The 144,179-nt window shown below is 39.4% G+C and overlaps 1 protein-coding gene and 1 pseudogene across 3 annotated transcripts; one reads left to right on the top strand and one right to left on the bottom strand.

Moving 5' to 3' along the window:
• The first annotated feature begins 54,868 nt into the window (after positions 1-54,868).
• On the top strand, positions 54,869-56,211 carry LOC119545117 (annotated as a pseudogene).
• A 2,959-nt stretch (positions 56,212-59,170) lies between these two features.
• Positions 59,171-141,948, bottom strand: LOC119505609 (serine/threonine-protein kinase MRCK alpha-like). Of its 3 annotated transcripts, XM_037798440.1 has the most exons (13): positions 141,878-141,948; positions 136,405-136,498; positions 135,864-135,994; positions 133,882-133,946; positions 131,493-131,569; positions 88,566-88,676; positions 76,850-76,933; positions 74,554-74,659; positions 73,342-73,478; positions 72,551-72,690; positions 69,708-69,808; positions 66,662-66,724; positions 65,781-65,845 (listed from the first exon to the last, which is right to left on the bottom strand). In XM_037798440.1, the coding sequence occupies exons 1-11, from the start codon at positions 141,946-141,948 to the stop codon at positions 69,751-69,753; spliced, it is 1,074 nt and encodes a 357-aa protein (XP_037654368.1). In that variant the 3' UTR covers positions 65,781-65,845; positions 66,662-66,724; positions 69,708-69,750. The 3 variants fall into 3 exon arrangements, with proteins under 3 accessions (XP_037654370.1, XP_037654369.1, XP_037654368.1); XM_037798442.1 differs by lacking the exons at positions 73,342-73,478; positions 74,554-74,659; positions 76,850-76,933; ... (4 more) ...; positions 136,405-136,498; positions 141,878-141,948 and adding exons at positions 59,171-60,473; positions 61,633-61,717; positions 62,590-62,687; positions 66,211-66,289 and having other exon boundaries at positions 65,249-65,845; positions 69,708-69,789; positions 72,551-72,644; XM_037798441.1 differs by lacking the exons at positions 73,342-73,478; positions 74,554-74,659; positions 76,850-76,933; ... (4 more) ...; positions 136,405-136,498; positions 141,878-141,948 and adding exons at positions 59,171-60,473; positions 61,633-61,717; positions 62,590-62,687 and having other exon boundaries at positions 65,249-65,845; positions 69,708-69,789; positions 72,551-72,644.
• Positions 141,949-144,179: the final 2,231 nt, after the last annotated feature.

Here is a 144,179-nt window from a genome sequence, read left to right as displayed (position 1 = left end):
AGCTCGCTCCTTCTGTCTGAGCTTATATAGTGCTCCAGTAAACTAATCAAGGTCCACGCTGAATGGGCGGGGCACACCTCCATGGAAATTATCCAATGAAAGATCTCACCCACAGTTGAATGATCACATCTGCACAGAAACATCCAATCAAAAGTCTCCAACCCAATCAATACCAATACGTTTCCTGCCCACACAAGACTGCATCAAAGATAATGGCATTTTGAGGGACATAATACATCCAAACCAGCACACTCCCCATGCCAATGGATGGCGGAAGAAGAATCTCAGGCCTGGTTAACACATGGCTCTGTGCAATATGCTAGCTCCAGCTGGAAGTAGTCAGAAGCAGCATGATAGCCCACTTGATTTCATAGTTCAGCAGAGCACAAGGAACCTCGTGTGACATGATGGGGAGGATTGAGTGTGGCCTGAGACCCACGACAGGATGGACACAAGGTCTGATGAAACTTTGTGCCTGCTCTTGTTGACATCTGAACAACGGTTGATGTTTTGTGCCTGGATTCTGGAGGCAAGGTGGGGAGAATGCATACTGAGCTGTAAAAGGAGTTATTTTCAACTGAATTAAGACCCTAATGCTTCACCCCCTCCTTGTGGCCATTTCCTTGGCATTTAATCTTGCAATTCTTCCCACAAAAGGAGGCAGATACTGCCCCATCCCTGACAGGGCTCAGCCACATGACTTGATTTGGTCAACAAGTTGTTGGTAGAATAGCCATGAACCGCTTTTACACTGAGATCTTAAGAAGTCCCACGTGCTTAGCTTGCCCTCTATGTCCCTGCCTTTGCCAAGAGAAGAACATGCCCTGGCTAGCTCGCTGGTCAAAGGAGGTTGCAAGATTCTTGGAAGAGTCCTGAATCCAGCCTTCACAAGGTGCTAAGCATAGCTGGACCCAGAACTTAGGCCACTCAGGTAACCCCTATCTAGATTTTCAGCCCTCTGCCCAATTCACAGACATAGAAGAAAAGAATGTTTGTGGTCTGCCCCTGAGATTTTTATGGTTGGCTGATGTTCTGCATTATTCTGGCAATAGCAAACTGACATAAGGTGGACTGTGCCAGTCCAGGGCCAGGTTGTCCTTAAATCCATTCCTTATCCTTCCACTGCTCTGTAATGTGGGGGGCTGGTCCCTGCAGGCTGCATCTCCCAGGCTCTCAGGTTAGCTGACTTCTGGATGGTTCTGGAGGCTCTTGAGGGAGATTGGGGGGAAAGAGGAAAGGAAGAGCCAGCATCCTCTGTCCTCAACTCCTCTATTGCTCCAGATCCTGAGGAGCAAGCCTAGAACGGTGGCCCCAGCTCCCAACAGGGATCTGTGATCTGGGGATAGGAATCCCCACTGTTCTTATCTCAGGAGGCCTCAGTGACCCCTTTGGCTTGTCCGTTCCTCCATCACCTGTGTGTAAACTATCCCTGCACCAAAGTCACTGTTTCTTCTCCCTCTTGGTGTGTTTACAAAATTTATTCTATTGATGCCATACTATATGTCTTGTGTGTGTGTGATTATGCACAATATTGCCATTTTCTCTATATAACTTAAAGTTCCTCTGTTTTAAAAGCTCATTGCTTTCTGTTTCCTAGTTAAGCCCTGAGTGATATACTCAGTGTCCCAGAAAACCATTGACAGGTGATATTGCCTGGTATACAAACAGATCCTGGGGAAAGAGAGAAATAAAGCACATTACACCAGATCATTTAGAATTACAGCATGAGATTGAAAAGGAATTGGGACATCATTTCTTCCAGGCTGACACCCAGAGTAGGGACTGCCTTGTGGCCTCTGTGAAGGGCCATGAACATCCTCTGGTTGGGGCACCTCAGTCTCTTCCAACTTCCTTATACCAGTCGATTTCCTCTCCCTCCTTGCTGCTCTTCACAGGCTTACAATGTGTTGTTATTGCCCTTCCCTTCTCCCTGCCCAGGTATGTTCTCCTCTTCCTCAGCTCTTCCACATAAAGCACACAGACTCCATCATCAGGGCACAAGGAGCACCTGGGAATATCACATCCTCAACATGGTGCTACAGACTAACTAGGGCAGATTATAGGGGCCAGCATTTTCGTTGACTTGAATTCTTAATTTGCTGCATCCTGAGGCTGCATTAACCCTTCATGCATCCACATTGCCCTGTTGGTTTATATGGAAGTTTCCAGTCAAATAAAACCCCTGCCTCTATTTAACATAGGCATATGTTAATCTTTCTTCTGCAATTCACACTTACCATAAGGTACAGTATGTAGCTCTGTGAAACCACATAAGCTCATCACATTCAACACTCATTCAAATGTTTCCTAAGCCTTGTTTGGTATCTCTGATGTATAGGTGATTCTTTAAATGCCCAAAGATTTTAGAGAATGGAAGATATTAGAACTTCAGCCTTCTAGAGAGTTAACATGGAGGGACCATGTTTGGGGTTTGACTCATTCCACTGATGATTGCATCTTCCAGGTCCTTCCTCTTTTTTGACTAGTCATTCTTTTTCCTTCTGGTGGTTTTGTCAATGAGTTAAATGTTTTGCACTAGCAAATCTTACATTTCCAATATTATATCATTTGGAAGCTTAGTCATCATCATAACAGTTAGAAAGCGTTTCCAAAGAGGTAAGTGAAGTCCAAAGCACTTTACAGACATAATCCCATTTAATAATCCTATAACACAGTGTAAGTATTATTATTCTATTTTACATAGGAAAAAACTGAGTTTTAGAGAGGTTAGCTATGAACCAGAGGCTGCACCGTCTGGCTCCAGAGTTTTCCCCAAGTTCACCAACTCAATAAATGATTATACTGCTATGGTGGGTTGAATTGTGTGCCCCAGGGAAAAAAAAAATCATGTTCTTAATCTCAATCCCATTTCTATGACCATGAACCCATTGTAAATAAGACCTTTTGAAGATGTTGTTTTTGGTTAAGTTGTGGCCAACTGAATCAAGATGGGTCTTAACTCTATTGCCTTATAGGAAAAAGCCACAGGGAGGAGCGGGAAGCTTAAAATCAATGGAACCTGAAAGAGAAAGGAGAGGACACTGCTCTGTGATGGGAAAGCCCAGGAACCCCAAGGATTGCAAGTCATCCAGAATGTTACCACCTCAAGGAAGAAACAGGCCTTCTCACCTCTGAGACCATTAGCCAATTAATTCCTGTTTTTTACCTCAATCGAGTAAGTGACATTTGTTGTAGCATCTGGAAAACCAAGGCAGTGGTAAACTGAACTGAATTGATAATATCTGAAAATTTTAATAACCTGTTGTCCAGTTTGTATATATTATGTCCCCCAGAAAAAGCCATATTCTTTAATGCATTCTTGTGGGGGCAGACGTATTAGTGTGGATTGGGTTGGAACCTATTGGTTCAGTGTCTATGGAGATGTGACCCACCCAACTGTAGTTCATAACTCTGATTGGATAATTTCCATGGAGGTGTGGCCCTGCCTGTTCAGTGTGGGCCTTGTTTAGTTTACTGGAACACTAGATAAGCTCAGACAGAAGGAGCTCACGGTGAGCTGGGAGCTGAGAGACATTTTGAAGACTGCCGTCGGAAGCTGATACAGGTATTTTGGAGAATGCCATTTTGAAATGCAACCTGGGAGCAAGCAGATGCCAACCACATGCCTTCCCAGCTAACAGAGGTTTTCCGAATGCCAACGGCCTTTCTCCAGTGAAGGTACCCTTTGTTGATGGACACTTTATGGAATTCAGACTGTAACTGTGTAACCAAATAAACCCCCTTTTATAAAAGCCAATCCATTTCTGGTGTTTTGCATTCCAGCAGCATTGGCAAACTAGAATACCTATCTATGTGTGGAATTAAATCAATCATGCAATTTAGAATCCTAAGAGAAAGTATGCAGTGATTTTTGTCTTCTCCTGAATTAGTTCTCAACCTATTTTTTAAGAGATTTCAAATGTATTTACAAATTACAGAGTCTGTGTTTTCTTAGTCCAGTAATAGCTAAAACAAGCTATTAGAAATTAGAAATGCTTTGGGCTATTCATGTCTGATAAGAAATAGGCAGCTATATTTTAATGGAGGTGGCATAGCTGAAAATTTTTTTCAATTTGCTCCACGTTCTCCATCTTCTCACACGAATAAGAATAACATATGGTTACTATCTCAAAAAACCACTCGGAGAAAACAAGTATTTATATTGTTTAAAGAAATATAGTTACTCTTAATTATTTGGTTGCAAACCAAGAATACACAATGTCCTCTCAAAAGACAAGATTATACCCCATTAAAGGGAAAAAGGAAAGAAATCCTGAAGCACTTCTATCATGCTTCCAGTTCAAAACCAAATCATTTTTAAAGTGACTGCCTATTTGTTCAGAACTAACCTTGACTCATCTTACTGCATGGTTTGGTTTCCCCCAAAGTTAGTTTTTGACAAGATTAAATAGCAGCTGTTCAACCACCACCTTTTGTACTACTTTTGGAATGTCTAATGGGGCCTTGGCACAAGAGTGGGGTTTTTAGAAAAGGAACAGAAGGCTCTTTGTTGAGCTGACAGGGAACATCTTTGCCCCAGTAGGTAGATATTTCAGAAAGGAGCCTATGTCTGAGAAAACACTTTTGTGAAAAATAAAGCAATTTATTTTAAAAAGTCCAAAAGCATTAAAAGAATGGGAAGTCAGGCTGCTCACCCCTGAAATCTTAGTTAAGTCAATGTCAGTGGCTTAACCATTAGGATGAAACAGGTGTTAGATCCATTCCTTGACTGGAGATAACTGGCACCAAAAGGGAAAATGAAAGGACAAACCAGAAAGACTCTAGTCAATTTAACAATGCCAATTAACCCTTTACTACCTGCTAAACCTGGGCAGCAAAGGAAACTTTTAGCCCTGAAAGGTCTTTAGAAGATAAGTTGCTGTCAGCAGTCATGAAACGGCAAGAGATTACAGGCAATGCCACACAGACAAAGGCTGTGTCATGGGATACAGATTCAGAGAACAGAAGGATTAGTATGAGCTCATGAGCAGGAGACTCAAGAAAGAATGTGGGGGGCAGTCAGTTACCACCCGGATCTGGAAGGTAACAGATTTGGATGGAGAGAGGAGCATTCAGCTAAGGAGACCCACAGGTGGGGACCCAAAGAATTCGAGTCTGAAAGGGGGCTTGGTGTTGGGGACCCTGCAGATGAGATTGGTGAGGTTAGCAAAGAGAGAGAGAAGGCAAGGTCTTGCCAGGGAGCTGGGGAGGGAGAATTGGATCTGGAAAGGAGCAACTTCACAGAAGAAGTGGTCCAGGAGGTAGAGTGTGAATGTTCTGAAGCTCCTCAGCAAGCCACCACTCTGTCTAGGAGATTCTGGATGAGGACATGTGCCTTTCACCTACACTTGGGTAACTCACGGCTGTATGCATCTCAGAGACACACTCAATGAAAAATAAGTTTCTACTCAGGAGTCATAAAATGGCAACCCCTGGGTCAGGAATTGAAATCAAATAGTCAAACCATCTCATTCTTTAGACATTACTGAGCCAATCATCTTCCAATCACTTATAGAGAACCCAAAGTCCAATAATTGCAAGACTAGAGAAAATGCTATCAAAATGCTACCTTGCTTCTGTCTCTTCTAAGTGATTTTAAAATGTTGCATGCAGGAAATGTGTCTAATTTGCCTGAATTGGTGGCCAGGAAATTATTTCTGTTGGGATGGATGTTGTCTCCCAAGTTTGTATTATAAACTACCTGACTTAAGGTGGAACCAGGAAAATGACACAAGAACAGAGAGGTTTTGGTAAGGGCTTGAACAGGAGATGAGAGTCACATTTCTCAGAATTCAGGCTTGGGAGTCTCAAGAAGGAAAAACAGTGCTGAGTGATGTGTGTTCTTTAGAAAAGGGAAGGAAGGGGTGAGGCACGTCATACATGTTTTAAAAGGTGTCTGGTGACTAACAAAGATGCATCTCATAAGCATCTGTGATCTGAAATGAGTGTTTCAGTTAAAGACTTAGTTTTGTGAATCTGGAGCCAGCAGGATAATGGTCAAATTGTGAAAATGGAAAAGCTTTGGGAGAGGAATATGAATGAGAAGTAGAGTGGAATTCATAAACCCAGATGGAGGATGGACTGGCAGGAGCCAGCACTGAAAAGAGAAGTAAAAATATCAGAGGGGAAAGATGAGAAGCCATTGGACTGTAGGGTCGTCCCTATAGTGGCTAGATAGTTCACTGCACCAGAGCCTGATGTCTCCCCAAATGACAGTTGACCACACTTGAAGGGATGAGGAATTAACAAAGATATGCACTTCATAAATAAATGGCTGCTTCAATCACCTCCTCTTCACCCCATTGGTGAAGGAGGGATTCCCACCTGTTCCGGTTTGCTAATGGTGCTGAAATGCAAAACACCAGAAATGGATTGGCTTTTATAAAAGGGGGTTTATTTGGTTACACAGTTACAGTCTTAAGGCCATAAAGTGTCCAAGGTAATGCATGGACAATCGGTTACCTTCACCGGAGGATCGCCAATGGCGTCCAGAAAATTTCTGTTAGCTGGGAAGGCACATGACTGGAGTCTGTCCCAGAGTTCTGGTTTCAAAATGGCTTTCTCCCAGGACGTCCGTCTCTCAGCTCCTGTGCTTTCTGCAAAGTGTCCCTCTTGCCTGTAGCAAACTCACTCCTTCTGTCTGAGCTTATATAGTGCTCCAGTAAACTCATCAAGGCCCATGCTGAATGGGTGGGGCCACACCTCCATGGAAATTATCCAATCAGAATCATCATCCACAGTTGGGCGGGGCACATCTCCATGGAAACACTCAGCCAAAGAATTCAACACTTACACGTCTGCCCACATAAGAGTTCATCAAAGATAATGGCATTTTGGGGGGACATAATACATTCAAACCGGCACACCACCCTAAGGGTGTGAGGATGGCAGAACACCTAACACTGGACAGATGAGACCAGCGGCAGTTTATTAATCACATCTATTCCCAGTCTGGGGATGGGGGGAAGAGGAGGACCCCACACACCATGCAAAGCCTCACGCATGTTATATTCTGAGGCAGAATGAAAAACTGGGGGCTGGTGAGAGGCAGGCTTTGTAGTGACAAGAGGGTGGGGTGCCCCCTGGTTTCCAGTGCGAAGATGTGATTGGCTTATTTGAATTATTCTTTGGGCTGGCAGTGAAACCAAAAACTGCTAATCAGGGATAAACAGAACTGCAATTGGACTTTCATTAAGGACAGTTATATGGCTACAGGACCTCACCTGCAGGGATCTTGCATTTAGGACATTTGAGGCCCTCTCAACTTCACCAGATGTCAAGTAAGCACTTAACATTAGATTTTAATTTTAGGTCTTACACCACAGTGAACAGAATAGCAGACACTGCCAACCTGGGTTAGAAGCAAAGGATTTATTCAGATTAAGAGCTGGCTATCCAGGTCAACATCTCTAAAACTAGAAGAGTTTCCTGTCTTCAAATTAATTTCCTGCTGGGCTGACTGTGACCTGATCCATTATAGGAAAGTCTGTTGCATAAACAAATTTTGTCAGGGTTTCTTCCTTCATATCAAAGAGTGGAAACAGCCTCCAGGAAAAAGACTAAAAGAAATTGGAAATAAAGGCTTGATTTAAATTGCAGTGTCTGGTCAAAATAAACCAAACAAATTAATTTGATCCAAGAAATAGCTTTTTGTAATAAATGGCTCTATCCACATTAATTTCTGATTTGTTTGGTTTTTAAACTGCAGTGAATTGTAAGTAATAGAGGAGCTGTAAAAATTAAACACTGGTTTAAACCTTCTCAATGTGTTGGAACTGGTGCCGACACCTATGTGTGAAATACAGCAAATTCCAGATAGCTGCCAACTTGCAGTTTTAAAATTATTGTCATTACATAGAGGAATTGGGATGCTGACTTTCCTTTGGGTGTTTCAATTTGTCCTATATTCATCCACTGTTTTCCACTTCAGTTATTTCTTATGGTCTCGTTATGTATCATTTTTAGGATCAAATTCGCTTTATGTGAGATACGTGGACATGGTTCTGTTGAAGATCAACGGAATCCTGGGGACCCTGCCTGATCTCTCCTTGGTGTGGCTTTTCAGGCTCCAAAACAACTGTGATTTAAGGCCTGATTATTCAAGAATTGGCTCTCTCACTCAGAGGTGACTGACATCCCTGTGTCTCTTTTCGCTTTGATCTTGACTTTTTGCCTCTGGTTCATTTATCAGCTAATTAATGTTGCCACCTTCCCAATGATACAGAAAATGAAAAAGAGTTTAAGCCTATTTTTCTGCATCCTGGTATTTCCAAAGGGCAAGGAAATCTGATGGAGGACATTGAAGTGGGTAGCAAGAGATCACTAAAATGAAGCTCCAGGAGTTGGTGCCATCTTGCACGAGTGCTACCAACCTCTTTCATGAATACTGGAGAACCGTGGGATCTGCCCTTCTGAAACTTCATGAGTTCTAACAAAGCCCGACCATATTTGTGTGCTCCACTAGTACCCCACCAGTGAGGTGTGGACTTAATTCTTTCATGTCCATGCTCCAAGAGTCTGCCTTCCATTACCACCACAGTGATTTCTAATGCCTCGGATCCTTGATTTTTCTATAACTTCTATTTGGGGACAGGCATCCATTCATCCTCTCAAACTCCCTTGGCTCATGTCCCAACAACCCCCTAGCCAGTTCTCTCTCCTGCTCCTTTAACATTGGCTACCATTTTGGGGAACCCTGCCCCTAACACCTGTTCTAACAGAATTTTCACTACTTAGCGATCCCAACTGCTGCAAAGCTGTCACCTTGGATTACAACCAACCAGGATCTGGCTTTGCCTTATCCCCTCCACTAGTCTGGACATCAGACTACTCTCTTTGAGCCAGCTCTGCTACCAGGTTGTTCCTCTACTAGGACCCCCACCAGTACGCCAATCACTTGTTTGTATATTTTGTTTAATCTTTATATCTCTTTTTTCCTTATTCCCAGGTAATTAATATTTATCAGTAATTGCAACAATAACTAAGGGCCTAGGTTAAGTTTTGCTAGCTTCCTATTAGTGAAACAGACAGATGATGCAATAAAAATAGATTCAAAGCATTGAACCAGATTCAGTATTGTTAGGATGTCTGTCCTCCCCAAATTGATTAAGAGATTCAACACAACCCCTGTCAAAATCCTAGGTGGCTTTTTTGTACAAATTGACAAGCTAATTCAAAAATTTATATGGAAGTTCAAATGATCTAGAATAGCCAAAACAACTTTGAAAAAGAAGAATGAAGTTGAAGGATTTACATTACCTAATTTGAAGAATAAAAGAATGATTAAAGCTACAGTAGTCAAGTTAGAATGGTATTAGCATAGAGATAGACATGTAGATTGATGGAACTGAACAGAAAGTTTAGAAATAGACTCACACATAACTGGTCAATGGATTTCAACAGAGGCTCCAAGGTGATTCCATGGGAGGAGGTAGTCTTCTCAGCAAAGGGAACTAGGACTGATCATCTGGAGAAAAAAAGTGAACTCCAACCTGTATCTCACATTCTACATATTGTGGCCACCCCAAAAGATTTGTCCTAGTCCTAACCCCCAGGGTCTAAGACTGTATTTGGGAAAAGGGTTTTTGAGATATAATTAAGCAAAGAATCCCAAAGTGAGATCATCCTGTGTTAACCAAGTGGGCCCTAAATCCAAGGATAGGTGTATGTATAAGAAAAGGAGAAAGCACATACAGAAGAGGAGGAACACAGGGGAGAAGGCCATATGAAGATGGAGCGAGAGATTGCAGTGGTGCAGCCACAAGCCAAGTATACCAGGGGCCGCTAGCAGCTGGAGGGGCACAGAGAGATTCTCCCCTAGAGACCTCAGTGGGAACATGGCCCTGCCAACACCTTGAGCTCAGACTTTTGGTCTCCAGAGCTACAACAACAGAAATTTCTAAGATGCTAAGCTTGTTGTAATTTGTTACATCAGCCCTGGGAACCTAACATAATATGTAAAAAATTAAACTCAAAATGTATCCTTAAAAAAATGTATCCTAGGTAGGCCCAGGTAAGATTTAGAACTATAAAGCTTCTAAACAAGAAAAAGTCTTAATGCAGTAAGCAGAGATTTCCCAGATGGGAAAGAAAAAAGCACTAAGTATAAGATTAAAATAAAATTTAAACTTCTGCTTTTCAAAACACACCATTAGGAAAATAAAAATGAATCCAGTGACAGGGATAAAAATTTCACAATAAATATATCTGACAAAGAATTTGTATCCAGAATATACAAAGAAAACCTACATCTCAATAATAAGAATATAAACATCCAATTAAAACAAATAGGTGAAAGTCTTGACTAGACACTTCACAGAGAAGATACAGAATAGTCATAAGCACATGAAAACATCCTTAACATCCTCAGTCACCAAGGAAATGCAGATAAAAATCATAGTAAGATACTACCTCCTACTCACTAAAATAGTGGTGGTGAGAATTGGGAGGAAATGGGACTCCCAAACTCTGCTGATAGGAATGGAAAATAGTACTCCCACTTCAGAAAGCAGTTTGGCAACATCTTTAAAAAGTTAAACATACAACTACTATATGATGCAGCCATTCCACTCCACTTTCTAGATGTTTAACCAAGAAAAACAAAAGCATGAATTCATACAAAGACTTGTACCTGGATGGTCAGCGCACCTTTAGTCGTAATAGTCACAAACCAGAAACAACCCAAATGTCCTTCAACAGGTGAATGAGTAAACAAATTGCGATTATGTCCATACAACGAAATACTACTCAGCCACAAAAAGGAATGAACTATTGATCCATGAAGCAGCATGAATATTTTTCAAAAAAAATTTTTCTGACCAAAAGAAGTCAAACACAAGAGAATATATACTATATGGTTCTATTTGTATGAAATACTAGAAAAGGCAAATCTAATTTAGGGTGAAAGAAAGAAGATGAGTGGTTCCCTAGACCTGGGTGGGGGTGCTGACTGGCAGCAAAGGGGCACAGAGAACTTTTTAGGGTGACAGAAAGCTTGGCATCTTCACTGATATGGTGGTTGCATGGATATATACAATTGTCACTGCTTAGCAAAGAGTGTATTTGAAACAGGTATATTTTGTTGTGTGTCAATGAACCTCGAAATAGTTGATTTTTAAAGTAAAGATTGAACCAGTTTCTCCACACTTAACAAACACTGTCAAGAATGTGGGGCAAGTCTGGAGGGTAAACTAAGTGCGTTTGAATGCGTCTACTCTTGAAATAAATCAACGACCCAGTATATTTATTAAGCCTCTGAGATCTACCTGGTCTTCTCTCAGATCTCCCTGAGGATACAAAGATCTAAGGCCAGGATCTTCCCTTCCTGATCACAGCTGCCTCCTACTGCAGGGCACAGGGCAGCACCCACAGGGGGTGCCCTGTGCACTTCGCTGAAGTGATTGATCGATCAATCGAGCGATTGATTAATCCAAGATATAGTCTCTGACCTCAAGGAGATTTCAATGAAAGTGGAGAAACCAAGTTCACCTCATGGAAGAAAACACAACTTTGAGTGGAGTGAGGTATTTGCCTATAAAAAGCAGTAAGGATTAAACGAAGAGAAAATAAAATGGCCTGAGGTTGTTAAAGAATTCACAGGAAAATTAGAGCTCACTGGGTCTTTAAAAGAAAAGGTTTAGGATCAGAGAAGGACAGGGGCCTTCCTGGCAAGGGAAACAGCATAAGTAAAGACCAAGGGACAAATGAAAATGCAGGTGTGTGTGCAGGGAGTATATGACACAGACGTGGGAGGACAGGCTGAGGCCAGACTGATTAGGCCCTTGACAACTTTTGGGAAGGCACCAGCCAGCACACTCTGGGGAAGGCAGAAAGCCAAGTCCAAGCCTGCCCAAGCAAGGAGGCTTTTCTGGGCATCAAACAAACAAACAAACAAACAAACAAAACAATTCTCAAGATGCAAACTTACCTCTCAATCAAAAGACACAGATATATTCAGCCTGCTCTGAATCTGTGCAAGGCCCTGGGCCAGGCAGGGAGATAGAAGGACAGAGTCCTTATCCTCAGGAACCACAGTCACCTAGAGAGAGTCACACAACCAAGCCTGAGTCTGAGTGACAAGGGCATAGCAGCAGGAAGGAGCCCCACCCAGGCTGCGGGTGAAAGCAGGGAGGGCTTCACAGAGGAGGTGGTATCTGTGCTGAGAAGAAGACAAGAAGCATGCACAGGAGTTTGCCAGATGTACGAGAAGAAGCAAGGGGTTCAGAAAGGGAAATATTATAATGGGCAAAGAAACAAAGGTAGGGGGAGTTGGTGGTTGATTTAGGGCCATGAGCAGTTTCCAGGTCCGAGAACTCTCATTAGGGTTCCAAAACAGAAACTGACCCATCCCTACTTTACAAATTAAAATGATTCAAAATGTACTGAATATACTGTAATGGTTCAGGACTAAATTTCTTGCATCCTCCTAAAACCAAATTGGTGCCATTCTATTACCCTAAAAGCAATTGAGCACTGGGAGAAGCAAGCTGAAACTCAATTGATAAGCGTAAAAAATTAGAGCAAACTTTGTTCCCATGGAAGCTGACTCCCAGGGAGGCAGAAAAGAAGAGAAGCAGGGGCATCTAGAAGGGTCCTTCTCTTCTCTGAAGTGGTGACATGAAATGTAAACCCAACCTGACAGCGTGTTTTATGCCAAGGAACTCAGATATACACCCCTCGATTATGGCCACTGTGCTGGATAAGGACAGCGATGCCTTAGCCGAGCGCAGATTAAAACCTGATGCTCAAAACTGTGAAACTGCGTTTATGCAAAGTCAGCAAGAAATGAACCGCTAATTGGCTTCTCTGCAGCCATCAGCCGGACACCCTTGGAAGTCTTCCTCCGTGAGGGGTCAAGGCTCTGCTGAGCTGGCTGTCTTCAAGCACCAGCTAATGGAAGCTCAGATTCAACCAGCTGCCCCAGCCGGTGCCCAGAGCACAGAGCAGTCCCGACCACCAGCTAATCGAAGCTGGAGGAGCAAGTGAGCGTCATCAGAGACTCATGGAAATTCTCAAGCAGATGCACCAGCACTGCTGCATCTCCAACAGCTGTACCCTGTTGCAATGCTTCCTTCATTATCGTAAAGTTTCTGCAAATTGACGTGTGACACAGCATGATTATCTCTGCCAGAAAATGAGAAACACACCTGTGCTTCTCTGTTGCCTAAAAGAACCATGAAAGCAGCTCCTTCTAGCAGGTTGAAAAGGAGGGGGCCACAGACGCTCACCCCTGGCCTCAGACACGCTCATCCCAGGATGCAGGAGTCGCTGGAGGAGGAGATGCTGGACCAATGTCAGGGGTGTCCCAAGACTGTAGTCCCCAGCCCTTCCTGAGCCCATCCCTAAGGAGTTTACTAGTTCATTCCATTCTCTCTTCAGTCTTCCCATCTCCAACAGGGAACAGTGTGGGTGACTTTCTGGAACAGCTGAGACTGGTAATGGTTACAGGTGATCATCTTTCTTTCCCCCATGATGATAAAGAAAATATGGTCCCATTTATTTAAAAAAAAAAAAAAAAAACTCACTTTGTGTTCAAACTTACAAGGTGGCATCTGGTGTTGCAGTGCAGTCTTTAACCACTGGTACTGTCCAGCAATGGGCGGCTTTGCCTGGGACAGGGGCTTGTCGGGCTCTGGAATGCAGGGCACCACTGAGCATCATCAGGTGAGTTACACCACCTGATGCTTCACTGAAGGCTCAGGCACTGTGAGAATTAGGAAGCACCACTGCTTACTGCCCCTTGCGGCCTTCCTGCCGCTTAGTGACCTTCCATCATTTAGTGATTCCTGGCACATTGAAAAGCCTTTGGCCCCCTCTTCTGGAAAATCTGCACAATTGCAGTTTCCCTCAGTGAAAACTGAGCACAAGGATGCTGGGGTATGTTACAGACAGAAATCAAACAGTTCTTGGCATTTTTTAATAGTGCATGACAATCCCAGTTCTCCCGTGACCTGGGAAATTATTGCATATTTCTCACAAGCAATAAACTTCATGAAACAGGGAGACTAAGTAACAAGAGTACAAATTTTTGCCTTTGATTGTATCTTTCTCTCCGAGGAGGTTTGGCGACATTTCCATTCCTACTCCAATCAGAGAACGGTTTAAAAACACTTAAAAATGAGTGTTTCTCATTCTTTCATCAACAGCAACAAATGTACTGTACCAATACTATGAGTCAATAATGGGGGGGTGGTTAGGGGTATGGGAGGATTTGTATTTCCTTTTTTGGTCTTTATTTCTTTTCTGGAGTAATGAAAATGTTCTAAAAATTGAAAAAAAGTTAATTGTGATGTATGCACAGCTGTATGATGGCATCATGGGCAATTGTACACTTTGGATCTTTGTATAATTTTATGGTATATGAACAATCTCAATAAAATTAAAATTTAAAATTTAAAAATTTAAAAAAATGAGTGTTTCTGTAGTACAGTCCTGCTACTAAGCTTCAGCCCAAAACTTTGAGCACCAAACGCACATTTTCTCTTTGTCTAGGTAGAAGCCAAGAAGAGACAGACAGAGAGACAGCCTGGGATCTGCCTTCATGGGGGATCATATGTTCTACACTGCCGGCTCCTGCTTTGGGTCAGTGAAATGGAAGGACGCCCATATCCGGCCAGGACAAAATCCAGGTGCATCTGGAAACATAAGCCATGGGGATTGTGGATCCCCCCCAAGGATGGCCCCCAAAGTTATATGGGTCCTAATAACCAGAACCCATGATTATGTCACCTAACATAGCAACAAGGGACTTTGCAGACGTGATCAAGTTGAGCATCTCGATGGGAAATTACCCAATGTCCTCATCAATATCTGACAAGTACTTCTCAGAGGGGACAGAAGCAGACGGACAGAAAGAGATTTGAAGATGCTCTGCTGCTTCCCTGAAGATAGAGGAAGGAGATCATGAGCCAAAGGATGTAAGAGGGCTCCAGAAGCTGGGAAGGGCAAGGAAACAGATTCTCTCACCTGGACTGCAGAGTGAACACAGCCCTATGCGCCCATTTTGAACATTTGACCTCCAGAACTGTAAGACAACAACTTTGTGTTGTTTTGAGCCACTAAATTTGTGGTAATTTGTTAAGGGTGATTCATTACCCTTTCATGCCTGCACAAGATAAAATGATGAAATGGTCTCTGTTTAATAAAGAGGAGAAGGGTGGCTGCTTCCCTACCCTCTCCTCCTTAGGGTGTCTCCTTGAAAACATAATAGGCTGGATAGAAAACTGACCTTTTGATTTTGCAATGCAAGGACCTGGGTCTTCTGACCATTGGAACTGCAAACATATATCCTTGAAATTAACTGAGTCATCATTCACGAGGTGAAGAGGAGGTCATTTGTCTCTCAAAAAAAGAGAAGTTTTAATTGTTCTTTCTTCTACTTGACTGGAAGAAATTTGTACAAGATTCTGTCCAGACTTTGTGGTATACTTTTGTGCTGCTTTACATGAATATAAACTATTAATGCTTACTCAATAATAAATTCATTCTCCACCCCCCCCATATAGGTATACAGATGGGGGAGCCGTTTCTGTTGTTGGAAAGATTGTTTTATTTTCCTTCCAGGGCCCCTGTTCATATGGCATCCCATCAATCCTGACATCACGCAGGAGCTGCCCAACACCTGAACTAAGGAGGAACCCTGTGGAGCATCCTGGTGATGAGACTGGGAAAGTGGCTGGGGGGAGAGGGTATGTGCCCTGGGCACTTACATTAGAGATCTTCCCAGAGGGTCGGGGGAGTCCAACAATGGGAGTAGGGGCTTCTGGGGTAATTCCCTGATTTTGGGGGATCCTGTGTATGGGTAGATGTTCCCTAAGGCTCCTGCTGTCTACAGATCCTAAAAGCAAGATTGAATGAGCCCCTCTCTCTGATGCTGGACTGGAACTGGAGCTTGCCCAGGCTTCCATGACTCCTGGTGAGTGGACACATCCGTGTGAGTCAAGCAAGGCCAAGCACGAAACAGTGGTTGTCTTTCCATTATGACCTGCCATACGCTGGTTATCACCCACTCTGCACAGATGGCAAAACCTGACCTTAAGTGTTGTGGGAGAAGTAGCAAGCCTATTAACAAGGCTGAGAAAGAAACTCAGGACAACTGGTAGGCTATTCTGACTTAAATGGATGTTCACAGTAGAGATATCAAATATCCAGTAAGGTTAGTAACATCAGCCCAGAATCTCCATCTGAAGCCTCACCCTAGTGGGTTCATTGTTCTCGAACGTTACATTGTCAAACATTGTCAATATACTCCCTGACAGGTTAGTATATTTAGTAACAGAATTTTGATAAAACGTAGTAATATAAGCGCATGAAGATCCTGAAGGAATAAAGCAGAGAAACAGTTTAATCTTGCCTATTTGAGATAATGGGTTAGAGCAGCAAGCTCAAGGCTATCCACAGCAAGAGAATGAAATGAAATATGTTTCATTTGCTTAACATCTTCCAAACTGTTATTTAAACACAGCTCACACACATCAGTTATAAGATCTCCTGTATTTACCTCATTTAACTGAAGGGAAAGAGCAGAACCAGCCATAGAGACACTTGCCAACCTGAGGCATATATATCTTCTCATTGAGCCCTTTCAACTCACTAATCCCTGAACATGAAATGAAGCCTGTCAAAAAGAAAATACAAGAAAAATCTTTCTGAAAAGCTTTCCATAAGGTACGATGCACACAAGCAATTCTCCCACAAGGTGGAAAGAAAGCTGTATAAAATCGAAAAGAAAATACCAGATCAAATGTTTAGTACCATCTCATCCTAACCAAAACATCAGCCAAATGTAAATATCGCTCTAAATTAACTTTTGGATAGTGGTGTAATCCCATTTGGAAAAAGTACATCATGTAATCATCTCTATACAAACAAATTTGTTTGAGTTTGAATTTTATAAGATGAAAGGTCTACTTTGAATACTGTTTACCAAAAAGCAGCATATCTGGCCAGCTTAAAGTGGGACCCATGTGTGCTGGTTTGAATCTATTACATACCCCAGAAAAGACTATGTTCTTTTAATCCAATCTTGTGGGGCCGACCTGTTGTGTATAGGACCTTTTAATGAGGTTTTTCCATGGAGAAGAGACCACAGCCATTCAAGGTGTCTTAATCCCCTTGCTGGAGCCCTCTATGAGAGGATAAAAGACAGAGGCATTTTGGAGAGAGCTCAGAGAAGCTATGAGATGTAATCCAGGGTTTAACCCACAGAGAAGCAAGAAGGACCCACAGAAACTGAGAGAAGCTGAGACAGAAGCTGAGACAGAAGCCCAGAGACATTTTAAAGAAAGCCACAGAAACCACAAGCTAAACCCAGGAAAGAAGTATCAGCAGAGCCAGCCATGTGCCTTCCCATAAGACAGAGGAACCCCAGATGCTATCAGCCTTTCTTCAGAGAAGGTATCATCCTGTTGAAGCCTTAATTGGGACATTTTCATGGCCTTAGAACTGTAAATTTGTGAACTAGTAACTACCCATTGTAAAAGCCAGTCCATTTCTGTTACATTGCATTCTGGCAACTTTAACAAACTGAAATCCCATGGAATCTTTATTTGAAGTGTTTATCTAAAGTATTCATTATAAGATGAGCTCACTTGTCTGCTCCCTCAGCAGTTATTTATTGACCTTGCCCTTGAGCTAGGCACTGGTGAGACAAAAATGGACAAAACTGGCAAGGACCTTGACCTCAGGGAGCTTGCACTCCAGCAGGGAGAGGGAGATCACATGCATAAGACAAACAAAAAAAGAGAGCATTGGATACTGTCTTAGATTGCCGGGTCCGCTGTAACAAATACCACACCCTGGTTGGCTTCAACAGCAGGAATTTACTGCATCACAGTTTGGGAAGCTGGAAGTCCAATATCAAGGTGTCGGCAGGCCATGCTGTCTCTGAGATCTGCGGCATTCTGGTGGTGGTTTGCCGGCAGTCCATGACTCAACCTCTGCCTTGATCACGTGGCTGCCTGTCTCCTTCTGCCCCTTCTCCTTGCTGTGCCCAATTTCCCCTGCTTGGAAAGTCTCCAGTCATATTGGGTTGAGGCCCACCCTGATGCACTTTGGCCTCATCTTACCAGGATCTTCAAAGATTCTGTTCACCAATGGGCTCACTCCCACAGGGCCTAGGGCTAGGACTTGAATGTGTCTTTGTGGGGAACACATTCAATCCATAACAGGGATTGATGAGGCTCTAATGGGAATAAAGGAGGGCAATAGACTCTAGGACAGACTCCTCCCATATTTGGCTCAGAGGTCACTTCCTCCACGAGGGCATCATTGTCTCTCCCTGCCTGGCCCCTCCCACTATGCAGTGTGCAGCCCCACCCCACCCACCCCCACCCTTGTCACCTTGTTTGCAAAGGCCTCATGTTTTTGGCCTCCTATCACATTATGGCTTCTAGAGGGCAGAGATGGGGAGCCCAGTGTCAAACTCATCAGAGGCCTAAACAAAGGTTTCCTCTTGAAAAAGCAATTAGCATCTTTAAAAGGACTTCAGAGTTTAGAGATCACCCTCAGGTCCAATCAACTCAGCCATCGGAAAGCATCAGCACTGAGGCAGAGGCTCAGGAGGATCTGAAGCAATGGGTGCTTCAGGCCAGTTTCACACACTCAGCCGCTAAGATGAGGATCTTCATATGCAAGTAACTTATGAAGGAAGTGTTCCCAGGGAAACAGGTTGGTTGGTGGGCAGTGGGAGGACACAGGACCAGAAAGGGGAAGATGCCAAGCAGTGGTGCAAAGTCAGGGGAAGCTCTCCCAGGGAGCTCTGGACACAAACGACAGCGCAGCGTTCATCCTGCCTTTGAGGCCAAGGAGCTGGGCTCTTGTGCCTGCACAAGCCACCGGCTGTGGGCCACCCTGGGGCAGAGAAGGGCAGACAGAAAATGCTCAGGCACTTTGAGCCCTCCGGACAGTGGAGGCAGCTCCCTGGCCCAAGAACTGTTCTCTGAAGATCCCATGGAGCAGCAAAGCCAGCGGCAGCCAGAGGGTGGGGGTGCAGAGCAGGAGAGAAGGGTCAGAGGGGATCTGGGAAGGGCACCTCCAGCTGCATTTCACTTCAGAGAAGGTATTTGTGTTTGTATTTGGACTTGCATGTCAGATGTCCTGGGCACCTACCAGAACTCTCAGACCTACAGAATAGCATCTTCCTTCATGATTTAATTATATATACATGTAAGCATGAAAATACCATAAGGACACATATGCCTATTTATATAGTATTTGTACGGGGAAGATTTTGTAAGCAGAGTGAACAAGACGCCAAAAAGCCAAGAAGTTGGGAGGGGGAGATTTAAACATTTAACCATCTATAAACTTTAAAATGTTGACTGGAAATTGGTTTGCCATCCACAAATTAGAAGTCAAAGAAAAACTGAAGGAGGAAACTGTTTCCTGCCCATGTGACAGGTACGCGAGGAAAGATCTTGCATCCACAACAAAACAATGGAGCCATGTCAACTCCCGCACCTAACTTTACAAACATGGCTTCCCAGCTGTCTGGGCACCGCAGCCTCAGACCAGTCTTGAGTTACATTTTTTTTCTTGGCTGAAGACGTAGGATTTTAAATACAGATGCCACAAAGCTTGAAGAGATCGCCAAATATTGAACAGAAAGAGGCAGGCATGATTAGCTTAGTGAAGACTCTGGTACACTAAGGAGAGTGTAGTGTCAGCTGCATGAGGCAGTAGTGCCTCTGCACCCTGGTTTGATGGAGCCCGACTGGAGAACTGTACATAGATCTGGGTGCTGGATTCTGCAAACCAGAGAACATCCACAGGAAAGTTGCCTGGAGTGGGAAGGACTTGGGAAACTATATTATATGAACAATGGTGGAGGAAGCCAGCTATTTTCTGCCTTTTTGAGGAGTTGAACAGGTTGGAGTGTATTTACCCCATGGTCCTCCAGAGATGCTCAGGGATAAGGTGGAAAGAGATACAGATTCATAATTGGAAGACCTGGAACTGAGATTGGGATTTCCCATATTTTATCCATTGGAACTTGGGCTGACCATTGTCCAGTCCCAGTTTTCTTATCAATAAATGGGCCAATGCAACAAGCAACGCAGATTTGCTATTTTACATGTCAATTTGAACACAATGGCTATCTGTGAGGAGAGAAAGGGGATTAGGAAAGATCAAGGGGGACTTTTATTTAATATAAAATGCTTGGGTGTTTTTACAAGGAGGATATATTTACATGTGACTTGTGTAATTAAAATACATTTTAAAATTCAGACAATGGATAAAGAGACTAACAGGCATGATGAAGAACAGTATTAGCATATTTGATAAACAAGATAAGATATATGAAATTTCTTTTTATAACTGTCAGTCAACTTGTTGAAGAGTCTCTTACTGTAAACTAGAAATGCATGTCCCGGGGACAGCAATAAGCTGACTCCTGCCGTTTCTACCATATACATGTACATACATACCTACGTTCATATATGGGTTTTGTCCTTTTAAATAATATGTAACAAACATATCCCATAAGAATATATGGAGCTGGTTCTTGAACTCCCAAGTATGTTTTCATGGGTGAGTGGTTCTTTGGAAATGTCAGACAGAAACACTCCCTACCAAATCTAGGCTAAACACAACACGATTACACATGGTCAAAAAGAATCTAAAGAGTTTTCAGAGCACACGTCTGTCTTTTAAAACATATGTAAACAAAATTTGTATTTCCACATTTCACATCTTAATGGCGAATAAGAAAAAGAATCTTTATGCCACCCAAAAGTAGCAATAGGAAAGCAATGCATGTGGTCCTCTCTGTATAATGCCAGTTCCTACACAATTTGCAACTCTCTGGGTTCCCCTTGGGCAAGGCAGCAGTCAGAAATATGCCACTTTGCATGCTGAGTCCCTAAAACTCCTGGAAGGCAACAGTATGCATTTTGATAGGGTCTTAGGTAAGGCTGTTTGCTTCTGGAAAAAAAAGTAGAAGAGCAAAAATGAAAGAAAGAACAAGGAAAGAGCACCTGGGTGCTAAAATAATTTCTTGGGACACTTGGAAGCACATTTTGCTCTTGAAATATTATTAACTACCAAACAGTACCATCCACTACCCCTATCCCAGCACTGCCATTGGTTATTGTGTGTGTATAAAGAGCATTTGAACTTGACCACCTGGCCCCGTACTGAAGTGCAGCTGTCTCCTTGGTCCACACTTAGAGGAACACAAAACTCTGTCACCACCAGGAAGAGGAGGTGACAGACAGCTTCAATTTTATCAGACTTAACTTTGGTTTTTGCATGCATTTATAAAAATTATGTACCGCATGATTGATCTTGAGTATCTCACCCAAATGCTAGGATGCCTTTAGAAGTTACTTCTCACCTTCCAATTGGCTTGCATTTATTGTCATTATGGCCATTCCTTGAGAAGAGACATGTGTTGTCATCAGAAAGAAACTATTTCAAACATACAACTTTCTTTGAACAGAGGAATGTTTGGGGGCTTGAGCCCCACTGATTTGCTTTGTTGTTCTATTAATTCTCCACCAGCAGAAATTTACTCATCAGGCCAGCTGGCCATCACTTTGGGAAAAGGGGAGTAACTGTGACCCCAAGTAAATTGGGGCCTAAGACCAATTAAGTTTCGAAGGGAGGAGAAAATATAAAAGGATGATTTTAATGTTGGGCCCTTTCCATGGTGGAAAGATGTAACTGACGTGTCACTCATCACGATGGTGGAATTCTTTATATATGTCTTCTAGGTTTACCAAGAATTTCTTTGGTAGAAATAATGTGTTAATTGAATTAAGTAACACTTAAGGAGAAACTGAAGTTTTTCACATTTCTTTTTGATCAATCTGTTTTATTTCGAAGTATAATTTATGTTTAAGCAAATGAAAACTTTCATTATAAAAGCCATTGAAATAGGTTACAGAATTTTTTGGAAAAGGAAGAGAACAATCCATCACCCTAAATATTAGCAGAAAATTAGGCTATTTCCTCTTGATCACTTGCTTATAATTACAGTCCTATCTGTTAAATAATTTTATGACTGTAATTCAATATCAGTAGGAACAATATCTTTAATTTTATTACAGTTAATTAGCAATGAAAGGACTTTTTCTTAAAAAAAAAAAAAGTTGTTACTTTGCCTGGTTGTGCATCAGTTTCCCTAATTGTGCACCTCTCTCCTTCTTGACTTCATTCTGTATTCAATACACATCCATAGAGAGCATCCTCCATGCCAAGGGCTGGGCTAGCCATGGGAATAAAGCTGCAGATTGTCCTTCTGGAGCCAAAAGATTGATGCAACTAGCATGCATGTCTCACAAAGGCAAACCTTACGACACGTTGGGCAGAAGTTCCAGGTGCTAAGGTGTGCAGCCAGGGGCAGCTAATTCAGACCCAAGGAGGTAGGGAGAGTCAAGCTGCACCCTGTGAAGTGTGGCCTGGAGGGTGGGACGTGGACCCTGTTCCTACAGCCAACAGGAGCATTTTGCTCTAAGCAGAAAGATCAGTATATGCCAATGTCCAGAGGTCAGAGGATGTCATGCATTTGAACGAAAACAAGTTTGGTTGTGACAGGGTTGGAGTGTGTGGGGGGCAGCGAAAATTGGGGTTAAATGAAGAGAAGGATAGGGAGGTGAGAACAGAAATTTGGGGGCTGTATGACAGACTTGTACAGTTTTCACTTATCCTGAAAGTAATGGTGGTCCATCGATATGATTTAAGAAGAGGAGTGATGCTTTTCTATGATTGTGAACTCGTATAACAAGCATGTCTCATGATTATAATTTCTTAAATCCAGATAATTTTAAAATTGCTTCAATAGGAAAAAAAAAAAACAAAAAAAACCCAATTCTCATCACTATTCATTCATTAGACTCAGCCCCAGGTTCTCAAAGTAGCTAGTGGTAGTAATATTACAAGGCCCATTTATTATTACATCAGTATTATCCTAAACTTGGTGAAGCTGATGTCTGCATGTGATTTTTCCAAGGCACAAATCTGACTGCATTTCCCCTTCTTTGAACCCTTCCCATGGCCAAAGATAGAGCCCAAACCTTTTATCATATCATATAAAACCATCTGAAATCCAATGGCTCACCTCTGCAACCTCATCTCCCCTGCTCCCACCCTCCACTCCTCTGTCCTCCAGCCTAACCAGGCCAGCTTTGACCCCCACCCTCCCCTCTCCTTATCCTTGCCCCATTAATTCCCTCCTCCACCCTTTTCCCCCAAATCCGTTCTTTAAGAGCAAATGCCTTCATCGCTCATTCACTCATTCACAGCCCAGCACTGTGCTAAGTATTAAGATCACTGCCCTCTTGGAGCTTCCATTCTAGTTATGAAGGCTTTAAAAACACAGACAAGAAGTTTTTGGGGAACAGGTATTCTCAGAGGTTGTCACTTGGGATGAGCTCAGGATGATGAGGCTCTGTTTGATGGGAATGTCTGCTCGACGGGACAGCAGCTTCCTCGGACAAGCAGGAGCATGGGTGGTAGAGGATGAGAAGGAAAAGCTCAGGTGACTAAAAAGCATGACGGGTGAGGTTGGAGAGGCTGCAGGGTAGAGCTGTGCCAGGCATTTCCTCTGTGGAATCTCGCCTGGTCTCCCGAGCAAAGATAATCTTTCATTTATCAGCCCTCCCCATCTTAGTTTCCCAGGGTGGGCATAAATGGGGTGACTTAACAGAAATTTACTGTCTCACAGTTCTGGAGGCCAGAAGTTAAAAATCAAGGTGTTGGCAGGTTGGTTCCTTCCGGAGGCTTCCAGGGAGAATCTGCTCCATACCTCTCTCCTGGCTTCTGGCAGTGACTGGCAAGCCTTGGCCTTTCTTGGCTTGTGACAGCATAATTCCCATCTTGGCCTCTGTACACGATCATATTCCCCATGTCTGCCTGTGTCCAAATCTCCTCTTCTCAGAGGGACCCCAGTCATTGGATTACCACCCCACACACACTCCAGTATGACATATTCTCAGTTTAACGAAGCCCATCTGCAACGACCTCATTTGCAAATAAATTCACGTTTTGAGGTACTGGTAGTTAGGTCTTAAAAATATCTCTTTGAGTGACTCATCTCAAACCATAACCTCATCAGAGTGGGAAGAAGAAAATAAGTTAAATACATACGCAACGTAAGTGCTGTGAAAGTAAGGTGGGGGGTGCGAGGGTGAATAACCAAGCAGGTGAAATGGAGAGTGGGCATTTTAGACTCGAGTAGATGAGTCATCGAGAAGGACAGGGAGGGGAGAAGAAAAGTGGGGAGGGACAAGAGGTCCAAAGGCAGAATCGTAGCAGGTCATCTAGAGAGATAAGGGACAGTGGGATATTGGAGCCAAGTACTAATATAATTACTCCTTGCTCTATTGTGTATTTGAAACAGTGGAAAGAACAAACAGAAGACATGTTACAGACTTATACTAATATGTTCTCCTTACACATGCCCTTGCCTCACCTCCTAAGGAGAAATCTTGATTGCTAAATCCTTTTGACATTTGAGTACTTGACCTCTCTTTCCCGGGCTGCAAGTTACCTAATAGTCAGTTCTGCTCTAAAACAGAATTGGCCCAATTCTAGGCTGATGCCAAGTCTTTAACAAATGTCTGTTGAATGAATGATAATGGAATGATTATTAATACATCTATTTCTCTAAACCCCTCATGAAGGTAAGATGATGTACTGAATCCCCTGGTGTTGGAGTTTTTAAAGAGAACCCAAAGGTTGCAGTTAAGAGATCGTAGTAATCAGAGGTTCTGCTGACTTTCTCCTTAATAACAGAAAACCCACTTTCAAAAACCATCATGGTAAAACTCTCTTCAAAGAAAGCAGAGATGAAACTGAGACCCAATCCACATTAGAAAATAAATGTTTTCCAAGCTACTCACTGCCTTTCTTTGCCAGAGAACACTTCTCTTAAATGTATAGACATTTAAAAGAAATAAAACCACCTGTGAAGATCCCCCAGGGAAAGAAAGAAATTACCCTTCCTTCCTATGACCAGCTTTACCAACTTCTCCCTTGAGTTTGTTTAGTAACAGCAGAACTAAATATCAGCATGATCTGTGCTTTCATTTGATAAAGGGAAAGAAAATGGAACTTTTCTCCATTGGTTAGGGTTCTAAGATCCAGGTCCATTTCTAATCATTGTGATATTCAGGGGAACAATAACAGATTGGGGTAGAGTGTCAGGAAAGAAACGATGTGAGGAAGAGCTGATTTGCTTCACCTTTTTTTCTTTTAATGACTAAGAGCTGCAGTGTAGAAAGTGGTGCCTTCCCAGACACTTCCTGTTCTGGTTTTCTAATGCTGCTCTTAAGCAAAATACCAGAAATGGATTAGCTTTCATAGAGGGGGTTTATTTGGTTACAAAGCTACAGTCTCTGACTGACATTTCTGCTCGGTAAATATCATCCTTCCTGACAGGATATTGTGGGAGCACATCACTAGGTATTCAGAAGCACATGACAGACACTTGTCTTTCAGTTTTCTGTGTATAATAGCATGGCCTCCTGCAAGGAAGCCTGGCAAAAAAATGCAGGGGGGCCTGATCAGCCCACAGCATTTGACAGGGTGGGCCACAGCCAGGCTTCATGTCTTCCTGTCCTGTCATCTTTCTTTTGCCTCTCAGTGTATTCTTTCCTCCATGGCTCTGGCAGGAATGATGGAGAACCACCTTGAGTTGGAGCAGCTTCACTGAGAAGAGAGGTGTGCTGGTTTGTATATATTATGTCCCCAAAATGCCACGTTCTTTGATGCAGTCTTGGGGCCGACATATTAGTGTTGATTAGGTTGGAACCTTTGGGTTAGGTTGTTTCCATGGAGATGTGACCCACCCAACTGTAGGTGATAACTCTGATCAGATAATTTCCATGGAGTTGTGGCCCCATCCATTCAGTGTGGGCCTTAATTAGTTAACTGGAGCCCCATCTATGAGCTCAGACAGAAGGAGCTCACTGCTGCAGCTTAAAGAGACATTTTGAAGACAGCTGTTGAAAGCTGACTCTGACATTTTGGAGAATGCCCTTTTCAAACACAACCTGGGAGCAAGCAGATGCCAGCCCCGTGCCTTTCCAGCTAACAGGGGTTTTCCAGATGCCATCAGCCTTTCTCCAGTGAAGGTACCCTTTGTTGAGCCTTACCTTGGACACTTGATGCATCTGGGAACATATCTTTCCGACTGACAGTGGATTCTGTCACATCAATAGGAATAGCAGGATTCTACTATACTAATTACATGACCTGTATCTGAACTTGCTAATCCAAGTACAAACAACTGTTTTATATAACATCCTCCAGCAGCTATGTAAGTTACTCTACTTTGATGTTGCTCAAAAATTGAATTTGCTGCAGATCTTTCCCCAAAGACTCAAACTTATCTTTTTCTGAATAAGCTTTTGGCTCTTCTAACAAAGGAAGCAGCTATATCAATGCACAATTGGTTATTACTGTCACTATTAAAGTGTTTAAGCCTAAAATGATACTAGATTACAAAATTCATTTTATTGTACCTTCTGCAATTTGTTTTAATTTCTCCTCTCAACTGAAAATTATAAAATATTCCTGAATTGAAACCCTAATTAAAAATGTGCCGGGAGGCGGGGCAAGATGGCGGACTGGTGAGCTGTATGTTTTAGTTACTCCTCCAGGAAAGTAGGTAGAAAGCCAGGAACTGCGTGGACTGGACACCACAGAGCAATCTGACTTTGGGCATACTTCATACAACACTCATGAAAACGTGGAACTGCTGAGATCAGCGAAATCTGTAAGTTTTTGCGGCCAGGGGACCCGTGCCCCTCCCTGCCAGGCTCAGTCCCATGGGAGGAGGGGCTGTCAGCTCCGGGAAGGAGAAGGGAGAACTGCAGTGGCAGCCCTTATCAGAAACTCATTCTACTGATCCAAACTCCAACCATAGATAGACTGAGACCAGACACCAGAGAATCTGAGAGCAGCCAGCCCAGCAGAGAGGAGACAGACAGAAAAAAACAGCACGAAAAACTCCAAAATAAAAGCGGAGGATTTTTGGAGTTCTGGTGAACATAGAAAGGGGAAGGGCAGAGCTCAGGCCTTCAGGCTCATATGCAAATCCCGAAGAAAAGCTGATCTCTCTGCCCTGTGGACCTTTCCTTAATGGCCCTAATTGCTTTGTCTCTTAGCATTTCAATAACCCATTAGATCTGTGAGGAGGGCCCCCCCTTTTTTTTTTTAATCCTTTTTTCTTTTTCTAAAACAATTACTCTAAGAAGCCCAATACAGAAAGCTTCAAAGACTTGCAATTTGGGCAGGTGAAGACAAGAGCAGAACTAAGAGAGCTCTGAGACAAAAGGCAATAATCCAGTGGCTGAGAAATTTCACTAAACACCACAACTTCCCAAGAAAAGGGGGGTGTCCGCTCACAGCCATCATCCTGGTGGACAGGAAAAACTCCTGCCCATCGCCAGCCCCATAGCCCAGAGCTGCCCCACACAACCCAGTGTGACAGAAGTGCTTCAAATAACAGGCACACTCCACAAAACTGGGCATGGACATTAGCCTTCCCTGCAACCTCAGCTGATTGTCCCAGAGTTGGGAAGATGGAGCAGTGTGAATTAACAAAGCCCCATTCAGCCATCATTTCAGCAGACTGGGAGCCTCCCTACACAGCCCAGCAGCCCAGAACCGCCCTGGGGGGACGGCACTCACCTGTGACATAGCACAGTCATCCCTCAACAGAGGACCAGGGGGTGCACGACCTGGAAGAGGGACCCAATTGCAAGTCTCAGGAGCCATACGCCAATACCAAGGACTTGTGGGTCAGTGGCAGAGACAAACTGTGGCAGGACTGAACTGAAGGATTAGACTATTGCAGCAGCTTTAAAACTCCAGGATCACCAGGGAGATTTGATTGTTAGAGCCACCCCCCCTCCATGACCGCCCAGAAACACGCCCCATATACAGGGCAGGCAACACCAACTACACACGCAAGCTTGGTACACCAATTGGACCCCACAAGACTCACTCCCCCACTCACCAAAAAGGCTAAGCAGGGGAGAACTGGCTTGGGGAGAACAGGTGGCTCGTGGACGCCACCTGCTGGTTAGTTAGAGAAAGTGTACTCCACAAAGCTGTACATCTGATAAATTAGAGATAAGGACTTCAATTGGTCTACAAATCCTAAAAGAACCCTATCAAGTTCAGCAAATGCCACGAGGCCAAAAACAACACAAAATTATAAAGCATATGAAAAAACCAGACGATATGGATAACCCAAGCCCAAGCACCCAAATCAAAAGACCAGAAGAGACACAGCACCTAGAGCAGCTACTCAAAGAACTAAAGATGAACAATGAGACCATAGTACAGAATACAAAGGATATCAAGAAGACCCTAGAAGAGCATAAAGAAGACATTGCAAGACTAAATAATAAAAAAAAAAAAACGATCTTATGGAAATTAAAGAAACTGTTGACCAAATTAAAAAGATTCTGGACACTCATAGTACAAGACTAGAGGAAGTTGAACAACAAATCAGTGACCTGGAAGATGACAGAATGGAAAATGAAAGCATAAAAGAAAGAATGGGGAAAAAAATTGGAAAAATAGAAATGGATCTCAGGGATATCATAGATAATATGAAACGTCCGAATATAAGACTCATTGGTGTCCCAGAAGGGGAAGAAAAGGGTAAAGGTCTAGGAAGAGTATTCAAAGAAATTGTTGGGGAAAACTTCCCAAATTTTCTAAACAACATAAATACACAAATCATAAATGCTCAGCGAACTCCAAATAGAATAAATCCAAATAAACCCACTCCGAAACATATATTGATCACACTGTCAAACACAGAAGAGAAGGAGCAAGTTCTGAAAGCAGCAAGAGAAAAGCAATTCACCACATACAAAGGAAACAGCATAAGACTAAGTAGTGACTACTCAGCAGCCACCATGGAGGCGAAAAGGCAGTGGCACGATATATTTAAAATTCTGAGTGAGAAAAATTTCCAGCCAAGAATACTTTATCCAGCAAAGCTCTCCTTCAAATTTGAGGGAGAGCTTAAATTTTTCACAGACAAACAAATGCTGAGAGAATTTGCTAACAAGAGACCTGCCCTACTGGAGATACTCAAGGGAGCCCTACAAACAGAGAAACAAAGAAAGGACAGAGAGACTTGGAGAAAGGTTCAGTACTAAAGAGATTCGGTATGGGTACAATAAAGGATATTAATAGACAGAGGGGAAAAATATGACAAACATAAACCAAAGGATAAGATGGCTGATTCAAGAAATGCCTTCATGGTTATAACGTTGAATGTAAATGGATTAAACTCCCCAATTAAAAGATATAGATTCGCAGAATGGATCAAAAAAAATGAACCATCAATATGCATACAAGAGACTCATCTTAGACACAGGGACACAAAGAAACTGAAAGTGAAAGGATGGAAAAAATATTTCATGCAAGCTACAGCCAAAAGAAAGCAGGTGTAGCAATATTAATCTCAGATAAAATAGACTTCAAATGCAGGGATGTTTTGAGAGACAAAGAAGGCCACTACATACTAATAAAAGGGGCAATTCAACAAGAAGAAATAGCAATCGTAAATGTCTATGCACCCAATCAAGGTGCCACAAAATACATGAGAGAAACACTGGCAAAACTAAAGGAAGCAATTGATGTTTCCACAATAATTGTGGGAGACTTCAACACATCACTCTCTCCTATAGATAGATCAACCAGACAGAAGACCAATAAGGAAATTGAAAACCTAAACAATCTGATAAATGAATTAGATTTAACAGACATATACAGGACATTACATCCCAAATCACCAGGATACACATACTTTTCTAGTGCTCACAGAACTTTCTCCAGAATAGATCATATCCTGGGACATAAAACAAGCCTCAATAAATTTAAAAAGATTGAAATTATTCAAAGCACATTCTCTGACCACAATGGAATACAATTAGAAGTCAATAACCATCAGAGACTTAGAAAATTCACAAATACCTGGAGGTTAAACAACACACTCCTAAACAATCAGTGGGTTAAAGAAGAAATAGCAAGAGAAATTGCTAAATATATAGAGACGAATGAAAATGAGAACACAACATACCAAAACCTATGGGATGCAGCAGAAGCAGTGCTGAGGGGGAAATTTATAGCACTAAATGCATATATTAAAAAGGAAGAAAGAGCCAAAATCAAAGAACTAATGGATCAACTGAAGAAGCTAGAAAATGGACAGCAAACCAATCCTAAACCAAGTAGAAGAAAAGAAATAACAAGGATTAAAGCAGAAATAAATGACACAGAGAACAAAAAAACAATAGAGAGGATAAATATCACCAAAAGTTGGTTCTTTGAGAAGATCAACAAGATTGACAAGCCCCTAGCTAGACTGACAAAATCAAAAAGAGAGAAGACCCATATAAACAAAATAATGAATGAAACAGGTGACATAACTGCAGATCCTGAAGAAATTAAAAAAATTATAAGAGGATACTATGAACAACTGTATGGCAACAAACTGGATAATGTAGAAGAAATGGACAATTTCCTGGAAACATATGAACAACCTAGACTGACCAGAGAAGAAATAGAAGACCTCAACCAACCCATCACAAGCAAAGAGATCCAATCAGTCATCAAAAATCTTCCCACAAATAAATGCCCAGGGCCAGATGGCTTCACAGGGGAATTCTACCAAACTTTCCAGAAAGAACTGACACCAATCTTACTCAAACTCTTTCAAAACATTGAAGAAAATGGAACACTACCTAACTCATGTTATGAAGCTAACATCAATCTAATACCAAAACCAGGCAAAGATGCTACAAAAAAGGAAAACTACCGGCCAATCTCCCTAATGAATATAGATGCAAAAATCCTCAACAAAATACTTGCAAATCGAATCCAAAGACACATTAAAAAAATCATACACCATGACCAAGTGGGGTTCATTCCAGGCATGCAAGGATGGTTCAACATAAGAAAATCAATCAATGTATTACAACACATTAACAAGTCAAAAGGGAAAAATCAATTGATCATCTCAATAGATGCTGAAAAAGCATTTGACAAAATCCAACATCCGTTTTTGATAAAAACACTTCAAAAGGTAGGAATTGAAGGAAACTTCCTCAACATGATAAAGAGCATATATGAAAAACCCACAGCCAGCATAGAACTCAATGGTGAGAGACTGAAAGCCTTCCCTCTAAGATCAGGAACAAGACAAGGATGCCCGCTGTCACCACTGTTATTCAACATTGTGCTGGAAGTACTAGCCAGGGCAATCCGGCAAGACAAAGAAATAAAAGGCATCCAAATTGGAAAAGAAGAAGTAAAACTGTCATTGTTTGCAGATGATATGATCTTATATCTAGAAAACCCTGAGAAATCAACGATACAGCTACTAGAGCTAATAAACAAATTTAGCAAAGTAGCGGGATACAAGATTAATGCACATAAGTCAGTAATGTTTCTATATGCTAGAAATGAACAAACTGAAGAGACACTCAAGAAAAAGATACCATTTTCAATAGCAACTAAAAAAATCAAGTACCTAGGCATAAACTTAACCAAAGATGTGAAAGACCTATACAAAGAAAACTACATAACTCTACTAAAAGAAATAGAAGGGGACCTTAAAAGATGGAAAAATATTCCATTTTCATGGATAGGAAGGCTAAATGTCATTAAGATGTCAATTCTACCCAAACTCATCTACAGATTCAATGCAATCCCAATCAAAATTCCAACAACCTACTTTGCAGACTTGGAAAAGCTAGTTATCAAATTTATTTGGAAAGGGAAGATGCCTCGAATTGCTAAAGACACTCTAAAAAAGAAAAATGAAGTGGGAGGACTTACACTCCCTGACTTTGAAGCTTATTATAAAGCCACAGTTGCCAAAACAGCATGGTACTGGCACAAAGATAGACATATAGATCAATGGAATCGAATTGAGAATTCAGAGATAGACCCTCAGATCTATGGCCGACTGATCTTTGATAAGGCCCCCAAAGTCACTGAACTGAGTCATAATGGTCTTTTCAACAAATGGGGCTGGGAGAGTTGGATATCCATGTCCAAAAGAATGAAAGAGGACCCCTACCTCACCCCCTACACAAAAATTAACTCAAAATGGACCAAAGATCTCAATATAAAAGAAAGTACCATAAAACTCCTAGAAGATAATGTAGGAAAACATCTTCAAGACCTTCTATTAGGTGGCCACTTCCTAGACTTTACACCCAAAGCACAAGCAACAAAAGAGAAAATAGATAAATGGGAACTCCTCAAACTTAGAAGTGTCTGCACCTCAAAGGAATTTCTCAAAAAGGTAAAGAGGCAGCCAACTCAATGGGAAAAAATTTTTGGAAACCATGTATCTGACAAAAGACTGATATCTTGCATATATAAAGAAATCCTACAACTCAATGACAATAGTACAGACAGCCCAATTATAAAATGGGCAAAAGATATGAAAAGACAGTTCTCTGAAGAGGAAATACAAATGGCCAAGAAACACATGAAAAAATGTTCAGCTTCACTAGCTATTAGAGAGATGCAAATTAAGACCACAATGAGATCCCATCTAACACCGGTTAGAATGGCTGCCATTAAACAAACAGGAAACTACAAATGCTGGAGGGGATGTGGAGAAATTGGGACTCTTATTCATTGTTGGTGGGACTGTATAATGGTTCAGCCACTCTGGAAGTCTGGCAGTTCCTTAGAAAACTAGATATAGAGTTACCATTCGATCCAGCGATTGCACTTCTCGTATATACCCGGAAGATCGGAAAGCAGTGACACGAACAGATATCTGCACGCCAATGTTCATAGCAGCATTATTCACAATTGCCAAGAGATGGAAACAACCCAAATGTCCTTCAACAGATGAGTGGATAAATAAAATGTGGTATATACACACGATGGAATACTACGCGGCAGTAAGAAGGAACGATCTGGTGAAACATATGACAACATGGATGAACCTTGAAGACATAATGCTGAGCGAAATAAGCCAGGCACAAAAAGAGAAATATTATATGCTACCACTAATGTGAACTTTGAAAAATGTAAAACAAATGGCTTATAATGTAGAATGTAGGGGAACTAGCAGTAGAGAGCAATTAAGGAAGGGGGAACAATAATCCAAGGAGAACAGATAAGCTATTTAATATTCTGGGGATGCCCAGGAATGACAATGGTCTGTTAATTTCTGATGGATATAGTAGGAACAAGTTCACAGAAATGTTGCTATATTATGTAACTTTCTTGGGGTAAAGTAGGAACATGTTGGAAGTTAAGCAGTTATCTTAGGTTAGTTGTCTTTTTCTTACTCCCTTGTTATGGTCTCTTTGAAATGTTCTTTTATTGTATGTTTGTTTTCTTTTTAACTTTTTTTCCTTACAGTTGATTTAAAAAAGAAGGGAAAGTTAAAAAGAAAAAAAGAAAAACAAGGAAAAAAATACGTAGTGCCCCCTTGAGGAGCCTGTGGAGAATGCAGGGGTATTCGCCTACCCCACCTCGATGGTTGCTAACATGACCACAGACATAGGGGACTGGTGGTTTGATGGGTTGAGCCCTCTACCATAAGTTTTACCCTTGGGAAGACGGTTGCTGCAAAGGAGAGGCTAGGCCTCCCTATGGTTGTGCCTAAGAGCCTCCTCCCGAATGCCTCTTTGTTGCTCAGATGTGGCCCCCTCTCTCTGGTTAAGCCAACTTGAAAGGTGAAATCACTGCCTTCCCCCCTACGTGGGATCAGACACCCAGGGGAGTGAATCTCCCTGGCAACGTGGAATATGACTCCCGGGGAGGAATGTAGACCCGGCATCGTGGGACGGAGAACATCTTCTTGACCAAAAGGGGGATGTGAAAGGAAATGAAATAAGCTTCAGTGGCAGAGAGATTCCAAAAGGAGCCGAGAGGTCACTCTGGTGGGCACTCTTACGCACACTTTAGACAACCCTTTTTAGGTTCCAAAGAATTGGGGTAGCTGGTGGTGGATACCTGAAACTATCAAACTACAACCCAGAACCCATGAATCTCGAAGACAGTTGTATAAAAATGTAGCTTATGAGGGGTGACAGTGGGATTGGGAAAGCCATAAGGACCACACTCCACTTTGTCTAGTTTAGGGATGGATGAGTAGAAAAATAGGGGAAGGAAACAAACAGACAAAGGTACCCAGTGTTCTTTTTTACTTCAATTGCTCTTTTTCACTCTAATTATTATTCTTGTTATTTTTGTGTGTGTGCTAATGAAGGTGTCAGGGATTGATTTAGGTGATGAATGTACAACTATGTAATGGTACTGTAAACAATCGAAAGTATGATTTGTTTTGTATGACTGCGTGGTATGTGAATATATGTCAATAAATGAAGATAAAAAAAAATGTGCCTGTTTGTTTGAGAAATCCAACACCATTATAAATGTGCTATGTGGGCCACTTTAGAATTTTTGATATTCTACGAATATGCATTATAGAAGGGCATAAAGAATTAAATAAAGAAAAACAGGATTTAAAAAAAAATTTAGCAAGTTTGGCCTATGTTGGCGGGATGGTTAATTCATGTGTCAGCTTGGCTAGGATATGATGTCCAGTTGTTTGGTCAAGCACATGTCTGCTTATTCCTGTGAGGGTAGTTATAAATGGGATTTGCGTCTATAATCAGTTGATTGCATCTACAATCAACAAAAAAGATTGCCCTCAGCAATGTGGGGAATCTCCTCATCCAATCAGTTTTGTCTTTGTCTTAAAAGCCAAAACTGAGGGTTTCAGAGGTCAGGAGAGGAATGCAGACTCAACTTCAGCATTGGCTCTTGTTGGAATTATCAGCCAGACACTCCCCTGGGGAATTTGGAGTAAGGACTTCAGCATCACCTTTAATGGAGTTTCCAGCTTGCAACCTGCATGAGCCAAGGTTGCATGAGCCAATTCCTTATAATTCTCTCTCTCTCTCCATTATCTATCTATTTTATCTATCTATTGATAAATATTTGTCTATTTATATTGTTGGCTCTGTTTCTCTGGAGTAGCCTGACTAATACAATTGGTTTGCTGTGGGTGCAGAATTGACAGAATTCATCCAAACCAGAGACATTTCAAAACTAATTATGAGAGATTTGCCTGCTGACTTGGATTGAAGCCACATCTGATCCAAGTTAACCTGATTTTACAGCTGACCAGATGCTCCAAGCCTGGGTACAGCAGTGGCCACAGGATCACAACCCCAGAGGCTTCAGATCTCAAGACTTCCTAGGAATGGCATGAGCTGAAGAATAATAGAGATGGATCTAAGAGGCTGAAGGTCTGTGGTGTATCCACCGTAGTTCTCGGAGGGCAGTGTGCCGGTTTGAGTGTATTGTGTCCCCCAAATGCCATTATCTTTGTAGTCTTGTGTGGGGCAGAAGTTTTGGTGCTGGTTAGATTTGCTTGGAATGTGCCCCACCCAGCTGTGGGAGGTGACTCTGGTGGGATACTCCCATGGAGGTGTGACCCCACCCATTCAGGGTGGGCCTTGATCAGTGGAGCCATATAAAACATGCTGACAAAAAGAGACTGAACGGAGTGCAGCTGTGAGTGATGTTTTGAAGAGAAGCAAGCTTGCTAGAGAGGAACGTCCTGGGAGAAAGCCATTTTGAAACCAGAACTTAGAAGCAGATGCCAGCCACGTGCCTTCCCAGCTAACAGAAGTTTTCCGGACGCCATTGGCCATCCTCCAGTGAAGGTACCCGATTACTGATGTGTTACCTTGGACACTTTATGGCCTTAAGACTGTAACTGTGTAGCTAAATAAACCCCTTTTTATAAAAGCCAACCCATCTCTGGTGTTTTGCATTCTGCAGCATTAGCAAACTGAAACAGGCAGGCTTGAACTTATGCTTGCCTCCTGCATCATATCAAGGGCAGTTCCCAGCATTCAGGATCACGAAATGGATGTTTACAGGTGACTAGTTCCAAAGATGTTAAACAGCCACTTCAAAGTGCCTGCTCACAATGGATTTGCCTGATTCCTCATCTGAAATACAGAACAAATGAAATAAAAATTCCATGGGAAATGGTGTGGGACATCAACCTTATCTATCTTATCTCTTTGGCTGAGGGAAGGAAAATTAACCAACATTTCATATCTATGGTCCTTATAGCTCTTTATTTCACTGTGGTTAATTAGAAAGCTCATCCTTCTATGAATTTTAGAATTTAAATAAATAAGTATATATGTCTAAGCATACTGTATAAACAAGCAAGCCATGAGTAGAAAAATGGGGGAAGAAAAAAAAAGGCACCCAGTGTTCTTTTTTACTTTAATTGTCCTTTTTCACTTTATTTTTTATTCTTATTATTTTTGTGTGTGTGGTAATGAAAATGTCAAAAATTAATTTTGGTGATGAATGCACAACTATGTGATGGTACTGTGAATGACTGAATGTACGCTTTTTTTTGTATGACTGCATGGTATGTGAATATATCTCAATAAAAATGAATTTTAAAAAATAATAAAATAAAATAAAACAAAACAAAATAAAATAAATATGCAAGCCATCTCCACAAGGCAGAAGAGGTAAGCAGTCAGCACAGCTCAGTACCACCCAGCAATCTTTCATTAAATAATAGTTCTCCCCTAATCACCAAATCAGCAGTATCAACTGATTCACTTTCTCAAAGGTAAAAACTACTCTAGCATTTCCTTTTCCACTCTTAGTAGTATCTTTTTGTAGCTTCTCCTTCAGTATAATTTTTAATGCAGTTTCATTGAGATATATTCACATAACATCAGTCCTTCAAAGTGTACAATCAGTTGTTCATAGTTGTGCATTGAGATCACCACAATCTTTGAACATTTTCATTACTCCAAAATCAGAGGTATCTTTTGACTCAGAAACCCCTGTCTTTTCTCCAGTTCAATGGGGGTTTTGAAAACTGCAAAGTTTAATCAAGAAGAATAAATTTTTAAAGTCTAGATAGAAACCCATGTCCACCAAATGATTTATGAATGGAAAGTGAGTAATAAGACAGTTATTTCTCTTGAAGGGAAAAGTATAGTCATTTCAAAAGAAATAAGAAAATGGATGCTGCTCTAGAAAATAAAGTGATTACAATGAGTAGTTTTAATGTATTAGAATAGCTAGAAGTAAATACCTGAAACTACCAAACTCCAACCCAGTAGCCTTGACTCTTGAAGACAAATTTATAACAACGTAGATTACAAGGAATGACAGTGTGATTGTGAAAACCTTGTGGATCGCACTCCCTTTATCCAGTGTATGGAGGGATGAGTAGAAAAATGGGGACAAAAACTAAATGAAAAATAGGGTGGGATGGGAGGATGATTTGGGTGTTTGTTCTAGTTTGCTAATGCTGCTGGAATGCAAAACAACAGAGATGGATTGGCTTTTATAAAAGGGGGTTTATTTGGTTACAGAGTTACAGTCTTAAAGCCATAAAGTGTCCAAGGTAACACATCAGCAATTGGGTACCTTCACTGGAGGATGGCCAGTGGTGTCCAGAAAACCTCTGTTAGCTGGGAAGGCACGTGGCTGGCATCTGCTCCAAAGTTCTGGTTTCAAAATGGCTTTCTCCCAGGATGTTCCTCTCTAGGCTGCAGTTCCTCAAAAATGTCACTCTTAGTTGCACTTGGGATGTTTGTCCTCTCTTAGCTTCTCCAGAGCAAGAGTCTGCTTTCAATGGCTGTCTTCAAACTCTCATCTGCAGCTCCTGTGCTTTCTTCAAAGTGTCTCTCTTGGCTGTAGCAGCTTGCTCCTTCTCTCTGATCTTATACAGTGCTCCAGAAATTTAATTCAGACCCACCTTGAATGGGTGAGCCAACACCTCCATGGAAACTATCCAATCAGAGTCATCACCCACAGTTGAGTGGGGCACATCTCCATGGAAACACTCAAAGAATTACAATCTAATTAACACTGATAGGTCTGCCCACACAAGATTACATCAAAGATAATGGCGTTTGGGGGGGACAGAATACATTCAAACTGTCTCAGTGTTCTTTTTTACTTTTATTTTTTATTCTGATTCTGATTCTTTCTGGTATAAGGAAAATATTCAAAAATAGATTGGGGTGATGAATGCACAACTATATGATGGTACTGTGAACAGTTGATTGTACACTGTGGATGATTGTATGCTATGTGAATATATATCAATAAAACTGAATTAAAAAAAAAATAAACCAGGAACACCATGATAAAAAATAGATACAAAATACTTTAGAGATCAGTGTTTTACGTCCACAGAAATAAGAGCAGAATAAAGCAGTTGTTCTCATAACCCTATTAGCATTATAACTAGGTGAACTATGACCTCTACAACATTATTTTGAAGTATTAAAAAGGGAAGTGGGAGAAAAGCCAGATTTTGTATGCAAGATCCTAGACTGTAGCTTTATGGATAAAATACACCAAAAACACACAGAAATTAGAAAACAAAACCCAAAATAGCAACAACAAAAATAAGTCTGTTAATTGCTGAGGATTTAAAGGAAGGCTAAAGTAAGATAGGGGATGTTATCAGCCATGATTTTCCAGAGAAAAAAACTAACAGGAGAGAGAGAGAGAACCAGAGTTGAGAGAGAGAAAGAGAGAGAAGAGATTTTATGGGATTGACTCACAGGATTGTGAAGGTGGCAAGTCTGAGATTTGTAGGAGAGGCCAACAGCCTGGAAACTCAGGCTGTAGCCTTGAGGTAGAATTTCTTATTTTCTGGGAAACCTCCATTTTTGCTCTTTTGGCCTCCAGCTGATTCAATGAGGCCCTCCCACATTATCTGGGATAATCTTTACTTAACATCAGCTGATTGTAGATGTTAACTGCTTCTAGAAGATACCTTCACGGTAACACCTTGATTAGCATTTGACAAAACACCTGGGTACTATAGCTTAGCCAAGTGATAAAAAAATTAACCATCACAGGAGATAATGAAATAAACACAGTTCACAACACCTGGTAGCTGATTGGACCAATTTATTTGGAGAAAATTGTGAAAGCCTGCAGGCCGTTGCTGATGCTAATAGTAAATGGACAATAAAACAACTGCATTTTTCCACTCTGAAGGCTATCTTTGATACTAGATATAAACTTAATTTACTTGTTCTGCTTAATTTCTTCATTTCTATTTCTTTGTGTCCTGGAATAATTTCAAGGCAAAAGAAAACCATTGGAGTTCAATGCTTCTTTAATGTGAAACTAAAATTGATAATGTCGAATAATTAAAGGATAGCTCATTATAGAAATATCCCTGAGTTTTCGGAGAATAGATACACTTGGTAAACATGGCCAGGACTCTTTAGGATGTAGATGACATAAACAAAATTCAATCCTACTTTAGCAGAAGGGGACTCTTGGCTCATGTAACAAAAATGCTCAGGGATAGCCTTCAGGTATAGCTGTACCCAGGGCACAAAGTTTATCTCTAGGATTGGGTCTTGCCCTTTCCAATCCAGTCTTCCTCTGGGTTTGGTTTCATTTTGCTTTGTTTTCTGGGTAACACTTTTCTTGTTTTCTTTCATGCATTGACATCTCTTATTCAACTCTTCATCCTTGTAGACTGGTAACTGCATCCTTCCCCTCCGTCCAAGTGAATATCCCTTTTCCTTAGACATGAAGGTAGATTTGGATAATAGGATCCCAGATCTGGGTGTTATGTTGAGACTTCAGGCTGGGTGTGTTTGCCCTTAAGGTGCACAGGTGATTTCCCTCCAGGTGCAGGGGGTCTGAGCCTTTGAGTGTCATCTGTTACCCACAGGTACTTTCCTGCTCTAAGCTGACCACTTTCCTGCTTCCCATGTCTCTCCTACCCTCACAAGCAAAAATCTTGCAAGATTCCTCATTTCCTCCCCTCCCACTTCCTCCTCCACTCACCCCCATGCCTCTGGCTTCAGGGGTCCCTCCCTCCACCAAAGAGCCCACACTCACATCACCCTGGCCCTGCTGTTCAGTAGAATATTCTGGGCTGCGTCAGGCTTGACTTCTCTGCAGCAGGTGACAATTGTGATGGCTCACTCCTTAAAGCACCCTCTCATAAACATCAACCCCGCATTCTCTTGGTTTACTTCCTGCTCCCAGATGCTTCCTACTATCTTTCCTTGCAAACTCAGCCTCCTCCATAAGGCCATGAAACACTGGTTCCCTACAAGGCTCAGTCCAGGACACCCCCTCTTCTCACACTCCAAACCCTTACCCAGGGTCCTGCATCCATTCCCAGGGGTTTAATATTCACCCATATACAGAAGACTCAGGAGCTTACAACCCCATAGGCTTACCCAATGAATGGGTAACTTCCAACACAGGCTTCAGCTCTGAAAGCCTCAAGGACTTCAAGACTAACAAGCTACTTTCTAGATTTGTATTAACTGAGAATTAAATAAAATATTACTACTATTGTAATCAACATCAGCCTCTCATGATCATGAGCCAAGCCCAAGTGGCTTGCTCAAGGATGGGGTCGGTTATCCAGGAGAAGCTGTCGGGGAACGTAAAGGAGAGAGGCCAACAGAACCAGGGAGGAGATGGGCAGATGTGTCTTAGTCACCCTGCACCCCCACTCTCTGGAAAAATGCCTAGTACACATGGCACCCAATAAAATGTGAACCAGGTGAATGAATGAATGAATGAATGAGTGTCTTGGTGGGGCTGAGCTTTTGTGGAGGTTTGAAGCTGAATGTACCCTGGAAAAGCATGTTCTTAAAGCTAATCCTTTCCCGTGGGTGTAGAACTATTGTGGGTGGGAACTTTTGACTAGATTATTTCAGTTGAGTCATGCCCCAGGTGGATCTTAATCCTCTTACTGGAGTCCTTTATAAGAAGATGAAATTCAGAGGGACATGCATGGAGAAAAAGACACAGAAGCACAGAGAGAAAGATTCAGAAGCTCAGAGAGAAAGGCGCAGAAACAGAGAGGAAGCCAGTGAAGCCAGAAGCAGGAAGCAGCAAAACCCAAAAGAGAAGGTAAAGACCAGCAGATGCTGTGGGCTTTGCCATCTGGTGGAGGAGTCCAGGTATCACCTGATGATGCCTTGATTTGGACATTTTCACCACCTCAGAACTATGTGCTTGTAAGGTAATAAATCCCCATGATTAAAAGCCAATCCATTTCTGGTATACTGCATTTCGGCAGCTGTAACAAACTAAAACAATCCTTGAGTGCTCTGAACAGGTCCTTCTAAGTCTTGTTGGCATTGAGCTCTGCAGGATCACTTAGAAACCCCTGCCTAGAGAGCTTACCTGGGCAAGGCTTTAGCCCTCCGGAGCTGGAGAACCAGCTCCCAAAGCTTTCCTGAATCTGAACATCATCAGGGATGGATGGCTTCATCTCTGCAAGGAGAGGCAGATCTTTGAGGCCCTGTGGGTTGGATAAGGAAGGTTCCTCTGGGGACCTGTATTTCCCAGGCTCCTGCCAAGGTTTCACCCCATGCTTCATTCTTCCTCCAGCCACTTATACACAGAGTGGGAATGGGCTAGTTAAGCTAGCAGATTCAATCCTTCCCCGCAGTTATCAGAGCTTCTCAGTGCTCTGCCAACAATGACTGTCCCTCAATGCAGTGAGGGACCTCCCACAGCTGAGGGGAAGGATGGCGCTGTCCATTCATTCCCCATTCAGGGAAATGGCAGCTGAGAACCCAACAGAGGGTGACTATTTTAAGATGCTATCAATAAAATAACTGCATTGAATTCTCACACATGTATCATAGACAATGACACAGACTTTACAAATAAAAACCACCAAAAAAAAAAAAAAAAAGAAGCATTGGATTTTTTGGTTGTTTGTAAAGTAAAATTACAGACAAACGGATTCTCATGAAATCTCTTCCAAACAAAGGCTTTTGGATTTTTTATGATGGTAGAACAGTATTACCATGACAGAAACTTCTAAAGCAATTTGACATGTATTCTTACCTTCCTGATAGTCTAAGTCACCAATTTTACAATCAGCAATTGCCTAGACAAAAAACAAACAAACAAACAAAAAACACTCTACTAAGTGAATTTTGAGACAGCTTTTTGAGTAGTTAAGGAAATGAGAGAAACATAGAAAAATGCAATGCTATTTTGTGACAAAAGAGATCATTGTTTTTTACTTAAAATTCCAAGAGTAACATCTATATATGTATGTGTATACACACATATATGTGCATGTTCTTTGATTTTAGATAGCACTGCTTTCTCCTTTAATACAGTCTTCAAACACTGTGCCTACATTATACATGAAATTGGAACTGAAAATACTGAGCATTAAAAAAGAACAACGAATAACTTCTATTTGAATAATTTAGAAATAGCATTCTTATATTTTTTTGCCTTGAGTGTTTTCTTCATACTAATCCACTGCTCTAGAACTTGAACATGGAAGTATTCAAAAGCACCCAGTTCCACAGAATTCCAGTTTGATTTCCTCTTTTGAAAAATCAAGGACTTCGGCAGTGCCCAGACCTGCTCTGCGCGGTATAACACTGCCACCTAGTGGTGCACTCACTTCATTACACAGAAATTAAAAATAGTGCTCACTTCACCATATTAAAGATAAGATCTTTTTCAAAATCATATAACCATTCAGGCATTTCAAAATATACAACCTATATACAAAGACAAGAAGAACCAGAATATTGACATGACTTAACATGCATCAAACAAATTTTTATATTTTATTTTGTGATGTGTCAATCTTTACATTCCTGAGCAATCTAAAAAAATTCCATTTCCTGAAATCAAATTCAGACAGGTTTTTAAAATAACATTAAAGAAATCACACAAAAAAGTATGACATATCTCTTAACCTCCCCACTAGCTTAGCTTCCCCAAGACTCATGGGAGGGAATGAGAACCTGTGCATCTGTATGTGTGTGTTTTAATCATTCTTTTCTGTTTGCAAAGCCTTTACATATTCATTTTAGAAAATTTAGAAATTATAGAGTTTTATTCTTTAAGGAGAATAAATCATTCTGGAGCAGTTCCTGTATTGAGGGGTATGGGCGGGGAGAGATTTCAGGAAAGCCAAGACATTCACTTCCCTTCACTTGTGGCTCGCAAGACCCTGGCAGGGCAGAGGGGACTGGAGAGCTGGCGACCCTGAAGAACCTCCTTCACATCCCTGTCTTCATCAGGGGCCAAAACGTGGCTCTTAATAAATGAGGAAGGAGGACAAATCTCAGCACCTAGAGGCGGGAGTTGCTCCAACTCCAGCCAGTGGGCTGCCGGCTCCAGAGCTGGTTTGTGCCATATCCAGAGAGGAGAGGCAGCCCATAGGACCCTCAGATTAGAGCAAGCAAGAAGACACAATGGGATTCATTCACTCATTCAACAAACAGTGGCTGAATTACAGCCAAATGACAGGCGCTGTATTCAGGACATGGATGAATAAGCCATTCCTTGCCCTCAAGCACTCTGAGTCTAGAGTTGGAGTCACTGTGATGTCTTTATGAAAATTAATAATATGCAATCAGAGATAAAGTGACCACCAACATATAATAAAGCAAAAAAGGAAAAGAAATGTAAGCCACTGATTCAGCTGTGCTGAGTGCTCATTGATTTGGGAACTTCTTGCCATTTGTGTGTCTAATTGCTGTGAAGTGTGGCAATTGCTATGCCCACCTTTACCCATTCCAGATGAACTTGGCTGAAAATACTGTGCAATGAATATTTCATGCATGCCTGCTCAGGTTGTACTGTTTCTTATTCATAGAGTGTGATTGCTTTCCCAAAATTAAAAGAGAGCTAGAGCTGCCTCCAGTGCTATTCCTGGAGATGCAAATAGTAAAAACACATCTGAGTAACACCCAAGAAAATAATATCTAATAGATTATTAAAATTAAAATAATGCTTATGTCCAAGACAACGAATTAATTTTTATTTTCTTTAGTTCTACCCTCAATCAAAATCATGTTACTAAAACCAAAATGGTCACACACACCCATGCCTTGGCACATAGGGGCTGCCAGCACTTCTCATATTTCATGTATCTTAGCATTCAAAAAGACATGTTTACAATTATTACTTAGTAAACCTAAGATTCCCCTGAGACCACCTCTAGGAGGTGATCAGGCAGGGCCTAGCAGCCCAGGTGGTCCATAGGTCCACACTGGGAGGGAAAATAATATCCATATTTGGGGATTTCTGGGTCCAGTCAGAGGGCAGAGTAAGCAAACACATTCACGTGCTGAACAACACAATGTTATATAAATGAACCAAAGATGGCATCTGTGCCTTAGCCCATGTTCTGTTTGCTTAATCACAGCTGTTTGGGACTGTTGGCCCAAAATCCACGGGCACCCAACTCAAATTCGTACACATCCAAATGCTTTGAAATTAGCCTAAATAAGCAATTTTTAATCATTCAGAGCCACCCTGCATTGCATACACTGTGCAAGTCTGCCCGACATCTGCTTGCCATACATAAAATAAAACCCTGTGGTTAGAAGACCCCAAGCCACTTCAGCCCCTCAGAGCTCTCTGATCACAAACTATTGCCATGCTGAATGAATGGGTCACTTCACCTACACACTGAAGCCCTCCCTCTGAATTCCCCTCTTCCCCAGGAGATTCCCTTGCCCTCTACTCTTTCTGGCACCTTCCACTCACCCTCACCCCCTACTCCCCACCTCCCTCCTCCTACTCTAGCTTTTGGAAGGTCTCCTGCTGAGAGTCATTTACCAGTCAAAGCAGCTCCTGTAAGCAGCTTGTTCTACAACACTGCCATCTAGTGGTCGTTTCTCTTTCCTTGCTCAGTCTCTCCCTCCAACTCCCTATGCAAATGAAAAACAATCTTCTAAATACACAGCTGAGCTAGAAAGAGAGTGGGGTGAGATATCCAGTCAAGATGATACTAGAAGGTCAGAACATGGTCACACGCGCTGCTCAAACACAAAGCAATGACTGCAGAAATATAAAAAGGGAAAACTTAAATGACATGTTTGCTCTGAAATACAAGCAAACCATCTCCCTGGACCAGAACTAAGACAGAAATTCTGGCTTGTTTAATGAGGCTGAAGCTGCAGCTCTGCTGGGCTCTGGGTCTGGAAGATGATGGTGGGTTCCACTCCTTCAGGGAAACGAAGACTTAAAATGGCCAGACAGAACTCCTGGACAAAGTTACAACCATCACAGGGAAATTCAAGTCTAAAGATAGCCATTAAATTCAACAACTGGTGGGACTCCATAACACTTCTGTATAGCTGTCTAATTGGTCCATCTACTTGAAAATATTCATCTTTCTCTATGGTTCTACTGTAACTCTTCTGTTGTATATCTTATATACATCTATGTGTGCATGTATATACTTTTTTGTTTTCTCTCCTCAATTTTATTGGTTATTTGTATCTCCCTCATCAAAACAAAATGGACTCAATCATTTTATCTTTATAACAAATCTCAAAATCTTAGGGACAGGTTCACCATGTTACTACTCAAGTGTGTCGTGACTTTTTGTAGGTCTTTTCTCTTCTTTATAAATGTTCAGTCAGACTGTGAAGTTTCTTGAAAACCCTATTGAGGTTTTAGCTGGAATTGCACAGATAATAATCTGGGAACCATTGACATCTTTATGATTTTGAGTATTCCCATTGCTGGCAATAGCCTAAATCTCCATCTATTTGCTTCTCCTTTTCTGTCTTACCAAAAAGTTTACATGTAAAATGGCAAAAAAGGATATGATCTACCTACCTCCTAGGATGGTTAGGACAGTTAGATATCTATGTAAAGTTCTTGCAATAGTGAAGGACAGCTGTAACTATTTTCCATTCCTGAGCAGATGTCCATCATATTTCCAGTTGTGTTGGAAGTGTTCTTTATTACTATCATGTATTAAATAATTAAGTTAATCAATTAGCCAAGTTCCCCAGCCCTATATACTAAAATATTACTTCTCTCCTAATTGATGTATGGTACCCCTTCTGTTAAAAGTAAGGCATCCATGAACGCTAAGTCTTTCCCTTGACCTTCTATTTTTTCCCATGGGCTATTTTGTCTGTCTTGAAACCTATACCATACTATTTTGATTACTGTAAAGCTTCATAAACATTGCTTGGTAGCAGGACAAGACTTCCTATCTGATGATTTTTCTTCAGACGTTTCTTGCATAGTCTTGGGCTTTTGTCTCTCATATAAATGGAAGACTAGGGCTTTTCCCCAATCTTGGTAGATATTTTGAATGGAAGTGCATTGAATGTACAGATCTACTTAAGAGCTGACACGTTTAAAATACTGAATCATATGGATCAGATTGCAGATTTAACTCTGCAATTACTAGGTTTGAAAGGCATTGTCAGAGTTTTAGGGGAACAATAAATGACTCCCGACTGCTCACTGCTAGAGTCCTAAGGAAATTGAGACAGGTTAAGGGAGAAAAGGAGATGAAGTTCAAAATGTTGGCTTCTCACTGACAAGTGCACATGGGAGATAAGGCTTCCATGTGTCACAACAGACCTTAAATTTCCCTTTCCCACCCCAGAGCTTCCAAGATCTCCTGCTTACCCTGAGGCCACCAGCAGGCTTGCCACCCTCCCAAGGTTACACTGTGGCCACATCTTTGTCCTGCCATGCCCTGGCCTTGGGCAGCTGCTTTGATCATACACTGTACAAGAAGTCAGAAGATGCCTGCTACAATGGGTGGGAAATGCATGATGGGAGATTCAGAAGGTACTGGGCTCACTCTCCAGGGCATGAGAGCAATGCGGTCCTCTGGTTTCTGCACAGAGACACACAGCTTTACTTCATGCCAGAGCTGTGCAGTCATCCCCAGGAGAAAACCTTCCCTTCTCAACTCCCTAAAGTTTTCTGGGCAGAAACTGCAGGAGATCAGGATGGGACCCACGTGGTAGGCAGTCATGATCAACAAAGAAGGGGCTCCAAGCATGGGGTTTATCTGGGGGAGGTCTTCATCTTGATGAATCTTTTGTCATTTCAAAAATAATATATAAATGAAATCTTTTTGGATAGGTTTTTTTTCCAAAGCATATTTCCCTACAGATTCATCCAAGTTGTTGCATGTCTCAATAGTTTTTTCTTTTATTGCTGAGTGGTGTTCCACTGTATGGATGTATCACAATTTGTTTAGTCACTCACCTGTTGAAGGTATCTAGACTATTTCCAGATATGGGCTGTTATGAATAAAGCTGCTATGAACACCATGTGCAGGTTTTTCTGTGAATGTAAGTTTTTATTTCTCTGGGATAAATACCCAAAAGTGCATTTTGTAAGCACATATTTAGTTTTGTGAGAAACTGCCGTACTTTTTGCCAGAGTCCCTGTACCATTTTACATACCAGCCAGCATTGTAATTGTGATTCAGTTTCTCCACATCATCACTAGCATTTGGGGTTGTCACTATTAATTTCAGCCATTCTGATAGGTGTATAGGAATATCTCCTTGTGATTTTAATTTGCATTTCCCTGATGGTTAACAATACTTGAAATGTTTTCATGTGCTTACGTGCCATCTATATGTCTTCCTCGGTGAAATGTCTCTTTCTGTCTTTTGCCCATTTTTGAACTGGATTGTCATGTTTTTTTAATTATTGAGTATTGAGAGTTCTTTCTGTATTCTAGATGCTAGTGATATGTAGTGTTCCAGTTTGCTAATGCTGCCATTAAGCAAAATACCAGAAATGGATTGGCTTTCATAAAGGGGGGTTATTTGGTTACAGAGTTACAGTCTGAAGGCCATAAAGTGTCCAAGGTAAGGCATCAACAATTGGGTATGCTGTAGTTTCAGGCAAAATCCATTGGGGGAAGTTTGTCCTTCACTGAAGGATGGCCATTGGCATCCAGAAAACCTCTGTTAGTTTAGAAGGCATGTGGCTGGCATCCACTTGCTCTCTAGTTTCAAAATGGTGTTCTCCAAAATGTTACTCTTGGGGTGTTTTGTCCTCTCTTAGCTGCAGCTCCTCTTCAAAATGTCACTCTCAGTTGCTCTCCAAAATGTCACTCACAGTGGTCTGCGAACTCCTTTATAGACTCTAGGGATCCAATTAACACCCACCCTGAATGGGTGGGGTAACAACTCCATGGAAATTATCCAATCAAATGTTTCACTCACAGTTTGTTGAGTCACATCTCCATGGAAACACTCAAAGGATTCCAATCTAATCAACACTAATACATCTGCCCCCACAGGATTTCATCAAAGAATATGGTTTTTGATGGGACATAATATATCCAAACTAGCACATGTAGTTTGCAAATATTTTTGCCCAGTCTGTAGCTTCTCTTTCCATCCTCTTCACATGAGCTTTCACAGGGCAGTTTTTAACTTTAGTGAGGTCCAATTTATCAATTTTCCCTTTAAGGGATCATGCTTTTGATGTCAAGTCTAAGAATTGTTCACCTAACCCTAGGATTGTTTTGTATGATGGAGGAAGTGCAAATACCTGCTCCCTGTGTGTATGTGTGTGTGTGTGTGTGTGTGTGTGTCCAAATGTTGGATGGTTTCCTTTTCAATGTTTTTCATTTGTTTCTTATTTGTATTACTTGAGAAGATAAGGAGGAAAAGATCAGTATTTATTTTATCTGTTTTGTAACTGCAGAAGGAAAGAGGGTAACAAATGCACCAGATTCAAAGCACCTGGTAGATTATAATCGCCATAGCATTGGCACAATTTTTTCATTTGTTTTACTTTGATTGGACAAATATTTTATTGAACTCCTGCCAAATATGCCCTGGAAATAAAGAGAAACAGTTTAAACCTGGCCCAGTCTGTCTTTGGAGTAATTGTAAATGGTATTGCATTTTAAAAATCAGTTTCACTTATTTATTGTTATTGTATAGAAATGCTCTTGATTTTTGTGTGCTGATCTTTTATCCTGCAACTTTGCTGAACTTTTTTATTAGGTCTAGGAGTTGGGTTCATTTATTTGTTTTTTATTTTGTTTTTTATTAGGTTGCTTGTAATTTTCTACAGAGAAAACTATGTCTTCTGCAAACAGGGACAGGTTTATATATTCCTTTCTAACCTGTATGCCTTTTATTTACTGTTCTTGCCTTATTTCATTGGCTAGAGCTCCTAGTAGTATGCTGAACAAGGATGGTGAGAATGGACATCCTTGCCTTGATCCTAAACTTAGGGAAAAAGCATTCAGTCTTTCACCATTAAGTATGATATTAGCTATAGGTTTTGTGTAGTAGACCAGTGAGCAGGAGCTGTCATTCACAGCAAGGTGATCAGAAACTGTTCTCTGGAAACCTGGAAGGACCGAACACCCCCACCCCAATTTAGACCTGTGGGTGCTGCCACAAAAACTCTGCCAAAGCCCATGTAAGGCTCTGAGTCCTTAAAGACTAAAGAAACTCTAGTCTCTGGAAAAAAAAAAATGGAAATTAAGCTTTAAAAATTCTTTAAGGTCCCCTTGGAAATCCTTCTAACAGAAGATGTACAAAACATTCTTGAAGAAAATTATTTAATTCTGTTGAAAGACAGAAAGGAATTCCTTTATTTATGGGTGGAATGACTCAGTGTGATGACGGCAATTATTCCATCCAATGAATTTAAAGCACTGACAATCCAAATACCAAACAAGGGTGTTTCACGGAACTTGAAAAACTGTTTCTTATATTCATATGAGGCCATAAAGGGCAAAGAAAGTGGAGAGAACTTTGAAAAACAAGAATAAAATGGCTAATCTCACTCTACCAGATGTCAAAATTTCATATAGCGCTCTAGTAATTAAGACAATTGTATTCGAGATATACAAACAGATCAATAGTCTAGAATAGAGAGCCCAGAATTATACCTGCTTAAATGGAGGAAATTTGGTGTATGAATGGAAATAGCTTTACAAATCAGTGAAGAAAGTATGGATTAAATGGTGCTGGACTAATTGGCCAGTCTTATAAAATAATGTTAAAATTTGGTACCTGCCTCTACAAAGTTAATTCAATGTGGATTAAAAGCCTATTCATAAAAAGTGAGACTTGAAAACTGTTAGAAAGCAAATTAGGAGACCATCTTTAAATATCAGGATAGAAAATATTTCTGCAACAAGACCAAGAAACAAAGAACAATCATAAATGGAAAGACAGGTAAATTTGACTAAATTACAACATAAAACTTTTGTTGATCAAAAGATACCATGAACAAAGTTATAAAACTAGTCACAGACTGGAAGAGGATATTTATAATAAATGTAACCAAAACAGCGATAGGTCCCCAGTATAAGGAACTCTTGCAAATCATTAAGAGACAAAGCCCCAATGAAAATGAACAAAGGCTATAAATACTAAATTAACAGTAGAAGAAACCAGACTAGACTATATACATTTAAAAATAAATTCACTCTTAAAACTTAATTTTAAATTCAGTAATTAGGAAAATTGAAAGTAAAATAACAAGGTAGTACCATTTTATATCCATCAGATTGGTAAAAATTTTAAAGCTTTATAATGGTGTTTATGAGAATATTAAAAATTGGGAATGTTCATACACTACTAGGGGCTCTATCACACAAAATGAAAAGTGTGCATATTTTATTATCCATTAATTTTACTTCTGAATATGAAGAAACTCTTTCATATATATTTAAGTAAATATGAATAAAGATATTCATTACAGCCTTCTTTGTAATAGTAAAAGTTTTGAAATATAATGGCTGTTCTAGTTTGCTAATGCTGCAGAATGCAAAACACCAGAGATGGACTGGCTTTTATAAAAAGGGGGTTTATTTGGCTGTACAGTTACAGTCTTAAGGCCATAAAGTGTCCAAGGTAAAACATCAGTAATCAAGTACCTTCACTGGAGAATGGCCGATGGCATCTGGAAAACCTCTGTCAGCTGGGAAGGCACGTGGCTGGCATCTGCTCCAAAGTTCTGGTTTCAAAATGGCTTTCTCCCAGGACATTCCTCTCTAGCAAGCTTGCTCTTCTTCAAAACGTCACTCACAGCTGCACTCTGTTCAGTCTCTTTGAGTCAGCATGTTTTATATGGCTCCACTGATCAAGTCCCACCCTGAATGGGTGGGGTCACACCTCCATGGGAGTATCCCACCAAAGTCACCACCCACAGCTGGGTGGGGCACATTCCAAGCAAATCTAACCAGCACCAAAATGTCTGTCCCACAAGACCACAAAGATAATGGCATTTGGGGGACACAATACATTCAAACCAGCACAATGGCTATCAATAGAATGGATATATTGGATGGACAGATGTCACAGTATATTATGAAATGAAATACAGCAGTTGGTCTTCTGACTTAAATATCTGGAAGCATAAGACTATTGTAGATTAAATGAAATAAAGAAAATACATAACACTGGATCTACATGTTTCGACATAAATATAACTCAAAAATATAATGGTGAATGAAAAAAAGCTATTTGCACAAAAGTATGCATGCATGATTCCAGTCATGTAAATTTCAAAACCTCATAAAACAGTATGTACATTGTACTTGAAAACATATATTTGTAGTCAAAGTATGAAGAGTTGAATGGAAATGATACCTGTTTTAGTTTCCTTGACTGCTCAAGCAAATAACATACAAGGGATTGGCATTAAAAAGTGGGGATTTATTAGTTCATGCTTCTGAAGCTAGGAAAAAGTCCAAATCAAGGCATCATCAAAGTGATGTTTTCTCCCTGAAGATTGTGGCACTCTGGGACTGGGTGTTGGTGATCCTTGGTCCTGGGCTCCTCTGTCACATGGCAATGCACATGGCACCCTCTTCTGGCCTCTCCCTTCTTTTGGGAATTCTGTTGACATTCAGCTTCTGGCTGCTTCCTGTGGCTTTCCCTCTCTCTGTCTGAATTTCATTGTGCTTATAAAGGACTCCAACAATAGGATTAAGACCCATCCCCATTGAGTTGAGTCACACCTTAACTGAAGTTACCCCATCAAAAGGTCCTATTACAATGGGTTCACACCCACAGGAAGGGATTAAGCTTAAGAACCTGATTTTCTAAGGTGCACAGCTCCAACCTACCAAACATACAATGGAATAGAGTTAATCCACAAAAGGAATGAAGTTCTGCTACATGTGACAACATGGGTGAACCTTGAAGACACCATGTTAAGCGAAGTAAGCCAGACACAAGAGGACAAATACTGTACAATCTCACTGATATGAAATAATCAGAATGAGCAAATTCATAGAGTCAGAAACTAGAATAAAGGTTGCCAGGGGCTAGGGTGGGGATAGGGAATGAGGAGGTAATGATTAAAGAATACAGAGTTTCTATTTGGGTTTTTGGACAAATTTTGGTAATGGGTGGTGGTGATGGTAGCACAACATTGTGAATGTACCTAAAAGCACTGAATTATATATATGAATGCAGTTAAAGGGGGAAATTTTAATTTGTATAAATGTTACCAGAATAAAAATTAAAAAAAAACAAACAAACACATTGATAATTCATGGCTTTGCTCCCCAAGTATAGTTGATTTGCAGGGATCTTCTACAAATGTGGGACATTGGCTATATTTTACTTATCAGGCCATTTATTAGCTCTCTGGCTAGTCAAGATCGAGTCATGATGTCCCCTGCTGCTCCATACGATGCCTCTCTCAGGCTAGATGGAGGAGATGCCGTTTTGTTAAAATCCAAAATTGACTAGACAAATTGATTTTAAGTGCATGCCAAAAGTCTTTAATTTACTAATACGAGAACAAGCCAGGTATCAAAGGAATGTGCCATTTCAGAGAACGTGCCATTTCTGTGCATATAGAAAGAAAGAGACTACTTATATCAATTGCAAATTTGGCATATATCCTAATCCATTGTGCCCCGGGAAAGCTGCAGAAGGAAACTCTAGGCTGCCTGGTGTCAGGGTACATTTCAGAAATGGAAAACAATGCTACAAGAAATCAGTGATATGGAACCACCTGTGGTTGCTAACTGGAATAATAATGTTTCATTTCACAACAATCGTGTTTGAAAAATCCAATTAACCATAGAAGTCTGAAGCAGGGTCAGAGGTCAGACAGCAGAGCATCAAGTAACAGGTTTTGCCTTTAAAAAAACAGCCACCACTGAATTCCTCAGTTAGTAAAAATGCAGAACATATTTTGCCTGTCCCTTAGTTGGTGGATTTTCTTTTTGTTTTGTCTGTAATAACTTTCTGAAACAGCAGCAGGAAAGGATGGCATCTGTGTGTTTGTGAGTGTGTGTGTGTGTGTGTGTGTGTGTGTGTGTGTGTGTGTGTGTGTTGTAACACAGCTCCCAAGTTCCTTCCTGCCTGGAGGTTCTCCCTTATACGTAATGGGTATCACCCCTGTTGCAGGGATTTTAGGGGAACCCTGACCCGTTTTTCCTCCCCTCACCACCACTATGAATTTCCAAAGCTGCTCCCTCCCTAAGTTGCAAAACTTCCCATTTTCTCTGATCTCCAAAACCCCCACCTATATACCTCATAGAGAAGTTCTTGTTTTCAACAGCTCCAGCTAGACTAGCTATAAGTGGCTTTAACTGCCAAGGTATGCACAATTAAAATGACAGTTAACCTAAAAGAAAACTTTGCCTAATTATAACAGCAAAAATCCCACTCACTGAACTGTAACCCAAATGCTCTGCTATGCTTTGAAACTGCACCCTGTGACCAAAACAACTCCTGATTGACCAGTATCCCCTTATCTTGTTTTGCAATCCTGAATTCGGGGTGTCTTTGCACATAGCTCCCTGAAGTCGGGCACCCTTGCACTTAGCCCCTTATTGATTCATATACGTCAACCCAGAGCTAAACACCCCAAATTCCTAACCTATCTTGCTGAACCAAGCCAGTTCTAATCAGTTAGACCGCCTGACATGCACAGTAGCCCAAATCTGTAATCACTATGCTTACTGGGCATTTAGACTGTTTTTGACCTTATTTATCATTTAAAGCAGCTTTGCTCATTACCCTAAGCCTGCCTGCCTTTGTTTGAACGTTATAAAATATGAGACGTTTCTCCAGTTTGGGGATACAGAATTCAGGAAACTGTCCTCCTGTCTTCTGGAGGCTAGCCTTTGCCAAATAAACTTTTTCTCTTTTCAAAATCCCCCGTGTCTACTGATTGACTCTGTGCCCACGGGGTGACACAAGTTGCTGGAGAACAGTGAGGAGCCAGCAGGGAGGGCTGGGAGCAACCTGCAGAGGAAGTGTAAGAAACACAAGCAACCTCAGGAAGCAAGGCCAGGAGGAGGAAAAACCGCCGAGAGAAAAAGGAGGAAAGCAGAGGGCATAGACAGCCCCGGGAGAAGCGGGAGTGGGAGGAGCGTGGGAGCCGTCGGGGCCCCAGCGCTTCAGGACCTGCAGGAACCCGACGCCTTCCCCGAGCGGCTCCGGCGGGGGACAGAGGCGGCCTCCGGCGCCCTGAGGGGAAGGTGAGTGCTCGCCTGATGCGCCCTGAGCCAAAAGAGACACCCAGACTTCGGGGGAAAAAAAAAGAGCTTTATTGCAAAGTAAGCCGGCGTTTCACATCTGCCTCCCCGAAGGAGAGAAACGTGGGTTTTTATTAAAATCAAAGGAAGGTGGAGACAAGGATGTTTGGGATGTTGGCATATGGAGATTGGTTAGTAACCATCTAAATCGGCAACTCCTAATTAACTATTGCCATTGGCTGTTTAAACATTCAAATTAGGGACTGCAAACTAGCTGCTTGGTCCTTTACTGTGACAGGTGGGGCCCAGAACATGTGCCCGACCTGGTTGGTAAAGGACAGATCTCTCCTTTCTTTTTGGGGTCTCGTGTTTCTTTTTCCTGTTGGTCCTGCTCACTTTGGTTCCCTTTACAGGGTAATTTTTGTGTTTGGCGGTCGCTTACAGTTCAGGGTCCCTGTTTCAGCGCATGCACAGCAAAATGGTTTGGAGGGCATTTTAGATAAACTGGGCTCCAGGATCTGGGCATTTCGGGAGCAGGAGGGGGCCCTTGGCTGGGTAAGCCTGGGGTTCTCGGTCCTGGACCTTATCAGAGAGAGCCTATGAAGAGGGTGGAAGGCCTCAGGAGATGGCTGTGGAGGGCTGCAAAGCCAGGGGCCCGGAGTTGCGGAGGGAAAAAAAAAAAATCCCGCCTGGAGAACTAGGCCAAGCAAGAGCAGAGAAGCTGGAGGAGTTGGAGCAGAGCTGGCTGAGGAGTTCCTCTTCCAGGAGGTGGAGCTGAGCCGCAGGAGCGCGAATACAAGCGGCGACTGGGGAGATCTGGCCCCGTGGTACCGCGCCCTGGGGCCACTGAGCGGGCGAGCTGAGGATCTGCTGGAGGAAGGAGCGGGCGCCCCTGGGGAGGAGCAGCGGCGCTGGGGAGAGGTAGGGCTGGGGGCAGCCGCTCTGAAGTTCGGGCCCCAGACACTGCCTCCCAGGAGCCCATCGAGGGCAAAATGGGCTCGGGAAAGACCACCCAGATGCCTCAGTATCTCTTGGTGGAGGGCTACGCAAAGAAGGGGATGAAGATTTCCTGCACCTGGCCCCGGAGAGTGGCCGCCATGGCATGGTGGCCCGGTGGCCCGGGAGATGGGTAAGAAGCTTGGGAATGAGGTTGGGGGTGCTTCTCCCTGCTGACCCCACCAGTTACAGTGTGGTGATGGTGGATGAGGCTCACGAACGGACCGTGCACACTGACAGCCTCTTGGGGCTCACCTAGGATGTCAGGTGCTTCCCACCTGAGCTCAAGGCCCTGGTGGCTTCAGCCGCCCTGGACACTGGCCGTTGTTCCACGTTCTTTGAAGATGCCCCCGTCTTCCAAATCCCTGGACTCAGGATTCCGGTTGATGTCTTCTATACCAAGACTCCAGAGGCCGACCACCTGGAGGCCTGTCTGTGCTGCATATCCACGTGACCCGGCCCCCTGGAGATATCCTGGTGTTCCTGAGGGGACAGGAGGAGACTGAAGCTGCCTGTGAGATGCTCCAGGATCGCCGCCGCTGCCTGGGATCCAAAATCCGGGAACGTCTGGTGCCGCCCCTTCCCCCCAACCTGCCTTCTGACGCGCAGGCTCGCATCTTCCAGCCCACACGTCCTGGGACGCGAAAGGTGGTGGTAGCTACAAGCATTGGGGACATGTCGCCCACCATCGAAGGCATCATTTTATGTGCTGGATCTAGGCTTCTGCAAGCAAAAGTGATCCGACCCCTCCCCAGGCATGGAATCGCTCCGTGTCACACCCTGCAGCAGGGTCTCAGCCAACCAGCGAGCTGGGCGGGTGGGCCGGGTGGCTGCAGGGACGTGCTCCCGCCTGCGCACCACCTGGGACGAGGAGCCCCAGCTCAGCAGACCACGGTGCCCGAGGTTCAGAGGTGCAGCCTGGGCAAGGTCGTCTGTTACAGTTTTGCAGAATGTTATCACTGGGGAAGTTAGTCAAAGTGTTCAAACCAGCTCTGTCTTACAACCGAATATGAATCTAAAATTATCTTGATTAAATTTCAATTTTTAAAATATCAGGGCAAAATATTTGAACAGGAATTTCACAAAAGAAGATAAAGAAAAGCCAATAAGCTCGCAATAAAAGATGGACAGCTTCATTATTTCGTTGAGAAACAAATTAAAATCATAATGAATACCACTATACACCATTTAAATAGCTACAATTAAAAAAATAAAGGTGGGAAATACCAACTGTTGGCAAGCGTGTGCACTAATTGGAACTCTCCTTGCATTCTCGGTGGCAATGTAAATTGGAAATTTGAAAAATAATTTGGAAGTTTCTCGTATAATTAAATGTATATTTAACAAAGAGCCTACAATTCTATTCACAGAATTTACCCAAGAGAAATGAAAGTATATGTCCACATAAATGCTTATACGTGAATGTTTATAGCAACTTTATTCATAAGAGCCCAAAACTGGAAACAATTCCAATATCCATCAAAAGATAAACAGAAAAACACATTTTGATGTTTCCATATAACATATCTCTCAACAGTAAAAAGGAATGAACTTGACACATACAAGATAGATGAAGCTCAAATACATTATTCCAAGCAAAAAAAAGGCAGACACAAAATAATGTATACTCGTGGTTCCACATATGTTAAATTCTAAAACAGGCAAAACTAATCTATAGTGATAGAAAGAAGATTAGTTGGTGGTCTGGGGCCAGTGCAGGGAGACTGACTGTAGATAGGTTGGAAGGAAATTTGGGGGAAATGGAAATATTCTATATTTTGAATATGGTGATGATTGCATGGGGTGTATATATTTCTCAAAACTGAACCAACTGTCCACTAGAATGTATTTTGTACTCTATAAATCATACCCCAAAATTTATTAAAAGATAATGCCACAGTTTTATGTCATAAGTAATCCAGGCTAACAGCTGAACTGGTAGCTCTTTCAGAGAAATTCCTTCATATAGATTCTTTTAAGTAAAGTATTTGACAACGTATAAAAATATTTAAGATGGATTGAGTGTTATTGTTAATATCACTAAGCTATTCAAGAAATCACCAGGGTAACTTACATAAAGACTTTTCATTGTACTCATGTGTGCCTTTAGCTGAATCCTGCACAATAAAAGGCTTGCCCAGATGTACCACTTATTGTATTGATTAGCTTTGTTATTACCACTATAATTGTTTTAAATTCAAGAGGTCAAAGAAATTATTCATTTATAAAAATCTCAGAATCACTCTACCTGTGACATCCTTCCATAATAACCACTTTCTATAAAATACCTGCCAAGAAATAAATGGATTCTAAAGGATTGGCTGTTATCATGATCATCATCCTATCATATAACAAGGGGAGCAAGTGCACGCACCTGCTGTGACAACTATGACCACAAGGTGGTGCTAATATCCACCACTGCAGCCCAGAAACAGCTGAGGTCACACACAGGGCACTGGACTAGGCATGAATTTCCCGTGAAGAATTTCTCTGAATAAAGCTCAAATTACCCTAAAACCATAGCACCCAGCTAAGGCGTAAATTACTGTAAAGAAGAACTGTGTTATACAGATAAGGCCCTCATTATCCTAAATAAGATCTAATGGATCCTAAATAAGTCCTGAATTATCCTCAATAAGGTCTAAGTTATCCTAGACCCACTTTACTGTACTTAGATCAGGATTTCTGCATCTTGGCAATACTGACTTTTTGGGCTGGAGAATTCTTTGTTATTGAGGACTCTGTCCTATGCAGCATCCTTGGGCTCTAACCACTAAATGCTACTAGTGCCCCCCTCTTACACATTGTGACAACCAGAAAACATCGGCTCACATTGTCAAATCACACACACACACACACACCCCAAGGGGCACAGTTGTACCCGGTTGAGAACCACTGCCCTAAATAAGGTCTAAATTACTGAAAAGGCCAGTACTATACTAAATAAGCTCTGCATTACTCTAGATGAGTGGTTTACGAAGTAGAGCATACATCAGAATCACTGCATTGGGTGGGGTTGAGCAGATGCGTCGATGTAGATGAGGGGGTGACATGGGTGAGAGGGTGAGCAAGGCTGGCCTTGCTGGGCTGTGGATGTGCAGCCCCTTCCAGCGGGCTTGTTAAAACACAGACCCCCGGAGTTTCTGATTTGCATTTCTGACATCTTCCCCGGTGCCTGGTGTTGCTGACGCAGCGGTCAGAGGACCATACTTGGAAAACCACGGCCCTGGATAATAGCTAAATTACCCTATGCCAACCTTTCCCTAGAGAAAGCCTGCATTTCCCTACCACCACCTTATCCCGACTGAGGTTTATGTGACCCCAGGCCCAGCCAGGTGGAGCTGAAATGGGGCTGCTCCACCTCACCACAGAAAGAGCAGTTAGAACAGCAGGGTGTGAAATCTGGAGGTCCACGGGGAGCGGGGCTCCAGAAAAGATATTCTAAATGGATTTCCTGGTGTCAGTCCTTCCTTAGTCACTCCTCAGGCCATCTCAGTGTCCTTCTAGGCTGTAAATGGTCAAAGCAGCTTCTCACCCCCCCCCCCAAAGGGAGGGAATGCCCAGCAACAGAAAGCTCTCCACGAAACCTCCAACCAGCCAACACAGTGATTTTAATGTGGTGGTCAGAATCATTAATATTAGCATTGTCAGTTGCACTTATTAAGTGCCAGAGATACAGTTACTGAAAAAACAAAACCACTTCAACTGGTCTAGTGGCTATGGAAATCCTTCTTAACTTAATGTCCCCACCCCACAGGAATAAGACTCAAAAATAAGGGTCTTTATTATCATTTTATTTATCATCAAAGATACAACCATGAGTTTACTATTAAAATAAAATCTCAAAGCCACTTTAATTGCCTTAAATTAAATTACTTTTAATTTAACTTAACAGTTAAATTTAACAATTAATTGCACTTTAATTGTCCCTTTCACAGAAATCTCTCAAAACAAAATATCTTCCGACAGAGAAGATATTAAACACACTTGAGTTATTAATATTTTATTACTGAGATAAAACCAGGAATTTTTCATAGGAAAAAAAGTAAAGAACAACTTCTAGTTATTACATACATAGAAATACCTCTACATAAAATACATGCCTGGAAACAATGACATTTTTAAGTTCTTGGGTATAAGAAAAGCACAAGTCTCCTTGAAGGCAGCTGCCAACTCTGGAAGTGGCTAGTGTGTGTCTCTTCTTTAAAGATGGAAAAGGGAATGTAAAAAGGACAATAAACTTAGATGAATACTTTGTGAATTTTCATGTTTAAAATTAGAAGAACTTTAGCTGTCCTTTGGAAATTATTACTTTATTGGAAATTATTAAGTTAGATATTACTAAGCAAATAGCACACTACTGCAATCAACTTTGAAAGACAAAGACAAAATTGTATTGGTGTTTTTTTCCAAGGGAAGCTTATAGACTATGTCCAATTATCAACTTGGTGAATGGAGAGGAATAGTCAGTTCCTCACAGCTATTTTTTTTTTAAATTAACTATCTTAAAGTTTTGGTGGAAATGAAGTAACCTTCACAAGCCACAGACATCAAAGAACCTCCATCCTATTATATATTTTCCAGGTAATTCTGGCTCTTTTAAAAGAATCTTTACTACTCTAGAAATATCCCTATTTGAAACTATTATAACTATGTTTCTCCCTATTCAGTTATAAAAATTACCACAAATTAATTGATCATTAACAAAGATTGTCTTAGAGTCAGAAGAAAGCGGATCCAGAGTTAGAAAGTAATTAATCTATAGGCATAAATAGTGCTATTGATTCCTTCATAAAATGATTATGGAATGTACTTTATAGTGCACATATACATGTTTGTTCCATATTTGCATTATGCAGAGGCTTATATACAAAATTTCAATCATTTCACATTTACGAAGAAATGAATCAACATTTTACACTTATATTCATTTCATACTATACCATAAAGGTTTTCTTTAAAGTTTTCCTGACAAATAAACAGATCACTACTATGAACAGAGGTTTCTGCCTTTCAGCGATGTCTTTTTCTTCAGATTAAATGCCACGCAGTCTGCAAGTGGTCCTCCCAGCCCTACTCACGAAGGGATGCTGATTAGAGATTTGGTTCCAGCCGCTTCCGTGGCATTCCTTTGCCTTTTGGAACTCTGAAGGAGTAACGGTGCCTATTGTTGAGGTGTTGGACCAATTGTTTCTGATTATCTGACTTCTCAGGAAGTACCAGCTCATCCCGATCTACAGATATTTTAAAACAAAGATAGTGCTCCTGAAACTGTTAAAGTGCTTCCCACCCATTAATCTCCAAGAAACTTATAGTTGTTAATGAGCTACGTAAGTATCATATTGCTCAGATTTTTAAAAGTTAAAAGTGGACGGTTATGTGAAATTCAGCCAGAATATAAACAGAGCATAAATGAACATCCTTTAATGTTCAATTTAAACAATACTTAAATCTATTATTATTTTATCTTAAAATGACATCATTTTCCCTGAGAAAGCAAAAGCTTTGGCGTCTTTCCATTTTAATTTGCCCTCACATTTCTATGCTAATTTTTCACTCCTACCAGATTTTTATATCTTCTGGGTGTTAAAATATTCTGCTATGTTGCATGGTAATTAAGCATAAAGAGCAAGGCTTTCTGTGAATGAAAGTAATTGCAATTATTCTAACACAGCTAAGTATTTTTTGAGGCCCATTGCAGGAAGAGGAGGTGCTGAGGAGGGGGAGGCAGAGCAGTTTCTAGTCCTCATAGTCTCCTCTGCTAGAGGTAAGAACAGTCCCTAAATGATTTCTCTTCTGATCTTAGGGGAAGCTGCAATTCTCCCCTGGGAGGCCGGGGCCCACCTTGTTTTATCTCTCAATATCTAGAAGTAAACAAAACTGCCAGCCAGAAGCTCTCAACAGTGTCTTAAAATGGAATTCCAAAAAGAAAAATAAGACGGCTCCACTCACGTATTACACCCTATAATAAAATGAGAAAAAAAAGAGAGAACTCTGTTGTGGCTGGAGTTTAAAAACAGAGGTGGGCTGTGGAGTAAATACGCACTCCTTCCAGTGTACTCCAGCATGGGGCACTTCTAGACCCACGTCCTGTTGGGAATGTGAAAGACTTTTCACAATTAGCCACATAAATGGCGATTGGTCTTTACAGGTTCTTATGTCTGACTATGTCTAGATAAACCTTGCTGCAGAGTAACTGGAGGACATCAGAGGTAGACAGTTTCAGCTGCAAGCTAAAGGAGAACTGCTGTTTTCCCTCGGAGCTTTAAGGGTCAAGAGCACAGATTTTGAAGTCAAATTTAAAAATCTTGCCTCCATCACTTACTAGCTCTGTGCTCAGCTAGATATATGGTTTCTTAGAAGTAGTTCTATTAAAAATATATATTTTCTTACTTGTCATCCTATTTTTGAAATATATTAATCTAATTGTCTCCAACTGTAAAATATTTAGGGATCCTTCATGATTCAGGGGTCGAACCTAAAATAATAAGAAACAAGATTACTATTTCAACAAATCCTTTAAAAATTAAGTTTTAAGACTAATTGCATATATATAAAGCATCAATTATCAAGGCATTCCATTTAAACTCACCCCTCCATTGTTGTAGTCTCAAAAAATACAGAGACACAGAAAAATGTCAATCAAGGGAAATACATGGTATTACAAACTCATGGCAATGAAATTTCAAAAGCATGGGCTAAAAAAAATCTGAAATTACTAACTTAAATAGAAATATATTTAAGTTTCAAATTTCTTCATCCTATCCCTGTAAAAATTCCTTTTTGATGGTTCATGCTATTTATACTCTACATATACCTGAATTATTTATTCTTAAATCTTCAGTGGTCTTTCTTAACAAAAATGTCAGTTTTTTACTTTTAAATTTCTATTTTTAAATTATTAGTAGTTGAGATACAATTTTTTATGTTCTTGTAAATCTATGAAAGATCCTAATTGACATTCTTAAATACACCTTACATGCTTTTTCTTTTCTTTAGCCTGTGAAGTCTTTCTTCAGAGGATACAAAATTATACTGTTAAGAGACAATTGATAATAAATAAAAGTAAAATAGCTTTTTAAACTGAATGTGAGAAGTAACATCTATACTGTACATTGATTTATTTATATCATGACAATCCTATTTTATATAATATATCACAAAATAGTATATGTTGTAGTGCAACTAATAAAATTAACCAATTTGATTTTTGGTATCTTTTTTTCACTTTTAGTTAAGCCTCTGGATTAGCAAGTGCACATTACAGTACATTCAATGTACAACTGAATGTTCCTGTTTCCATTTTTCAACCAGTAATTCATCAGTCACATAATCTTAAAGTCAAGTTACCTTCTTGAGGGGGACAGTCTGAATCCACTCCATGGAGTTCACATCAAAGACGTCTACTGCATTTTCACTATATACTGAGAGGTACGGGGCATTGTAACCTGGGAAAAGGAGAGGAGGCAGCAGCAAAGGTGGGCTTTGTGATTAATTTTTTAACTGAAATTTTCATTGAGATAATTATAGATTCAAATGCAGATTAAAGAAATAGCACAGAGACATCCCTTGTACACTTTGCCCAGTTCCGCTCAATGATAATATTTTGCAAAGCTAGGACATTGATGCAATTGACCTACCAATGTTCATCAAATATCCCCAGTTTTACTTGCATTTTTATGTGTGTGTAGGTATATTAAGTTCTGTACAATTCTACCATTTCTGAAATGCAAAGCTAAACACATGAGTCATTGTATAAAACAAGGATTGTAATCAGGATCAGATTACAATCCTTCAGCCCCATCTCTGTATTATCATCTTGAACTCCATACTTGGAACACTCTGAACTTTAATTAAAGTTCCTCAAAAAAAAAAAAAAATGCTGTGAAGATGGCCAGTTCCTTTATACAGAGTAAATGGTATAGGACTTACCCTCCCACCATAAGTAATTACTAAACTGGACAAAACATATGAAGTAACTATTTTCAGGTGTTGGTTAATAGACTGCACAGGACTGCAATCCCTGAAAGAAAGGAAAGTCATGAAGTGGGTTCTCCATTCCCCCATCTTTCTGGGAAAATGGACCCCAAGCATAAAATGGAAGTTTTGCTGGGCAGAGGAAACAGATTGCTCATTGTCTGGTATGTGGGGCAGAGTACCAGAGAGAACGGAACCGCAAATAAGATGCACAAGAATTCTGCACAGCAGTTCCCTTGAGGTCTTTGGCCAAGTCCAAAGTTGCACATGCACAGAGCAAAACTCCACAAGACCTTCTTGGAGCACTGGGGTCTGAAAAGCACAGGGGCTGGGGAGACACTGGATTTCTGACCTAGCCAGCGTGGACATTGGTAAACCCTGGGCATTCAGTTGAGTCTCTAGAAAGGAGACTTTAGGAGTAATGAATGTGTCCTACAACTAACGGAAAGGACAAAATAGACTCATCCTAACAAAATCTAAATCCAAGCCTCAGAAAAATCAAGATGATCCATGAGTAAACTATCTTCCAGAACAAAACTCAATGTTCTCTAGAGCAAGATAATATCCAAAGTTTCTACATCATATCATTCATAATGTCCATCAAAGGATAAATGTTATAATACATGGAAAAAATAGGGAAATATCACCATTAATCCAGAAAAAAATATATATACAATAGAAGCAGATCCATAGTTGAGCAGATGAAAAATAAAATGGATCAGCAGATAGGGAAATTCCAGGAAAGAAATGGAAATTTCAAAAACATATTTGGAATTCCAGAACAGAAAAATACAATACATGAAATGCTTAGTATTTCCGGGACACAGCAGGAATAAAAATTGGATCAATGAAATTGAAGACAGGGTCAATGAAAATTATCCAAAAAAAGGCAGAGATAGGAAAAAGAATTTTAAAAAATAAAAAGAGCATAGGTCATTGACCTGGGGACAATATCAAGAAGTCTAATACAAATGTAATTAGATTTCCAGAAGGAGAGGAGTGAGAAAATAGGTTAGAAAATTTCTTGAAAAGATAATCCTAAACATTTTTCCAAAGTTAATGAAATGCATCAACCCCCAGATCCAAATAGTTCAGTGGTATAAATACAAAGACCACATCTAAGCATATCATAATAAGATTGCTGAAAAACAAAGATAATGAGATGACCTTAAAATTCACCAAATAGAAAAGAGATAGGGGAAACAATTAAAATGGTTGACTTCTTATCAGAAACAATGGAAGGCAGGAGACAATGGAATGACATTTTTAAAGTGCTGAAAGAAAAAAAAAGTTTCACCTTTTTGGCTAGCCTTCCCTGACCCACCTATTTGCTCCTACAGAATTCTGTTCTCCCCCTATTATATCTCTTGTTTAATTATAGGTCTCATCTCATGACTGTAATCTTCATGCAGACACAGGGTATGTCTATCTTGTTATCATGTTTAATATTATGCCTTTAGCCCTTAGCATAGTAAGTTGTTCATGTTAAGTGCTCACCTACTATTTCCTAAGTGAATAAAATGGCTATATTTAATTTTGTAAATGATTGCCTGAATCAATGAAAACATGAAATAGAATAAAATTATTTAGGCACATACTATGTACACCCTAAGTTAAACTTAAAAAAAATTAATTACTATTTCTTATGGTATATTAATGCTTATGAGTAATTTATTTGATGTGACCAAGAAGATACCTATTTAGGAGCATTACAAAAAGCAACAACTTGACTTAAGAATATATTCAAGATAAATTATCCTATGACTATAGAAAAATTTAAATCTAAGTTAATTTCAAGTGTATGACTTAGTTGCAACACCATGAGAGTTATGCTTCTTAAAAAGACATAGAGAAATTAAGAGAAATTCCATTAATATTGTTTAAAAAAATAAAACCATCATTAACAATATGGATTTCTGACCTAGCCAGAGTGGACATTGGTAAACCCTGGAGATATTTAGGAGATAAAATTGTTTGAGAAAGGCATGAAAGATACAGATAAATTAGTGAGCAAATTTTAAGATAGCCTTACAGCAATAGTTTGGAGTTGCTGGCCACATCAGTTCCATTGGCCTAGACCTGAGGCCCCTGCTGTCAGTGTATACCCCAAGGCTCTTAAAACACAACAGATATTCAATACTGGAGATCTCAACTGCACAGAGAGCATCCACTGGTTCATGTGCAATAAACGATAATGTGGGATCGTGTGAATGGAGCATCCTGTATGGGATTCCTTCTCTCCTCAATGGGTATCTCAGGAATCCGGACTGGAATCCCACACAAAGCTGTTCGCTGAAGATAGCCATCCACTGGACATGGGTGGGCACATGGATCTCTTTAAATTTTCGGTGGGAAATCTGCTTGCTTGGAAACAGCTCATAACAGAGGACTTGGCTTTTCCTGGCAACACAGAGGCATGTGTAGGCCCCGTGACACACTGTGCCAGAAGCCATGGTCTGGCATCCTTTGGTTTCTGCCAGCTTGTGAATGTCGGTCTTTCGCCCGTCCAAAGCCAACATGGGAAACAGGTGCACGTGGTGATTTCTTCCTGAGATCACTGCAGCCATCTGGCCACGTGGGATAAGCTCAATCTGATGGATCTTCTTCATGTCACCAACTTGAATAATTTCTACACAAATGAACATAATTTTACAACAATTTGCAAATACAGAAGTAATTTGTATTTACTTGTTTTGACTCTTCTCCCAATTTTATCCAAAAGCATTTAAGAAAGGTTCCAATAACAACAATCTGATAGATCTTCTAAATGTCAATGGAAATGATTTCTCTACAAATAAAAATAATGGCAAGTTGCCTTCAAATGAACAATGATTTTTAATTCTCTCCCAATAATTAACCCAATGGATTGAAGTTGGGTTCTAAAAGATCACAGACACAAACTCACAGGGAAATTTGAGAAAGATAGAGAAGGATAAGAGATTAGAAATCATATAGCTAAAAAGTAAAGTAATTATTTAGAGACAACATAATTACCTTAATAATTCCAGATAAAATTGCTATAATAAAGCACTAAATTTAGGCTCCAGATTCTATTCATGTGTCCTTCAAACAACTGTAAAAGCAAACATACAACAAAAGCAAGGAACCCTGCTGGAGTTTTTTATAGCATTACTCTTTGTGGTGCTAATATTACAGTTGAGGATGACCGGGTTGGGGGTGGGGGGATTGAGCAGAATTTCCTTTTCTTTCAGGCACCAACTTTAAGACTTACTAAATTACAGTGGAATTATTAGATCAAATCACCTGTGAAGATATTTAGATTCCAGGAGGAGTACAGAAATTAGAAACATCATCATTTGACTTGAAAACTCATTAAACTTTAGGTGGAAGGTTTCATTTGCAGAAAAAAAAAAGAGAATAGATCTGATAGTATTACTATTATTAGAACTTAAAGTTATTCCAGAAGAGTAAAGATGCTTCTTACCATCTATGGTAACATGAACAACAAATAACCCTTCTTCATTTCCCAGAGCGATTCTTTTGTGATCTGTATTTGACATATAAACAAAAACATCAACCTTTATTTGGGGGGGAAACATGAAATAAAGCTAATAGAGTAAACTGAAAAATTTTATCAATACTGAAAAAGTTAGACAGATTTAACAGATATAAAAATGAACAGGAATATAAGAAGAATAATTAATTTGCACTATTGTGTTTTCTTTCAGATTGTAGAAGCATACTAAAGCATGACTTTTCTAAATAAAGATCATTACAAAGTAATCTTTATGAATACTTGAAGAAAGTATACTATTCAAGTAATGATATGCTTTCAAAGCATTCAAAATAAATGGCTGTTACATGAATAAAAAATTCTACAATCTAATTTTTCAGTGATCAGGGTCTGAAAGGTAACCGTGTTGGAGTGTATGTAAGAATATAGCAAGATTTAAACCTTCAGGTATCAAAGATGGTATTTATTGCGTGAAGGCCTTAAATGCAACATACCATAACTTTGAAATGCAGGAATAATCTGCATTTAGCACACGAGCCCAGTAATGCTCAAAGCTGTTTAGTAGCTCACTCTGTGTTTCACAAGCAGTAAATAGCTAAGTGGTTCTCATGACATTTGGGAAATGCAAATATTCTTGTTTATTAACAAAAGCTTGCATGTTGACTTTAGTAATTTATTTATTGCTTCACTTTCTATTCATTTATCTATTGAGTATTGGGAATTGGGATATGAAAGACCATTCCTGCCTTCAAGTTAGACAGTCTGCAATTATTATACAGGATCACAACCTAATACCCTGGGGACCATATGTGTTGTGGAACTCAGAAGTTTTCAGATGGCATAACCATATACATGTCAACACCGTATTATACAATCCCCTTAGTGGGGTCTGGGGAAGCATGATATAATCAGATATATTAATTTTTTGCAGAGAATACAATGAATAGTCACACCAAGTATCAGCCTCATGTCAGTTAAGATCAGGTTTTGCTGCCGGGCGAGCTGTGAATAAACTTAAGGTTTTCTAGTTTCAGTTTTCGAATTGTGGGTAAGGGGGATACAAACCTAGTTGGATAGAGGTTATATAAATCCATACCTATGATTGCAGCTGCCTGGGTGGTTTTGATCAGGGGTAGAGTGCTGTCGTAAGCCTCTTTCAGAACATAGACTGAGCGGTCTCTGGAATGATTTTTTTTCAAAATCTTGTGCAAGTCACTCAGCACTCTCACCCACTCACTCTTCTCATTCTTGCTATCTGCTAATATTGGGATTGAATATTTATTACTAGGTGCTGAGATCTGGGAAGCTGTGACCTAGAACAATTTAAGGAATAGCTATGTTATAAGAAAGCAGATACTCTTTATGCTAGCCTGATTAGCATTTTGCATTAAACTCACCATTGGTAAGTGACACCTCTAACACAGTTACTCTCTTCCTGGTTATTAGAATAAACGGTGTGACTATCAGAACCCAGGGCAAAAGCAAGAGTCAGATACACTGTAAAATATCCCCTTCACGTCTACTTTAACCCTCATAAAAATAGTGGCGTGCTGCCACTAAATAATATATTGTACTTCATCAAATGAAAATAATTATTGCTCATGTGCTGACTCTGCACTAGGAACAACTAGGAATTTCCATGTATTAAGTTATTTCATCCTCACAGAACCTCACCAGTAGGTACTATTATTCTCTCCATTATACAGGTGAGAAAACAGGCATAGAGAGAGAGAACCAGGCAGTCTGATGCCAGAACCCACTCTCTCAACCTCTATATTTCATCAAAGACACAGCTTTTGCACTTTTTGATATCTCTGAAATGGTAATATGTCTTGCAGTTGTGAACATATTACAATTGTGATTATCAGGGTTTTTTATTTTTTGTCATTAAGTTAGAAACATTCAAGAATACTTATGCTTTTGGCTGCTATGTGCCTGTAACTTAATTATTAGTAAATGGCAAGTCAAACTTATATATTAAAAAAAAATACATTATTAGGCTAGCAGAACTCTAAATTTATATATAAAGCTTTCCTAGTAAACATCAGTTAAGCAGCAATGAAGCAATAAATTTCCACTGTGTTACAGACAGCCAGGTCTTTGTAGGGACTGTTTGTTGGTATAGCAGAATCTAAATAGTTATATATCATGGGCTGAGAAACTAAGAATCTCTCTGTCCAGTCTTTGTTAAATACAAGATTCATAGACTGACTAAAACCACATGGGTCAAATGAGGAGACAGCAGACCTTTCCTCTCTTGGTCATTTTATTTAACCCATTCCAGAATCACTTTAATTTTTTACATGCATTTTTAAGAGTGGAGCCTCTAATTTTGTGACATTGCAAAACCACATACTTCCCTGATTTTTCCAAGTGGTTGTCTTGATTTGAATTTGAATTATGGCTTCAAAATTTGTTCCAGAGGAAACTATTTTTCAAAGTGTCTCTATTTTTAGCAAACATTTACATCCAAATTGTAGTCTACACAGTCCCATGATAGGTACAGTGGAGACAAAAAGGAAATGAGACTTGGTATCCATACCAAAGGAGATTTTTCCCCCTTAGACACAACCTGGAAGCATGTCACTTTTGAATCACCTCTCTTTCTCTGACATTTTTTCCTTTTCTTTCAGCTTTCCAATACAGTCCTGCTTTTTAAGTCACCCTGTTTTCAGCTATGAATCTGATACCTGTCCTGTAAACCTTAGTGTAGCCTGAATGGACAACCTCAGGAATATTTGCATGTTAAGCCTCAGATTTACCTGTGGAATGAAAGACTGTGACACATGCAGAAAACTATTCATAGTATTTTTGAATAAGAATGGGGGATAGATTGGGGCAAGTAGGAGCAAGGAGGAAGTTCCCTTGCAGCATTTCTGAAATCTCAACCTCCAGTGACCTTCAGCCACCCAGGAACATTAATTTCTGTGTAAAGGCAAGGCATGAACTGAAAAAAAAAAACAACAAAAACAAAAACCATATAATCAAGTGAATCAATTGCAGCATGCATGCTTACTTTAAAGATACGGGACAGTTCCTTTCTCCTGACAGGAATAAAATCAGAAGGCCAGATGGAACCGACAGAAAATGCTCCATCCCTGGAGGAAAAGTAAAACACTGAATGTGAGTAGAGTCACCAGAAAGTGAGTAAAACAATGCATAAAAAACAATCCTAAATTTTAATTTCATTGTTATTTTACTGATGATAAGGACAAAGTCCATGTTGAGAGGTCACTCAAGCTGTCACTTGACACCTGGTGCCACAGTATGTGATGGAATCATCCAAAGTGTCTGCATAGGATGAAGAGAAGAAGGCCAAGGATAGAGTCTAAGGGACATTAAGAGGGAGGTGTAGAGGAACCTAAAATATTCAGAACTTTCAGTGGAACAGAGAACCACATTGCATTTCCTTCAACAGGATATGCTCACTACAAGTTCACAGACGCAGTATCCTTTAGTAAGTGCTTCAAGAATGTCTGCAATGATGTCAAAGAAAATGGCAGCATAAAGATTTCTAAAAATTCTCTTCTCCATAAAAGCAATGATAAAGTTGGCAAAATTTCTAAGAATCAACTTTTACAGAAATTAGTCAAAGACTTGCAGCAATCCAGGGAGGCCTTAGTCAAGGAAAACAGCCAAATCTTGGTAATAATAGTGGTGTTATGACTTGCCTCAATGCCATTTTCCACTCTCCAGCTCCACAGTGGCCTTGGAAAATGGCAGTCCACTTTCCTGGTGCAGAATAGAAAGCACTGGACACTGGAAGATGCAAGAGAGAGCAGGAAGGAACAGCAAGGAGCCGGAGCTTTTTAAAAGCATCATTCCAAATGAATTGCCATTCTTTTTCCTGCCTGGTTGTTCCCTGGAAGACTCAGTTTACAAGACTCTCTGCGTCTGACCTGATTCAGAGTTCAACCAGTGTGAAAAGCTTTTTCCCTGGGGGACCATTTATAGAAAATAATTTCAGGCAAGTCTTTTAATTTCATGGCTACTGAGGCATAGTTTAACAACTGATTTCTCTTCAAAAACCATGGAAGCCAGAAGGCAGTAGGATGATATATTTAAGGTGACAAAAAAAAAAAAGACTGTCAACCAAGAATTCTATACCCAGCAAAACTATCCTTCAAACAACTGGAGGAGAAATCAAGTCATTCCCAAAAAACCAAAGCTGAAGGAATTCATTGCTAGCAGATATGCCTTAAAAAAAAAAATGCTAAAGGGAGTCCTACAGGCTGAAATGAAAGGATACTAGATACTGGACTCCAAAGGAAGAAATAAAGAGCACTAGTAACAGTAGCCACAGATTATATGCAGGTAAATGCAAGTAAATATAAAAGGCAGCATATATATATTTTTTTGTTTATATCTCTTTTTTCCCTATCTGTTTAAAAAGGTAATTGCATAAAGCAACAATATAAATCTGTGTTGATTTACAGTGTATAAAAATGCAGTGGTTCTTTGAAAAGATTGACAAAATTGACAAGCCTTTTAGCTTAACTGACTAAGAAAAAAAGAGAAAAGTCTCAAATTACTAAAACCAGGAATGAAAGAGAAGACATTTCTACCAACCTTACAGAAATAAAAAGTATAAGGGAATACTATGAATATTTTTATGTCAACAAATTAAATAACCTAAATGAACTGGAAAATTTCCTAGAAAGACACAAACTACTGAAACTGACTCAGAAGGTATAGAAAATCTCAATAGACCAATAACAAGTGAAGAGATTGAACGAGTAATTAAAAAAAAAAACAAAAAACAAAAAAACTTCCCACAAAGAAAAGTCCCAGACCCAAAGGATTCATGGGTGAATTCTGCCAAACATTTAAAGAAGAATCAATACCAATCCTTCACAGGCTCTTCCAAAAAAATAGAAAAGGAGAGAACACTTTCCAACTCATTCTATGATGCCAGTATTATCCTAATACCAAAACCAGACAAAACCATTACAAGAAAAGAAATATAGACCAACATCCCTTATGAATGTAGAAGCAAAAATCCTCAACAATATACTAGCAAACCCAATCCTGCACTATATAAAAGTATTATACACCACAACCAAGTGGGATTTATTCCAGGAATGTAAGGTTGATGCAACATACAAAATTCTATCAATGTAATACACCATGTGATTAAAACAAAGGGGGAAGCCCCACATGTTCATTGCAATAGACATTGAAATATAATTTCACAAAATTCCACACTCTTTCATGATAAAAACACTCAACAGACTAAGAACTGAAGGGAACTGCCTCAACCTAATAAAGTATATCAGCCATAAAAAGGAATGAAGTGTGAACCCAGAAAACATGATGCTTAGTGAAAGAAGCCAGTCACAAAAGACTACATACTGTATGATTCCACTTACCTGGAACATCCAGAACAGGCAAATCAAATCCACAGAGATGGAAAGTAGATTAGTGATTGCCAGCAGCAATGGTTGGTCACCTTGTTTATATACTAAAAAACCCAGTCACACACTTTAAAATGCTGATCTTTATGGTATGTGAACTATATCTCAACAAAAGGGTGCTTGGTTTTGAGGTTTTATTTCCTTTCCTACTGAATACATACACACACATATATAAACACACATGCATATGTATATAGTTAGAAAACAAACTGTTGATGAAGAAAATTCTTACTAATATCACAAGGAACATAGTTCATCCCTAAAAGATGGCGACAGCAAACTTTAGGCAAAATCTATTTTAACGTTCATAGGGCAAGGGAGAAAATTAGAAAGTTAACATAAAGTTAAATTTAAATGGGAATAACACTTAGAGAAAATATCAGAAACCATTTTTATTTCCAGATTTTTTTATAAGGAAAAAAATATTCTCCCTTCCATAGCTTACCTCATGTCAACTACTTGACTCACTACGACACTGGGTTTCCATGTTTTTTCTTCATCTATCTCATACAGAAAGAGTTTGAAGTCACATACTATAGCCAATACTCTCTGCCATCCTTTTTTCACTCCTGCTTTCTTTGGTATCTTTAGTTTTGATTTTTTAAAGAACAAATGAAAACAAGTCCAATGGAAACATCAATTACTACCCAATTATTACATATGAATTAAAACAAAATGTTTTTATAAACCTGTCACTTTTCTTGCTAAAGATACAGAATGGAACTCTATAATATGAATGAAATTTTAAAAAACAAGGCAATTCCTTCGAGGGCAGAATGGCTTTTGTGCTGTGGAAGTAAAAGTGATACCACTTCAATTAACACCAGCAGTTCTTTCAAATAACAGTCACAGCTTTGCCTCTAGGTAACATGAAATTCAAAATTGGTAGCACCATGCCTCAAATTCACCTCAGATTTTAAATATTTCTCAAGAAGTTTGTTTCACATTTAGTCTTAATTTATCAGTGCTGACCAGCAGTCAAAGCTATATCTGTAGGAAGGATTTCAGCATTTATTCATCCCAAGGCAAGGACTAAACAGAAAACTTAGAGACATTTCAGAATATCCTACTGGAGACAGCTAACTTCTGTTCCAAAATCTTCTTCTTAGTATGAGACACATTTTCAATTGCTTTTTTCAGCCACTTACTATTTCCAACAAATATTGTGCTTACAAAGTCAGAGGCAGTTAATAAACTTTTTAAGAGTTCATCTAAATGCAAAATACTGACACTTACCCAGACATGGCCTTCGTAAGCTGTTCCCGTGCCTTTCTGTGGGTCTAAACAGAGAGCACTTTTCTTCTGTTGAGGAGGCACTGGACACACTCTTGGAACTTTTTCCACACAGGTTGTGTGGCATGAGAACCCACATGCTTTTCCAAGGAAACAAAGAAATATGATTGCAGTGGATCCTCCCTTGTCCTCCGTTACATTCCTTCTACTGTTGAAGAGGCCAAAATGCTAAAAACTACATTTCCTAGACTCTCTTGCAGCTAGGGTTAGGACCCGATTTGGGGTCTGCTGATAAGATGACTTTGTGTGAGACTTCTTGAGTTAAGCTGGGAGAGATGCAGGGTGCAGTGCAATTGTTTTACTGGTGGTGAGCTTGAGGTTATAGCTACAGAGGTGGCCTCATAATTTGGAGGGAGCTTAATTCTTCAGGTGCTGTCACGATTCTGCAGGGTGGACAGTGACTCCCCTAATCCCGGCGGAAGCAACGGGTTCTGAGGGCAGAGCAATGGTGGCAGCTTCCTGATTCATCACCTCCTTGTGACAGGGGCGGCAACCACCCCGGGCTCGGCAGGGGCCGAGCGTTGCTGGGTGCAGGAGATGCTCCTGGGGACTCAACTCAGAGCCTGCCTCTGCAGCCCCAGAGATGACTTTATAAGCGCCTAATCCCCCATTTTAAATCCCACTGCGTTTAATGCGCTAGAATGGCATTGGCAGATAAGGGGACTGACTGGCACTGGGCAGTGGGCAGCACTGTAAATAGACTACTCTCTTTCAACAATATTTACAGTAATAAATTGAGTAAAATAAAACATTTACAACTCAGGAGAGCAATCCATATTCCTGTCACAGAAGCTAATGAATTTGGTCCATAAATTCACTCTACCAGTGCTACAGAAAATGAAATATATTCAAATACGTTATCTCAGTAAACGTGGTGCTGCCTGCAGGCAAGCACTGCACAACACCTGGGGACACCATTCACACTATTAAGGTGAATGAGGTGGTTTGGAGAGGTACAGTGTAAAAGCTCCCCAAAATGTTCCCAAGGACCATCAGTCCAATATTTCCAGTACACAGCAGGTGGAAGAAGATTTTTAGTAAAGTGTTCAGTTTACTGTCATGCTTCTAAATTTAAAGAGAACAAAATTTCCGATTACCAACTTAGGTATAATCATGACTCTAAATTCATATATATTTTTTCCATTGTAGTCGTACCTTCACAAACACAGCCCTGTCTTACCAAACCCACCATCAGAGACGTGCACTGGTGACACTTGGTGGGAACAGTAAAGGACATGAGGAAAAACTGATGAGTCTTATCCTACAAAACAAAGAGGCAAAAAAAGACATCGGTGATTAAAGAGTTTTGAAAAGGTGATTCTAGTCTATTGCTGCAAACCCACCCTACCCAAAATATCATTTTATATACAATGATATTCTCACCATCCTTTAAGATACATACCCCTTAATCATCTCCTAATTGTAAAATATCGGACAAGAGATCCTCAAAGTTACCAAAACTAAAAAAGGATTTCAGTGGTAATCAAATGTTCATTCATGCTTTTTGGAACCACATAAATGAAGTATGGCCATTGGGCTGATATATCCTGAACATTTGAAAGGATGCTTTCTAGATTGTTAAATTCTTCAAATTATTCTTTAACCAAAAATTAAGTGAGAATTGCCATACTATTTATGGTGAGAACAACAATATAAAATAATGTGTTTTCACACCTTCTTTGAAAGGAAAGAATAATTTCAAATTTTTATCTCTATAGCAAATTATATGCTTCATTTTGTACTATCAATTAAAAAATGTTTCATGAATTTAACCTCCCTTGAAGTAGGTGATATTACACCTGAACAAATACAAAGAGAACCTATTTGATTGCTGAGGCAGAGAGCATCCTCAATTTTCTGAAACTCCGGTAACTAAGTTGGTAAGTGTCTTCACAGATTTATCTACAAGTTGGTAATCTACTATGAATTTTCCATTTCTGGATCATGCCTTTTGGCCCCCAAATTAATTGCTAGCATAAATTAGCAATATGTAAATTATAACAAAATCTGGCTTCTCCATTTACTAGTTGGCAAGTTTTCTCAACTTCTCTGTGTCTCAGTTGCTTCGTCTGTAAAATGGATAGAGTTGTAGCACCTGCCATGGGTGTGTGTGCCGGTACAGGGGTCTACTTGTTTCTTGTACAGATCTTCAGTTAATTCCCCTGTTCTGGGCATTGCAATCACCCTCACCTCATGAGAGACCTGGCATCTCTAATCCAAGTCTTTCCAGGGCTCTAAGATACTAGTCATCTTGTGACATTTTGGCATGCACTCTCCAAGCATTTGATATTCAGATTTCTCAGCTCTGTTAACCCCTCATTCAGGCTGTCATCTTCCCAAAGATGCCCACTCTTCTTTTCTCTCTTTAGAGAGATTTCAGTAGAAAGCAAAAAATGTATGCATTTTTCAAAGGAAAAAAGGAATAAAAAGTATACCCTTTTATATTCTAATTATATTGTCTTTGGCAAATCGGACAGATCATCATGTTTATTTTATTCTTAGCTTCCTTTAATATATGTTTTGTTGATATTTGTACAGACATCTTTTCTAGCTTCTTTTCTAGATGTAGCAGAGATGAGTGTTATTTTGTATATTTATCTTACATCAAAGTTACCTTATTAATTTTAGTAGTTATCTTAAACCAGAATCTTGGGTTTTCTGAGAAACAACCATACAAATCAGGTTATGAAATAGGTTTATCTCCCAATGTTTATGCCAGTTATTTCACTTTCATTTCTTATTGCATTTCCTATAATATTCAAAAAATTGCTGAATACTAATGGCTATATGAGATAATATTGAAAAATTTAGGATAATATTTACTATTAGGTTTTGGAAAACAGTCCATCATTTATGAATTCCTATTTGTTATATTTTTTCTAGTTTCTTATTGTTATTAGAGAGGATGTTTGGACTATTTTGGTCATCTTGGATTATTTTTTGAAGACGTAGCACCTTCACTTTGTTCCAAAAACCAAAAAAAGGACTTCTCTATTCCAAGGTTATAAGACATTCTAGCACACTTCTAGTACTTCTGTGGTTTGAGTTTTACATTTAAATTACAGATGAACTTAAAATTTGTCTGGATATAAGGTATAAAATGTAGATCCTTTGAGTTGGTTTCAGGAAAAAGATTTGAGCAGCCCATATTAGTTCACCATTATCTGGAATTTCTAAATAAGGCTTGATAAAAACAACCAAAACCCACTGAAGAGTTAAAAAAAAACCTGAATTTTTCACTAAATATGTCACCTCTTTATTGGCGTATTCCCAAATTTATGAAGACTTTTTTAAGTGTGATTTTTCTGTAGTGTTTATTTTTCATTATGACCTGAACTTTGATGAATGTAACTCTGAAAAAAATTTTGATAAATGCCAAGGCAAAACAGAGAGCAAAAACTATTTATTCCCATTTTTAAGGAACCCATGAAGCTTAAAAATAAATTAGCACCTTAGATGAGAAGAGGATTCTACTATGATATGCCTTTCTGCTAATTGTTGGTGTGTGAACGGGGAGATGAGCAGAATCTATAATCTGAATCAGGGGGATAAAAAGAAATAAAGAAAAGTTATATATATTTCAAAATTTACCAGAATTGAATAGATCCCTCAAGTAAGGCAAAATAATTATACTTGTTAACAGACAAAAACTCAGTAAAACTGAAATGTTCACAGTGTTGAAAATGTATTTTGGGTAATTTAAATATCTGTTTTCAGTTTCTACAAACTACTTGTATATTTCATACAATTTATTTTGATTTGAATATTTAAAAATAATATGAAAAATAAGTCATCAAAAATGGAAATGTTATAGCACATAGACTTCATTGAAAGGACATTAATCATTAAAAATTTTTTGAAGACTTTTAAGAAGTAGATAACATGATCAGAATTTTCAAAAGATCCTTTGAGCTGCCTCCTTCATGGGTATGGAGGGGAATCTTATGGGTGTGACTATGTATAAATATATTTAAATCAGTTGTAGAGGGTTCAGCAAGACTTGGGGAGTATTAAGAATCTAAAAATATACTCAGGCAACTTAGAATAACTTTCTATAATTATACTACAAAATTATATAAAATTTAATTACAACCATATCTTTATTAGCTGTATATATTAAATAAAACCTTTCTTTCCTGAGAACTAGTATAAAATACTCCCTGAAATGGACGGAACTGCATGCTACAGGATGATACTGAAGAGTAAAGTTTATTTGTAGGCAAAGATGCTAAATAGCTGAACAGAACATGTAAATAAACATACTTGGAGACTGTCTCTCTTTCCAGGATGATAACTCCCAAGGAGTAAACATAGAGAAGGAAACTGGTCTCAAATTCAGGAGACTCAGAATATTTGTCAACTTTACTAAGATATTAAGAAACAGTTGATAGCATTCCGATGCACTTTTATTATGCATCTCAATAAAAAGACTTTTTCATATGAATTTATAGACATAAATAAAATAAAACTAAGCCTCTTGGGAATCTTGGATTTCATTTATTGATAACTTAGCCCCAATTTTAGTTTTATTTTGATTAACCAGAGACTGTCTCCAGTCTAATAGAGAAAAACCATATAAGCATATTAACTGATACATAAAAGAAGCATTTGGCCAAATTCAGCATCTATTCATGAAAAAACTTCCAACAAATTAGGACTACAAGAAACTTCATTAATCTCAAAAAAGGGCACCTAAAAAAAATCAAGGCAAACGTAACTAATGATGAAATATTGAATTCTTTTTCCTAAGATCAGAAACTAGATAAGGATGTCTACTCCCACCTCTCCAATTCAATATCATATTGGAAGTCCTAGAGAGTGCCATAAGACAAGAATAAGAAATAACAGGCAAATGAATTGGAACAGAAGAACTCACACTGTCCCCATCTGCAGATAACATCTGAAGATAAAAAAAAATCCCAAGGAATCTTAAGGAAAAAAAAATTAGAACCAATAAGTTTAGCAAGGTCACCTGACAGAAGGTTAATACATAAAATCAATCATTTTTATATATACTAGCAATAAATATTTGGAAACTAACTTTTAATACAATTTATGATAGCTGCAAAATAAGTGAAATACTTAGGTAAAAGCCTAACAATATATAGTATCAGTAGACTGAAAACTACAAAATACTGATGAAAAAAATTTAAGAAATCCTAGTAAATGGAGAGCCATGCCATGTTCATGAATTGGAAGATACAAAGTAAGGGGTATGTTAATTCTTCCCAAATTAATCTATACATTTAGCACAATACCAATCAAATTCTCAGCAAGATTTTTTTTGCAGACGTAGACATGATTTTAAAATTTATATAAAAGGCAAAGAAATTGGAATAGTAAAAATATTTTAGAAAACATTTATAATGCCTCAGCAGAGAATGAAAGAAACAGAGAAGAACCAAATGGAAATTTTAGAACTTAAAAATGCAATAACAAAAATAAAAACTCAATGGACGGGCTAAAAAAGAGAATGGAGAGAACAAAAGAAAGCATCTACGAACTTGATGATAGAACAATATAAATTACCCAATATGAACCACATAGAGAAAACAGACTGGAAGAAAAAAAAAAAAGAACCACAGTAAAAACACTAACAATAATGTCATCAGAGTCCCAGAAGGACAGTAGGAAGAGGGTGTGGCCAAATAATGGCTGAAATTCTGCCAAATTTGGCAAAGGACATAAACTACAGATTCAAGAAGCTAAGCAAACTCCAAACAAGATAAACCTAAAAATACATGGCCAGACACATCATAGTCAAATTTCTGTAAATTAAAGACTAAGGAAAAAATATCGTGAAAAACAGTCAGAAATGACATATTACTTATAAGGGAAATGCAATTTGAATGAGAGTACATATTTCACCGGAAACTATAAAGGCCAGAAGAAAGTGGAAAAATATTTTTAAAGTTCTGATAGAAAAGGACTCTCACTATATATACTGAAAATATCCTTCAAAAATGAAGGGAAAATCAAGACATTCTCAGATGAAGACACTCTAAGAGAAGTTGTTGTCAATAGACCTAAAAGAATGGCTAAACCATGCTGGCAGGTGAACTCACTGCCCTCCCCCCTACGTGGGACCTGACTCCCACGGGTGTAAATCTCCCTGGCAACGCAGGATATGACTCCTGGGGATGAATCTGGACCCGACATTGTTGGATTGAGAACATCTTCTTGACCAAAAGGGGGATGTGAAATGAAATGAAATAAAGCTTCAGTGGCTGAGAGATTTCAAATGGAGTTGAGAGGTCACTCTGGTAGGCATTCTTATGTATTATATAGATAACCCTATTTAGGTTTTAATAAACTGGAAAAGCTGGAAGTAAATACCTGAAACCACCAAACTCCAATCCAGTAGCCTTCACTCTTGAAGACGATTGTATAGCAATGTAGCTTACAACGGGTAACAGTGTGATTGTGAAAACCTTGTGGATCACACTCCCTTTATCCAGTGCATGGATGGATGAGTAGATAAATGGGGACAAAAACTAAATGAAAAATAGGGTGGGATGGGGGGGATGATTTGGGTGTTCTTTTTTATTTTTATTTTTTATTCTGATTCTGATTCTTTCTGGTATAAGGAAAATGATCAAAAATAGATTGGGGTAATGAATGCACAACTATATGATCGTACTGTGAACTGCTGATTGTACACCATGGATGATTGTATGATACGTGAATATATCTCAATAAAACTGAATTTAAAAAAAAAGAATGGCTAAAGAAAGTTCTCTAAACAGATAGGAAATTATATAAAAAAGAATCTTGAAACATCAGAAAAGAAGTGACATGGAGAAGATTGAAAATATTGGTAAATAAGTTTTCCTCCTCTTGAATTTTCTATATTATGTTGGACAGTTGAAGCAAAAATCATATAACACTACTAATATGTTTCTCAATGCATGTAAAGGAAATATGTAAGACAATTATACTGTAAAGGGGCAAGGGCAAATCAGTAATCAGTAATTTCCTTATATGTAAATGGATTAAACTCTCAAATGAAAAGGTAGAAATTGGCAGAATGGATAAAGAAACATGATCCATCCATATTCTATTTACATGAGACACATATCCATAGATACAAATGGGTTTAAAGTGAAACGATGGAAAAATATTTCATGCAAATAGTAATCAAAAGAGAGAGGGAGTGGCTATATGAATATCAAACAAAATAGACTTTAAGTTAAAAATTGTTACAAGAGACAAAGGATAGTATATATATCAATAAAATGGAAAATTCAACAAGATTTAACATATGCACCTAACAGCAGAGCACCAAAATGCATGAAGCAAACACTGCAGGATTGAGGGGAGAAATAGACAGTTCTACAGTAATAGAGATTTCAATACACCATTTTCCATACTGGATACAAAATCTAAACAGAAGGTCAGCAAGGAATAACACTATAAAACAACTACATCTAACTGACATATATAGCACACTTCACCCAACAACAGCTAAATACATATTCAAGTGCACATGACTGATTCTCTACAGGGGACAATATATTAGGGTATAAGAGGAATCTCAATAAATTTAAAAATATTGAAATCATAAGAAGTAACCTCTCTGACCACAAAGAAAGAAAGCTAGAAATCAAGAACAGAAGGGAAACCAGAAAATGTACAAATATGTGAGAATCAGACAGCACACTTTTAAATAACCAGCGGATAAAAGAAGAAATTACAAGGGACATTAGAACATACTTTGAGACAAATGAAAACAGACACAATTTACCAAAATGTATAGGATGTGAGCAGCTGCACCCCCACCATGGTGGCACCCGTGCAGCCTACGGTGATGTGGGAGCCCACCAGCGTCCCCACGGCTGTCACCACTGCTGTGCCTGAGCAGAACCGGGGCCACCTCCCCCTGCCTACCTCTCCCTTGAGGTCATGGAGGAAACCACAAATCATGTGAAGATGGGACTCTTGGTATTTGGTTCTTTGTGACCCCCTCAATCTGGTTGAATATTTGTTTCTGTATCACTATACATCCCATGATAGTTGGAGGATAGTCTATTTGAGCACACAGAGGAAACCTTCTAGGGAGCAGAACGGCCAACATGTGCATTGAAAATTGCAAAACACTGCTGAGAGAAATGAAAGAATATTGATATGAATAGATATACTGTATACAGTGCTCATGGCTCAGAAGACACCATATTGTTACGAGATCGAATCTCCCCAATTTGTTTTGAAATCCCACACATTCATAAACAGCCTTTTTTAAACAGATATTGACAAGCTGATTTTAAAATTTATATAGAAATGCAAAGGATCTGGAATAGTCAAAACAATTTTGAAAAAAAACAAATTTGGAGGATTTACACTACTTGATTTTACGACTTATAAAGCTACAGTAATTAAGATACAGTGGACTGGCATAAAGATAGATATATAAATCAGTGGAACAGAAAAGAGAATCCAGATTTAGACTAACGCATATATATGGCTAACGGATTTGTGACAAAGATGCCAAGACAATTCAATGGAGAAATGATAATTCTTTCAATTATGGTTGCGCAAACGTGAAATCTCAACTCTTATCTCTCACAACATACAAAGTTAATTCAGAATGGACCATACACCAAAAAGGAAGAGCTAAAACTATAAAACTCATAGAAGAAAATATAGGAGAGAATCTTAGTGATCTTCAGTTTGGCAGAGACTTCTTGAATAGAACACAAAGAGCATGGAAAACAATATTTTGAACTTCATCTAAAGTAAGAACACTCACTATTTAAAACAAACTGTTAAAAAAATTTAAGGCAAGCTACAGACTGGGAAGAAAGTATTTGCAAAAAATACACATACAACATAGGGCTTTTATCTAGACTATATAAAGGACTCTTACAAGTTGGTAATAAGACAAAGAGCCCAGTTAAAAATGGGCAAAGATATGAATAGATGGCATGAGAGCAAGTGAAAAGATGCTCAACACTGTTATTAGGAAAATCCAGATTAAAACCACAGTAGGATACTGCTCTATACCCTTTAGAATGGCTAACATTTTAAAAATGGACTACAGCAGGTATTGACAAGGATGTGGAGCAACTGTAACACATACACTACTGATTGGAATGCAAAATGGTGCAACCACTTAGGAAACTAGTTTAACAGGTTTCTTAAAAAGTTAAACATTCACCTAACAATCCTTTAGTCAGTCTAATCTAAGAGAAATGAAAGCATTTGTCCACACAAAGACTGGTCCATGGATGTTCCCAGCAGGTTTGTTTGTAATAATTAAAAATTGAAAACAACTCAAATATCCATCAACAGGTAAAAGGATAAACAAATTGTGATATAGCCATACAATGGAATGCAATTCAACAATAAAAAGAAATGAACTACTGATACATGGAGTAACATGGATGAATCTCAAAATATTTATGCTGAGTGAAAGAAGTTGGACACAAAAATGTATGATTCTCTGGTGGTTTGAAACTGTATGTACCCCAGAAAAACATGTTATTAAATTTAATCCATTCCTGTGGGTGTGAATTCATTGTAAAAGGACCTTTTGTTGAGGCTACTTCAGTTAAGATGCGGCCCACTTCAATCAAGATGGGTCTTAATTCTATTACTGGATTCCTTTATATGTGGAGAGAAATTCACACAGAGAGAAAGCCACAGGGAGCAAAAGGCTGGACATCAACAGAACGCAGAGAGAAGGGAGAGGCCAGGAGAGGCCACCATGTGCCTTGCCGTGTGACAGAGGAGCCCAGGATCGCCAGCCACCAGCCCCAGAACACCACGGTTTTGGGGAAGGAAGCATTGCTTTGGTGATGCCTTGATTTGGACTTCCTTTTAGCCTCAAAATTGTAAGCTAATAAATTCCCATTGTTTAACCCAACCCATTTCATGGCATTTGCTTGAGCAGGCCAGGAAACTAAAAGAGATTTCATTTACATAAAACTTCCAGAAAATACAGACTTATTTATAGCGACCGAAAGCAGATCTGGGTAGCCTATGAATAGGGTGGAGTGTGGGGGGAAAGGAGTGGATTTAAAGGGGCATAAGGAAGCTTTTGCAGTAGGTATGCTCATTGTCTTAATTGGGATGATGATTTTACAGATGTTTCACATATGACAAAAAATAAAACTGTACCTAAGTACAGTTTATTGTATGTCAACTGTACTTAAGTAATGCTGTTTAGAAAAAATAATTGCCAGAGAAAAATTACCAGTTACCTTCAAAGAAACAACAACCAGTCTGATAGCTGACATCTCAAGAGCACAATGAAAGCCAGAGGACAGTGGACTGTTTTATTCAATTTAAAGAACTGTCAATCTAGAATCTGTATATGCAGTTAAATTATCTTTCAAGAATGAGACCATTTCAGACAAACACTGAAGAAAGTTCACCACTAATAGATACTCACCAAGGGAACTTATAAAATATAAACTTCAGAAAGAAGAAAATGATGCCAGAAGGAAGATGCAGGAAGGAATGATGAGCAAAGAAAATAGTAAACATGGGTAAATTAAATAAACATTGTATAAAACAAAAGCAGTATTGTCCAATATTTTGGTATTAGAAAAACACAAGGTAAAACTATACCACCAGTCATCAATAACATATAAACTGGGAGAGAATGTTAGGAGTTTAGGTATTTTCCTTGTATTGTTTGGTAGGAAGTTGATAAACAAACTTTATTAAGTTAAATATGCAGGTAAAATTTGTTTGGTAGGAAGTTAAATATATTGATAAACAAACTTTATTAACTTAAATATGCAGGTAAAACAAGAAAAATGCATAAAGTGCATAACTTAAAAACCAGTAGAAAGAAAAATGTAATGAGGGAATAAAGAAGACTGGTCGTGGTACATGGATGTGTTCAGTTTTTGAAAATGTATTATAATCTGTGCACTCTAATGTATGCATATTATTCTTCAATAAAATTTTATTTAATTGGAAGAGGAAGCAAAAAAAAGCTTTAAATAAGAATAAGGAAGGGAGGACTCATCTACATGACATGAAGACTCATAAACCTATAAAATTTTAACAAGCATTGCCTTGGTGACAGATAGGCAAATAGGCAAATCAAACAGATAACAGAATCCTGACATAGATACACACAGATATGAGATATTGGTATATGACAGATGTGACATTTCAAATAATAGGGAAATAACAGACTAGTCAATGAATGGGGCCAGGACAACTAAACATCCTGTTGGGGAAAAGTGGAATTAGAGTCCTACTTCACAGAAAACAACACTACAATTCCTACTGATTTAAGGACTTAAATGTGAAAAGCAAGACATTATATCTTTTGGAATTTTTAGGGTAGGATAAAAATGGATTTCTTTAAAAACAATTTTAAAAAGCACTAGCAATAAAAGGATGATAAATTTTACTATATTAGAATTAGAAACTTCCACATGACAAATGATACCATGTCATACCCATAAGAATTTCACAATTTCAAATGTCTGGTAGCAGCAAGTATTGGCATGGACAAAAGGAAATGTGAAGTCTTACGTGCTGCCAGGTAAGAGTAAACTCTAGATTTTAAGAATGCTGTTGCCCAAGCAGGGTGAGAAAAGCATATATATGGGGTAGGGGGTGCAGATCCCAAGTGGTGTGATGAGGTAAGGAAGAGCTGTGGAGATGGGAGATTGAGTATATAAAGAAGAACTGATCAAGTAAGTAAGCATAGCGAGGATAATGAAGGCAGGTTACTCACTGTCACAGAAGGGAGTTACAAATATGGAAAAGGAGAAAGCTAGAATGAAACCCAGGGGTGCTGGATTGAAGAAGTATATATGTGTGTGTGTGAATTCATAGTTTTCATAGATAGATAGATGGTAGGTAACGATAGAGAAAAATAGATATATTTCTATATAGAGACTAAGATAGAAATATGTATCTATATGTATGTATTTTTTTCTCTAGCTCTGTCCACTAAAAAGGCCAGTAGTAATGACACCCAATAACAATAGAATATCTGCACCCAAATCTTGATTTCTAAATACCATTCTCCACTAACAGGAATCGATCAATGTTCCTTGGAGAAATAACTGTATCCACCAGGGCTGTGGTAATAGAAGATGAACTGGAACATCTTATTCTGCCAAATAGAAAGTGTTCTGGTTTGCTAATGTTGCCATTATGCAAAATACCAGAAATGGATTGGCTTCTATAAGGGGGGTTTATTTGGTTACAAATTTACAGTCTGAAGGCCATGAAAATGTCCAAATTAAGGCATCAACACGAGTATACCTTCAGCAAAGCAAGGCCAATGGCGTCCAGAAAATCTCTGTTAGTTGGGAAGGCACATGGCTGGCGTCTGCTGATCCTGGGTTGTGTTCCGGCTCCTCTCTCAGCTCTTGTGCATTCTTCAAAATGTTGCTCTGGGGGTGTTTTGTCCTCTCTTAGCTTCTCCAGAGAAAACTCTGGGCTAGCATCTCCAAAGTGTCAGCAGAAGTCTGCTTTCAGCGGCCATCTCCAAAATGTCTCTGTCAGCTGCTCTGCAAAAGGTCACTCTCAGCTTCTCTGATCTCCTTCTGTTTGTGAGCTCTTTTATAGGACTCCTGTGATTAAATCAAGACCCACCCTGAATGGGCAGGCTCCATATCTCCATGGAAATAATTTAATCAAATGTTTCACTCACAGTTGATTGAGTCACATTCCATGGGGAAACACTCAATCAAAGGATTCCAACCTAATCAACACTAATACTTCCGCCCCCCCAAGATTGCATTAAAGAATATGGCTTTTGGTGGGACATAATATATCCAAACTAGCACAGAAAGTAAGTGCTCAAAGAGTGATGGATACATCAAAAATATACAGTAGCTGATGATACTGGGAGCCACTGATTGCATACTTTGGATGGATTGTATGGTGTGTGAATATATCTCAATAAAATTGCATTTAAAAAATAAGACAGCAGTGAGGCTGAGGGGCTCACACTGGCCAAAGCTGGGAAAATTTGAGTGTTGAAATAAATAATGACAATAATGGATTATAAAACATTGAATAAAGTAGGAAACCATGAGTCCATACAGATATTAAAAAACCAAGTTTGATATCAAAAGATATCAAAAAATCATAGTTTCAAAGTACCTCCCCACAAAATACTTACAAAGGGAAAAAGAGCAATTTCACAGTGGAAAGGCCTGGAAGACTTCACCTTAATCCAGTGATCAAAGTGAATATCAATAATGGAATAAACAGAAATTATATGTCCCCTGATAGGACACAGGGGGAAGACCATGACATCACTTCTGTGATACCCCTGCCAAAGATGCACAACCTGAATCAAATCATAAGGAAACAACAACAACAACAACAAAATGAGGGGCATTCTACCAAATAACTGGCCTGAGTCTACAGGGAGATGACAGCCAAATGCAACACCTGATCCTGAACTGGATCCTTTTGCTAGAAGGACACCATGGGGGTACCTGGTGACGTTTGAATGGGGTCTGAGGATTAGATAGCAGAAATGCATCATTTTAAGGAATTTGATGGTTTTACTGAGGATATGTAGGAGAATATCCTTGTTTGTAAGAAATATATACTATAGTATTAGGAATAATGGAGCATCAGATGGCAACCTGCTCTCAGATGGTCCAGGAAAAAAAAAAGTATGCTGTACTTGAAAAGATTTCTGTAAAATTTGTGATTTAAAAAAAAAAACAAAAATTAAATGAAATTTTAAGTCAAAAAATATGCATTACTTCTACCAACAGCTATCAAACTGTCCCATCTGTACATAAGCTAATAAATCCCAATGGGCTCATTACAACAATAGAGAAAAGGCAAATAGTGAAAAATGGAAATCAACTCTAAAGTCCATCAAAAGGAGCATTGTTATGTATATATTTATACACTGGAATACTACACAGACGTTAAAAGGAACAGACTGTTTCAACATGAATACATAGTGTGAAACCACAAAAATTGCAAAATAACAGGGATGGCATTTGTGTATGTTTTTTAAATAGATCAAGCAATGCCATCACTTTAAGGATACATGCATATGTCATTAAAGTATAAGAAATTGGGCAAGAAGAATCATTTCAGGATATTCAGTAACCTCTCAGGAGGTAGAAGAATGTAGCTAGATGAGTTCAACTGTTTCAGGATCATTTTAATTTTTTTTCTAACCTGAAACAAAACTGGCAAAATGCTTTGCTAAATGTGTGGACAGTAAGTACACAGATTTGTGATAGATTATTCTCTGTATTTTCCTCTGTGGTTGACATATTTCAAAATTAAATGTTTTAAAGCAAGACGATAAAATAAAATTGTTTTCAAAATTTCAGTCTCTGGGCAGAGTTTTAAAATAAGGTCCGATATGGCTATAAACCACATGGAAGTTTTCCAAACGAAACTACCTGCCTCTTGGAACTTTAGGCCCAGCCCCTGGGATGCCAAAGTATTAATTAAAAAAGAAATCCTTTTTTTTTTTTTTTTTTGGCAGAATTAAAAAGAAAAAAAAAAACTAATTTGGGCAGAATTAACAAGGGCGAGTGAGAGGCAGAGAAGAAATGGAACGGCATCTTTCAAGAGGGAAGGGTGTGAACCACCAAACCTTTTGACTTCCTGAGGAACGACTTTCTCTTGTGGAGAGTCATGTCCTCTGGTTAACTATGACAGGCCTAAGAAGAGGGATTTTCTGTACTATTATCTAGACACCATTTCATGTTGTCTGATTTTAATAAGTGCAACTACAAATACATCCTTACACCTTACCAACTATATATAACACCAGACTTGATATTATAACAATTATATGATTATCTACAATGTTCCTGTTATATCATGACTTATAAATGTTAAATGAAGCAACGAAAATAATGAGAAAATTGTCCCTTCCAGACCATGTCCCCACGTGGCCTATACCACATTTGGACTGATCATTTCATAATTCACATCATTGTGTTCTCTGCTCTTTTTAATCCTCACTTCATAACAGACACCACTGTGAGCCTCATTGTTCAAAGGCAGTTAGAATTTTTGCCTTTTATTGTTGATTTTCGGGAACAGTTTTCTCATTTGCATTTCAACTCTTTCTTAGTTTTCAGTGAAATGTAATATTCTCTAGAAGACTGTGCCTCATTAAGCAATATATTTGATTAGCGGAGAAACCTCACTCTGTTCTTTCAACATAAGAAGCTGGGGGGCAAAGCTGTCCGGGAACACACCTTAACTGGATCGGCTTCATCTCCACTATATGAGGAAGGAGACGAGGACCCGGAACTTATGTAAAACTTGATCTCCAGATTCTGTGCAAGCATGTTCTCAACTGGATCCGTCTAGAAAAACAAGTCAGGAAAAGCCAAAGTTCAAAACATAAGTCATGGACGGTACGTTTCTCAAGGACGGATAATGAAACTAGAGTTTTGGTATTTTTGTTAGTAGTATTTCAACGTAGAAAACGGCCACCACTGCAGGCAAAAAGCTGTGCCCCATCTGCAAGGCTGAGTTCTTTCCTCCAGCACTGAGCTCCATGGCCTGTTTCATCCTTTGGTTCCACGGGGAAGCATAAGGACATCAAAAAAAAACTTAAACAGGTGGATTCCACTCAGTGTGTGATAGAGCAATTAACTAGAAATTAAAGAGAAGGATTCTGTCCCTGTGGGTACCCATATAAAATGCTGAAAGTAAAGGAAACCAATCATTGTTGTGGGTTTTGGTGCAAATGTAGACCCACTTTTTCTACAGCATGGAAGTACGTGACATTTGGGGTCAACACCTTTTATGTTATGATTTTTTTTAAATTTTAGTTTGGAAGATCATATGGAGCATAATTTAGTAATTTATAAAGTTATAAAGTTTCTTAAATGAGATGCAGAGAGGGACAGGGTGGAAATGGGTCATAAGCAAAAGGGTGCCCTCTAGAGGATCCGTCTAGTGTTGCATGTACATAGCAAGCACCGTGGGGTTTTTTTTGTTTTTTTAATAAGAAATTTTATTTTGAGATAAATTCAAACTTACAGGAATAGCTGCAAAAACAGTACAAACCCCATACATAGAACTCCAGCATACCCCGATCCCCCTCCCCCTATACTCCATCCACCACCTTTAACATCCTGTCACACCACCATTTCTTTCTTTCCCTGCTTCCCTCGCTCCCCCCGTCTCCCTCCCTATCATCCATCATCTATTGCTCTGTCTTCTGAACATATGAGCACAAGCTGCACACATCCTTGAAAAAACAATATAATTCACATATACATTTCCCATGAACAAGAACATTCTTTTATGCAATCCCATTAAATGCAGCTAAGAAGTTCAAGAAATTCAACATTGATACAAAGCTTACATTCTATATTTCCTTTTTTTTTTTTCAATTGTGGAAACATATATACAGCCTGATTCTTCCCATTCCACCCCCTCCCTAGCATTCCATTAGTGGGATTAATCACATTTAGAATGTTGCAAGGCTATCACCTTCCCACCATCCATTTCTAGAAGTTTCCCTTCACCCCAAACAGAAACCCTACAGTCATTTCTTAACTCCCCATTGCCCCTTCCCCCACTTCCGAAACCCCTATTCTACTTTTCATCTCTATGGTCATATTCTCTGATACTTTCTTTGTGTTTACCATGGGGCTTAAATTTAACATCTTAAATCTATAACAATCTTGTTTTTCTTTGATACCAACTTAACTTCAATATGACACATAAACTATGTTCCTAAGCTCCCTCATTCCCCCACTTTTATGTAGTTCTTGTCAAAAATTATGTATTTTACGCTGAGTCCAAAACCACTGATTTCTCATTACCGTTTATGTATTTTAGATCCTGTAGGAAGTCAATACTGGAGTTACAAATCAAAAATACAGTAGTATTGTTATTTATATTTACCATGTGATCTTTAGTGGTTCAATTTATTTCTTTTTCTTTTTTTTTTTTTTTAATCATCATTTTATTGAGATATATTCACATACCACGCAGTCATACAAAACAAATTGTACTTTCAATTGTTTACAGTACCATTACATAGTTGTACATTCATCACCTAAATCAATCCCTGACACCTTCATTAGCACACACACAAAAATAACAAGAATAATAATTAGAGTGAAAAAGAGCAATTGAAGTAAAAAAGAACACTGGGTACCTTTATCTGTTTGTTTGCTTCCCCTACTTTTCTACACATCCATCCATAAACTAGACAAAGTGGAGTTTGGTCCTTATGGCATTCCCAATCCCACTGTCACCCCTCATAAGCTACATTTTTATACAACTGTCTTCGAGATTCATGGGTTCTGGGTTGTAGTTTAAAAGTTTCAGGTATCCACCACCAGCTACCCCAATTCTTTAGAACCTAAAAAAGGTTGTCTAAAGTGTGCGTAAGAGTGCCCACCAGAGTGATCTCTCGGCTCGTTTTGGAATCTCTCTGCCACTGAAGCTTATTTCATTTCCTTTCACATCCCCCTTTTGGTCAAGAAGATGTTCTCCATCCCACGATGCCGGGTCTACATTCCTCCCCAGGAGTCATATTCCACGTTGCCAGGGAGATTCACTTCCCTGGGTGTCTGATCCCACGTAGGGGGGAGGGCAGTGATTTCACCTTTCAAGTTGGCTTAGCCAGAGAGACAGGGCCACATCTGAGCAACAAAGAGGCATTCAGGAGGAGACTCTTAGGCACAAATACAGGGAGGCCTAGCCTCTCCTTTGCAGCAACCATCTTCCCAAGGGTAAAACTTATGGTAGAGGGCTCAACCCATCAAACCACCAGTCCCCTATGTCTGTGGTCATGTTAGCAACCATGGAGGTGGGGTAGGCGAATACCCCTGCATTCTCCACAGGCTCCTCAAGGGGGCACTAAATCTTTTTTTTTTTTTTTCCTTGTTTGTCTTTTTTCTTTTTTTTTTTTTTAACTTTCCCTTCTTTTTTAAATCAACTGTATGAAAAAAAAAGTTAAAAAGAAAACAAACATACAATAAAAGAACATTTCAAAGAGACCATAACAAGGGAGTAAGAAAAAGACAACTAACCTAAGATAACTGCTTAACTTCCAACATCTTCCTACTTTACCCCAAGAAAGTTACATAATATAGCAACATTTCAGTGAACTTGTTCCTACTACATCCATCAGAAATTAACAGACCATAGTCATTTCTGGGCATCCCCAGAACGTTAAATAGCTTATCTGTTCTTCTTGGATTATTGTTCCCCCTTCCTTAATTGCTCTCTACTGCTAGTTCCCCTACATTCTACATTATAAACCATTTGTTTTACATTTTTCAAAGTTCACATTAGTGGTAGCATATAATATTTCTCTTTTTGTGCCTGGCTTATTTCGCTCAGCATTATGTCTTCAAGGTTCATCCATGTTGTCATATGTTTCACCAGATCGTTCCTTCTTACTGCCGCGTAGTATTCCATCGTGTGTATATACCACATTTTATTTATCCACTCATCTGTTGAAGGACATTTGGGTTGTTTCCATCTCTTGGCAATTGTGAATAATGCTGCTATGAACATTGGCGTGCAGATATCTGTTCGTGTCACTGCTTTCCGATCTTCCGGGTATATACCGAGAAGTGCAATCGCTGGATCGAATGGTAGCTCTATATCTAGTTTTCTAAGGAACTGCCAGACTGACTTCCAGAGTGGCTGAACCATTATACAGTCCCACCAACAATGAATAAGAGTTCCAATTTCTCCACATCCCCTCCAGCATTTGTAGTTTCCTGTTTGTTTAATGGCAGCCATTCTAATCGGTGTTAGATGGTATCTCATTGTGGTCTTAATTTGCATCTCTCTAATAGCTAGTGAAGCTGAACATTTTTTCATGTGTTTCTTGGCCATTTGTATTTCCTCTTCAGAGAACTGTCTTTTCATATCTTTTGCCCATTTTATAATTGGGCTGTCTGTACTATTGTCATTGAGTTGCAGGATTTCTTTGTATATGCAAGATATCAGTCTTTTGTCAGATACATGGTTTCCAAAAATTTTTTCCCATTGAGTTGGCTGCCTCTTTACCTTTTTGAGAAATTCCTTTGAGGTGCAGAAACTTCTAAGCTTGAGGAGTTCCCATTTATCTATTTTCTCTTTTGTTGCTTGTGCTTTGGGTGTAAAGTCTAGGAAGTGGCCTCCTAATACAAGGTCTTGAAGATGTTTTCCTACATTATCTTCTAGGAGTTTTATGGTACTTTCTTTTATATTGAGATCTTTGGTCCATTTTGAGTTAATTTTTGTGTAGGGGGTGAGGTAGGGGTCCTCTTTCATTCTTTTGGATATGGATATCCAACTCTCCCAGCCCCATTTGTTGAAAAGACCATTATGACTCAGTTCGGTGACTTTGGGGGCCTTATCAAAGATCAGTCGGCCATAGATCTGAGGGTCTATCTCTGAATTCTCAATTCGATTCCATTGATCTATATGTCTATCTTTGTGCCAGTACCATGCTGTTTTGGCAACTGTGGCTTTATAATAAGCTTCAAAGTCAGGGAGTGTAAGTCCTCCCACTTCGTTTTTCTTTTTTAGAGTGTCTTTAGCAATTCGAGGCATCTTCCCTTTCCAAATAAATTTGATAACTAGCTTTTCCAAGTCTGCAAAGTAGGTTGTTGGAATTTTGATTGGGATTGCATTGAATCTGTAGATGAGTTTGGGTAGAATTGACATCTTAATGACATTTAGCCTTCCTATCCATGAACATGGAATATTTTTCCATCTTTTAAGGTCCCCTTCTATTTCTTTTAGTAGAGTTATGTAGTTTTCTTTGTATATGTCTTTTACATCTTTGGTTAAGTTTATTCCTAGGTACTTGATTTTTTTAGTTGCTATTGAAAATGGTATCGTTTTCTTGAGTGTCTCTTCAGTTTGTTCATTTCTAGCATATAGAAACATTACTGACTTATGTGCATTAATCTTGTATCCCGCTACTTTGCTAAATTTGTTTATTAGCTCTAGTAGGTGTATCGTTGATTTCTCAGGGTTTTCTAGATATAAGATCATATCATCTGCAAACAATGACAGTTTTACTTCTTCTTTTCCAATTTGGATGCCTTTTATTTCTTTGTCTTGCCGGATTGCCCTGGCTAGCACTTCCAGCACAATGTTGAATAACAGTGGTGACAGCGGGCATCCTTGTCTTGTTCCTGATCTTAGAGGGAAGGCTTTCAGTCTCTCACCATTGAGTATTATGCTGGCTGTGGGTTTTTGATATATGCTCTTTATCATGTTGAGGAAGTTTCCTTCAATTCCTACCTTTTGAAGTGTTTTTATCAAAAAGGGATGTTGGATTTTGTCAAATGCTTTTTCAGCATCTATTGAGATGATCAATTGATTTTTCCCTTTCGAGTTTTTAATGTGTTGTAATACATTGATTGTTTTTCTTATGTTGAACCATCCTTGCATGCCTGGAATGAACCCCACTTGGTCATGGTGTATGATTTTTTTAATGTGTCTTTGGATTTGATTTGCAAGTATTTTGTTGAGGATTTTTGCATCTATATTCATTAGGGAGATTGGCCGGTAGTTTTCCTTTTTTGTAGCATCTTTGCCTGGTTTTGGTATTAGATTGATGTTAGCTTCATAAAATGAGTTAGGTAGTGTTCCATTTTTTTCAATGTTTTGAAAGAGTTTGAGTAAGATTGGTGTCAGTTCTTTCTGGAAAGTTTGGTAGAATTCCCCTGTGAAGCCATCTAGCCCTGGGCATTTATTTGTGGGAAGATTTTTGATGACTGATTGGATCTCTTTGCTTGTGATGGGTTGGTTGAGGTCTTCTATTTCTTCTCTGGTCAGTCTAGGTTGTTCATATGTTTCCAGGAAATTGTCCATTTCTTCTACATTATCCAGTTTGTTGCCATACAGTTGTTCATAATATCCTCTTATAATTTTTTTAATTTCTTCAGGATCTGCAGTTATGTCACCTTTTTCATTCATTATTTTGTTTATATGGGTCTTCTCTCTTTTTGATTTTGTCAGTCTAGCTAGGGGCTTGTCAATCTTGTTGATCTTCTCAAAGAACCAACTTTTGGTGATATTTATCCTTTCTATTGTTTTTTTGTTCTCTATGTCATTTATTTCTGCTTTAATCCTTGTTATTTCTTTTCTTGTACTTGGTTTAGGATTGGTTTGCTGTTCATTTTCTAGCTTCTTCAGTTGATCCATTAGTTCTTTGATTTTGGCTCTTTCTTCCTTTTTAATATATGCGTTTAGTGCTATAAATTTCCCCCTTAGCACTGCTTTTGCTGCATCCCATAGGTTTTGGTATGTTGTGTTCTCATTTTCATTTGTCTCTATATATTTAGCAATTTCTCTTGCTATTTCTTCTTTAACCCACTGATTGTTTAGGAGTGTGTTGTTTAACCTCCAGGTATTTGTGAATTTTCTAAGTCTCTGATGGTTATTGACTTCTAATTGTATTCCATTGTGGTCAGAGAATGTGCTTTGAATAATTTCAATCTTTTTAAATTTATTGAGGCTTGTTTTATGTCCCAGCATATGATCTATTCTGGAGAAAGTTCCGTGAGCACTAGAAAAGTATGTGTATCCTGGTGATTTGGGATGTAATGTCCTGTAGATGTCTGTTAAATCTAATTCATTTATCAGATTGTTTAGGTTTTCAATTTCCTTATTGGTCTTCTGTCTGGTTGATCTATCTATAGGAGAGAGTGATGTGTTGAAGTCTCCCACAATTATTGTGGAAACATCAATTGCTTCCTTTAGTTTTGCCAGTGTTTCTTTCATGTATTTTGTGGCACCTTGATTGGGTGCATAGACATTTACGATTGTTATTTCTTCTTGCTGAATTGCCCCTTTTATTAGTATGTAGTGGCCTTCTTTGTCTCTCAAAACATCCCTGCATTTGAAGTCTATTTTATCTGAGATTAATATTGCTACACCTGCTTTCTTTTGGCTGTAGCTTGCATGAAATATTTTTTTCCATCCTTTCACTTTCAGTTTCTTTGTGTCCCTGTGTCTAAGATGAGTCTCTTGTATGCAACATATTGATGGTTCATTCTTTTTGATCCATTCTGCGAATCTATATCTTTTAATTGGGGAGTTTAATCCATTTACATTCAACGTTAAAACCGTGAAGGCATTTCTTGAATCAGCCATCTTATCCTTTGGATTATGTTTGCCATATTTTTCCCTCTCTCTATTAATATCCTTTATTGTACCCATACCGAATCTCTTTAGTACTGAACCTTTCTCCAAGTCTCTCTGTCCTGTCTTTGTTTCTCTGTCTGTAGGGCTCCCTTTAGTATCTCCAGTAGGGCAGGTCTCTTGTTAGCAAATTCTCTCAGCATTTCTTTGTCTGTGAAAAATTTAAGCTCTCCCTCAAATTTGAAGGAGAGCTTTGCTGGATAAAGTATTCTTGGCTGGAAATTTTTCTCACTCAGAATTTTAAATATATCGTGCCACTGCCTTCTTGCCTCCATGGTGGCTGCTGAGTAGTCACTACTTAGTCTTATGCTGTTTCCTTTGTATGTGGTGAATTGCTTCTCTCTTGCTGCTTTCAGAACTTGCTCCTTCTCTTCTATGTTTGACAGTGTGATCAGTATATGTCTCGGAGTGGGTTTTTTTTGATTTATTCTATTTGGAGTTCGCTGAGCATTTATGATTTGTGTATTTATGTTGTTTAGAAGATTTGGGAAGTTTTCCCCAACAATTTCTTTGAATACTCTTCCTAGACCTTTACCCTTTTCTTCCCCTTCTGGGACACCAATGAGTCTTATATTTGGACGTTTCATATTATCTATCATATCCCTGAGGTCCATTTCGAGTTTTTCAATTTTTTCCCCATTCTTTCTTTTATGCTTTCATTTTCCATTCTGTCATCTTCCAGGTCACTGATTCGTTGTTCAACTTCCTCTAGTCTTGTACTATGAGTGTCCAGAATCTTTTTAATTTGGTCAACAGTTTCTTTAATTTCCATAAGATCATCCATTTTTTTATTTAGTCTTGCAATGTCTTCTTTATGCTCTTCTAGGGTCTTCTTGATTTCCTTCATATCCCGTACTATGGTCTCATTGTTCATCTTTAGTTCTTTGAGTAGCTGCTCTAGGTGCTGTGTCTCTTCTGGTCTTTTGATTTGGGTGCTTGGGCTTGGGTTATCCATATCGTCTGGTTTTTTCATATGCTTTATAATTTTCTGTTGTTTTTGGCCTCGTGGCATTTGCTGAACTTGATAGGGTTCTTTTAGGGTTTGTAGACCAGCTGAAGTCCTTATCTCTAATTTATCAGATCTAGAGCTTCGTGGAGTACACTTTCTCTAACTAACCAGCAGGTGGCGTCCACGAGCCACCTGTTCTCCACAAGCCAGATCTCCCCTGCTTAGCCTTTTTGGTGAGTGGGGGAGTGAGTCTTGTGGGGCCCAATTGGTGTACCAAGCTTGCGTGTGTAGTTGGTGTTGCCTGCCCTGTATGTGGGGCGTGTTTCTGGGCAGTCGGGGAGGGGAGGTGGCCCTAACAATCAAATCTCCCTGATGATCCTAGAGTTTTAAAGCTGCTGCAATAGTCTAATCCTTCAGTTCAGTCCTGCCACAGTTTGTCTCTGCCACTGACCCACAAGTCTTTGGTATTGGCGTATGGCTCCTGAGACTTGCAAGTGGGCCCCTCTTCCAGGCCGTGCACCCCGGGTCCTCTGTTGAGGGATGACTGTGCTATGTCACAGGTGAGTGCCGTCTCCCCAGGGCAGTTCTGGGCTGCTGGGCTGTGTAGGGAGGCTCCCAGTCTGCTCAAATGATGGCTGAATGGGGCTTTGTTAATTCACACTGCTCCACCTTTCCAGCTCTGGGACATTCAGCTGAGGTTGCAGGGAAGGCTAATGTCCACGCCCAGTTTTGTGGTGTGTGCCTGTTATTTGAAGCACTTCCGTCACACTGGGTTGTCTGGGGCAGCTCTGGGCTATGGGGCTGGCGATGGGTAGGAGTGTTTCCTGTCCACCAGGATGGTGGCTGTGAGCGGACACCCCCCTTTTCTTGGGAAGTTGTGTTGTTTAGTGAATTTTCTCAGCCACTGGATTATTGCCTTTTGTCTCAGAGCTCTCTTAGTTCTGCTCTTGACTTGCCGTGCCCAAACTGCAATTCTTTGAAGCTTTCTGTATTGAGCTTCTTAGAGTAATTGTTTTAGAAAAAGCAAAAAGGATTTAAAAAAAAAAAACAAACAAAAAAAAACGGCCCTCCTCAGAGATCTAATGGGTTATTGAAATGCTAATAGACAAAGCAACCAGGGCCATTAAGGAAAGGTCCACAGGGCAGAGAGATCAGCTTTGCTTCGGGATTTGCATATGCGCCTCAAGGCCTGAGCTCCGCCCTTCCCCCCTCTGTGTTCACCAGGACTCCAAAAATCCTCCGCTTTTATTTTGGAGTTTTTCGTGTTGTTTTTTTTCTATGCCTGTCTCCTCTCTGCTGGGCTGGCTGCTCTCAGAGTCTCTGGTGTCTGGTCTCAGTCTATCTATGGTTGGAGTTTGAATCAGTAGAATGAGTTTCCGATAAGAGCTGCCACTGCAATTCTCCCTTCTCCTTCCCGGAGCTGACAGCCCCTCCTCCCCCGGGACTGAGCCTGGCAGGGAGGGGCGCGGGTCCCCTGGCTGCAAAAACTTACAGATTTCGCTGATCTCAGCAGTTCCACGTTTTCATGAGTGTTGTATGAAGTATGCCCAAAGTCAGATTGCTCTGTGGTGTCCAGTCCACGCAGTTCCTGGTTTTTTACCTACTTTCCTGGAGGAGTAGCTAAAACTTACAGCTCACCAGTCTGCCATCTTGCCCCGCCTCCTCAATTTATTTCTTCATGTAGTTTCAGTCAATTGTTCAGTGTCCCTTCCTTTCAGCCTGCTCAACTCCGTTTAGCATTTCTTATAGGACTGATCTACTGGTGGTGAAGTCCTTCAGCTTTTTTCTCTGTCGGTAGGGCTCCCTTTAGTATCTGAAGTAGGGCAGGTCTTTTATTAGCAAAATCTCTCAGCATTTGTTTGTCTGTGAAAAATTTAAGCTCTCCCTCAAATCTGAAGGAGAGTTTTGCTGGATAAAGTATTCTTGGTTGTGAATTTTTCTCTCTCAGAGTTTTAAATATGCCATACCACTGCCTTCTTGCCTCCAATGTGGCCAGCCGCTGAGTAGTCACTATTTAGTCTTATGTTGTTTCCTTTGTATGTGGTGAATTGCTTTTCTCTTGCTGCTTTCAGAACTTGCTCCTTCTCTTCAGTATTTGACAGTCTGATCACAATATGTCTTGGAGTGGGTTTATTTGGATTTATTCTATTTGGAGTTCACTGGGCATTTATGCTTTATGCATTTATATTGTGTAGAAGGTTTGGGAAGTTTTCCCCAACAATTTCTTTGAATACTCTTTCTAGACCTTTACCCTTCTCTTCTCCTTCTGGGACACCAATGAGTCTTAAATTTGGATGTTTTATTTTATCTATCATATCCCTAAGATCCATTTCGATTTTTTCAAGTTTTTCCCCATTCTTTCTTTTGTTCTTTCATTTTATGTTCTGTGGTCTTTGAGGAGGCTGAGTTGTTGTTCAAGTTCCTCTCATCTTGTATTATGAGTATCCAGAGTCTTTTTAATTTGGCCAACAGTTTCTTTTATTTCCATAAGATCTTCTATTTTTTTATTTACTCTTGCAATTTCTTCTTTATGTTCTTCTAGGGTCTTCTTTATGCCGTTTATATCCTGTGCCATGCTCTTCTTCATGTCCTTTATATCCTGAGCCATGCTCTTGTTGCTTGTATGTAATTCTTTGATTAATTGTGCCAAGTACTGTGTGTCTTCTGATCTTTTGATTTGGGTGTTTGGGTTTTGGTTCTACATATCATCTGGTTTTATCATATGCTTTAAGATTTTCTGTTGTTTTTGGCCTCTTGGCATTTCCTTTACTTGATCCCTAATTTGAAAGAACTGCACCTTGGTGGCATACACTTTCTCTAACTAACCAGCAGATGGCGTCCGTGAGTCACCTATTCCCCTCAAGTCAGTTCTCCCCCACTTTGTTTTTGTGGTGTGTAGGGGTCTGATTCTTGTGGGGTCCAACTGGTGCACCAAGTTTGGGTGTGCTGCTGGTGCTGTCTGCCCTGAATGTGGGGCGTGTGTCTGGGTGGTTAGGAGACAGGGCAGCTTTAATAAGCAAACCTCCCAGATGTTCCTGGAGATTTACGGCTGTTGCCACAGCCTAAGCCTTCATTTCAGTCTTTCCACCGACTGTCTCTGCTGCTGACCCACAAGTCCTTGGTATTTGCGTAGGGTCCCTGAGATTTCCAAGTTCCCCCTTCCCAGCTTTGCTCTTCCAGGACCTCTGCTGAGGGAGGGCTGTGCCATGTCACGAGTGTGTGCTGGCCCACCAGGGAAGCCCTGGGTCACTGGGCCATGCAGGGGCGCTCCCAGCCTGCTTCAAAGATGGTTGAATGGGACGTGTTAACTTCCCCCTTTTCACATAGCTCTGCCCTCCTAGCTCCGGGACAATCAGTTGTGGGTGTATTAAAGGCCACTGTCCATGGCCGATATTGTGGCTTGCGTGTAGTGCTGTGGGAAAGATTCCCTATCACACTGGGTTTCTTGGCATGGCTCTGGGTTGTCGGTCTGGTCCTGGGCAGGAGCGTCCCCTGCCTGCTGGGGAGACGGCTGCAAGGAATGTGGGGTTTTTTCTCCTTTTGGCTCCCCTCTGCTCCTCTGGTCTCGAGACAGTCAGCACCAGGTGTGGGAAGGGGTATCCTCCATTCCAGACACCGAGGTGTTAGCCCAGCCTGCTCCCACCGTGCTTCACTGTGCGGCTCTCACTGTCGTATCTGTAGCCACTCCCAGGCTGTTTTTTTTTAAAGAACTAGTCCATCTCCAAATGCCAGCCCACCATTTCCCTACACCACAGTGTGGCCACAGGACTTTCAGCCAGCTCACTCACTCGTTTCAGAATGCAGGCTCCTGGTTTCACCAAATGCATGTTCCCTGTGGATTTAGCAGACCTTGTCCGGCTGGTGCATCACTGGAACTGGTGTTCTGGGTCACTTTCTGGTTTTTATCTAGCATTTTTCACGGAGGTGTTTTTTTGCCCTGTCTCACCTAGGCGCCATCTTAGGTTCTCCTGCAAGCACCGTGTTTTATATGTTACCAGAGAATAAAAATATCATGTTTTCTTTACACTATATTTAATACGCATAAGATGGTGGTGGTGGTGGTGATGGCAATTGTAACTGAGGATTTAGGGATTTAGGGGAACTGGTAAAGGTTATAGAAAGGCCCCAACCACCCCTCAGACTTGGAGCCACCATTAATAAAGAGTTCCATGGGCTTGTAAGAGCACGTTACTGGTCTAGCAGGACAAGATCTCTTAAGACAGTCAAGGCTAAATAATAAGTAGCAGAAAGAATTAATGATAGGCCAGCAAAAAGCTCTGCTTAGTAAATTACCTCCTAACTTTGTTTTCACTTCCCAAAACCAGACATGTGGCTTAAATTCCCAAAAGCCCTGTTTATTTTCTCAAGTTGGAGGCATTATCTTCCATTATTAATTCATGTACTGCTACTGCTGTGAAATTATGATGCAGTGTTCATATAATATTTAATTAATAATTGTATTGGTGTGGAGAATTTTAAAACCTGCTTTTGGAATAATTCCTGGTACTAAATATACTCTGAATGGCTAATATTTGAAAAATTCACAAAACTCCCAATGAAATAATTAGGCCAAACTCTGAAGGTTGGGATTTAAAACCCACCAATATCTGTTACTTATCGCTAATAAATTTATTCCCTGGTGAGGCCATGAGCCTCACTGAGGATGACACCTTCTTGAGATGTCCTTCTTGCATCTCCAGCTCTTATCACAGTGCCTGGAACAATTAAAACTCAAGTCTTTCCACCTCTATTAACTGCCACCTCTACACTCCACTCTCCCCAACATCTAGCATCAACCTAGAACCAGTGTTTACAATCTCTAAGAAGTCTAGGTGTTTTCCTTTTCCCAAATGCACAATAACTTCATAATTGCCTACAGACACCTTGGAGATTTGGAGGAATATTTACAATCTCACTTTGTAGCAGAGCTACAGGGTTCTTGCTCATAAAGACTTGGCCTCCCTTTTGAGCAAGGGGATCTGGGACGGTGACCCGGCTTAGGTCTAGGAACTGAGTAGGATGCCATGACTTTCTATTGTGGTGACCCAAGTCAGGTTTTTACTATAGGAATCAGGTAACATTTTAGTAGGCTGTTGTGCCAGTTTGGATGTATCATGTCCCCCAAAATGCCATGTTCTTTAATGCAATCTTGTGAAAACCAATGTATTAGTGTTGATTAGATTGGAATCTTTGGATTAGGCTGTTTTCATAGAGATATGACCCACCCAACTGTGGGTAATACTTTGATTAGATTATTTCCATTGGAAGTGTGGCCCTGCCCATTCAGAGTGGGTCTTGATTAGTTTACTGGAGCATAAAAGCTCACAAACAGAAGGACCTCAGAGCAGCTGCAGCTTAGAGAGACATTTTGAAGATGGCTGTTTAAAGCTGATGCTGATATTTTGGAGAACACAACCCAAGAGCAAGAAGACACCAGCCACGTGCCTTCCAGCTAACAGAGGTTTTCCGGACACCATTGGTCTTCTTTCAGTAAAGGTACCCTACTGTTGATGCCTTACCTTGGACATTTTATGGCTTTAAGACTGCAACTTTGTAACCAAATAACACCCCTTTATAAAAGCCAATCCATTTCTGGTGTTTTGAGTAACAGCAGCATTAACAAATGGAAACAGATGTCCATCTACTTAACTCCTAGATTCACCTTGATCAATTAGCAACTGCCAAATATCCTCAAAGTTCAAAGCACTCTGATTACCACTTTGTCCTGGTTACCTCTGCCACTCCCAGATGCCATTACCTCCATCAAAATGGGAAGCCCACTCCATGGCACATCTCCCGGCATCATCTCTAACCTAGAAGCTATGGAGCATTTCAAACTTGATGGTGCACTTGCAGTGATATGTTTCTCAATGCCCTAATGAAATGAGTGTTCCTCTGGGCCACCTCAAGGGGCAAACTGGTGGGTGTTCAGGTGAAATTTGGGGCCACAAGATTGTAAAATCCAACTGTTTCTCTAACCCAGACATGAAGAGACTTTGAGGAGGAAAAAATGTTCATTATGACTAAATCCTTTAACTAAGATCAGATTAAGTTTGTGACCTGCTTATCTAAGGCTACAGTTTCAGACGGCTTTTAGTTTAGAGAAAGGCATCTGCACTAGGAAGCTATGAAATAAATCAGACTTAAGAGTTATGTCAAGTGAGGAATTTTTGTTTTGGTTACTGGCACGTGGAACTAAGCAGTAGAAAGTATAGAAAAAAACTCAATTTTTTTCAGGGAATTTTATTGCCAAAGAACCAAAAATCCTGGCCTAAAGATTAAAGATGCCTGAAAACAATCCATAGGACCCCAAACTTATGCAAACAGGAAGCAGGCATCAAAAGGAATGCAGCTGGGCATAACTTCTAGAAATGGTGCAGTGAAGCACTTAGTAAATTCTCTTCCTCAAAGAAACTATAAAACTGGACAAAAATTGTCATAAACAACCATTTGAGGTTTCTCAAAATCAACCAAAGACAAACAACAAATTGAAAATCACCTATTCATGAGGAGCTTCTGGAGTTCAAGTTAGAACAGAGGGATTCTGTGGTTTAGCCTATAGGGTAGCTCCCATCTTCCTTCACCCCAGATCCTGTGGCCTGGAAGCTCTGACAGGCCAGGGCTGACCATGAAATCCAGTAGCTTTGCTGCTGAAGGAGGATGATTTGATTTGGAGAGCACAGCTGTCAATAAAAGTAGGAAGTTCAGTAGGAAATGAGAAAAGCCTGTAGCTCTTCTATCCTTAGGTTTCAGTCCCAGTTGCGGCAAGTGGCAGACTGAAGGACCAGCCAGATATTTAACAGGGAGATCCAGGAAATGAGAGAGTCTGGAAGGACTCTTCACACAACTCCAGCTGACTGGGAAGTTGCAAGCACATGCAGGAGAGATATGAACCGGCCCCGTGGAAAGTCAAAGCTGAGGCTCAATGAACCCCAAGTAAAAGTGCCTGAATTTTTAATGTCCCCATGCATAGATCCATAAGCAGAAGGTAAAAGCCTCACTGCTTGAGTCATTTGGGCAGAAATTTTGACCAATAATTGGCTGACTACTAAGCTATGCAGACACAGAAGTTAACCCTAGGAAGCTAAGCTAGAGTATCTTTTTTTAAATAATTTTTAAAAATAAATAATAATAATAATAAAAAACTTAGGAAAGTCATGAGTGGCCACATACTGCAAGATAGACAGATCATACAGATTAAATCCAGGCAAGTTACTTTTAAAAGCAAAAGAAAAGAAAAACATAGACAACCCTCAGGTGGGAAAAAAACAGAATCCTGACTTTATGCACAATATTATTTAAAAATCCAGTTTTGAAGAAAAAATTCATGAGACATGCAACAAGAAAGGGTGACCCATACTTAGGAAAACAAGTAGCCAATACAAATTATCTCATAGTGTCCCTAGATATCAGATTATCTGACAAAGATTTTAAAGAAGTTATCATAAATATGTTCAAATAAATAACAATCCAAATAATTTTAAAATGTTTGAAGAATTAAAGGCAAAAAAGACAATGGCTTAAGTAACAGGGGATATCAATAAAGAAATAGAAAAACTATTAAAAAGGACAAAAGGGAAATTCTTCAGTTGGAAAGTACAGTAACTGAAATTAAAAGTTTATTAGATGGTCTCAAGGCAGATGTGAAGTGGCAGAAAGATAATTATTGAACTCTAAGATAGAGCAATAGTCAAACTGAAGACGAGAGAAAAGATATTAGAAAAATGAACAGAGCCTCAAAGACTTGTGGGACAACATCAAACATACATACATACCTGTAATGGGAATTCCAAGAAGGACAGAAGAAAGAGAAAGAAGAAAGAATATTTAAAGAAATCATTGCCAAAACCTTCCAAAATGGATGAAAAATATTAATTTATAGAGCCAAGGAGCTCAATGAACTGAAGTAAAATAAATAGAAGATATGACATCAAAAGCACAAGGAACAAAAGAAAAATAGATAAATTGGACCAAGAGGACATCTTGAAAACAGCAAGAGAAAAAAATGACTCACATCATACAGGATAACCACAGTAAGATTAACAGCTGTTCTCATCAGAAACAACTGAGGCTCAAATACAGTGGAATGACATATTCAAAGTGCTGAAAGAAAAATATGTCAATGAAGAATTTTGTATTTAGCAAAACTATCCTTTCTAAATGTTGATGAAATAAAGACATTACAGATAAACAGAGACTGACACAATTTGTTGCTGGCAGACTTGCTTTGTGAGAAATACTAAAGGAAGTCCTTCAGTTTGAAAGAAAATAACACTGAATGGTAACTCGAATTCATAGGAAAAAAACAAAGAATACCAAAAAAATGATAAATATGTGTACAAATATAAAAGACTTACAAATACATTTTTTCTGTTTCTCTTAATTTCTTTAAAGGACAAAATTTTATACAATAATAATAACACTGTATTTTGTGGGTCTTTAGAATATTTAGATATCGCATACATGACAACAATAGCATACAAAAAGGGGGATGAATTAGAGTTATATTGGAACACAGTTACTAGAATCAAATCAGAATTAACTTGAAGTACCTTGTGATAAGTCAACATGCATATTTTAGTCTCTAGACTAACCACTAAGGAAATAACTCAAAACAGAGTGAAACTATATACCTGATAAGGGTTTAATATCCAAAATATAAAAAAGAATTCCTATAACTGAACAACAAAGAGACAACCCAATTAAAATATGGGCAAAGGACTGGAATGGATGTTTTCCCAAAGATACACAAATGCTCAATAAGCACATGAAAAGATGCTTAATATCATTAGCTACTAGGGAACCACAAATCAAAATCATGATGGAATACCACCTCACATCCACTAGAATAGCTATTATTTTAAAAACAGAAAATAACAAGTGCTGGGAGGTAAAATGTAGCCACTATGGAAAACTGTGGCAGTCCCTCATAAAGTTAAACATAGAACTACCTTATTGACTCAGCAATAGATCTTCTAGGTATATACCCAAAAGATCTGAAAGCAGACATTCAAACAGATATTTGTACACCAATGTTCATAGCAGCATTATTTTTTTCACAATGGTAAAAAGGTAAAAGCAACCCAAATATCCATCAACAAATGAATGGATAAACAAAATGTGGTATATATATATACCACACACACACACAAACAAACACACACATGCACAAACACATTCAGAGATAAAAAGGAATGAAGTTCAGATACATGGTACAGCATGGAGGAACCTTGAGGACATCATATTGAGTGAAATAAGCCAGACACAAAAGGATAGGTATTGATGATTCTACTTATGTAAAATAACTAGAATATGAAAACTTATAGAAACAGAAAGTAGAGGGCAGTTTACCAGGTGTGGGGGGGAGGGGCATGGGATGTTAATGTATAATGGGTACAGCGTTTCTTTTGGGGGTGATGGAAAAGTTTGGTAATGGGTGGTGGCAATGGTAACACAACATTGTTAAAGAAATTAATGTCAATTAATTGTATGTTTGGGAATGGTTGGGATAGAAGATTTTGTTTTGTATATATGTGTGCCAGTTTGAAGGTATTATGTCCCCCAGAAAAAGCCATGTATTTTGATGCTATCTTGTGGGGCAGATGTTTTAGTGCTGATTAGATTGGAATCCTTTGAGTATTTCCATGGAGACGTGACCCACCCAACTGTAGGTGATAACTCTGATGAGATAATGTCCATGGAGGCATAGCCTCACCCATTCAGGGTGGGTCTTGATTACTGGAGCAGTATATAAGCTCAGACAGAAGGAGCGAGCTTACCACAGCCAAGAGGGACACTCTGAAGACCGCCCAGAAGCTAAGAGAGGAACTACAGTTTGAAGATGGCTGTTGAAAGTGGGCTTTTGCTCTGGAGAAGCTGAGAGAGGACAGGTATCCCAAGTGCAACAAGGAGTGGCATTTTTGAGAAACTGCAGCCTAGAGAGGAACGTCCTGGGAGAAAGCCATTTTGAGACCAGAACTTTGGAGCAGACGCCAGCCACATTCCTTCCCAGCTAACAGAGGTTTTCCGGACACCACTGGCCATCATCAGTGAAGGTACTTGATTGCTGATGTGTTATGTTTGACACTTTATGGCCTTAAGACTGTAACTGTGTAACCAAATAAACCCCCTTTTATAAAAGCCAATCCATCTCTGGTGCTTTGCATTCCAGCAGCATTAGCAAACTAGAACAGATTTTGGGTACTGGAGAAGTGGGGTGCTTTTGCCTCTGAGTTTGCAAATAGCAAACATGTTGGAACAACTTTTTAAATGGATAAGGGGAAGAGTCTGGAAGAAGCTTGATAGAAAAGGCTTAAACTGCTTTGAGGAGAGTGTTTGTGGAAATATGGACTCTAAAGATACTTCTGACGAGGCCTTGAACAGAAATGATGAATGTGTTGTTACGAACTGGAAGAAAGGTGAACCTTGTTTCAAAGTGGCAGAGAATTTGGCAAAATTGAGTCCTGGTGTCAGATGGAAAGAATTTGAAAGCAACAACCTGGAATACTTAGCTGAGGAGATCTCCAGACTACGTGTGGAGGATGTACCATGGCTTCTCCTTGCAGCTTATAGTACAATGCAAGCAAAGAGAGATAAACTTAGAATTGAACTCTTGGGTTCAAAGAAACAAGAAGCTGATGGCTTGGAAAATTATGGGCTTCCAGGGGGTGGAATCCCAGAAGCTACAGCCCAATGTGAGGATGTAACCAAACATGGAACCCAGCTGCCATTACAGTACAAGCCAAGATTGGAAAAGGAGTTAAGCAGAAAAGATTTGTGGAAAGTCCTGTTGTCTGAGGGCTTTGACCCCTGTGTGCTTCATGTGAAGCCAACAGAATTTTTGCCAGATCTTTATAGACAGAGCTGTTGCCAGTCTGGACTGGAGGAGAAAGACAAGGAACAAATTGAAGGAAAAATTTCTTCAAAGACAGAGCCATGGAGGTTGAGGTCTGCAGTCAAGAGGCCTTGAGCTGGGAGAGCGGAGTGGCCCACATGCATGGAAAGGGTGAGTTTGCCCCAGAGGTCAAGCTTGGTCATTCTGCCTCGATGCTCTGGAAGGGTTTTGCCACCCCAGGTCCCAAAGAGGGTGGAGCACATTCCCAGGGAATTGGGGAGAGCCTGGCTGCCACCACACTGTTCTGAAGGGGTTGAGTGTGTGCCTGGAGATGGAAGGGAATCCAGGTGCTGCCCCTATGTTTGAGGAGGGTGGGGCCAAGAAGGTGGTCTCCCCAATGTGTGGATATGTTGGAGGACTCACCCAAGCATTTGGAGAGGAAAGGGCTGCCACAAAGGCCCTTAGGAAGGGTTAGACTCCTGCTCTCTCAAGCCCCAAGGATGCAACTGCGTTCTGTAAATGACTGTCAGACTTTGAAATCTAATGGAGGAGGCGGGGCAAGATGGCGGAGTGGTGAGGAGCAGAATTTGGTCTCTCCCCTAGAGCAGCTGGCAATTACCCAAGAACTATATGAAACAGTGTTTTTGGGGTCTCCAGTAACCAGTCACACATTGGACACAAGTTTGGAATTGGAGGAAAAGCTGAGATCGCAGCAAACATTGTAAGTTCCCCGGACCAGGGGTCTGGTGCCCCTCCCCACCCAGACCTCACAGACTGTCTTGCTGCCGGCTCCCTGAAAGGGGGGAAAAAAAAAACCAAAAAACAGCAATCTGCTGAGGGCAAGAAGGGAGGCTCAACCCAGCCTCAACTGCAGAATTAATTAACAAATTAATTAACTAACTTTGGGAGCTGGGGTGCTAAAGAAGGGCTGGGCTCCGAGAAGTGGGGGCACGTAAAAGCGGGCACCCATTCCCAGACTCCAAAAAAGCCATTTTTTTTTTCCCCTACATTTTGTCCCTTCTGGCTTCTCACTGATCCCTTATCTTTTTGCATTTCAATAGCCCCCGGCAGGGGTGGAACTGAAGCAGTTGGAGAGTAATTATCAGACAATAGCCCAAAGCATATCTTTAAATGCTCTATTCTGACACTGACAAAACTTCCAGGCTGGGGAAAGACTTTTCAAAGAGACTCTTTTTTTTTTTTTTTTTCCTTTTCTCTTTTTCTTGATTTCTTTTCTACGTTTTTTTTTTTTAAATCTAAAAGTAATATATGTGGTTATTTTCTATCGGAAAGCCCAGGTTGAGGGACTAGGCTGGGCTTGGGGGAGACAGAGTACCCACAGTGTCTTTGAATTCCGTATTCACTACTGAAGGTCTCCACCCCCGTCTTTAATTGGCAACTCAGGCTGACCAAGGAATCTACCTGGAGAGGCCCCAAAGAGGAGAGAGGAGAAGGGAATAATAGTGCCCCTGAGAGACAACTGGAGTTCTGAGGATTGGGAGAGTGGAGGGAGGTCCAGCTCAACTGGCAGTCCTCCTTCTGGGAATTCAGACCCCAGGGGCTGGAATTCAGATTCCAGCTTCAGTCAGCCACGCCCCTGACAGGATCAGAGTCACCAGGAGAACTAAAGGCTCCACACCTCCTTACACTGGTGGGGGAGCTGCAGGCTGGCCAGCGCCACCTGCTGGACAGGAGAGGAAAAGCACCAATTCTAAAGGCCTCATAGGAGGGTCTCATTCTCAGGAAAACTCCATACCCTCCCAATGAGACCTGGGCCTCACTAGACTGGGAAAATCTGACTAGGGTCGACCATAGCTGAGGAGACCCACTCACAAAAAGGTTACATAGAGGCAGAGCAAGAAACAGAAAAAACAAGAGGGGAAAAATTCTGATCAACTAAATAGAACCTAAGTTAGAGGTCTAGAATAAGTTGAACTGAATAACAGAGGCCAGAGAACAAAGCCAACCAACAAGAAAACCACTAGGTAAAAGACAGAAAACAAGCTCCAAAATAAACTAATCAAGAAAATCAGATGCCTAGACAACTTAAGATAACAAGCCATACCAGGAAACACGAAAACATGGACCAGCCAAAGGAACAAACTAATAGCTCAGCTGAGACACAGGAGTGGAGGCAACTAGTGCTAAATAAATTTGATGAAATGAAGGAGGATATAGCAAAAGAGCTGAAGGATATAAAGAAGACACTGGCTGACCATAAAGAAGAATTCATAAACTTAAAAAAACAAATGGCAGAACTCATGGGAATGAAGGCCACAATGGAGGAGATGAAAAACACAATGGAGGGACACAACAGTAGATTTTAACAGGCAGAAGAAAGGATCAGTGAACTGGAAGACAGGTCATTCGAATTCATACACACAAAAGTACAGATGGTGACAAAAATGGAAAAATATGAGCAGGATCTTAGGGAGCTGAGTGACAACATGAAACGCACAACTATATGTGTTATGGGTATCCCAGAAGGAGAAGAGAGGGGAAAAGGGGCAGAAAGAGTAACAGAAGACATATTCACTGAAAATTTCCCAACTCTTATAAAAGACAGAAAATTAGAGATTCAAGAAGTACAATGTACCCCAAATAGAATCGATCTCAATAGACCTACTCCAAGACACTTACTGGTCAGATTGTCCAATGTCAAAGACAAAGAGAGGATTCTGAAAGCAGCAAGAGAAAAGCAATCCATCACATACAAGGGAAGGTCAATAAGACTATGTACAGCTCTCTCTGCAGAAACCATGGAGACAAGAAGACAGTGGCATGATATATTTAAGATACTGAAAGAGAAAAACTGCCAACCAAGAATTCTATATCCAGCAAAACTTTCCTTCAAAAATGAGGGAGAGATTAAAACATTTTCAGACAAACAGACACTGAGAGAGTTTGTGAATAAGAGACCGGCACTACAAGAAATACTAAAGGGAGTGCTACAGGAAAAGACAGGAGAGAGAGAGTTGGAAAAGAGTGCAGAAATGAAGATTATCAAGAAAGGTAAAAGGAGAGGAAAAAATAAGATATGACATATAAATTCCAAGAAACAAAATGGTAGTAGAAAGTACTGCCCTTACAGTAATAACACTAAATGTAAATGGATTAAACTCCCCAATAAACAGACACAGACTGGCAGAATGGGTTAAAAAACAGGACCCATCTATATGCTGTCTACAAGAAACTCACTTTAGACACAAGGACAAACATAGACTGAAAGTGAAAGGTTGGAAAAAGATATTTCATGCAAACAACAACCAGAAAAAAGCGGGAGTAGCTATATTAATATCAGACAAGTTAGACTTCAAAAGCGAAACAATTAAAAGAGACAAAAAAGGACACTATATATTAATAAAAGGGTCAATTCATCAAGAAAACATAACAGTCATAAATATTTATGCACCAAACCAGAATGCCCCAAAATTCATGAGGCAAACACTGCGATCACTGAAAGGAGAAATAGATACCTCTACAATAATAGTTGGAGACTTCAATACACCACTCTCATCAATGGATAGAACATCTAGACAGAGGATCACTAAATAAACAGAGATGTTGAATTGTATGATTAATGAACTAGACTTGACAGACATTTATAGAACACTACATCCAACAATAGCAGGATACACTTTTTTCTCCAGTGCTCATGGAACATTCTCTAGGATAGACCACATGTTGGGTCACAAAGCAAGTCTCAACAAATTTAAAAATATTGATATTATACAAAACACTTTCTCAGACCACAATGGAATGAAGTTGGAAATAAATAAAAGGCAGAAGGTCATAAAATTCACAAACATATGGAGGCTAAACAACACCCTCTTAGAAAACCAGTGGGTAAAGGAAGAAATTATAAGAGAAATTAGTAAATACCTCGAGGCAAATGACAATGAAAACACAACTTATCAAAACTTATGGGATGCAGCAAAGGCGGTGATGAGAGGGAAATTTATTGCCCTAAATGCCTATATTAAAAGAGAACAGAGAGAAAAAATTGAAGAGTTAACTGCTCACCTGGAGGAATTAGAGAAAGAACAGAAAACTAACCCCAAAGCAAGCAGAAGGGAAGAAATAACAAAGATTAGAGCAGAAATAAATGCAATTGAGAACAGGAAAACCATAGAGAGAATCAACAAAACCAAAAGTTGGTTCTTTGAGAAAATCAATAAAATTGATGGACCACCGGCTAGGCTAACAAAAAAATAGAGAGAGCAGATGCAAATAAATGCAATCAGAAATGGGAAAGGAAATATAACTACCGACCCTGCAGAAATTAAGGAGATAGTGAGAAGATACTATGAGCAACTATATGCTAATAAACTAGACAACTTAGATGAAATGGACAACTTCCTAGAAAAGCATAAACAACCAACATTAACTCAAGAAGAAATAGATGACCTCAACAAACCAATCACAAGTAAAGAGATTGAGTCAGTCATCAAAAAGCTCCCAAAAAGGAAAAGCCCAGGACCAGATGGTTTCACATGTGAATTCTACCAAGCATTCAAGAACGAATTAGTACCAATCCTGCTCAATCTCTTCAAAAAAATTGAAGAAGAGGGAAAGCTACCTAACTCTTTCTATGAAGCCATCATCACCCTAATACCAAAACCAGGCAAAGATACTACAAAAAAAGAAAATTATAGACCAATTTCTTTAATGAATATAGACGCAAAAATCCTCAACAAAATACTCGCAAATCGAATCCAGCATCACATTAAAATAATTATACACCACGACCAGGTGGGATTTATTCCAGGTATGCAAGGCTGGTTCAACACAAGAAAATCAATTAATGTAATACACCACATCAATAAATCAAAGCAGAAGAACCACATGATCATCTCGATTGATGCAGAAAAGGCATTTGACAAAATTCAACATCCTTTCCTGATGAAAACACTTCAAAGGATAGGAATAGAAGGGAACTTTTTCAATATGATAAAGGCAATATATGAAAAACCCACAGCTAACATCACACTCAATGGGGAGAGACTGAAAGCTTTTCCTCTAAGATCAGGAACAAGACAGGGATGCCCACTATCACCATTGTTATTCAACATTGTGCTGGAAGTTCTAGCTAGAGCAATTAGGCAAGAAAAAGAAATAAAAGGCATCCAAATTGGAGAGGAAGAAGTAAAACTTTCACTATTTGCAGATGACATGATTCTATATGTAGGAAATCCAGAAAAATCTACAGCAAAGCTACTAGAACTAGTCAATGAATACAGAAAAGTAGCAGGCTACACGATCAACATGCAAAAATCTGTAGTGTTCCCATACACAAGTAATGTGCAACAAGAGGAGGAAATCAAGAAAAAAATCCCATTTACAATAGCAACCAAAAGAATCAAGTACTTAGGAATAAACTTAACCAAGGACACAAAAGACCTTTACATAGAAAACTATAAGAAACTGCTAAAAGAAATTGAACAAGACCTGAAAAAATGGAAGAACATACCATGTTCATGGATTGGAAGACTAAATATAGTTAAGATGGCAATTTTACCTAAACTGATTTACAGATTCAATGCAACACCAATTCAAATCCCAACAACTTACTTTACAGAAATAGAAAAACCAATAACTAAATTTATTTGGAAGGGTAAGGTGCCCCAAATAGCCAAAAATGTCTTGAGAAAGAGGAATGAAGTGGGAGGTCTCACACTACCTGACTTTGAAGCATATTACAAAGCTACAGTGCTCAAAACAGCATGGTACTGGCATAAGGACAGATATACTGATCAATGGAATCGAATTGAGTGTTCAGAAGTAGACCCTTACATCTATGGACAACTGATCTTTGATAAGGCAGTGAAGCCAAAACAACTGGGAAAGAGCAGCCTGTTCAATAGATGGTGTTTGGAGAACTGGATATCCATTTCCAAAAGAATGAAAGAGGATGTCCATCTCACACCTTATACGAAAATTAACTCAAAGTGGATCAAAGATCTAAAGATTAGCACCAAGACCATAAAACTCTTAGAAGAAAATGAAGGGCAATATCTTAAAGATCTCGTGAAAGGAGGTGGTTTCATAGACCTCACACCCAAGGCACGAGCAACCAAAGAACAAATAGACAAATGGGATCTCCTCAAAATTAAACACTTTTGGACATCAAAGGACTTTGTCAGAAAAGTAAAAAGGCAACCTACACAATGGGAGATGATATTTGGAAACCACATATCAGATAAGGGTTTAATATCCCGAATATATAAAGGAATCCTGCATCTCAATAACAGAAAGACAAACAATCCAATTAAAAAATGGGCAAAAGACATGAACAGACATTTTTCTGAAGAGGAAATACAAATGGCTCAAAAGCATATGAAAAAATGCTCTACTTCACTGGCTATTAAGGAAATGCAAATCAAAACCACAATGAGATATCATCTCACACCTACCAGAATGGCCATTATCCAAAAAACAGAAAATGACAAGTGCTGGAGAGGATGTGGAGAAAGAGGCACACTTATTCATTGTTGGTGGGAATGTAGAATGGTGCAACCACTCTGGAAGACAGTATGGAGGTTCCTCAGGAAGCTAAATATAGATTTGCCATATGACTCGGCTATTCCATTGCTGGGTATATACTCAGAGGAACTGAAACTTAAGACACAAACAGACATTTGTAAACCAATGTTTATTGCAGCATTATTCACTATTGCCAAGAGATGGAAACAGCCCAAATGTCCATCAAAGGATCAGTGGATAAACAAACTGTGGTATATACACATGATGGAATATTATGCAGCTGTAAGACAGAAGAAAGACATGGATCATGTAATAATGTGGATGAACCTTGAGGACATTATGTTGAGTGAAGTTAGCCAGAAACAAAAGGACAGATTCTGTATGGTCTCACTAATATGAACAGACATTAATGAACAAACTTTGGGAGTTAAAAGCTGACAACACAGGCGACCAGGAGATAGAAAGAGGGCAGAGATCAGCCATTTGATGCTGAAGGACTACAGAATGTTTAGGATTGATTGCATAGATCCAGAAATAGATAGCATAATACTGTGTGATGGTAGCACGGTATTGTAAGTACACTGAACAAAGATGTCTGTGAGTAAAGCTGAAAGAGGTGGGATAGGAGAATGTATGACACCAGAGGGAAAGATAGATGATAAAGACTGGGACTGTATAACGTGGCAAAAACTGGAGTGGCCAATGACTGTTACTAAATATACAAATATAAAAATGTTTTTGCATGTGGGAAAGCAAATGAATGTCAACCATGTAGAAATTTGAAAAAGGGATGGTATTCAGGAAAAAACATAATCAAAGCAAACTGTAGTCTATGGTCAACAGTAACATTGTAATATACCTCCATTAAATGTAACAAAGGCAATATGCCAATGCTAAATGTATATGAGAGGGGGATATAGGGGAGGAATATGGGATTCTTGGTAGTGGTGTTATTTGCTGTCCTTAGTAGTATATTGTATTGCATGACATGTTATTTTTCTTTTTATCATTTTTTCTTATTGCTAAAAAAAAAAAAAATTTTTTCTTGTAGTAATCAGTACGTTCAAGTGCTGATTGTGGTGATAAATGTACAACTTTATGATGATACCATGAACAACTGATTGTACACTGTGGATAAATATATGGTATGTGAATATATCTCTATAAAATTGTAGGAAAATATATATATAGGAGTAAAAGTGTTGGAGAAAACATGGTGAGAAGATGATGCCTCACCAATATGGACTAACTACAATGTGTAAACTCAGAATTGAATCTTAGAACATAGCCTAACGTGGACACAATAATTGTAATAGTCCCTAGATTGTAAGCTCTTACAGCAGTTAACTCTATCCCTGAATTGTAAGGCCTATCTCTAAACTTTGAGATGCTGATCCCCTAGCGTATAACCTGATTGGTCTCTGGAACAATGCATATCTCTGAGACACCTGAAACTCAGAGCTAGAGCTCGGCAGACATGAATGTCAGTATTAGCGCATACAGCCACTGTCAAAAAAAAAAAAAAAAAAAAGCTGAAAAAGAGCCCAGACTTCAATTAATGATATGAATGAAGCAGGTCTGGTTAAGACCAGGGCAAGCCAGGCCAAAGGGTAAAGGTTGAAACTGATTGTGTTTTAAAACTTCAACTTTCATATGAGACCAAGGGAATAGATATCTATTTGGTACAGGATCTAAATTTTCTTAACGGTACAACTCTACAGTCGATTTGTTCAAACACCACAATTGCATGGAACTTTGAAAAGGAAGTGAGATACGGTAGGTTAGTATAGGCTGGAGTGAAATAGTGACACATCCCAGAGTAATTTGGGCAGATAATAAATAATATATTTACAGCCTCCCCCTCCCCAGCCCCAAGGATCTGGGGGAAGATGCGGATGTGTTGGACATCCTCACCTGGACTGGTGCTGATGTTGTCACAAACTGGGACTAGCGGTTTGATATGCTGAGCCCTCGAACATGGGACTTGCCCTTATGAAGCTCATTACCACAAAGGAGAGTCTAAAGTTGTATGTAATGGTGCCTAAGAGTCTCCCCCTGAGTACCTCTTTGTTGTTCAGATGTGGCCCTCTCTCTCTCTAACTGAGCCATCTCGACAGGTGAACTCGCTGCCCTCCCCCCTACGTGGGACCCGACTCCCAGGGGTGTAAATCTCCCTGGCAATGCAGAGTATGACTCCCGGGGATGAATGTGGACCCGGCATCGTGGGACTGAGAGTATCTTCTTGACCAAAAGGGGGATGCAAAATGAGACGAAATAGTTTCAGTGGCTGAGAGATTCCAAATAGAGTCGAGAGGTCACTCTGGTGGACATTCTTATGCACTATATAGATAACACCTCGTAGGTTTTAATGTATTGGAATAGCTAGAAGTAAATACCTGAAACTACCAAACTCCAACCCAGCAGTCTGGACTCCTGAAGACAATTATATAATAATGTAGATTACAAGGGGTGACAGTGTGATTGTGAAGACCTTGTGGATCACACCCCCTTTATCTAGTGTATAGATGAGTGGAGGAATGGGAATAAAAACTAAAGGACAAATGGGGTGGGATGGGGGATGATTTGGGTGTTCTTTTTTCACTTTTATTTTTTATTCTTGTTCTGGTTCTTTCTGATGTAAGGAAAATGTTCAGAGATAGATTGTGGTGATGAACGCATAACTATGTTATCATACTGTGGACAGTGGATTGTATATCATGGATGATTGTATGGTGTGTGAATGTATTTCAATAAAACTAAATTTAATTAAAAAAAAAAAAAAAGAAAGAAATGTAATGGAGTTTGTCCTGCGGATTTTAGGAACTGTTTTGGTCCTGTGAACCCTGTTTTCCTTATTCTTTCTCCTTATGGCAATGGGAATATTTATCCTATGAATGTTCCTCCTTTGTATATTGGAAGCACATAACTTGTTCTAAGTTCACAGATCCACAGCTAAAGGAAAATTATGCCTTAAGACTGAGCACACCTATAATTGATTTTGATGGGATCTTGTACTCAACTTCCGTTACTGAAATGATTTAAGTTTTTGTGATATTTTGATGCCATGAATGTATTTTGTATTTGGAAAAAATATGTTTTTCTGTGGTCCAGGGGGTGGAACGTGCCAGTTTGAAGGTATTATGTCTGCCAGAAAAAGCCATGTACTTTGATGCAATCTTGTGGGGCAGACATTTTAGTGCTGATTAGATTGGAATCCTTTGAGTATTTCCATGGAGATGTGACCCACCCAACTGTAGGTGATAACTCTGATGAGATAATGTCCATGGAGGCGTAGCCCCACCCATTCAGGGTTGGCCTTGATTATTGGAGCAGTATATAAGCTCAGACAGAAGGAGCGAGCTTGCCACAGCCAAGAGGGACACTCTGAAGAATGCCCAGAAGCTAAGAGAGGAACTACAGTTTGAAGATGGCTGTTGAAAGTGGACTCTTGCTCTGGAGAAGCTGAGAGAGGACAGGTATCCCAAGTGCAACTAGGAGTGGCATTTTTGAGGAACTGCAGCCTAGGGAGGAACATCCTGGGAGAAAGCCATTTTGAGACCAGAACTTTGGAGCAGACGCCAACCACATTCCTTCCCAGCTAACAGGTTTTCCGGACACCACTGGCTATCATCCAGTGAAGGTACCCAACTGCTGATGTGTTACATTGGACACTTTATGGCCTTAAGACTGTAACTGTGTAACCAAATAAACCCCCTTTTATAAAAGCCAATCCATCTCTGGTGTTTTGCATTCTGGCAGCATTAGCAAACTAGAACAATATGTTACTACAATTTTTTAAAAAGATAAACTGAAGAGACAATGATAACTAAAAGCTATCCATGATCCCGGAGAGATCTAATATTGAAGAAGAAAAGACCCAAAAGGACATTATTGGGACATATGAAAAAAATTGTAGTGTAGACTGTAAACTTTATATCAATGTTAAATGTCTTGAAATTGATAACTGTACTTAATGTGGTTACATAAGTGAATATCCTCATTCTTAAAAAATATATATGGAAATATAAGTGTTAAAAGAGCCTGATCTATGCAATCTAATCTCAAATGCTTAGAAAATTAGATAGATAGATAGATAGATACAGTGATAGATGATAGATGGTTAGATAGGATGATATAACAAAAGTGAGAAAATGTTAAAAGTTGATAAGTCTTGTTATCTGGGTATGGGGTATATTAGAGTTCTCTGTATTGTTTTTGTATTATATTTGTATCGTTCTAAGTTGGAAATTATTTCAAAATAAAAAAAAACAGTGACAAAATCAAAAAGGGAACTAAAACAGTACATAAAATATTTTTCAATACAAAAGACATCAGTGAAGGAACAGAGGAACAAAAAAGACATGTGACATACAAAAACACAGAAAAATGGCAGACATAAATCCAACTAAATCAATAATTACATTAAACATAAATGGACTAAACACTTTAATTAAAAGGTAGAGATTGTTAGAATGGATATAAGAACAAGATCCTAATATATGCTCTCTAAAAGAGAACAACATACTTCAAATCAAATATACAAAAAGGTTGAAAATAATAGGATGAAAAAAAATGTACCGTGCAAATAGGAACCATAAGAGAGCTGAAGTGGCTTTATGAATAGCAAGTAAATGACTTCAAGGCAAGAAATGTTACTAGAGACAAAGATAAAATGATAATGATAAAAAGAAAGATAACAGGAGGACATAGGTTTACAAATACATTCCTACCTAGCAACATATTCCCAAAATACACAAAGCAAAAACTCACAGGATTGAAAGGATAGATAATTCAGCAATTACAGTTGAAGATTTCAATACCCCACTCTCAATAATTAACAAAAACAGCCTGACAGAAAATCAGCAAGGTTGTAGAAAACTTTAATACCTCCATAGACAAAATTGACCTAACTGACATTTACAAGACATTCCACCTAATGCAGTAGAATACACATTCTTTTCAAGCAGATGTAGAATTTTCCCCAGGATAGACTATTTGCTAGGCCACAAAAAAAATGCCTTGACGCATTTGAAAGAATTGAGTTCATTAAAAGTATGTTCCCAAACTACAATGGAATTAGAAATTAGCAAGAAAAATGTGGGGAATCCCCCAAATATTTGGAAATTTAAAATCACACTTCTATATAACCCATGGGTCCCAGAAAAAATCACAAGACAAATTAGGAATATTTTTTTTTAATCTTCATTTTATTGAGATATATTCATATACCACGCAGCCATACAAAACAAATCGTACTTTCAATTGTTCACAGTACCATTACATAGTTGTACATTCATCACCCAAATCAATCCCTGACACCTTCATTAGCACACACACAAGAATAACAAGAAAAATAATTAGAGTGAAAAAGAGCAATTCAAGTAAAAAAGAACACTGGGTACCTTTGTCTGTTTGTTTCCTTCCCCTATTTTTCTACTCATCCATCCATAAACTAGACAAAGTGGAGTGTGGTCCTTATGGCTTTCCCAATCCCCTTGTCACCCCTCATAAGCTACATTTTATACAACTGTCTTCGAGATTCATGGGTTCTGGGTTGTAGTTTGATAGTTTCAGGTATCCACCACCAGCTACCCCAATTCTTTAGAACCTAAAAAGGGTTGTCTAAAGTGTGCGTAAGAGTGCCCACCAGAGTGACCTCTCGGCTCCTTTTGGATTCTCTCTGCCACTGAAGCTTATTTCATTTCCTTTCACATCCCCCTTTTGGTGAAGAAGATGTTCTCCGTCCCACGATGCCAGGTCTACATTCCTCCCCGGGAGTCATATTCCACGTTGCCAGGGAGATTCACTCCCCTGGGTGACTGATCCCACGTAGGGGGGAGGGCAGTGATTTCACCTTTCAAGTTGGCTTAGCTAGAGAGACAGGGCCACATCTGAGCAACAAAGAGGCATTCGGGAGGAGGCTCTTAGGCACAAACATAGGGAGGCCTAGCCTCTCCTTTGCAGCAACCGTCTTCCCAAGGGTAAAACCTGTGGTAGAGGGCTCAACCCATCAAACCACCAGTCCCCTATGTCTGTGGTCATGTTAGCAACCATGGAGGTGGGGTAGGTGAATACCCCTGCATTCTCCACAGGCTCCTCAAGGGGGCACTGCATCTTTTTTTTTTCCTTGTTTTTTTTTTTTTTAACTTTCCCTTCTTTTTTAAATCAACTGTATGAAAAAAAAGTTAAAAAGAAAACAAACATACAATAAAAGAACATTTCAAAGAGACCATAACAAGGGAGTAAGAAAAAGACAACTAACCTAAGATAACTGCTTAACTTCCAACATGTTCCTACTTTACCCCAAGAAAGTTACCTAATATATGCAACATTTCTGTGAACTTGCTCCTACTATATCCATCAGAAATTAACAGACCAGAGTCATTCCTGGGCATCCCCAGAACGCTAAATAGCTTCTCTGTTCTTCTTGGATTATTGTTCCCCCTTCCTTAATTCCTCTCTATTGCTAGTTCCCCTACATTCTACATTATAAGCCATTTGTTTTACATTTCTCAAAGTTCACATTAGTGGTAGCATATAATATTTCTCTTTTTGTGCCTGGCTTATTTCGCTTAGCATTATGTCTTCAAGGTTCATCCATGTTGTCATATGTTTCACGAGATCGTTCCTTCTTACTGCCGCGTAGTATTCCATCGTGTGTATATACCACATTTTATTTATCCACTCATCTGTTGAAGGACATTTGGGTTGTTTCCATCTTTTGGCAATTGTGAATAATGCTGCTACGAACATTGGCGTGCAGATATCTGTTCGTGTCACTGCTTTCCGATCTTCCGGGTATATACCGAGAAGTGCAATCGCTGGGTCGAATGGTAACTCTATATCTAGTTTTCTAAGAAACTGCCAGACTGACTTCCAGAGTGGCTGAACCATTATACAGTCCCACCAACAGTGAATAAGAGTTCCAATTTCTCCACATCCCCTCCAGCATTTGTAGTTTCCTGTTTGTTTAATGGCAGCCATTCTAACCGGTGTTAGATGGTATCTCATTGTGGTCTTAATTTGCATCTCTCTAATAGCTAGTGAAGCTGAACATTTTTTCATGTGTTTCTTGGCCATTTGTATTTCCTCTTCAGAGAACTGTCTTTTCATATCTTTTGCCCATTTTATAATTGGGCCGACTGTACTATTGTCATTGAGTTGTAGGATTTCTTTATATATGCAAGATATCAGTCTTTTGTCAGATACATGGTTTCCAAAAATTTTTTCCCATTGAGTTGGCTGCCTCTTTACCTTTTTGAGAAATTCCTTTGAGGTGCAGAAACTTCTAAGCTTGAGGAGTTCCCATTTATCTATTTTCTCTTTTGTTGCTTGTGCTTTGGGTGTAAAGTCTAGGAAGTGGCCGCCTAATACAAGGTCTTGAAGATGTTTTCCTACATTTTCTTCTAGGAGTTTTATGGTACTTTCTTTTATATTGAGATCTTTGGTCCATTTTGAGTTAATTTTTGTGTAGGGCGTGAGGTAGGGGTCCTCTTTCATTCTTTTGGATATGGATATCCAACTCTCCCAGCCTCATTTGTTGAAAAGACCATTATGACTCAGTTAGTGACTTTGGGGGCCTTATCGAAGATCAGTCGGCCATAGATCTGAGGGTCTATCTCTGAATTCTCAATTCGATTCCATTGATCTATATGTCTATCTTTGTGCCAGTACCATGCTGTTTTGGCAACTGTGGCTTTATAATAAGCTTCAAAGTCAGGGAGTGTAAGTCCTCCCACTTCGTTTTTCTTTTTTAGAGTGCCTTTAGCAATTCGAGGCATCTTCCCTTTCCAAATAAATTTGATAACTAGCTTTTCCAAGTCTGCAAAGTAGGTTGTTGGAATTTTGATTGGGATTGCATTGAATCTGTAGATGAGTTTGGGTAGAATTGACATCTTAATGACATTTAGTCTTCCTATCCATGAACATGGAATATTTTTCCATCTTTTAAGGTCCCCTTCTATTTCTTTTAGTAGAGTTATGTAGTTTTCTTTGTATAGGTCTTTTACATCTTTGGTTAAGTTTATTCCTAGGTACTTGATTTTTTAGTTGCTATTGAAAATGGTATCTTTTTCTTGAGTGTCTCTTCAGTTTGTTCATTTCTAGCATATAGAAACATTACTGACTTATGTGCATTAACCTTGTATCCCGCTACTTTGCTAACTTTGTTTATTAGCTCTAGTAGCTGTATCGTTGATTTCTCAGGGTTTTCTAGATATAAGATCATATCATCTGCAAACAATGACAGTTTTACTTCTTCTTTTCCAATTTGGATGCCTTTTATTTCTTTGTCTTGCCAGATGGCCCTGGCTAGCACTTCCAGCACAATGTTGAATAACTGTGGTGACAGTGGACATCCTTGTCTTGTTCCTGATATTAGAGGGAAGGCTTTCAGTCTCTCACCATTGAGTACTATGCTGGCTGTGGGTTTTTCATATATGCTCTTTATCATGTTGAGGAAGTTTCCTTCAATTCCTACCTTTTGAAGTGTTTTTATCAAAAAGGGATGTTGGATTTTGTCAAATGCTTTTTCAGCATCTATTGAGATGATCAATTGATTTTTCCCTTTCGAGTTTTTAATGTGTTGTAATACATTGATTGATTTTCTTATGTTGAACCATCCTTGCATGCCTGGAATAAACCCCACTTGGTCATGGTGTATGATTTTTTTAATGTGTCTTTGGATTTGATTTGCAAGTATTTTGTTGAGGATTTTTGCATCTATATTCATTAGGGAGATTGGCCGGTAGTTTTCCTTTTTTGTAACATCTTTGCCTGGTTTTGGTATTAGATTGATGTTAGCTTCATAAAATGAGTTAGGTAGTGTTCCATTTTCTTCAATGTTTTGGAAGAGTTTGAGTAAGATTGGTGTCAGTTCTTTCTGGAAAGTTTGGTAGAATTCCCCTGTGAAGCCATCTGGCCCTGGGCATTTATTTGTGGGAAGATTTTTGATGACTGATTGGATCTCTTTGCTTGTGATGGGTTGGTTGAGGTCTTCTATTTCTTCTCTGGTCAGTCTAGGTTGTTCATATGTTTCCAGGAAATTGTCCATTTCCTCTACATTATCCAGTTTGTTGCCATACAGTTGTTCATAGTATCCTCTTATAATTTTTTTAATTTCTTCAGGATCTGCAGTTATGTCACCTTTTTCATTCATTATTTTGTTTATATGGGTCTTCTCTCTTTTTGATTTTGTCAGTCTAGCTAGGGGCTTGTCAATCTTGTTGATCTTCTCAAAGAACCAACTTTTGGTGATATTTATCCTTTCTATTGTTTTTTTGTTCTCTATGTCATTTATTTCTGCTTTAATCCTTGTTATTTCTTTTCTTGTACTTGGTTTAGGATTGGTTTGCTGTTCATTTTCTAGCTTCTTCAGTTGATCCATTAGTTCTTTGATTTTGGCTCTTTCTTCCTTTTTAATATATGCGTTTAGTGCTATAAATTTCCCTCTTAGCACTGCTTTTGCTGCATCCCATAGGTTTTGGTATGTTGTGTTCTCATTTTCATTTGTCTCTATATATTTAGCAATTTCTCTTGCTATTTCTTCTTTAACCCACTGATTGTTTAGGAGTGTGTTGTTTAACCTCCAGGTATTTGTGAATTTTCTAAGTCTCTGATGGTTATTGACTTCTAATTGTATTCCATTGTGGTCAGAGAATGTGCTGTGAATAATTTCAATCTTTTTAAATTTATTGAGGCTTGTTTTGTGTCCCAGCATATGATCTATTCTGGAGAAAGTTCCATGAGCACTAGAAAAGTATGTGTATCCTGGTGATTTGGGATGTAATGTCCTGTAGATGTCTGTTAAATCTAATTCATTTATCAGATTGTTTAGGTTTTCAGTTTCCTTATTGGTCTTCTGTCTGGTTGATCTATCTATAGGAGAGAGTGATGTGTTGAAGTCTCCCACAATTATTGTGGAAACATCAATTGCTTCCTTTAGTTTTGCCAGTGTTTCTCTCATGTATTTTGTGGCACCTTGGTTGGGTGCATAGACATTTACGATTGTTATTTCTTCTTGCTGAATTGCCCCTTTTATTGGTACATAGTGGCCTTCTTTGTCTCTCAAAACATCCCTGCATTTGAAGTCTATTTTATCTGAGATTAATATTGCTACACCTGCTTTCTTTTGGCTGTAGCTTGCATGAAATATTTTTTTCCATCCTTTCACTTTCAGTTTCTTTGTGTCCCTGTGTCTAAGATGAGTCTCTTGTATGCAACATATTGATGGTTCATTTTTTTGATCCATTCTGCGAATCTATATCTTTTAATTGGGGAGTTTAATCCATTTACATTCAACGTTATAACCGTGAAGGCATTTCTTGAATCAGCCATCTTATCCTTTGGTTTATGTTTGTCATATTTTTCCCCTCTGTCTATTAATATCCTTTATTGTACCCATACCGAATCTCTTTAGTACTGAACCTTTCTCCAAGTCTCTCTGTCCTTTCTTTGTTTCTCTGTCTGTAGGGCTCCCTTGAGTATCTCCAGTAGGGCAGGTCTCTTGTTAGCAAATTCTCTCAGCATTTGTTTGTCTGTGAAAAATTTAAGCTCTCCCTCAAATTTGAAGGAGAGCTTTGCTGGATAAAGTATTCTTGGCTGGAAATTTTTCTCACTCAGAATTTTAAATATATCGTGCCACTGCCTTCTCGCCTCCATGGTGGCTGCTGAGTAGTCACTACTTAGTCTTATGCTGTTTCCTTTGTATGTGGTGAATTGCTTTTCTCTTGCTGCTTTCAGAACTTGCTCCTTCTCTTCTGTGTTTGATAGTGTGATCAGTATATGTCTCGGAGTGGGTTTATTTGGATTTATTCTATTTGGAGTTCGCTGAGCATTTATGATTTGTGTATTTATGTTGTTTAGAAGATTTGGGAAGTTTTCCCCAACAATTTCTTTGAATACTCTTCCTAGACCTTTACCCTTTTCTTCCCCTTCTGGGACACCAATGAGTCTTATATTTGGACGTCTCATATTATCTATCATATCCCTGAGGTCCATTTCGATTTTTTCAATTTTTTTCCCCATTCTTTCTTTTATGCTTTCATTTTCCATTCTGTCATCTTCCAGGTCACTGATTCATTGTTTAACTTCCTCTAGTCTTGTACTATGAGTGTCCAGAATCTTTTTAATTTGGTCAACAGTTTCTTTAATTTCCATAAGATCATCCATTTTTTTATTTAGTCTTGCAATGTCTTCTTTATGCTCTTCTAGGGTCTTCTTGATTTCCTTCATATCCCGTACTATGGTCTCATTGTTCATCTTTAGTTCTTTGAGTAGCTGCTCTAGGTGCTGTGTCTCTTCTGGTCTTTTGATTTGGGTGCTTGGGCTTGGGTTATCCATATCGTCTGGTTTCTTCATATGCTTTATAATTTTCTGTTGTTTTTGGCCTTGTGGCATTTGCTGAAGTTGATAGGGTTCTTTTAGGATTTGTAGACCAGTTGAAGTCCTTATCTCTAATTTATCAGATCTACAGCTTCGTGGAGTACACTTTCTCTAACTAACCAGCAGGTGGCGTCCACGAGCCACCTGTTCTCCCCAAGCCAGTTCTCCCCTGCTTAGCCTTTTTGGTGAGTGGGGGAGTGAGTCTTGTGGGGTCCAATTGGTGTACCAAGCTTGCGTGTGTAGTTGGTGTTGCCTGCCCTGTGTATGGGGTGTGTTTCTGGGCAGTCAGGGAGCGGGGGTTGGCCCTAACAATCAAATCTCCCTGGTGATCCTAGAGTTTTAAAGCTGCTGCAATAGTCTAATCCTTCAGTTCAGTCCTTCCACAGTTTGTCTCTGCCACTGACCCACAAGTCCTTGGTATTGGCGTATGGCTCCTGAGACTTGCAAGTGGGCCCCTCTTCCAGGCCGTGCACCCCGGGTCCTCTGTTGAGGGATGACTGTGCTATGTCACAGGTGAGTGCCATCACCCCAGGGCAGTTCTGGGCTGCTGGGCTGTGTAGGGAGGCTCCCAGTCTGCTGAAATGATGACTGAATGGGGCTTTGTTAATTCACACTGTTCTACCTTCCCAACTCTGGGACAATCAGCTGAGGTTGCAGGGAAGGCTAATGCCCACGCCCAGTTTTGTGGTGTGTGCCTCTTATTTGAAGCACTTCCGTCACACTGGGTTGTCTGGGGCAGTTCTGGGCTATGGGGCTGGCGATGGGCAGGAGTGTTTCCTGTCCACCAGGATGATGGCTGTGAGCGGACACCCCCGTTTTCTTGGGAAGTTGTGGTGTTTAGTGAATTTTCTCAGCCACTGGATTATTGCGTTTTGTCTCAGAGCTCTCCTAGTTCTGCTCTTGACTTGACCTGCCCGAATAGCAAGTCTTTGAAGTTTTCTGTATTGGGCTTCTTAGAGTAATTGTTTCAGAAAAAGAAAAAAGGATTAAAAAAAAAAAAACAAAAAAAAAAACGGGCCCTCCTCAGAGATCTAATGTGTTATTGAAATGCTAAGAGACAAAGCAACCAGGGTCATTAAGGAAAGGTCCACAGGGCAGAGAGATCAGCTTTTCTTCGGGATTTGCATATGCGCCTCCGGGCCCTTCCCCTTTCTATGTTCACCAGAACTCCAAAAATCCTCCGCTTTTATTTTGGAGTTTTTCATGTTGTTTTTTTTCTATGCCTGTCTCCTCTCTGCTGGGCTGGCTGCTCTCAGATTCTCTGGTGTCTGGTCTCGGTCTATCTATGGTTGGAGTTTGGATCAGTAGAATGAGTTTCCGATAAGGGCTGCCACTGCAGTTTTCCCTTCTCCTTCCTGGAGCTGACAGCCCCTCCTCCCCCGGGACTGAGCCTGGCAGGGAGGGGCGCGGGTCCCCTGGCCGCAAAAACTTACAGATTTCGCTGATCTCAGCAGTTCCACGTTTTCATGAGTGTTGTATGAAGTATGCCCAAAGTCAGATTGCTCTGTGGTGTCCAGTCCACGCAGTTCCTGGCTTTCTACCTACTTTCCTGGAGGAGTAACTAAAAGATACAGCTCACCAGTCTGCCATCTTGCCCCGCCTCCGGAATATTTTTAACTCAAGGAAAATGAAAACACAACATATCAAAATTTATGGAATACAAGTAAAGCAGTGCTTAGAGAAAATGTATAATGTTTAAAACCTATATTAGAAAGAAGGAATCAAATCAAAGATCTCAACTTCTACCTTAATAAACTAGGGGGAGAAAAACAGCAAAAGAAAACACAACAATGCAAGCAGAAGGAAGAAATAACAAAGAACAGAATCAGGGAAATGGAAAACAGGAAACAATAGAAAATATCTATGAAACCAAAGCTTATTCTTAAAAAAGGATCCACAAAAGTGACAAGCCTTTAGATGGACTGACCCAGAAAAAGAGAGAGAGAAGAAACAGGTGGGTGAAATGTCAAAAGCTTTCCCTTTGTGATAAAAGGAACAAATCAAAGACACTTACTGTCACCACCACATTTCATCATTTTACTAGAGGACCTATCCAGTGCTACTAGGATAAGAAAAAGAAATAAAAACTGGAAGAGTTAAAAATAAAGAAATAAATCTGTCACAATACTGCAGATTATAACTGCTATAACTCACAAATGATATTCTGTGTATGTGGAAATTTTTTAAAAATCTGCAGATAGAGTGGTAGAATGAACAAGAAAGTTTGGCAAGATTTCTGGATAAAATTCAATGTATAAATCAATTGCAGTTCTATATATCAGCTAGAACATAAATTTTTAAAAACCACTTACAATAGCATTTTAAAAAACTGGATAAACAAACATGGTACATCATTCAATGGAATATTACTCAGCAATAAATAGGAAAAAAACTATTAATACATACAACAATTTGGATAAATTTCAAAAGCATTAAACTGAGTGACAGAAGCCAGTCTCAAGAGGTTATATATTGTATGATTCCATTTATATGACATTCTTGAAAAGACAAAACCATGGTGATGGAGAATAGAGCTTTGGTTGCCCAGGGTTTAGAAACTGAGAGAAAAACTATGAGATAGCACAAGGGAGTCTTATGGGGTGATGGATTATTTGTATTCTGATTGTAGCGGTGGTTACACAAATCTATGTATGAGTTCAAATTCAGAAAATATTCCCCCAAATTCAATTTTACTGAATAACAATTTAAAAACAAAATTTAAAAATATGATGGAATCCCAATAAATTCTATAAAAGAAACTTTCCATAAAGAAAAAAAAGGTCAAGTTCCCAGGAATAAATCTATCAAACTTCATGCTTTTTTTTCTAGGAAAATTTAATGAGAGATAGTAAAGAAGGCCTCAATAAATGAACATCATTGTCATAGATTGGAAGACTCAATATTTTAAAGGTATCAGTTCTCCCAAGGTGATATAGAGATTCAATGTAATCCCAATCAAAAGCCCCACAGGGATCAATTTTTTTTTTTTTTTTGAAACTTGACAAGCTAATTCGAATTTTTATAATGAAAAGCAGATGGCCAATAATAGCTAAGATACTCTTTGAGAACAAAGTAGGAGAACTTTCTCTGCCATATATCAAGTATCAGTCTTGTAGTAATAAATAACTTGTGTCTTCTTTGCCCAGAAATGGCTATTACAAAAAAAAAGAAAAACAGGAAGTCCCTAACCAAACCTTCATCCATATAGACAGTTTATCCAGCAGAACACTGACAATACAATGCTGGACTTTCTGACAAATAGCAGTAGGTCCTTTGGGCCCCTACCTCAAAAGCCCATGGGTGGACTGAAAAATGAAAGGCAAAACATTTATAAGAGAGTATAGGAGAATATTTTTCTTAACCACAAGTAAGAAAAGATTGCTTAACAGATACTAAAAGTTCTCGTTATAAAGAAAGATTAGTACGTTTGACTATATTAAAATCTAGAACTTCGGTTCATCATAAGACACCATAACAAAATGAAAGAGGCTATAGAATAAGAGAAGATATTTACAACAGATCAATCAATAAAGAGGCAATTATATCCAGAACATTTAAAGAACCCCTGCAAATGAAAAAAGAAAAGACAGAAAACCCAACAGAAAAAGGGCAAAAGACTTAAGCAGGCTTTTTTACAAGAGAAGCTATAACAAACAGCCAATAAAAAAAAATTATGAGGTGCTCAACCTCATTAGCATTAGAAAATTGCAGATTAACATCACAAGGAGACTGGCTAAAATTAGAAAGCTGTTGACAGGAACATGGCACACTACAATGCTAATGCAAATGGAAATGGTGCCACCACTTTAGAAGAAGTTATTTAGTAAAGGTCAAGTTTCTCCAGTCCCAGAAATTTCCCTCCCAGGTATTTTCCCTAGAGAAATTTAGCACCCAGGTAAAATATGGTTCGCAGTAGCTGCAAACTGTGCTGGTTATTGAGCTATGGTCTATTAGCTTCACACCCACTCTCCTATATGTTTCTGTACATTTTTGCTAACTGGTTCTGTGTTCTATACACACTCTGCTAGTAGAGGATGCTGGAAGGAGACCAGAATGCAGAAAAGATGAGAAGATTTGCTCCTTCCTGACTCCTTGCTTTTCCTGTCAGGGGCATCTCAGCAGCAGTGTCTCACTCTGGCAGCAGCAGTTGGTTCCAGCCCACAGTTTCTTGGTGCCGTCTGCAACCCAGGTTTATCAAGCCCCCCGTGTTAGAAATTGTAGGAAGATGGAATGTATGGATGAAACCAACATGAACCATAAGCAGATAGCTGCCCTGCATGACAGCAGGTGCCGGCCTGTCTGAAAGGGAAAGAGAACCAAAGATACATGTAACAAAGGAAGTCACTGAAGCCTAACAGAGTTTACCAGGGAGTTTCAATAATAGATAATAGATCACCTGTGTCTCCACCGAGAGCTAGGCTCCCCCGCTGCAAACATGCCAGTGAAATTAAGGTAAGGAAGTCTTTGTGCTCATCCCAAGGAATTAGCACTTCCTTGGGGCATGCAGCAAAGCACTTCTACTCCTGGACAAATTGCCATAAATCCTGGCCCTAGTCCCAGGAAAAGTTGGAAGTCTCACCCAGGAGGGGACGGGCTGCCTGGGACCACGTGCCAGCTGGCACTCTGACAGGCTGAAGAACCGGGACTTCCCCAGCCAGTAGTAGCAGATGTGGGGGCTTTCCCCAGCTTGGTGCGCTTTCCTTTTTCTTTTCTTTTTCCACTGGGCAGACTGCTTTGCTTTCAACTATTGTGTTATTAATGATAAAAGTTTGTAACCCTGGCTTAATGAGTTTTTTCTTTTCCTTTTCTTTGTCTGCTGGATAGACCGCTTTACTTTCAACTATCGTATAATTAATAATAAATGTTTGTAGTTTTGTAATTCAATCAATTCTCTTCTGTATAGTTATACTGTATCAGTCTGTGTCTCTTCCCTCCTCCCACGATTCACCTGGCACAGCACCCCTCAGAGATGCCAACATCAGCTGGACACAACCACTCCCCTCAGAGGTCTGGGCTGCCCCTTTTCCAGATTCTGAAACCCACCACTTCATTTCTTTTCCCCAGCTCCAGGGTGGTAGCTACTTCTTGTAATTGCTACTTCTGTGTTACCTCAGTATTGGCTTTTTATTTTTCTAATCCTCCAGTGTCTGTTTTTCTATGTCTCTAGTAAAATGCCTGGTCTATTTCTTGTTTTCCAGACTGGAGCCTGATGCAGATGTTATATAAATGAGCCAAAGATAGCCTTTGGGTAGTGCCCCTGTGTGTGCTGGCTTCTTCTTCAGAAAAGCCTGGGTCTGTTAGAAAAGCCCACCAGAACCAAACTCAAACTCTTACACACCCAATTATTTTTAAACTAGCCTAAATAAGCTATTTTCAGCCATTTTGCTTTATATAACCCATGAAACTGTGCCCAACATCTGCCCAGCACTGATTAAAACAAAACAAAACAAAACAAAACACTCCAAGCCACTTCAGCACTTCTGGCCCAGAGGCTCCCCACTGTGCTAACACTGTCTAGGCATGTAAAATCACCCTTCCATAAAGCCCTCAACTGTCATTTCCTTCTCCCCTGGGAGTTTGGGAGTTGTCACTTTTCCTGCTTCCCCTCTATAGTGGCTCCCTCTCTCTGCCCCTACTGGAAAGTTTCCAGCAACTAGAGGCTGTTTCTTCTACCGCAAACCTGGCAAAGCACACCCCTGACAAATAGCTTGTGTGCTTACTGCCATCTAGTGGTCACATCTTTTTCTTGGTCAACTCTGAAATCCTCCAATTTGAACTCACCACAACAGATCCAAAGTGACAGAATAGATAAATAAATTACAGGATATTCACATAATGGAATATTATATATCAATAAAAATGAACCAACCATCACTACACAAACAACCTGGATGAAACTCACAAACCTAATACTGATGACACAAAACAACATATATGGTATGAGTCCATTTATATACATCCTGAAATTAAATCATTTTGTTTAGGAATGCATTTGTAAATTGCAAAATTACAAATAAAAATGAGGAATTATAACCATAAACATGAGGATAACAGTTCCCTCTAGTATGAGGGAGGGACTGGGAGCACTACTTAGGTAGTGGTTACTTTTTTTAAAAAAAGTGGTACATTATGCATATTTCTGTATATTTGTCATATTTCACAATGTAAAATGTTTTAAGTTGTTAGTTATTTTAATTCTAATAGGGATATTTTTCTTTTCAACTTTATAAACTTTCCACCTTACTTTCCACCAAACCTGTTTCAGTCCTATAACATGGATTCATATTTTTAAAATTGTCAACAGAGTGAGTTCTGCAATGGCTATAGAACATATGCAAAAAGCTTGGTACTTACCTCACACTGATCCACAATTTTGGTAGTTGTATTAAAAAGCTCCAAGGATGATGGGTTTGGGTCTTGTTGCATTATACCTAGAAGACAGCAGCAAACTATTTTTAAGTTAGAAAATTGAAACTAATTTTCATGCCTCTTTCAGATTTACTCTATTTTCAGTTGTTCTCAGACCGTTTATTTCAGAAATAATCTGATTCATCAAATTCACATATTTAAATTAAAATATATGTACTATTTCTTAGCCTTCTGCATCTCAAATGAAACAATAAGTTTTAGCAAATTCATCATAGCCTTATGATGAAAGTGCATAACTAAATTATAATCAGTTTTTGTAAATTATTTAACTCTTAGGTATCAAATCATTGCTTTCTTTTCCTCAATAGCATGATGTTTAAATAAAACTTGGAACATTTTTGGAAAACCCAAGGGAATATCAGAAATAGGGTCATGCCAATGTTGTCTTCTTTTTCTATGCTAAATTATCCTCACTCCAGGAATCGATTTCAAATTACTCCTACCAGGTACATAGTATGCACCTCTTAACCTAAGTTATCAGTAATAAAAGCATAATCAGTTGTAAAACAAATATATTTAATTATAATTAAAATTTTATCACAGTGTCACCCCGATTTAAGGTACTCATTTAGAGAGAATAAAGTACCACCCACAAGGTGTTTTCCTCAGAAGAATTTTAAAGAAAATGCCATAATTGCCACCTACAAATTGTACTAACATGAAATGAATGATATTCAAAATAAAGTCTTAAAATATGACCATAATTACATTTAAATATTAAAGAAAAAAGGGACAAATTTTTAATTTCTCTAACACACATACCTTTAGGAATTGGCATTGACAGTAGTGTGAGTTTTTCAGATATAAATTGCTGGCATGATTGCTTATTGATCATATAAGGCAGCATGTTCAGAAATGTCACATAACACTGCAGAAGTATTTTATTGCTCTACACTATTCAATGAGAAAACTAAAACTCTAGGCTGAAATGTTAATTTCATAAAGCATTATGATAGTACATAGCCTTTCTCTTTTAGGTTCATTCCAAACATAATTTCAAGCACAATCAGTACCCCCACCCATCAGTTTGGGGACTCAAAGTATCCCCATTCCTGGTGCTTTGTAGCAAACAATCCTTTGGCTTTGGTTTCTTTCCTGGAATATTTGCCCCTGGGGCTACAGCTACTGCAATGCTTTACATAGCTTTTATGCTACCTTCAGTACTTCTTTACACCTCTCTTGAATGTTTCTTCCACTGGCCATGAAAAAGTCAATCCATGCATATTTATTATACAGCCACTGCTTTCTGGAGCTTTCCTATCCTGAGTTTGCTGTTACTATACCCTCTACCCTCCAGAAAATTCATCATCCCACTCTACCCCAGTCCAGTGTGTGCCACAGAACTGTGGAATGAGAGGAGAGTGGAAAGAGACCTACTAGAAAATTTGTAATTAGGAGATGACCTCTGCTAAGAAAATAGAATATCCCTTCATTTAAAAGGAAACCTTCAGAGTTTACTTTGCTAAATTTTCATCTCATTAGTACCCTCAAAATGAAACAAAAATTAAGAAATGCATGTATTAAAAAGTGTGGCACATTCTCAGCTCACATGGTTCATGGGAAAATGTCCAGGAGAAGCTTATTGGGATGGAAAAAAAAAAAAAGATCAATATGTCATTGAAAATGGCCTAAAGCAGGCACTCGAAGAATCTAAAGAAAGATGACCAAGCGCATCCCAGTGCAATTCTTAATGACCCTCCACTAACCTCTGGCGTTTCCGTGAGTGTGTCTTTGGCTGTGCTTCCTGCATTTCAGCAGCAGCACCTCTTGCTTTCTTTTCATTTTTGCTCTTTCCCTCATCCAGCACTGAACACATAAACCCGTTTTCACTAGACCTCATCCAGTTGGAACATTCGCACACATTCATAAAGCCAGAGTGGCTTTTTCTCTGCCAAAATAAGGAGCCTATTCCAAAAATAGGAAGTGACAACAAGTATAAAATAAACATTTTTTGTCACTCACAAAAAATGTATCTATGAAATATCCCATTGCACTGCAAAAAAAGTAGGCCAACTCATGGCAAAATATTTTGCTTTGCGTATGAGAGAGAAATTTCTAAAGTATGTAAAATAAAACCAAACAAAATGGCCCTCTGAATGTTTTATCAAACAAGAGTAGACACACACACACACACACACACACTCATATTCACACACAAACCTCTGGCTCCAGGCTGGCTTCTGAGAGCTATTCCCATAACTACACAGTAAGCTGACACTCCTGGGCCCAGACAGACCCCTGGAAGTGTGGTGCCATCAGTCCTCACTTACGCATCCCTTAGCCCCACACTCATTTTTAGATCTAAGCTTCTTACCCTTATTCAGGTGTTCAATTTCTAACCACAGGTCAGATTGGTACTTCTCTTTGGCTTTCATGTCACTAAAAGAGGAAGAAAGAAGTAAAGACATCATTAAGTGCTAAAAAGTGACCTGAAACTCAATCCCACATCATTGGATTGTCGGACTAATGTGGTTAGGATTGTCAGTCAAGTCAGATTTCATATTTAAACCAACATTCAAAATAAAAAAGCAAATTTAAGAATTGCTGTGCCGGTTTGTATATATTACGTCCCCCAGAAAAAGCCATATTCTTTAATGCAATCTTGTAACGGCAGACGTATTAATGTTGATTAAGTTGGTACCTTTGGATTAGGTTGTTTCCATGGAGAAGTGACCCACCCAAATGGAGGTGATAACTCTGATTAGATAATTTCCATGGAGGGGTGCCCTGCCCATTCAGCATGGGCCTTGATTAGTTCACTGGAGCCCTATCAAAGCTCAGGCAGAAGGAGCTCACTGCTAGCTGCAGCTGAGAGACAGAGTTTGAAGATGGCCCTTGGAAGCTGACACTGACATTTTGGAGAACATCATTTTGAAACACAAAGTGGGAGCAAGCAGACACCAGTCACATGCCTTCCAAGCTAACAGACCAATAGCCTTTCTCCAGTGAAGATCCCTGATTGCTGATGTCTTACCTTGGACACTTTTATGGCCTTACGACTGTAACTCTGTAACCAAATAAACCCCCCTTTTATAAAAGCCAATCCATTTCTGGTGTTTTGCATTCTGGCAGCATTAGCAAACTGGAACAATTGCTTTGGGATTTGTTTTATAGGGAGTCAAGGTAATGGAGCAAATAAATAAATATACATACCATTTTCAGTATGATCTGCATATGTGCTTTTGAGTAATTGTGTGAACTCAATACCCTGAGCATAAGATGAAATACATTTATTCTGAAGCGCTACACAGAAGATGACGATAACTCTTTATACTGCACCATTCATATACCGAAAAATGTCATTTCATTTTCAGGGCAACCAAGCACATTTCAGTAAAGTATACTTGTGAGTGACTGAATCATTTGTAACATATAAAGCTTTTGGCTTTAAGTAATTCAGCTTCTTGCATTTAAGTTGTTCCAAATGGTAATAACTACAGTTAAATAATAAGGCTTTAGGTGCAGAAGTTGACCCTAACAGGCATATATTTCTCCTCTTCTCACTAAATGACTATTTTGGGTTGATGTAGAAACAGATGCATTTATATTATCACTCTGGCTTGAATTTTAATTTTTCCCCTTTTACTCTCCAATATGACATCATGTGAACTACACTGACATAGTCATGAGTCATGTTTATTGTCTATTTATATGATTATCAAATTATCACCTACATTGTTGGAGTTTCATTTTTCCTACTTTTGTGTTAAGAATGGAAAGAAATGCTTTAATAACCAGCCAACAGAATAGGGAGAGTTACTTTTTTTAAAAATGAACATATTGTAATACACAATATAAGTTACAAGTTATGACTTAAAATATGTCATGTGGAAACAAACATTGGTAGAACCTTCAGAAGTAAAAGGTCTATGTGTAATAGACACAATTGTTAGTTTACGTCATTCTATTTTCATTTTAAATTGTTTTTAAATACCTATACAAGATACTTCTTATGAGAGGATATTGGAGACTGGTGAATCAAGGAAATTTTGCAAATCAAAAGGAGAAATCAATGGCAATTTCAATCATAGAATTTCTAGTACTATTCTGTATCATTGATAGCAATTTGTGGGAAAAAGGTATCACTTAAAATCTGTTGAAAGTCTATATGTTGAAAACATGTTAAAAGCTTATTATTTTCATAACTGTTTATTTCATAGAAGAAATCTTTTTTTTTTTTTTTTTAGGAAAACTAAACTTTATGTCACAGGAAGAAACAAAACATGCAGCTTCATTTTAAGAACTTTGCAAACCACTTATAAAATATTCTACCAGAAAGGTATCGTTCAGTCTTACCAGTCTAGCATGAAAGCAGGTGGCTCTGTCAGGACCTGTTTGGGTCTTCTCTCTCTTTCCAGAGCTGACTTCAACTTAAGCATGGTGGACATATCCAGTTTATCAAATCGATCCATCTCCCCTGGCACTTTCTACAAAACCATGTAACTAGGTTTTCATTTCTATCTTATATTGACATTTAAATCATATCCAGAAAAAAAATTAGGAGGTATTTGGGAATCTGACTGTTCTTGAATAGTGAAGAGAAAAATGAATTGTTCAAATATGCTTTTCATTAAATTGGGGGATAGAATTAAAGACTCTATATGAACAGTCTCATTTTTATACTCATCACCAGGATAGCTGCCCTTCAAATCACAATCAAACAGCTGTTTCACAACACAGCCAGTAGAAGAGCAGGGCTATCTGATTTCTTATGAAAAAGTTTTCCATAGGTTAAAACTTAGATAAATGGACATATTTAAGCATCTTTGACATCATGATTTTCAGCTCTTCTTTTTTTGCAATCTGTGAGCTTTCATGCATTATGACAGACACTCACTCTCGTTCCTGTAACCAAGCTGAAATTTTTTAAAGACTCCACTTCTTTGGTTATTTCTGAGGTCAAGCCCTGGGCATCCATTACATCCCTGATGCTAGGATATAGAAAGTAAAAGACAAATATGAAATGCCAACGTGGAATGAAATAAAACCACCTAAATAAGGATATAAGAAAGATGCATTACAGTAAATCTTAACATAAGGCTATTTAAAGGAGTTATAAATGATAATTTAATACCAACAGAAAAAAAGGAAAAACCTGGAGATGCTACCAAAGTGAACAAACCTGGATTTTCACAAAGCTTATAGAAAATGTGAAGTGGTTGGCTAGATTTAAGGCACATTGGCCAGAAAAGGCTACCTCACTAATATACTAGATTTGGGTCATATGGTTAGAGAAATCAGTCACTCTTTCAAGGGCAAAAGCAGTTGTATTTTCTTGAGTAAGAAAGGTCACTATTCCAAACTTTTAATTCATACTTAGAACTTAATCTTAGTATAGTCATTGGAATTCTACATTTTGCTTATTTTTAAGATAGTTTACTGGTAAGCATTAAGTACAATGCACATCATTTATCAATGTAACAGCATTCTCAGAAGGATCCTCTAGAATGGTTAACACCATCACCCACTAGCAAGTTCTGAGGCTGACAAATAAGAATACAGGCTAAAAGCAACCTAAAGACACTTTTGGCCTTGAAAAAAGACAGAAAGTTCACTACACATAGATGTTTCCAAAAGAATTCCTTCAGGATGCTCTCCAGAACAAAACAAAAACTAAATTCAAGAAAGAGGTAGACATAGGACACAAGAAAAATGACAACATAACTAGTAACTTACAGGTAAGTCCAAAAAATGTTAATAAATAATAACATTCTCAAGCTGAACTCGCAGATTATACCAACATCATGACTGGAGCAGGTTATCAGAGTTCTCGATCATTTAAATGCAGGTGGAATGCAATGAGAACCCTACCATCAACTTCTCTAGCAGCCACATGTTGCTTGGGAAAACTGTGACACTCATAGAGTAGTGATTCTTCCATATCAAAATCATCACCTACTAGGAAATGAGCAGATTTCTTGAGCACCTTAGAAAAGCTGTGCCATATACAGATTGTTATACAATTTGAATACTTTTATTGCTAAAAATGAAAACCTACAGCATCTTGTATCCTTACCATCAGAGGAAATATCACAGGTTCTCAAAGAACTGAACTTAATGTATTTGGAAGTTATATTTCTTTGAATTTGCTCTATAGAGACATTGGTGGGGGCTATTATAATGCTTTTATATTAAACAATATAATTATATATAATTGTAGTGGAATGTATGGAAACTAAGGCTGTATCTCAAGTATATGTAATCTGTGACATGAAGGCCTTTAGGATAAGCCCTATCACATCATTGTCTAGTGTGTGCTCTCCTGTATGTTAATAATCAAAGGAGCAAACAGGGGTGCAATGCTTTAAACAAATTCTTGTAGGAATTGAGAGGAAATAACTGTCTATGACAAATCACAACTAAAAGAGGTTAGACAACACAAATACAAACCAAAATATGTACAAGAAAGAGACATAACAGTGAAAATAACACTGGCACTGGTGTCACATCATCCTGGGAACCAATTTGGGCTCCAGCTTGTGAGCCTATATTACAAAACATCGCTGAACTGAAGGTATGAAATGGGGATATTAATAAATATTCACCTGGCAGAGTACTTAAAACTTTCTGGAAAAAAAAATTATATGAAGGACCTGATATATCAGATATATGCACAGTGTGCACACTTTTTGCTCTATATTATTAAATACACAACAATAACAGTTGACTTACAGAAATTGTCACAGTTTTAAGTCTCTGGGAAAACCTTAGAACTTAAAGCAGGAAAGTGAACTGTAGAGTGTTAAGAAATTACAAACCCAGTTAATTTCCTAATTCACTAATCTCATGATTTAAAAACCTATGATGTGAGGAAGCAGATAGCGGCATAGAGAGGAGTGGAAGCTAGTTGGTCTCCCAGAAACAACTGATAAACAAACAGGAACAACTAGTAAATAATCTGGAATAACTGTGGGGGGACAAACGTGACTGTCCACTTATCATACACCAACGTGAATTGTGAGAAATGCCCAAGATTGCAGCATAAAACCTGTAAGTACAAACTGTGGATCCAAGCTGGGAGCCCCTTCCCCCCATGGGCCGAACCGCAAAGCCTCATGATGCTAGAGAGCAGCACTCTCTGAGCAAGTGAATATAGCTCAGCTGAGCTCCAACTGGGGGTTTAATTAACAAGTGTAGACTGCTCATTACAAGCTATGAATCCCCAATAGGCAGAGGCTTTTGGTGACGACTGACCTTGGAGAGCCGGAGGATGGCTGCGGACTGGCCCTGAAAGGGGCTTTGTGTCCCTGTTTCAGCTCAGTGGAGAAAACCTCAGCCATTTTCAGCTCTCAGTGCTCTGACCCAGCCAAGGGTGGATTTAGCACAGGCAGAGAGACAATTCAAATGTAAATGACCTCTCCCTAGGAGGTGTATTTTCCCTAAGAGGAAGAATGTGGTGCCAAGTTATACTACCTGCCTTCCATTCAGAGCCAGACCCCAGAGCCTGGGGGAAAACAGCCATGGGCCACACCTCCTTACACCAGTCTGGAGCTACAGGCTGACAGGTGCCACCTGCTGGGCAGAAAAGCCCAATGACTTGAGGCCTCACAGGGTATATCAATTTTCTAAGACATACCCTCAGGAAGATGTGATACTATTGCCTCCTTCTGAGACCTGAGCGTGTTCTGCTCTGGGAAAACCTGACAGGGGTAACCAAGGAAATCAGATGCCTAGACAACAGAAAACTACAAACTACACTAAGAAAAATGAAGTTATGGCCCAGTCAAAGGAACAAACTTACACTTCAACTGAGATACAGGAATTTAAACAACTAATATTAAATCAATTCAGAAAGTTTAGGGAAGATATGGCTAGTGTATAACGAAAACACTGAGCATACATAAGGTAGAAATTGAAAGTTTGAAAAACCAACTGGCAGTATCTATGGACATGAAAGGCACAATACAAGAGATGAAAGACACAATGGAAACATACAACAGCAGATCTCAAGAGGCAGGAAAAAAAATGCTCAGGAACTAGAGAAAAAGGCACCTGAAAGCCTATACACAAAATAACAAATAGAGAAAAGAAAGGGAAAATATGAGCAACATCTCTGGAAACTTAAGAACAAAACAAAATGCAGGAATATATGTGTCACTGGTGCCCCAGAAGGAGAAGAGAAGGGAAAAGGGGCAGAAGCAATAATAGAGGAAATAATCAATGAAGATGTCCCATCTCTTATGAAATACATAAAATTACAGATCCAAGAAGCACAGCATACTCCAAACAGAATATATCTGAATAGGCCTACACCAAGACACTTAATAATCAGATTATCAAACGTCAAAGACAAAGAGAGAATCCAGAAAGCAGCAAGAGAAAAGTGATCCATCACATACAAAGGAAGCTTGATAAGACTATGTGTGGATTTCCCAATAGAAACCATGGAGGCAAGAAGGAAGTGGGGTGATATATTTAACATACTTAAAGAGAAAAACCACCAACAAAGAATCCTATATCCAGCAAAACTGTCCTTCAAATATGAGGGAGAGCTTAAAATATTCTCTGACAAACAGACAATGACAGAGTTTGTGAACAAGATACCTGCTTTACAGGAAACACTAAAGGAAGCACTGCAGACAGAAAGGAAAAGACAGGAGTGAGAGGTCTGGTAAACAATTTTGGGAGATAGTAGCACAGCAATGTAAGTACACTGAACAAAGATGACTGTGAGCATGGTTGAAACAGGAAGGTTAGGACCATGTGGGACACCAGAATGAAAGATGAAAGATAAAGACTGGGACTGTATAACACAGTGAAACCTAGGGTGCTCAACAATTGTAATAAAAGGTACAAATATATTTTTACATGAGGTAGAACAAATGAATGTCAACATTGCAAAATATTAAAAATAGGGTGGGATTGGAAAAAAATACAATCAATGCAAACTAGAGACTATAATCAACAGAAACATTGTATTATGCTTCCTTGAATATAACAAAGTCAATATACCAAAGCTAAATGCATACGGGGCGGGGGGAGGGCACATAGGGGAAGGGTATGGGACTACTGGCATTGGTGATGTTGTCTGACTATTCTTCTTAGTTTAATGCTATCTTTCCGTTTTTTGCTTTCTAGCTGTCATTTTTTTCTCTCTCTTTTTACTTTTGTGTCTCTACATTCTTTGACTCCTCCTCCTTCTTTGTGGAAGAAATGGAGATGTCCTTATATAGATAGTGGTGATGGTGCTAAATATGCAAATATATGACTATACAGGGAACAAACGATTGTTTACTCAGGATGGAATGTATGTTGTGTGAACAAAACCATCTTAAAAAAAATGGGTTAATGAAGAAAACTTGAGGGCACTATATTGAGTGAAATGAGACAGACAGAAGGACAAATATTGCAGGGTCTCACTGATATGAACTAATTATAATATGTAAACTCATAGACATGAAATATAAGTTACCAGAATATAGAACGAGGCTAAAGAATGGGGAGTGGTTGCTTATTATGAGCAGAATGTTCAACTAGGGTGAACTTAAACACTTGGAAATGGAGAGGTGATGGTAGCATGTTGTGAGAATAGCTAACAGTGCTGAATAGTGTGTGAAGGTGGTGGAAAGGGTAAGCTCAGAGTCACGTACATCACCAGAAGAAAAGTTGGAGGTTAAAAGCTGGGAATGTATAAAACAGTGAATCTTGTGGTGAACAACGTCTGTGATTAACTGTACAAGTATTAGAAATCCCTCTCATGAACTAGAACAAATGTATGACACTATAACTAGAAGTTCATAATAGAGGGGCATATAGCAAAAAAATGTATATACCTATTGCAAACTATATACTACAGTTAGTAGTATTTTAACATTCTTTCATCAACTGTAACAAATGTACTGTACCAAAACTATGAATCAATAATGAAGAGAAGGTGGTTAGAGGTATGGGAGGATTGGAGTTTCCTTTTTTTGTCTTTCTTTTGAAAAAAAGATTAATTGTGTTGATGGATGCACAGCTGTATGATGGTACCATGGGCAACTGATTGTACACTTTGGATCTTTGGATAGTTGTATGGTATGTGTACAATCTCAATAAAAAATTTAAAAAAAATTTTAGAAAACGAAGTTGGAAAAAAAAAACCTATGATGTGTTTTAAACATAGGTGCTACCTTTGGCATTCCAAAGCATCATTTTTCTATTATAATTTTTAAAAGATAATAGAAATTTATCTAATTAAGAGAAATATTCAAAAGCAGAAGCTCTGAAACACAGTTACAAGTGTAGACATTATTGACTAAAAAAAAAAAGCATTAATTGGTTATCGATAAATTAATAGGGAAATAACTGAGGCTGTGGGACTTACATACCTTCCCGAGGCATTCTGCAGGAGCTTGTATTCATTCGTCCTGCAAAACAAGGGCATTCTGTCTTTGCTCATGGTGACACCATCACTCTGAGGCTGTCTCCTGGAGACAGGTAAAAAGTCTTGGCAGAGGAAGACTGAAGGTAGAGTTCCTAACACTCCAACAGTCAAAAGGTGCTGCTGGGGTTGAGCCAACTGCTGCCCCCTGGGGGCTGGAAGACTGCTGTCTCCCAACGTTCCAAGGTGGCTCTGGCCCCAGTGGCAGTTAATCATAAAGGCTCCAGTGTGCTGAGTGCAGGGTTGATGGCCACCAATCGACAACAACTGGCCTTGGGGGGAAAGAGGAAACACTACCCTAGACTACAACTTGCTTTAATTGGTAAGTGGCGTTGTGGTGATGACAGCTAAAACAGCCATTTTGATACTTGATAATTCAAAGCAGCCTTTGAATCATGAAATCTCAGAACAAACTTGCAGATATATATATGACAAGCAGGAGCTGTTAAGTTTTTTTTTCTGTTTTCCTTTGTTGAGGTATTTCCTTTTGGTAATCTTTAATTTTGATATAGTTTCGAATTTACAGAAAACGCATAAGAAGAGTACAAAGAGCTGGATATTCTTTATTTCTAACATTTTGTCCATTTACTTTATCATTCTTTCTTTCCTCCTCTCCCCACCTTCCGCTTCCCTTCTATACATGTATTTTTTAATTAAATTCAGTTTTATTGAAATATATTCACATACCATACAATCATCCATGGTGTACAATCAACTGTTCACAGCACCATCATATAGTTGTGCATTCATCAGCCCAATCTATTTTTGAACATTTTCCTTATACCAGAAAGAATCAGAATAAGAATAAAAAATAAAAGTTAAAAAAAAAAACACCCAAATCATCCCCCCCCCATCCCACACTATTTTTCATTTAGTTTTTGTCCCCATTTTTCTACTCATTCATCCATACACTGGATAAAGTGCATGTGATCCACAAGGTTTTCACAATCACACTGTCACTCCTTGTAATCTACATTGTTATACAATCGTCTTCAAGAATCCAGGCTACTGAGTTGGAGTTTGATAATTTCAGGTATTTACTTCTAGCTATTCCAATACATTAAACCTAAAAAGTGTTATCCATATAGCGCATAAGAATGTCCACCAGAGTGACCTCTCAACTCTATTCGAAATCTCTCAGCCACGGAAATGTCATTTCATTTCATTTTTCATCCCCCTTTTGGTCAAGAATATGTTCTCAATCCCACAATGCCAGGTCCAGATTCATCCCCAGAAGTCATATCCTGCATTGCCAGGGAGATTTACACCCCTGGGAGTCAGGTCCCACATAGGGGGGAGGGCAGTGAGTTCACCTGCTGAGGTGGCTTAGCTAGAGAGAGAGAGAGGAGACCACATCTGAGCAACAAGGAGGTACTCAGAGGGAGACTCTCAGACACAATTATATACAGGTTTAGTCCCTCCTTTGCAGTAATGAGCTTCATAAGGGCAAGTCCCATGATAGAGGGCTTGGCCACCAAACCGCCTGTTCCAGTTTGCTAATGCTGCCATTATGCAAAACACCAGAAATGGATTGGCTTTTATAAAGGGGGTTAATTTGGTTACACAGTTACAGTCTTAAGGCCATAAAGTGTCCAAGTAAGGTATCAACAATCAAGTACCTTCACTGGAGGATGGCCAATGGCATCCAGAAAACTCTGTTAGCTGGGAAGGCATGTGGCTGGCATTTGCTCCAGAGTTCTGGTTTCAAAATGGCTTTCTCCCAGGATGTTCCTCTCTAGGCAGCAGCTTCTCTTCAAAATGTCACTCTCAGTTGCTCTTGGGGTGTTTGTTCTCTCTTAGCTTCTCAGGAGTAAAAGACTGCTTTCAAAGGCCATCTCCAAAATATCTCTGTAATCTCCATCTGCTCTGAGCTCCTGTGTGTTCTTCAAAGTGTCCCTCTTGGCTATAGCAAGCTTGCTTCTTCTGTCAGAGCTTATATAGTGCTCTAGTACACTAATCAAGGCTCATGCTGAGTGGGCGGGGCCACACCTCTATGGAGATTATCCAATGAAAGATCTCACCCACAGTTGAGTGATCATACTTCCACAGAAACATCCAATCAGAAGTCTCCAGCCCAAACAACACCAATACATTTCCTGCCCACACAAGACTGCATCAAAGATAATGGCATTTTGGGGGACATAATATGTGCAAACAAGCACACCGCCAGTCCTCAATGTTTGTGAGAACATCAGCAACAATCCAGGTGAGGAAGTCCAACACTTCTGCATTTTCCCCCAGCTCCTCAG

This window comes from Choloepus didactylus, chromosome 10 (assembly GCF_015220235.1).
Source record: "Choloepus didactylus isolate mChoDid1 chromosome 10, mChoDid1.pri, whole genome shotgun sequence".
In the NCBI taxonomy this organism is placed as follows: Eukaryota; Metazoa; Chordata; class Mammalia; order Pilosa; family Megalonychidae; genus Choloepus; species Choloepus didactylus.
This window is presented reverse-complemented; position numbering and strand designations above follow the sequence as displayed.

What these genes read in the sequence shown, in the direction of transcription:
- LOC119505609 (XM_037798440.1), bottom strand. Translation starts at nt 141,948, where the DNA reads ATGAGCAAAGACAGAATGCCCTTGTTTTGCAGGACGAATGAATACAAG. An exon ending in GCTTGGTTACAGGAACGAGA is followed by an intron (nt 135,995 to 136,404) that starts GTGAGTGTCTGT and finishes ATGGTTTTGTAG; the next exon opens with AAAGTGCCAGGGGAGATGGA. An exon ending in AAATTGTGGATCAGTGTGAG is followed by an intron (nt 88,677 to 131,492) that starts GTAAGTACCAAG and finishes TTGTTTTTCTAG; the next exon opens with ACGGATCCAGTTGAGAACAT.